A 144,179-nucleotide genomic window follows, 5' to 3' on the forward strand; every position below is an offset into this window, starting at 1 on the left:
TGTGGACGGGGACAGTGAATGTCACTAGACTGTGGACAGGGGACAGTGAATGTCGCTAGACTGTGGACGGGGAGTTGTGAATGTCACTAGACTGTGGGCAGGGAGTAGTGAATGTCACTAGACTGTGGACGGGGAGTAGTGAATGTCACTAGACTGTGGACGGGGAGTAGTGAATGTCACTAGACTGTGGACGGGGAGTAGCGAATGTCACTAGACTGTGGACGGGGAGTAGTGCATGTCACTAGACTGTAGACGGGGAGTAGTGAATGTCACTAGACTGTAGACGGGGAGTAGTGAATGTCACTAGACTGTGGACGGGGAGCAGTGAATGTCACTAGACTGTGGACGGGGACAGTGAATGTCACTAGACTGTGGACGGGGAGTAGTGAATGTCACTAGACTGTGGAAGGGGAGCTGTGAATGTCACTAGACTGTGGACGGGGACAGTGAATGTCACTAGACTGGGGACAGTGAATGTCACTAGACTGTGGACAGGGAGTTGTGAATGTCACTAGACTGTGGGCAGGGAGTAGTGAATGTCACTAGACTGTGGACGGGGAGTAGTGAATGTCACTAGACTGTGGACGGGGAGTAGTGAATGTCACTAGACTGTGGACGGGGAGTAGTGAATGTCACTAGACTGTGGACAGGGGACAGTGAATGTCACTAGACTGTGGACAGGGAGTTGTGAATGTCACTAGACTGTGGGCAGGGAGTAGTGAATGTCACTAGACTGTGGACGGGGAGTAGTGACTGTCACTAGACTGTGGACGGGGAGTAGTGAATGTCACTAGACTGTGGACAGGGGACAGTGAATGTCACTAGACTGTGGACAGGGAGTTGTGAATGTCACTAGACTGTGGGCAGGGAGTAGTGAATGTCACTAGACTGTGGACGGGGAGTAGGGAATGTCACTAGACTGTGGACGGGGAGTAGTGAATGTCACTAGACTGTGGACGGGGAGTAGTGAATGTCACTAGACTGTGGACGGGGAGTAGTGAATGTCACTAGACTGTGGACGGGGAGTAGTGAATGTCACTAGACTGTGGACGGGGAGTAGTGAATGTCATTAGACTGTAGACGGGGAGTAGTGAATGTCACTAGACTGTGGACGGGGAGTAGTGAATGTCACTAGACTGTGGACGGGGAGTAGTGAATGTCACTAGACTGTGGACGGGGAGTAGTGCATGTCACTAGACTGTAGACGGGGAGTAGTGAATGTCACTAGACTGTAGACGGGGAGTAGTGAATGTCACTAGACTTTGGACGGGGAGCAGTGAATGTCACTAGACTGTGGACGGGGACAGTGAATGTCACTAGACTGTGGACAGGGGACAGTGAATGTCACTAGACTGTGGACAGGGAGTTGTGAATGTCACTAGACTGTGGACGGGGAGTAGTGAATGTCACTAGACTGTGGACGGGGAGTAGTGAATGTCACTAGACTGTGGACGGGGAGTAGTGAATGTCACTAGACTGTGGACGGGGAGTAGTGAATGTCACTAGACTGTAGACGGGGAGTAGTGAATGTCACTAGACTGTGGACGGGGAGTAGTGAATGTCACTAGACAGTGGACGGGAGTAGCGAATGTCACTGGACTGTGGACGGGGAGTAGCGAATGTCACTAGACTGTGGACGGGACAGTGAATGTCACTAGACTGTGGACGGGGAGCAGTGAATGTCACTAGACTGTGGACGGGGACAGTGAATGTCACTAGACTGTGGACAGGGGACAGTGAATGTCACTAGACTGTGGACAGGGAGTTGTGAATGTCACTAGACTGTGGGCAGGGAGTAGTGAATGTCACTAGACTGTGGACGGGGAGTAGTGCATGTCACTAGACTGTAGACGGGGAGTAGTGAATGTCACTAGACTGTAGACGGGGAGTAGCGAATGTCACTAGACTGTGGACGGGGAGCAGTGAATGTCACTAGTCTGTGGACGGGAGTAGCGAATGTCACTAGACTGTGGACGGGGAGTAGCGAATGTCACTAGACTGTGGACGGGGACAGTGAATGTCACTAGACTGTGGACGGGGAGTAGTGAATGTCACTAGACTGTGGACGGGGAGCTGTGAATGTCACTAGACTGTGGACGGGGACAGTGAATGTCACTGGACTGTGGACGGGGAGTAGCGAATGTCACTGGACTGTGGACGGGGAGTAGTGAATGTCACTAGACTGTGGACGGGGAGTAGTGAATGTCACTAGACTGTGGACGGGGAGTAGTGAATGTCACTAGACTGTGGACCGGGAGTAGTGAATGTCACTAGACTGTGGACGGGGAGTAGTGAATGTCACTAGACTGTGGACAGGGAGTAGTGAATATCACTAGACTGTGGACAGGGAGTTGTGAATGTCACTAGACTGTGGACAGGGAGTTGTGAATGTCACTAGACTGTGGACAGGGAGTAGTGAATGTCACTAGACTGTGGACAGGGAGTTGTGAATGTCACTAGACTGTGGACAGGGGACAGTAAATGTCACTAGACTGTGGACAGGGGAAAGTGAATGTCACTAGACTGTGGACAGGGGACAGTGAATGATGTTTGCTTCCCTTGGACTTACTTCTTTCTGGGTTTTGTGCTGTGAGTTATCCATCTGCTCTTACAGTAGCTGTGATACATGTGGCAGGTGGGTGTGTACAGTGGGGCAAAAAAGTATTTAGTCAGCCACCAATTGCGCAGGTTCTCCCACTTAAAAAGATGAGAGGCCTGTAATTTTCATCATAGGTACACTTCAACTATGACAGACAAAATGAGAAATCACATTGTAGGATTTTTTATGAATTTATTTGCAAATTATGGTGGAAAATAAGTATTTGGTCACCTACAAACAAGCAAGATTTCTGGCTCTCACAGACCTGTAACTTCTTCTTTAAGAGGCTCCTCTGTCCTCCACTCGTTACCTGTATTAATGGCACCTGTTTGAACTTGTTATCAGTATAAAAGACACCTGTCCACAACCTCAAACAGTCACACTCCAAACTCCACTATGGCCAAGACCAAAGAGCTGTCAAAGGACACCAGAAACAAAATTGTAGACCTGCACCAGGCTGGGAAGACTGAATCTGCAATAGGTAAGCAGCTTGGTTTGAAGAAATCAACTGTGGGAGCAATTATTAGGAAATGGAAAAGACATACAAGACCACTGATCTCCCTCGATCTGGGGCTCCACGCAAGATCTGATCACAAGAACGGTGAGCAAAAATCCCAGAACCACACGGGGGGACCTAGTGAATGACCTGCAGAGAGCTGGGACCAAAGTAACAAAGTCTACCATCAGTAACACACTACGCCGCCAGGGACTCAAATCCTGCAGTGCCAGACGTGTCCCCCTGCTTAAGCCAGTACATGTCCAGGACCGTCTGAAGTTTGCTAGAGAGCATTTGGATGAGCCAGAAGAAGATTGGGAGAATGTCATATGGTCAGATGAAACCAAAATATAACTTTTTGGTAAAAACTCAACTCGTCGTGTTTGGAGGACAAAGAATGCCGAGTTGCATCCAAAGAACACCATACCTACTGTGAAGCATGGGGGTGGAAACATCATGCTTTGGGGCTGTTTTTCTGCAAAGGGACCAGGACGACTGATCCGTGTAAAGGAAAGAATGAATGGGGCCATGTATCGTGAGATTTTGAGTGAAAACCTCCTTCCATCAGCAAGGGCATTGAAGATGAAACGTGGCTGGGTCTTTCAGCATGACAATGATCCCAAACACACCGCCCAGGCAACGAAGGAGTGGCTTCGTAAGAAGCATTTCAAGGTCCTGGAGTGGCCTAGCCAGTCTCCAGATCTCAACCCCATAGAAAATCTTTGGAGGGAGTTGAAAGTCCGTGTTGCCCAGCAACAGCCCCAAAACATCACTGCTCTAGAGGAGATCTGCATGGAGGAATGGGCCAAAATACCAGCAACAGTGTGTGAAAACCTTGTGAAGACTTACAGAAAACGTTTGACCTCTGTCATTGCCAACAAAGGGTATATGAAAAAGTATTGAGAGAAACTTTTGTTATTGACCAAATACTTATTTTCCACCATAATTTGCAAATAAATTCATTAAAAATCCTACAATGTGATTTTCTGGATTTTTTTTTCTAATTTTGTCTGTCATAGTTGAAGTGTACCTATGATGGAAATTACAGGCTTCTCAACTTTTTAAGTGGGAGAACTTGCACAATTGGTGGCTGACTAAATACTTTTTTGCCCCACTGTATGTGTGTTCGTAATGTTGGTTTTAGTTTTAAATATACTTAAGTATCAAATTAAATGTAATTGCTATAATATACTTAAGTATCAAAATAATTTAAAATTCCTTGTATTAAGCAAATAGCACACTCAACACTCAGACATAATTTACAAACAAAGCATTTGTGTTTAGTGGGTCCGCCAGATCAGATGAAGTAGGGATGAACAGGGATTTTTTTTCTCCTGCGTGAATTTGACCAGTTTCCTGTCCTGCCTGCTAAGCATTAAAAAAGTGATAATGTATGGGGTAAAAAGTTAATTATTTTCTTTAGGAATGTAGTGAAGTAAAAGAAGTCAAAAATAGAAATAGTAAAGTGAAGTACAGATACCCCAAATAAACATTTTAAGTAAACATAATTTAAAGTACTACTTAAGTACTTTACACCACTGCTGGCACTGCCAGTTTGTCACTGTGTAATAGCAGTAGGATGTTGATTTGTGTATAGAGCAGATATATCCCTCTCTGATAATTCAGAACCTGGTGGGATAGAGAGAGAAAGGAGAAAAAGAGCGAAAGATTGGTAGATGAGGATCTGGACAGGAAGCCTGCAGTAGATTGGTGCTCTGATCTCAGGCGGTATGAGATTGTATCTGTCCGTGGTGCACGCACTACTGTCACCTGGTAGGCCAGTCTGTGATGCTGCTGGAGTGTGTGGATGTTACCTGGTAAAGTGCAGTGTGTGTGCCCTGCTCCCCTATAACCTTCCCAACACACACACTATACCAACGGATTGATTTCATTTATTTGATCATTTAAAAATACAAGTACAACTGCAGAGATCTATATTGAGTAGAATATAACTTCTAGAATATAAATCTAAATGCTAGTCTAAATAATATCCCTGTCTGTATCATGAAATAAAAACATAGGAATAACAACATAACATAACAGTATAAACCAGACAGGATGAGAGTATTTTCCTTAAATCACAGACCGTTGAAATTACTCTAGGGGCTCCCTGGTGTCGCAGCGGTCTAAGACACCGCATCTCAGTGCAAGAGGCGTCACTACAGACCCTGGAAGATTCCAGGCTGTATCACAGCCGGCCGTGATTGGGAGTCCCATAGGGCGGCGCACAATTGGTCCAGCATCGTCCAGGTTTAGCCGTCATTGTCAATAAGAATTGGTTCTTAACTGACGTGCCTTGCTTTATTTAACTAACTAGTCTCCATGTTCACATCCCTAGTTTCAATGTGAACAATCATTAATAGAATCAGGTCAGTACTCAGGATCTTATAAAACACTGTCCTCCCCCTCTCTCCTTTCCACCTCTTGCTCTCCACTCATCTACTGGAGCAGGGTTTCCCGAACTCGGTCCTAGGCCCCCCCTGGGAGCTCGTTTTGATGTTTGCATTAGCATAACACACCGTAAACACACACACAGGCTGCACATGGCATGTCAAATCTATAACTTGACAATAGAAATGGAGAGGGTAGTTAATGTTGGTAAATGTTAGACTGATGATGTAAATAATGAGTTTCTCTAATTGGAAAATCATGTCAATGTTTTGCTTTTGTCTGCAAACTCTCTCTTTAAATCAATAACCTGAGCCAATAGGAAGTCTATTGGTTCCACACCAACACATTCAGACAGTTTGTTCACTGTCTCACTGTTTTCTTTAGTATAACAACAGATCCCCTAACATTGTAGAGTAGACATTAACAGATCTCCTAACATTGTAGAGTAGACATTAACAGATCTCCTAACATTGTAGAGTAGACATTAACAGATCTCCTAACATTGTAGAGTAGACATTAACAGATCTCCTAACATTGTAGAGTAGACATTAACAGATCTCCTAACATTGTAGAGTAGACATTAACAGATCTCCTAACATTGTAGAGTAGACATTAACAGATCCCCTAACATTGTAGAGTAGACATTAACAGATCTCCTAACATTGTAGAGTAGACATTAACAGATCTCCTAACATTGTAGAGTAGACATTAACAGATCCCCTAACATTGTAGAGTAGACATTAACAGATCTCCTAACATTGTAGAGTAGACATTAACAGATCTCCTAACATTGTAGAGTAGACATTAACAGATCTCCTAACATTGTAGAGTAGACATTAACAGATGTAGTACAACGTTAAACAATAACCACCCAACATTCTATGTGGACTTCCACAGACATGATTCTTCTCTTTGTGTGTGTGTGTGTGTGTGTGTGTGTGTGTGTGTGTGTGTGTGTGTGTGTGTGTGTGTGTGTGTGTGTGTGTGTGTGTGTGTGAGAGAGAGAGAGAACAATGCGAAAGAGATGTGAGAGCAGGTGGGCACTGTCACAGATAAGCTGCGTGACTCTCCCTCTATCCACCTGTTACCTGAAGGACATGGTTAGATGGGGGCCAGAGAGATAGAGGGGTAGAAAGGGTCAGATTCTAGAATATTCTCCAATATGCTGGAGGACATCACAGAACAGATGTATTACAGTTTAAAATGCATTTGACAGAGGCTAATAGAGTGGATATAATGAATAATCAATCACCTCTAAGTTACATGGAATCCAGTTTTGGTAAAAATGTAGTAAAACTCCAGATGGCAGAGTGGTAATTCCCTTTCCCACATCTCAACTGCATTAAATTCCCCTCTTGGCTGAAGTGTGATCTCTATCACAAGTTTGATAATAAACTGTCATCTTTATACAGCCATATAAAAACTAATACTAAAGACTTTGTACCTCTACAATTATATAACACACAGAGGAATAACATTTTTGGGGATAGAATCCAGTCTCGGCCTACACACAAAATCAGATAAGATCAAATAAAATCCCTTGACCGCTATAAAGGCCGTGGCAGTATATCTATTGCATCATCACACCCGCTAAGAAAGAAAGTGAAAGAGGCAAAGTGAAGATAGGAAAGATTGCCTGGCACAACATCCAATAATAACACAACAACACCAGGAAATGTCCAACAACACCAGGAAATGTCCAACAGCATTATTGTAAATGTCCAACAGCATTATTGTAAATGTCCAACAGCATTATTGTAAATGTCCAACAGCATTATTGTAAATGTCCAACAGCATTATTGTAAATGTCCAACAGCACCCTCCCAACACACAAACTCAATACTAATTGATTCCTAGAATTTATTTGATCATTTAAAAATACACGTACAGCCTATTCAACTGCAGAGGTCTAGTCTACATTGAGTACAATATTTTTAGAATGTAAAACTAAATGCCAGTCAGTCTATAATATCTTGGTCTGTATAAGGAAATAAAAACAGGCAAGGAATAACATAAGACATGACAGTATAACACGGAGACACAGGATGAGAGTATTTCCCTCAGATCACAGAGTTGAAATGACTGTAGACTTCATGTTCACATCCCTAGTTTCATTGTGAACAATCATTAATAGAATCAGATCAGGACCCAGGATCTTAAAAAAACACTCTCCTTCTCTCAATAACCACTCATCTATTGGAGAAAACACTTATTATTCTTCTTCTTCACTTTCTCGACCTTTCCTCCACGGCTCACCTCCTTCACCATCGCCACCATCTGGTCAGACAGTAGAGCACATGTTACAGAGAGAGCATGTAGGAGATAAATCAAATGAAGGTATATTTGTCATATTATATGCACAGGATACACGTGGTGTATACTATACAGTACAATGAAATGCTTAAAGAAATAGTATGACTTGACTGGGATTGGATCCCATTTATCCATGCTCCCTAATTTAACACTTCTGAACTACTGTTCAGGTTCAGATACTGTGGCTTTACCTCAGACGATACATGAAGATACATTGTGAGTATGGTGTTACCTGGTGTTCAGAACAGGAGTAACACCCACCTCCTTGGTGTCTGGGAATCCTCCTGCCTCCAGTTTAGAGTAGGCCAATTTACCATTCACTGTTACCTCGAAACTGGCTGTGGGACAAACCATTATCAGTTAGAATATAACAATAATCTACTGAGGTATTGATCAAATCTAATGGATGTTTCTATCTCTGTCCATGGAACCTCTCACATGTGCAGTCGGCATTTTAGAAACATTAGAGTGTAGTTGACATCCGATGAGATCTGTAACGTCGTTCTGTGTGTAAAGCACAGCTGTGAGGTCACTATCTGACAGGGTAACTTCAAGCTGTGTGTGTGTGTGTGTGTGACTTACAGCGCCGCCCTGTGGTTCCCGTCACCGTCACATCAGGAACGTTCCGCTTGATGGCAGATGCTAGGTCCTGATAGCGAGACTCGTACCCTCATCCACTACTGCAGACCACAATCACACCGTTACACCCACACACACAGGCTGCACATGGCATGTCAAATCTATAACTTTACACTGGATCTATAACTTTACACCAATAGAAATGGAGAGGGTAGTTAAAATGTTGGTAAATGTTAGACTGATGATGTAAATAATGAGTTTCTCTAACTGGAAAATCCTGTTAATGTTTTGTTTTTGTCTGCAAATTAAATCAATAACCTGAACCAATACCAACACATTCAGACAGTTTGTTCACTGTCTCACTGTTGTTTTCTTTAGTATAACAACAGATCTCCTAACATTGTAGAGTAGACATTAACAGATCTCCTAACATTGTAGAGTAGACATTAACAGATCTCCTAACATTGTAGAGTAGACATTAACAGATGTAGTACAACGTTAAACAATAACTTACCAATATTCTATGTGGACTTCCACAGACATGATTCTTCTCTCTTGGTAGTTTCTCCTCTCTGGGATGTGTTTTTGTGTGTGAGAGCAATGGGAAAGAGACAAAGTGAGAGCAGGTGAGCACTGTTACGAACAATGTGAGTAAACGGCAGATTCACTGGCCCCCATATAACCACGCCCTTCAGGTAACAAGTAGACTGGTTTATCAAGCCTAGACAGGAAGTGGTTAAAATAATCTGCTATTCGACCAACAGACTTTCAATATACTGTACTCTGCTCTCTCTATTGGCCGAAGATCAAAAAGCATTTTGTCTATTTTCACAGAAATTTGCGAACTACAAATTCATAAGACATAAAAACAGAGCATGCTTTTGCGGCAGTCGATAGCGCGCCAGACCTCGGGCTAGAAGGTCGAGGGTTCAAGGCCTGCTCCCTGCGGTTTCATTACAATACTCTTATTTTACACAATGTTGCTTTCCACTGGACTTTGTATGTGACAACACCAAGAAGAGTTTCACCACTGTTGATCGATGTTCCCAAACTGCTAAAGATGTAGGTGGAGTTCCCATCCAGACCTAACTGTAGGGTAAAGGTGTCGGGTTACAGACGAGTAACTGATGAATAACTGTTGGCTACTGGGTTCTTTATCAGCTGGCTCATCAACAGGTGTGTGTGAGAGTGTTTCTCTCTGTGGGCCTGTCTGCCAGCAGCTGCAGTCTTACTGAAGAATGTGGGGACCTCATCCCCACCAGACAGTATCAGCATCATACTGTACAAGGAATGGGACATAACTGTCATTTTATTAGTTTAAAATGTTATACAGTAGAACATGTATAGAGTTATAGACCCTTACACGCCCCTGAATAAAACAGCATCTGCTTCTGCTCAGTAGCAGATATAAGTATCTATAAGATACACTAGATTGGTATTTGCGTGATGACAAAGAAATAACAATAATAGTACCAGCATTGTAACATTTAAAAACTATCAGAAATAATCAGTGGACACATTTCAGAAGAGTTCAACACAATTAGTACATATATGTACTGTAAAAGTTGCATTGCAATCTGCCCATATTTTACAAGATTTTCAAATTCATGTGTCTTCTCATTAAATATGAACCACTAATTCCATAATAATACATGTATTTTACATTTATAAAAAAAGTATCTGGTGACATTCTGTATAAAGTGTTGCAAATTGTATCTCAGCAGGTTGACCCTTACAGTCCTGCACTACAGACAGACAATGCACTTTAGTTTATACAAGGCAACTTTTCATAGTTCAGAATAAGTACTGGTCTCTTTATGCAATGATATTGTACCTGTTGATAGCCATTTATATTTATATAGATATATATATACACACACACACACACACACACACACACACACACACCATATAAACTTGTAGTAAAAAAACATTTAAAAAGTTTTGTTCCCCATTTACACATTTTTTGAATAATCATGTTGGTTGCTGATTGGCATTGGTTGGACAGATACAAAAGTAACACAGTTCTGCATGCATACATGGGTCTCCATGGAAACACAGGCGTGGCTCTTCCAGTTGATTGGATGAGATGGGTCATGGCTAGACCCACCTTATCCAGCTTTTGTCAAATTAATGTAAAAAGTATATATTTTTTTTGTCGCTAATCCTAAATCTTTTCCTAACATTAACATCATTCTCCTAACCTGCTGCATTAAGTCCTCCCAACCTGCTACCAAAGGTCAAATCTGATGCTAATTTGACAAAAGCTGGATCCCTTCTAGCCATGAGGTGTGCACACTAGTTTTTCCTTTGTCCTCTCTGGCATTGGCCAATAGAATAACAGCACCGGCCTCTTCTCTCTGGCTGTGTCCTATAGGATCAGAGCATGAGCCTCATTGAATGGCGGGTCCCGCTTCCGGGGTCGTGTGATTCGTCCTGAGGCAGCATCAGTTTGTCCGGCGTGTACTCGTTCCGCTTCAGATCTTAACAGACACAGGAAGAGGAGAGAGATGAGGCAGACAGCCAGGCATCCATCTACTACATAAAGCTGAAATAACAATGTCACTACTTCATTGTCCTAGAGCCTTATATTAGCAAAATATAAGCTCACCTCGTCTCCATAGTAATGTACACACTCGGATGCAAACGGTAAACAAACAGAGAGAGAATTCCCTACCGGGAAGTTTGAGTTTCCTGCAGCAAGAGTTGCAGTGGTGTTTGGCCCGGAAGTTTCTGATGGCGTCGTCTCCCAGGTTGGCAGGACCAAATATCATGTCATATGACCTACAGATTAGTCAAGAGAACATTATTAATTATGTGATCATTCTAAAGGTCCAAATATTGTGTTGTATGATCTATGGATTAAAATAGAATGTGAGTGTTGTAAAATCTTTTATAACAAAGTGAAACATGATTTTTGAATGTGAGAACAGAAAACAGGTTTACACACCCCTTCTCTCCACTCTTTATGACAGACGGATCAGTCAGAATCTCCCCCACTCCTAAAAACACAAATATAGCAGTTACTAATGGGAGGGATTTGTATTTACAGGATTTCTACCAGCCCAGCACAACTCTTCCCTGGTGTTCTCGTATGTCCAGTCACTGAAGGGTCAGGGGTTAAAAGTTAGGGGTTGGAGGTCAGAAGTTAGGGGTCAGTATTAACTTGCAGGTCCAGCACTAACAGCGCTCCCTGAGTATACTCATATGTCCAGTCACTGAAGTGTAGGGTTGCATATTTTGGGGAATTTCAGGTGGAAACTTTCCGTGGGAATTAATGGGAATATATGCAAATTAATACCATTTAAATGTAGATGTTTTTGCATTGGATATATTTACCATATCATATGGAGACACAAACATTTTACATTGACATAATTGCAAATGATTAAATGCTTCCAATAGAAAAAACCCCAAAACAATTTAGTTACGAATTGAACTTTAATGAAATTAGTTGACTCTTCACATGGGATGATTTCACTGAACAACAAAAAGGTTTTCAACATACATCTGTAAAATGATAGTCTAGAAACTAAAGCTTTGGTTGTCTTCCTCTCAGGCTTCCATGTCTTCTCCCTGGACCTCCTCAATGTCCACCTCTTGAACATCAGACTCTGAGGCCTCATCTTCACTGTCACTTTCCAACCTTGTTGAGGATGGCTCGTTGTCAGGCTCAAAAAGCCTCAAATTTGCCCCATATGGCCACTAATTTTTCAACCTTTGTATTGGTCAGCCTTGGTGCTTGCGTGCATTGGTATGCGTGTTCCCAAACAAGGACCAGTTGCGCTCTGAGGCGGCTGATGTTGGTGGGATTTGGAGGATAATGGAGGCAACGGGAAAGAGGCTCAGATCCACAAAGTCCCTTCCACCAGGTGGCTGATGAGATATGTTGGCACAACGGCCATATTGCATCTCCATCCCAAAGTCCCTTCCACCAGGTGGCTGATGAGATATGTTGGCACGATGGCCATATTGCATCTCCATCCCAAAGTCCTTGCATGTCAGTGTACTTCGCCAGACTGCCAAGAAACTTGCCCTCATCCAGGCCAAGGTGGTGAAACACAGTAGTGATGACACCATAGGCCTTGTTGATCTCTGCACCAGACAGGATGCTCTTGCCAGCATACTTGGGGTCCAACATGTATGGTGCGGCGTGTATGGGCTTCAGGCAGGAGTCTTCATGCTTTTTGATGTACTTCAGAACTGCATTTTTTTCTGCTTGGAGCAACAGTGAAATGGGCAGGGCAGTACGGATTTCTCCTCTTACATCTGCAAGCAGAGTCAGACAGGATGGCATTGTCTCCCTCAATCCGTGCAATGGCTACTGCTATAGGTTTCAGGAGTTTCAGGCTGCTTACCACTCTCTCCCAAAATACATCACCCAGGAAGATGCTCTTGATGGGGCTGTCTATATCGACAGACTGTGATATGGCCATTTCTTGGAGAGACTCATTCCCCTCCAGGAGACTGTCAAACATGACAACACCACCCCAACAGGTATTGCTGGGCAGCTTCAATGTGGTGCTCTTATTCTTCTCACTTTGCTTGGTGAAGTACATTGCTGCTATAACTTGATGACCCTTCACATACCTAACCATTTCCTTGGCTTTCTTGTCGAGTGTATCCATTGTTTTCAGTGCCATGATGTCCATGAGGAGCAGATTCAGCCAATGGGTGTGATGTGAGGGTAGGACTCCTCCACTTTAGACCAATGAGCCTTCATGCTAGCAGCATTGTCGGTCACCAGTGCAAATACCTTCTGTGGTCCAAGGTCATTGATGACTGCCTTTAGCTCATCTTCAATGTAGAGACAGGTGTGTATGTTGTCCCTTGTGTCTGTGCTCTTGTAGAATACTAGTTGAGGGGTGGAGATGTAGTTAATTATTCCTTGCCCACAAACATTCGACCACCCATCAGAGATGATTGCAATACAGTCTGCTTTCTCTATGATTTGCTTGACCTCTGTTGAACTCTGCATCCAGCAAATGAGTAGATAAAGCATGTCTGGCTGGAGGGGTGTATGCTGAGTAAAGAACATTCAGAAATATCTTCCAATACACATTGCCTGTGAGCATCAGAGGTGAACCAGTTGCCTACACAGCTCGAGCAAGTCATTCATCAGCATTTCTCTGACTACGTTCCTCCATTGAGTCAAAAAAACGTCTGATTCCAGGAGGACCATGAGCTGTTGCTATCGATAAGGTGTCTGATTCATCGTTTTCACCTTGAATAGAAGTAGAGGGACTTTTGTCAGAGGTTGCTTGTTGTGAGTGCTGAGGGAACTTTATGCACTTGGCCAGATGATTCTGCATCTTTGTTGCATTCTTCACATATGATTTGGCACAGTATTTGCAATGTACACAGATTTTCCTACTACATTAGCTGCAGTGTAATGTCTCCACACATCAGATAGATGTGGCATTTTCCTGTAAAGATTAGAAAAAATGAGTAAAAAAATAACAAATACAATTCCATGTACAGATAAATAGTTAAGCAGTTAGATTAAACAACTCCTTTGTAAGACAAATGTTTTAAAAGGAAACATGTATGGAAACAGGTGAATTAACACTCCTCAGTTAACAGGCACAAGCAAGCTAAAACCCACATGGTAGCAAAATTAACTAGCAGAAATTGTTAACAAGTTAGAAATGATTTAAACACACTTTGCTGTAGGCTACTATTTACTAGTTAACAAAAAATCACGTATGTCATAAAATATATTCACCCCACCCAGTATTGTAATCAAAACTTACCAGTAAGCATGTAGTCCTTGGCTCAGACAGTGTAGTAGTGTGGGCTCAATAGCATCTCATTAGTGTGCAAGATGAGAATCAGCTGTACATGTGATGGAAGAATGCACTGTGCATGCAGAGGGTTGCAATTCCATTTAATTGGGGATATGTTAAACTAAATATGTCACAAGACCTAGAATTGCCTTATGTGTATCCCACAAAAAGGTTCACTGTTATAAGCTAACTTTTTTTGATGAATTTAAGCAAAATACCCGGGCTTAACTTCCCATGGAAAATTTCCGAAATAATTCTGGAAATTTACTGGAAAGTTTCAGACCCTTTGCAACCCTACTGAAGGATCAGGGGTTAAAGGTTAAGGGTTGAATGTCAGTATTACCTTGTAGGTCCAGCACTAACAGCTCTCCCCGGGTGTACTCATATGTCCAGTGGCTGAAGGCCAGCATGGTCTCCTCCAGAAGGTTGGTTGGGACAATCTCGTCCCCGTTGTTATTGTTAAACTTCCTGAACTCTCCAGTAATACACTCCTCTATAGCGAACCATTGGCCTGCTGAGTGACAGTACAACAGAAACACCTCCAGAAACCTACAGAGAGAGAGGTAGGCACTGTGTCTTCTGAAATTCTTGTTTCAAATGTCAAAAGACATACATTTTTAAATGGATAGCAGCTGAAAACAAGCAGCTAAATGAGAAGTGTGGCTCTGGTGTGTTAGTTTACCTGGGAGAGTAAGGGATTGTCTTGGGCCTCATTTGGTTGAAGGCAAATGTCAGTTTCTGAGCAGCTCTCTGCTGTTGAATTTCCTGTCAAGAGAGATGATACCAGTGTATGAGGTATTTCCACATTGAATAACCTTGAATAAACCAGAGGAAGGAAGGATAGAGAAGGAAGGATGAATAGAATGGAGGAAGAGGGTGGTGGAAATTATCATATATTAAAGAGGAAAACTAAACATAGTTGTCCTGCTATGGTGTGTGATTATGAAGAGTGTGTGTACACAGAGGTGAAGCCAATGACGTACAGTTTATACAGTGCATTCAGAAAGGATTCAGACCCCTTGACTTCTTCCACATTGTTTCGTTACAGCCTTATTCTAAAATGGATTCAATTGTTCCCCTCCCCCCCTCATCAAATCTACACACAATATTCCATTATGACAAAGCAAAAAAAAAAAGTGTCTTTAGAAGTGTTTGCAAATGTATTAAAATTCTAAACTGAAATATAACATTTACATATATAACATTTACATAAGTATTCAGACACTTTGAAGCACCTTTGGCAGCAATTAGAGCCTCGGGTCTTCTTGGGTATGACACTACAATCTTGGCACACCTGTATTTGGGGAGTTTCTCCCATTCTTCTCGGCAGATCCTCTCAAGCTCTGTCAGGTTGGATAGGGAGCGTCACTGCACAGATATTTTCAGGTCTCTCCAGAGATGTTCGATCAGGTTCAAGTCCGGGCTCTGGCTGGGCCACTCAAGGACATTCAGAGACTTGTCCCAAAGTCACTCCTGCGTCGTCTTGGCTGTGTGCTTAGGGTCGTTGTCCTGTTGGAAGGTGAACCTTCGCCACAGACTTTGTTCCTGAGCGCTCTGGAGCAGGTTTTCATCAAGGATCTCTTTGCACTTTGTTCCATTCATCTTTCCCTCGATCCTGACTAGTCTCCCAGTCCCTGCCGCAGAAAAACATCCCCACAGCATGATGCTGCCACCACCATGCTTCACCGTAGGGATGGTGCCAGGTTTCCTCCAGACGTGACGCTTGGCATTCAGGCCAAAGAGATCAATCTTGGTTTCATCAGACCAGATCATTTTGTTTCTCATGGTCAGAGTCCTTAAGGTGCCTTTTGGCAAACTCCAAGCGGGCTGTCATGTGCCTCTTACTGAGGAGTGGCTTCCGTCTGGCCACTCTACCATAAAGACCTGATTGGTGGAGCGCTGCAGAGATGTTTGTCCTTATGGAAGGTTCTCCCATCTCCACAGAGGAACTCTAGAGCTCTGTCAGAGTGACCATCAGGTTCTTGGTCACCTCCCTGACCAAGGCCCTTCTCCCCCGATTGCTCAGTTTGGCCACTGTGTTCTTGGGGACCTTCAATGCTGCAGAAATGTTTTGGTACCCTTCCACAGATCTGTGCCTCGACACAATCCTGTCTCGGAGCTCTACTGACAATTCCTTCGACCTCATGACTTGGTTTTTGTTCTGACATGCACTGTCAACTGTGGGACCTTATATAGACAGGTGTGTGCCTTTCCAAATCATGTCCAATTAATTAACTTTATCACAGGTGGACGCCAATAAAGTTGTAGAAGCATCAAGGATGATCAATGGAAACAGGATGTACCTGAGCTCAATTTCGAGCCTCATAGCAAAGGGTCTGAATACTTATGTAAATAAGGTGTCTGTTTTACATTTTTAATACATTTCGCAAAAAATTCTAAAAAACTGTTTTCGATATGTCATTATGGGGTATTGTGTAGAGATTGATGAGGAAAAATAATAATTGAATCCATTTGAAAATAAAGTTGTAGAAAAAGTCAAGGGGTCTGAATACTTTCGAATGCACTGTAAACCCTGGAAAGTTGACAATATGTCTTGGCCAATAAGAGCCTTTGAAGCTACCAGGACGCCATATTCATACTCCTCCTTTCAGGGCTTTAAGTAATGGGAATGAATCAGGGAACAAACACACGGAGTGTACTAAACATGGCTATTTCCATGACATAGACTGACCAGGTGAAAGCTATGATCTGTTATTGATGTAACCTTTTAAATCCACTTCAATCAGTGTAGACGAAGGGGAGGAGACATGTTAAAACAGGATTTTTAAGCCTTGAGACATGGACTGTGTATGTGTGCCATTCAGAGGGTGAATGGGCAAGACAAAAGATTTAAGTGGGGGGAGACTCAATATTAGGAAGGTGTTCTTAATGTTTTGTACCCTGAGTGTAAAATATATATATATATATATATATGCATACACACTGTATATACACAGTCGTGGCCAAAAGTTGAGAATGACACAAATGTTAATTTTTAAAGTCTGCTGCCTCAGTTTGTATAATGGCAATTTGCATTTTCTCCAGAATGTTATGAAGAGCGATCAGATGAATTGCAAATAATTGCAAAGTCCCACTTTGTCATGCAAATGAACTGAATCCCCCAAAAACATTTCCACTGCATTTCAGCTCTGCCACAAAAGGACCAGTTGACATGTCAGTGATTCTCTCGTTAACACAGGTGTGAGTGTTGATGAAGACAAGGCTGGAGATCACTCTGTCATGCTGATTGAGTTCGAATAACAGACTGGAAGCTTCAAAAGGAGGGTGGTGCTTGGAATCATTGTTCTTCCTCTGTCAATCATGGTTACCTGCAAGGAAACACGTGCCGTCATCATTGCTTTGCACAAAAAGGGCTTCACAGGCAAGGCTATTGCTGCCAGTAAGATTGCACCTAAATCAACCATTTATCGGATCATCAACAAACAAACAAATATTCAGCTGCGGGATCAGGGCACCACCAGTACAGAGCTTGCTCAGGAATGGCAGCAGGCAGGTGTGAGTACATCTGCACACTCAGTGAGGTGAAGACTTTTGGAGGATGGCCTGGTGTCAAGAAGGGCAGCAAAGAAGCCATCCGGAAAAAAGCTTGTCCGAAGAAGACAAGGTGAGCGCTACCATCAGTCCTGTGTCATGCCAACAGTAAAGCATCCTGAGACCATTCATGTGTGGGGTTGCTTCTCAGCCAAGGGAGTGGGCTCACTCACAATTTTGCCGAAGAACACAGCCATGAATAAAGAATGGTACCAGCATATCCTCCGAGAGCAACTTCTCCCAACCATCCAGGAACAGTTTGGTGACGAACAATGCCTTTTCCAGCATGATGGGGCACCTTGCCATAAGGCAAAAGTGATAACTAAGTGTCTCGGAGAACAAAACACAGATATTTTGGGTCCATGGCCAGGAAACTCCCCAGACCTTAATCCCATTGAACTTGTGTTCCATCCTCAAGAGGTGGGTGGACAAACAAAAACCCACAAATTCTGACAAACTCCAAGCATTGATTATGAAAGAATGGGCAGCCATCAGTCAGGATGTGGCCCATAAGTTAATTGACAGGATGCCAGGGTGGATTGCAGAGGTCTTGAAAAAGAAGGGTCAACACTGCAAATATTGACTCTTTGCATCAACTTCATGTAATTGTCAATAAAAGCCTTTGACACTTCTGAAATGCTGGTAATTATACTTCAGTATTCAATAGTAACATCTGACAAAAATATCTGAAGACACTGAAGCAGCAAACTTTGTGAAAATTAATATTTGTGTCATTCTCAACTTTTGGCCACGGCTGTGTGTGTATATATATATATCATTGGGTGAAGCGCAGTGTGTGTGAGTGTGTGTTCTCCTCTACCCTGAGACAGAGCAGCAGTACAGTGTCCTCCTTGTAGATGCTCTGCCAGGTCTGGACCACCTCTGGTAGGAAGGACTTAACGATATACAGGTGACCTGGCTTCAGAATGTCATACTCCGACCACGTACACAGCACCTAGAGTACAATACAATAGTTATAGTTTATTGTCCTCCCGAGAAATACATTATTGTACAACAATGCAACAACAACAAAAGCAACAAACCAATACTTTTTAATGTTCAGTTCCATCTCTGTTACATGTAGTGAAGACACTAGACAGTAGTGACCACACACACACACCAACTGTACCTTGAGTGCACGTCGCAGCCCCCCTCCCATCTCCTCCTTACTGAGGAACTCTATCTTGGCACAGAGACCTTTGTGAGCCCAGGAGGACATGCTGTTGTTGATGGTGTTGGGAGAACTCTCCTCCAGACGATACACTGTTACTGGCTCACCTACAGGGAGCAGCACCCACAGACAGAGAGAGAGTGTGGGTGTGTATTAAATACATAATTGCAGCCACACAGGATAGATGGTTTATAGGTTCAACTGGTTTGGGTGTGTCAGGGGGAGTTGAGGTATGCAAAAACACATTTCCAATTCACACCTGGGACCCAGTCTGTGAAAGAAATTGAAACCCTGACTCGGTGTGGTGCCTGATGAAATGGACCCAGGAGGCACTGGGGTGAAGGGGACGTGTAAATACTGTATTTTACCTCTAGGGGGCACTGGGGTGAAGGGGATGCTCTGAGACAGCCTCATCAGGTTGTTACGCTCCACAGCTACAGGGAGGGAAACACACACAGAGTCAAATACACACAACATTGGCAGGAGGCTACAGTAGTCAAATGACATCCTACTCCATGTAGTGGGGAATAGGGTGTGACTTGAGACTGACTACAGTATGCTTTAAGGTCCAAACCTCACCCGAGTATTGGTAGCTTTCCATTGGCTTGAAAGGGGAACCAATTGCTAAGAAAAATAAAATGGTCAGTTATTCAAATCCAATTAAATATAAAGTGTATTTGTGATATGCATGGTTACAGGAAGTGTACACAACACAACAAAATGCTTACTTGCAAGCTCTCCTCTCATGACTATTGCTAATAAAAGTACAATAAAAAATAAGCATGTAGGGAAGAGAATAAGGATGAAAAAGTACAGAGGTGAAGAGGTGAATTCATTTTAGTGGTACAGGGTTAGATCACATCACAATGAGTTAGACGTAGTTTAAGGGTTAGATCACATCACAATGAGTTAGACGTAGTTAAAGGGATAGATCACATCACAATGAGTTAGACGTAGTTAAAGGGTTAGATCACATCACAATGAGTTAGACGTAGTTTAAGGGTTAGATCACATCACAATGAGTTAGACGTAGTTAAAGGGTTAGATCACATCACAATGAGTTAGACGTAGTTAAAGGGTTAGATCACATCACAATGGGTTAGACGTAGTTAAAGGGTTAGATCACATCACAATGAGTTAGACGTAGTTTAAGGGTTAGATCACATCACAATGAGTTAGACGTAGTTAAAGGGTTAGATCACATCACAATGGGTTAGACGTAGTTAAAGGGATAGTTCACATCACAATGAGTTAGATGGAGTTACAGGGATGGTTCACATCACAATGAGTTAGACGTAGTTAAAGGGATAGTTCACATCACAATGAGTTAGACGTAGTTAAAGGGTTAGATCACATCACAATGAGTTAGATGGAGTTACAGGGATAGTTCACATCACAATGAGTTAGACGTAGTTAAAGGGATAGTTCACATCACAATGAGTTAGACGTAGTTAAAGGGTTAGATCACATCACAATGAGTTAGATGGAGTTACAGGGATAGTTCACATCACAATGAGTTAGACGTAGTTAAAGGGATAGTTCACATCACAATGAGTTAGACGTAGTTAAAGGGATAGTTCACATCACAATGAGTTAGACGTAGTTAAAGGGATAGTTCACATCACAATGAGTTAGATGGAGTTACAGGGATGGTTCACATCTCAAGGAGTTAGAAGTAGTTAAAGGGAAAGTTACAGCCACTCACAATCCTTCCTGCTCCCCAGATGGGCGTGTCTGTAGAGACATGATGCAGCTGAGAGGAAGGAGAGAAAATATAATTTGTCAAAGAGGCGAATAGAGAGGTGAACCGCCTGTTCATCTCAGAGAAAGAAATCAGGAACTATCAAGTTACAGTAATAGTACAGAAAGCAAGTTCCAATGGACACATACCATTTATACCTGAGTCCTCCCCTGGTGCCCTGCTGAGAGAGAGAACACACAACGGACATTAACATCCACCTCAGAGATAGAGATCATTACATTTGTTGTCGTCTCTACCTTCTTGCCCTTTGTGCTGTTGTCTGAGCCCAATAATTGTTTGTACCATGTTGTGCTGCTGCCATGTTGTGTTGCTACCATGTTGTTGTAGTAATGTTGTGTTGCTACCATGCAGTGTTTCCATGTGTTGCTGTCATGCTATGTTGTTGTCTTAATTCTCTCTTTATGTAGTGCTGTCTCTCTTGACGTGATTTTTTAAATCCCAGCCCCCATCCCCGCAGGAGGCCTTTTGCCCTCTGGTAAGTCCTCATTGTAAATAAGAATTTGTTCTTAACTGACTTGCCTAGTTAAATAAAGGTTAAATAAATAAAAAACGTAGAAATAACCCATTTTGCATGTGCATCGTCAATGAGGATTTCCAGAATTTGAAAGTAGTGGGATCAGCCAATGAATTATACTTGTGAGCAAACATTCCATAACTACAGGTGGCAGTAGATCACCAACCTTGACTTTATACCTGTTCAGACAACACACTCCAAGTAGCAGTATGCACCATTTCAGTTTGTTTACCAACTCATAGAAGTAGTAGAATAAAAAGTACTACTTCAAAATGGAGATGGCCTCAATGGCGCTGCCTATACTCTCACAGACACTATACAGTAGAACAGTAGTAAAACACCGTTCACCTATTAATTAACACATACTAACACTACGGGCAACCACCCACTCCCCCTAATAGCTGTTTTGGGAATGTGATTGGAACATTGTTTCCGGTCACCATGGTAACGGTAAGCCAGGCTTGGCCCAGGGTTACGAACCAAACTGTGGGAACACTGAACTGATCAACAACCAAGAGATCTACTAGACCCACAGCTGTAAGTGAGTTCATCTACTCTACTCTTCCAGGGCTGTAAGTGTAAGTTGACCCCAGCTGAAAAACCAGGATGATGGTAGGAATGCATGCCAGGTACTTACAGACTACTGGCCTGAGCTGTCTTGACCTGAGCCCTCTCCTGAGGAGAGAGGAAAACATGCCAGTCACACAGTCAGTCACACAGTCAGTCGGTTGTACAGTTGGTCGTACAGTCAAGCCAGTCGGTCGTACAGTCAAGCCAGTCGGTCGGCTGTCGTCAGTCAATCACTCACCCGTCGTCAGTCAATCAGTCGGCTGTCGTCAGTCGGCTGTCGTCAGTCAGTCGTAGTCAGCCAGTCGTAGTCAGCCAGTGGTACAGTCAATCAGTCAGTGGTACAGTCAATCAGTCAGTGGTAAAGTCAGTCACTTGTAGTCAATCACTTGTCAGTCAGTCACTTGTAGTCAATCACTTGTCAGTCAGTGGTACAGTCAGTCGTACAGTCAGTCAGTCAGTGGTACAGTCAGTCAGTCAGTCAGTCAGTGGTACAGTGAGTCAGTGGTACAGTGAGTCAGTGGTACAGTGAGTCAGTACTGATTTCAGAACCTGAAGGGGTGTAAGACATCATACAGTTATGGGACAGTTCTCACCAGTAGTAGTGCAGCTCTGGGGTCTTCGTGGATGAGGATGTCTTCCGCTGACACGCCGCTCCTCTCTCGCTTACTGAGAGCTGCAGACCCACAACAACCAAAGACCCTTTCAGTTAGCACACATAGTATACATGTCATGACCTCTGGCAGGTCTTGTCAGGGTTCTGCAGTGTATTCATGTGTCTAGCAGCACAGGTCTATCTTCCTGGACTTACAGGAGTCTGGATGGAGGAAGGAGGGACTCCGGTCAAACTCAGTGAAGCCAGCATATGAGTTGACCGTCCTCATATTACCTTGGCCTTCAGGATGACCCTGTAGACAGAGAGAAAGACACAGAGAAAGACACACTGGCATCAGTGTCTAGGAGCAACTTCCTCCTACTGGGCTCAGCTGATGAGATCTGTTTTCCTGTTTTTCACATAGTGAGGCTAAGGTTAGGATATGTGGGGACAATGTGTTTGGACAGGAAGCCATTAAGGAATTCTTGTTTGTTCTGTGGAAGTGTCTCTGTGATGTTTCATGTAAATAAACTGCTCCGCCCTGGGAACTAGAACTAACAGGTTGTTTTTTTAAATGGTCATAACATTGACTGACATTCTACCAACCAACAACCACTTCCCAACCAGGAACTAAGAGCAAGTAAATAACTGCCTCAATACCTAGGAGGAGGAACACACACATAACCCCACATACTGTCTCACCTGTTCCCTGGGCTGCGTGGCTGGGCTGAGCTGTCTGGAGGAGATGTCTCTGGGGAAGGAGCGCTGCAGGTCCAGGTGAAGGTTGTCTTTATGACCTGGAGGACGGGGAACACTGTTAGACAGATACAGAGACAGCATCACACCAAGGGTGGCCAACACTTGTCCTGGAAGGCTGCAGGCTTTTTTGTTGGGGTCATTTCAATTTGATAACTTTCTGAATTAAAATGGAATTGACCCAAACCCTGATCCAGGTCAGGAGTTGGCCAAACCTGGTTCTGTGCCTTAGCGAGAACATCTTAGACCTCTGGGACAGTCACTGAAAGACAGATGGACAGAGGGTAGGTGCCTCAACCTTTCCATGTGACAAACCCTTTAACCAATACAGACAATTTCAGGAAAGGTTGCAAATTTCAACCAATCAATCAATCCATGGCGATACAGTCACAACTCTGTCACCATCAACCAGAGGCCAACACCCCAACACAACAATGACATTAGACAAGACAAAAGGTTGACATAATAATTGACAGGTAGAGCAAGAGAAAGAGAGAAATCTGAAATTGAGACAACAACGACGAGTTAATTACAAATCTGATCCTAGCACCCTACAGCCCAGGCACCTCTTCCTAGGCCGTATTACCATAAACGCTACATGGCCAATGCAGACGTAGGATTGACCATGCAACGCCTTTAAAGATCCCCCTTAGCCAAATCAGAGGGTCAATAGGGAAAGTGAAGGGAACAAATTACAATAGTTGGAGGGCGGAGTTAGTTCTGAGGTGATTTTGATTCCCAGTTTAAGGTAGATTTCTATAACCGTTTAGCTGTAATGTAAGTAGCTGTTGTATATGTAGCACACTAGCATGTGAACCTGTATAAGTAGCTAAGAAGAGTTGATGACTGAGTGACGAGACCAGAGCCCTATACTACAAAGAGGAGTTAGCGAGGTAAGTGTGGTCAACTCGGAGTAACATTTTGCAAGGGATCCTTCAGAACTAACCTGATCAGGGGCAGGCTAACTCAGGGCTAACTCCATTTATCTGAATGAAGCGTCTGAGCCGTGAGTTGAGGACCAATGAAATTAGATTCCCCCTCTCACCAAGACTACGTTGTCATCCCCTTCATTTTAGGACGACTGATGAACTATTTTATACAATTTTAACTGTATTTTTTTCTATAGTAATATTAAAAACACCACATTACACATTTAGTAATCACAGCATGCATTTGAAAGTTGACGCATAGTGAAACGTTTGTATGATTTTCTAAAATGATTTTATTGATAGGTAGGGAAATAGGGACTTGTGCATTGATAAGCATTCGAAAGCACAAAGACGGCACTAACTAAACGGCACTTCTAATAGCCTATGTCACAGCATAGCCTGCTGAATTTGCAAAATAACTTTTCTTTCATGTTGATTTCAGCCTAAAACATAAAAATGCGAACATTGTCTCAATTAAGAGTTCGGTGTTCGACTAGCCAGTTAACTGTACGTGCATGTTGCACATGAAGTGACGTGGGCGATGAAACTACGATAAGTCATTCATTTCCAATGGAAGAGAAGCTAAGTGGGCGTGGGACTGTTGGGCGATGCGAGCATGGGCGAGGGACGTGAACAGGATGGGACCAAAAATGAGGAAACCGGAACTTTATGCAAATACTTTGCGATGTACTTGACCAATTTAAAGCTCAGCATAGCTTCCAGTCCCTACTGGATTGGCTGTTGATACCGAGCACTACCTAGCTTGCTAGCACCCACACGAGGGCGAAGCTAGCATGGCGAGGCGGCATACAAGTGTAGTTAAAAAAACAAACATACTGACAGTGCATTTCCACATAACACGATGGGGGGCAATGAAACAACCTTGCTTGATATTTAACTTTCTAGCACCCACATAAGGGGAAGCTTGAGTGGCTATCCAAATTATTGTGTTATGTGGAAATCCCCTCTGAGCCTGCTTGCATTAGCTGCATGATCAAAATCCACCTTAGTATGGATGAAGCCTGGGCTTGAATGTGAAGCTAACTGAAGCTGGCTAGCTTTATAAAAGTCTTGAGTAGATCTAGTTTCAAATCGTAGTATACCTCTCAGATAGCGACTCTAGAAACGGGCAATTCTACAGTTTGCTTTGTGTCCCGTCTGAAGGTACGATGCAACACTAATATTAGCCACTAGCTAGCCAACACTAGATAACTAGCGTAGCAAGCCATCTCCATAAGAGGCAAATACATGTATATTGTATGTACGCTACCATAGTTTTATTCGAGCTCAGATAGCAACCCTAGACACCAGGAAATACTAGGGTTTTCTCTGAGTCTTGTGAAGAAACATCATCCTGCTAACTAGCAACACTAGCCCTCTGTTTCCCACTGCCGCACTGGCTAAGGACCACCATCGCCTGCATTGGATTGGTGAAGTGAAATGTAAAAAATTACTTGTTTCCAAAAATTCCCCAAAATTAAACTGGTGCATGCATATGTATTCACCCCCTTTGCTATGAAGCCCCTAAATAAGATCTGGTGCAACCAATTACCTTCAGAAGTCACATAATTTGTTAAATAAAGTCCATCTGTGTCACATGATCTCAGTATACATACACCTGTTCTGAAAGGCCCCAGAGTCTGCAACACCACTAAGCAAGGGGCACCATGAAGACCAGGGAGCTCTTTAAACAGGCTGTGGAGAAGTACAGATCAGGTTGGGTTCTAAAAAAAATATCAGAAACTTTGAACATCCCACGAAGCACCATCAAAACCATTATTAAAAAATGGAAATAATATAGCACCACAACAAACCTGCCAAGAGAGGGCCGCCCACCAAAACTCACAGACCAAGAAAAAAATAAGCAAACACGTTTGGTGTTCACCAAAAGGCATGTGGGAAACTCCCCAAACATATGAAAGATGGTACTCTGGTCAGATGAGACTAAAATTGAAAACACTATGTCTGGCGCAAACCCAACACCTTTCATCACCCCGAGAACAACATCCCCACAGTAGTGAAGCATGGTGGTGGCAGCATCATGCTGTGGGGATGTTTTTCATCGGCAGGGACTAGGAAACTGGTAAGAATTGAAGGAATGATGGATGGATGGAGATAAATACAGGGAAATTCTTGAGGGAAACCTGTTTCAGTCTTCCAGAGATTTGAGACTGGGACGGAGGTTCGCCATCCAGCAGGACAATGACCCTTAGCATACTGCTAAAGTAACACTCGAGTGGTTTAAGGGAAACATCTTAATGTTTTGGAATGGCCTAGTCAAAGCCCAGACCTCAATCCAATTGAGAATCTGTGGTATGACTTAAAGATTGCTGTACATCAGCGGAACCCATCCAACTTGAAGGAGCTGGAGCAGTTTTGCGTTGAATAATGGGCAAAAAAAATCGCAGTGGCTAGATGTGCCAAGCTTATAGAAACATACCCCAAGAGACTTGCAACTGTAATTGCTGCAAAAGATGGCTCTACAAAGTATTGACTTTGGGGGGGTGAATAGTTATGCACGCTCAAGTTCAATTTGTCTTATTTCTTGTTTGTTTCACAATAAAAAATATTTTGCATCTTCAAAGTGGTAGGCATGTTGTGTAAATCAAATGACACAAACCCCCCAAAAATCTATTTTAATTCCAGGTTGTAAGGCAACAAAATAGGAAAAATGCCAAGGGGGCTGAATACTTTCGCAAGCCACTAAGGGTACCAACCGTTTATTGACTGTTATCGAATGTGTATGTTTTACTGGCGAATGACAATGAGTTGTTGCTATGAGTTTATGAAGTCTATTGATTGAACATGATGGCATACTGATTGGTTTATTTTGAAGTCTTGATTGAGCATGGTGCCATACTGATTGGTTTATTTTGAAGTGTTGATTGAGCAGGTGCCATACTGATTGGTTTATTTTGAAGTCTTGATTGAGCATGGTGCCATACTGATTGGTTTATTTTGAAGTCTTGATTGAGCATGGTGCCATACTGATTGGTTTATTTTGAAGTGTTGATTGAGCAGGTGCCATACTGATTGGTTTATTTTGAAGTCTTGATTGAGCATGGTGCCATACTGATTGGTTTATTTTGAAGTCTTGATTGAGCATGGTGCCATACTGATTGGTTTATTTTGAAGTCTTGATTGAGCATGGTGCCATACTGATTGGTTTATTTTGAAGTCTTGATTGAGCATGGTGCCATACTGATTGGTTTATTTTGAAGTGTTGATTGAGCATGGTGCCATACTGATGGGTTTATTTTGAAGTGTTGATTGAGCATGGTGCCATACTGATTGGTTTATTTTGAAGTGTTGATTGAGCAGGTGCCATACTGATTGGTTTATTTTGAAGTGTTGATTGAGCATGGTGCCATACTGATTGGTTTATTTTGAAGTGTTGATTGAGCAGGTGCCATACTGATTGGTTTATTTTGAAGTGTTGATTGAGCATGGTGCCATACTGATTGGTTTATTTTGAAGTGTTGATTGAGCAGGTGCCATATCAGGTTATGCTCAGGGTTTTTGAATTTTGAGAACACACCTGTGGTTATTTCATTTTAGTTAGACCCCATACCACCCCGTTAGACCACTAACAACCATACTTCACCCTGGTTAGGAAAAGGTGTGTTACAGGTGAAAGGTAGAGTGTGATCTGAGATTTTCCCCACTGCCAACTTAAACTCTGACTCAAACTCCAACTCAAACCTCTGTCTCTGGTAGTTTCCCTGCTGTCACTTCTCAGGGGGGCTTCAGTCCTTTCCCCCTGCTGAGGGGACCCTGGCTGGGCCATGGGGCTTGAGGACCCCACCTCTCTGGTTCTACAGCCGCGGGGTCTCCTGGGCATCACTGCAGAGGCCAGGGCGCAGCCAGGGAGGGGGCTGTTCCTGTGAGCGTCAGCATGCGGCGAGGGTGCGGCCTGACGGGCGGTCTCAGGAGCCAACGGAAGCTCAGCATTTCTGCCCTGCCCACCCATCAGAACTCCTTCCGGTCTTCCCTCGTCATCGGAAAATGCCTCATTCACATATCCTTCTGCCCTCCCCTCCCTCTCACACCTTCCCTCCTTCTCACCAATTGCTTCCCGTTTCTCAATGGAAGCAGGCAAGCAAACGGGGCGAGCAATGTCAGAAGTCTTGGACACAACAACAACAACAGTGGGGTACACACAGCTAGTGTCCTCGTCTTTCTCCTCACAGTTATACTTACCAACAAACGCACCAAATTCTACAGCAAAGGCAGAGGTGGAAGCAGAGGTTCTGTCTTTGTCTGGCCCAGCCAGGCTGAGTTCTGGGTGGCTGGAGACCGAGGGCTGGGAGGGGGTAGAGCTGACGTAGAAAGCAGCCCTAGCAGAGGGCACGCTGGGCAGGCTGGAGGGGCAGTCGGAGATGCCCACCTGCACTGGACGGGTCAGCTGCCACTGGGTGAAGGAGTGGCCGCGTAGCCGCAGCTCTGGAGGACTGACAGTAGGGGGCGCCGGAGCTGGGCAGAGGGAGAAGGCACTGTGACTAGCACTGCCACCCGTGGAGGATCCAGCCTCTATAGCAGCAGTAGCTTGGTGCCCCAGCCCAGCCCAGTCTCCTCTCCGCTCTGGGGGACTGAGCGTCAGTGGCGGGTTTGGGTCCACCCCACTCCCAAACAGAGAATCAGCCATGTTGCCCCCCACCACCACCCCGGACACCTGGGGGAAGGAGGAACCGAAGTAGGCGCCCACGCTGCGTTTTACCCCCTTGGATTGGGGGGTAGGGTCCTGGGGGGTGGGGGCCAGACTGGGGGCAAAGTTTTTGGACAGACTGAGCTCCCTGGTGATCTGGTTGTGGACCTTGCTGGCTTCAGAGGCCCTCTGGGCGGTCAGGGTCTTCAGGGTGTCCACGGTCAGAGCTGACAGGTCCTGAAGGTGGCCGATCTGAGAGTCCAGCGTGTGGAGGGAACGCTTGATGAAGTTCACTCTATTACCGACCTCCTTCAGCTGGATACACATGGTCTCAACCCTGAGGAGAGAAAGGAGAAACACATCTATGTTGCCACAGAGTTCAATATTCAATTAACCTCCTAATCCTCTTATGTTATATATACACTATAACTGTTACTGTCAGCGCAAGGGTCAAATAAAAACGGGGGTGAATGGTAACTAATGTAACAGTTACCTGTCTGATGTGAGGCGGATGCGCTCATCGCTCCCTGAGTGGAACTGGTCGTTTTTCTCATGGAAGTACGTCTCCACACACTGCTCCTCAAAGTCATGGAGCTTCTTCTGATCCTCCTCCGTTAGAAACAACTCTGGAGGGAGGAAGGTAGGGAAGGAAGGAAAGATGGGGAGATGGGAAGGGAGAGGATGAAGAGCTTTCTAGTTTCAACAAGGCATTTCACCTCTTTTACAGATCAACATAACTACTAGTACACATTTTTCACAAATAAGTTATTGTAGCTGCATATATTTTTACTGATAAACTAGAGATCCCAGAGACACCTATACATTTTATAGTCTGTTCATACACTACTGGTGTCCCCCAGATCTCAGTACTAGGGCCTCTCTTGTTCTCTCTGATCACCAAGTGGTTCTGTCATATCCGCATTTTAGAGCGATAAATGGTAGTTCCCGTACTTGGTCCGTAAGAGTGACTGTCCTTCTTCCTCTTGTGACAGATGCAGGAGAAGAAAGAGACTAGGTGGGAGAGGAGGATGAGGGGAGGAGGGAGGACTGGCTTCTCATGGTAGGCCATGACGAAATGATACCTCTGGTACTTCCATACCAGATTACTGATTGACATCACTTGGAGGTACACATTACTGAGGAGAAGAGAGAGATGGCAAAAATAGATATACACAGTGATGTAGAAAATTGGGGAAAAACATACTGTTATTAATGAATAATGAGAATAGTATTGGTCACAGAACAGCGCTCTGTGGAACACCATTGTGTGTGTAGTCTTACTTGAAGAAGGCGATGAGAAGGTTAACTATCAATATGTATTGGACAAAGAGGTAGACTGCTTGTAGGAAAGGAGTGATCCACACTGAAGTGGAGCACAGGGATTTCACATTCGTATCAGTATTATTGGCACACACTGTGGAGAGAGGGGACTGGGTCAGAGAAACACACACAGTGTTTCACACATCCCAACACAAATAACACACACATCCCAAACAACACACAGTGACAAGTGTAGATCATTCACACACACACACACACACACCTCTAAACTCCAAGCACTGGTTTTGTACAGCCAAATTAAGCCTTCTATTGTCTTTGTCTCTCCAGATTTTTTGTTTTTGTCTAGGAGTAAACATAATTTGGGTCAGTAAAACCAGCGACTACCATCTAATTTGTAGAATAACATTTCATTATACTGCACAGTATCTACTGCTACTGTATTCATTCTGCTCTATATATCAATAGCTAGTCTCTTCCCACAGCCGCTGTATCTCCCACACAACTGTGGTGGAGCTCCCTGAGTCTGATGAGCGAGACAGGTAGCTGCGACTACTATACAGTGAGGGAAAAAAGTATTTGATCCCCTGCTGATTTTGTATGTTTGCCCACTGACAAAGAAATTATCAGTCTATATTTTTAATGTTAGCTTTTTTTTGAACAGTGAGACAGAATAACAACAACAAAAATCCAGAAAAACGAATTGAATTTTTACCCCCCTTTTCTCCCCAATTTCATGGTGTCCAATTGTTAGTAGCTACTATCTTGTCTCATCGCTACAACTCCCGTACGGGCTCGGGAAAGACGAAGGTCGAAAGTAATGCGTCCTCCGATACACAACCCAACCAAGCCGCACTGCTTCTTAACACAGCGAGCATCCAACCCAGAAGCCAGCCGCACCAATGTGTCGGAGGAAACACCGTGCACCTGGCGACCTTGGTTAGCGCGCACTGCGCCCGGCCCGCCACAGGAGTCGCTGGTGCGCAATGAGACAAGGATATCCATACCGGCCTAACCCGGACGACGCTAGGACAATTGTGCGTCACCACACTGACCTCCCGGTCGCGATCGGTTGCGACAGAGAGCCTGGGCGCGAACCCAAGAGGCACAGAGCCCTTAACCACTGCACCACCCGGGAGGCCTGATTTGCATTTTAATGAGGGAAATAAGTATTTGACCCCTCTGCAAAACATGACTTAGTACTTGGTGGAAAACCCCTTGTTGGCAATCACAGAGGTCAGATGTGTCTTGTAGTTGGCCACCAGGTTTGCACACATCTCCGGAGGGATTTTGGCCCACTCCTCTTTGCAGATCTTCTCCAAGTCATTAAGGTTTTGAGGCTGACGTTTGGCAACACAAACCTTCAGCTCCCTCCACAGATTTTCTATGGGATTAAGGTCTGGAGACTGGCTAGGCCACTCCAGGACCTTAATGTGCTTCTTCTTGAGCCACTCCTTTGTTGCCTTGGCTGTGTGTTTTGGGTCATTGTCATGCTGGAATATCAATCCACGACACATTTTCAATGCCCTGGTTGAGGGAAAGAGGTTTTCACCCAAGATTTGACGGCACATGGCCCTGTCCATCGTCCCTTTGATGCGGTGAAGTTGTCCTGTCCCCTTAGCAGAAAAACACCCCCAAAGCATAATGTTTCCACCTCCATGTTTGACGGTGGGGATGGTGTTCTTGGGGTCATAGACAGCATTCCTCCTCCTCCTCCAAACACGGCGAGTTGAGTTGATGCCAAAGAGCTCCATTTTGGTCTCATCTGACCACAACACTTTCACCCAGTTGTCCTCTGAATCATTCAGATGTTCATTGGCAAACTTCAGACGGGCATGTATATGTGCTTTCTTGAGCAGGGGGACCTTGCGGGCGCTGCAGGATTTCAGTCCTTCATGGCGTAGCGTGTTACCAATTGTTTTCTTGATGACTATGGTCCCAGCTGCCTTGAGATCATTCACAAGATCCTCCCGTGTAGTTCTGGGCTGATTCCTCCGTTCCTTCCTTCCGTTCTCATGATCAATGCTACTCCACGAGGTGAGATCTTGCATGGAGCCCCAGGCCGAGGGAGATTGACAGTTCTTATGTGTTTCTTCCATTTGCAAATAATTGCACCAACTGTTGTCACCTTCTCACCAAGCTGCTTGGCGATGGTCTTGTAGCCCATTCCAGCCTTGTGTCGGTCTACAATCTTGTCCCTGACATCCTTGGAGAGCTCTTTGGTCTTGGCCATGGTTGAGAGTTTGGAATCTGATTGATTGATTGATTGATTGCTTCTGTGGACAGGTGTCTTTTATTCAGGTAACAAACTGAGATTAGGAGCACTCCCTACCATTAAAATTATAGACTGATCATTTCTTTGTCAGTGGGCAAATGTACAAAATCAGCAGGGGATCAAATACATTTTTCCCCTCACTGTATATTACACAATGTATCTTCCGTAAATATCATTACTCAATATCATAAACACACTATCTCAAATGTGCTCTATGCAGCAAGTCTGAATGTCACTTAGTCTCGCAATTATGTCAATAGGAGACTAAGTGAAAAGTTCCCTTAACTGGAAGTTAAGAATTATCCCCATGTGTACAACAATGTTTACTAAATGTTACAGGATGAGGCATTTGACGTTGGTTCCTACTTCACAGTAGGGCCGATTCAAAATACGTTTTTCCCCCCCAGAAATGGCTTCTTGAACATGTGAACTTTCATATGCCTTAAATACAAACTTGTATGGGATTGGTAAATATGAATAAAAATGTCAAATGTGCCTAGTTTAGCCAAGGAGAAAGCACTGAGCTATACTGGGAGAAAGACAGGATATTTCCTGGCTAGTCATGATTGGCTGAGATAATGGTTGGGTATGCCGAGATATGATCCCTGTTTGGTTTGTCATGTCACAGGCTTCTGGATATAACAGAATGGGCTCTTCTCTGGTAAATTCACTTCTGGATATAACAGAATGGGCTCTTCTCTGGTAAATTCACTTCTGGATATAACAGAATGGGCTCTTCTCTGGTAAATTCACTTCTGGATATAACAGAATGGGCTCTTCTCTGGTAAATTCACTTCTGGATATAACAGAATGGGCTCTTCTCTGGTAAATTCACTTCTGGATATAACAGAATGGGCTCTTCTCTGGTAAATTCACTTCTGGATATAACAGAATGGGCTCTTCTCTGGTAAATTCACAGATCATCTTTAAATCACAGATTTTTTGGAAAGATAAAACTATGGAAAACTGCAAAAGTGTTCCTACAGCTCTCAAAAACATTGCTGCCCTGAATTTAGCAGGGTTTAAGTAGAGAGACTACTTTCTGGAGGACAGTGCCATGCTGACTCCCATGTTTACTCAAACTACAGTGTAGGATACGCCATTTTGAAGCTCTGAGCCTGTACTTTAAGTCAATCACTTACATTTGACATGCCTCAAGATAAATCTGGACCCAATAATCTAAACTAAAGCCCTGATTGGTTAAAAGCTGCTGTTCTCTACCATTGCTGGCTATACCTTCCCTAACAGGGGCCGACTGGCTGTGTCCTCAATCAACTCCTAGCCCCTACCTCCTAAGGACTTGATTACTTATGAAAGAACTGGATAGGCATAGTAAAACATATGCATATCCAATCAAGGGTCTAGGGTCTCATTCTGTACTCTAAATCAAAATCATTTAAACACAGCGACTGTGTGAGGTGACTGTGTGGTGCGGTGCAGGACGCGTTGACTAGACCAAACCTGGGTTTTTGATTGATTTCCAGTGCTAATCAGCTTCTCATGCCGTGGTGAGAATCCTTAAGAAAACTCTTACCATCGTAGTCGTTTATACCAGGCTCGTCTTCCTTACCGTCAATTTCATACGCATACACTTCCCCGTACATCATCCAGTACGGCTGGAAGACCACATCTTTGAGCAGCGTCCAACTGGGCTCCTCATTTGGGTACAGGATGGCTTTCCGCGGCACGCCATAACTCAACAACACCACCGCCATGATCACCACAATATAAAACATATTGGCCACCTAGAGGAATAATATGACACACATGATCATAATATATACACATTACAGGATGGCTTTCTGGGGCATGCCATAACGCAACACCAGCGCCACCTAGAGGAATATATACATTGTCCTATACATTATCACAACAATACAAAACAGCCATCTGTATGAATAGAGACATTACCACCACTATATTAAGGGCATGTGCATGCAGTTAACCAGGTCTAAGTTCTGAGAATAAACGTTCAAGTTCCTGGGAAATACTGATAGAATTTCCGGACTCACAGCTACGGCGCCTCAGAATGAACAGAACTGGTGCTGGATCCCTGTAGTCTATCAAAACATGTTGTTGATAGTAGACATTACTGCCACTATGTAAAACATGTTGTTGATAGTAGACATTACTGCCACTATGTAAAACATGTTGATATATAGAGGTAACTGCCACTATGTAAAACATGTTGTTGATAGTAGACATTACTGCCACTATGTAAAACATGTTGATATATAGAGGTAACTGCCACTATGTTAAACATGTTGTTGATAGTAGACATTACTGCCACTATGTAAAACATGTTGTTGATAGTAGACATTACTGCCACTATGTAAAACATGTTGATATATAGAGGTAACTGCCACTATGTAAAACATGTTGTTGATAGTAGACATTACTGCCACTATGTAAAACATGTTGATATATAGAGGTAACTGCCACTATGTAAAACATGTTGTTGATAGTAGACATTACTGCCACTATGTAAAACATGTTGATATATAGAGGTAACTGCCACTATGTTAAACATGTTGTTGATAGTAGACATTACTGCCACTATGTAAAACATGTTGTTGATAGTAGACATTATTGCCACTATGTAAAACATGTTGATATATAGAGGTAACTGCCACTATGTAAAACATGTTGTTGATAGTAGACATTACTGCCGCTATGTAAAACATGTTGATATATAGAGGTAACTGCCACTATGTAAAACATGTTGATATATAGGTAACTGCCACTATGTAAAACATGATGATATATAGGAGGTAACTGCCACTATGTAAAACATGTTGATATATAGGAGGTAACTGCCACTATGTAAAACATGTTGTTATATAGAGGTAACTGCCACTATGTAAAACATGATATATAGGAGGTAACTGCCACTATGTAAAACATGTTGATATATAGAGGTAACTGCCACTATGTAAAACATGATATATAGGAGGTAACTGCCACTATGTAAAACATGTTGATATATAGGAGGTAACTGCCACTATGTTAAACATGTTGATATATAGAGGTAACTGCCACTATGTAAAACATGTTGATATATAGAGGTAACTGCCACTATGTAAAACATGATATATAGGAGGTAACTGCCACTATGTAAAACATGTTGATATATAGGAGGTAACTGCCACTATGTTAAACATGTTGATATATAGAGGTAACTGCCACTATGTAAAACATGTTGATATATAGTTAACTGCCACTATGTAAAACATGTTGATATATAGGTAACTGCCACTATGTAAAACATGTTGATATATAGGAGGTAACTGCCACTATGTTAAACATGTTGATATATAGAGGTAACTGCCACTATGTAAAACATGTTGTTATATATAGGTAACTGCCACTATGTAAAACATGTTGATATATAGGAGGTAACTGCCACTATGTAAAACATGTTGATATATAGGAGGTAACTGCCACTATGTTAAACATGTTGATATATAGAGGTAACTGCCACTATGTAAAACATGTTGTTATATATAGGTAACTGCCACTATGTAAAACATGTTGATATATAGGAGGTAACTGCCACTATGTAAAACATGTTGATATATAGGAGGTAACTGCCACTATGTAAAACATGTTGATATATAGGAGGTAACTGCCACTATGTAAAACATGTTGATATATAGGAGGTAACTGCCACTATGTAAAACATGTTGTTATATAGGAGGTAACTGCCACTATGTAAAACATGTTGTTATATAGGAGGTAACTGCCACTATGTAAAACATGTTGTTGATAGTAAACATTACTGCCACTATGTAAAACATGTTGATATATAGAGGTAACTGCCACTATGTAAAACATGTTGATATATAGGAGGTAACTGCCACTATGTAAAACATGTTGTTATATATAGGTAACTGCCACTATGTAAAACATGTTGATATATAGGAGGTAACTGCCACTATGTAAAACATGTTGATATATAGGAGGTAACTGCCACTATGTAAAACATGTTGATATATAGGAGGTAACTGCCACTATGTAAAACATGTTGATATATAGGAGGTAACTGCCACTATGTAAAACATGTTGTTATATAGGAGGTAACTGCCACTATGTAAAACATGTTGTTATATAGGAGGTAACTGCCACTATGTAAAACATGTTGTTGATAGTAAACATTACTGCCACTATGTAAAACATGTTGATATATAGAGGTAACTGCCACTATGTAAAACATGTTGTTATATAGGAGGTAACTGCCACTATGTAAAACATGTTGTTGATAGTAAACATTACTGCCACTATGTAAAACATGTTGATATATAGAGGTAACTGCCACTATGTAAAACATGTTGATATAGAGGTAACTGCCACTATGTAAAACATGTTGATATATAGAGGTAACTGCCACTATGTAAAACATGTTGTTATATATAGGTAACTGCCACTATGTAAAACATGTTGATATATAGGAGGTAACTGCCACTATGTAAAACATGTTGTTATATATAGGTAACTGCCACTATGTAAAACATGTTGATATATAGGAGGTAACTGCCACTATGTAAAACATGTTGATATATAGGAGGTAACTGCCACTATGTAAAACATGTTGATATATAGGAGGTAACTGCCACTATGTAAAACATGTTGTTATATAGGAGGTAACTGCCACTATGTAAAACATGTTGTTATATAGGAGGTAACTGCCACTATGTAAAACATGTTGTTGATAGTAAACATTACTGCCACTATGTAAAACATGTTGATATATAGGAGGTAACTGCCACTATGTAAAACATGTTGATATATAGAGGTAACTGCCACTATGTAAAACATGTTGATATAGAGGTAACTGCCACTATGTAAAACATGTTGTTGATAGTAAACATTACTGCCACTATGTAAAACATGTTGATATATAGAGGTAACTGCCACTATGTAAAACATGTTGTTGATAGTAAACATTACTGCCACTATGTAAAACATGTTGATATATAGGAGGTAACTGCCACTATGTAAAACATGTTGTTGATAGTAAACATTACTGCCACTATGTAAAACATGTTGATATATAGGAGGTAACTGCCACTATGTAAAACATGTTGATATATAGGAGGTAACTGCCACTATGTAAAACATGTTGATATATAGGAGGTAACTGCCACTATGTAAAACATGTTGATATATAGGAGGTAACTGCCACTATGTAAAACATGTTGTTATATAGGAGGTAACTGCCACTATGTAAAACATGTTGATATATAGGTAACTGCCACTATGTAAAACATGTTGATATATAGAGGTAACTGCCACTATGTAAAACATGTTGATATATAGAGGTAACTGCCACTATGTAAAACATGTTGATATATAGGTAACTGCCACTATGTAAAACATGTTGATATATAGAGGTAACTGCCACTATGTAAAACATGTTGATATATAGAGGTAACTGCCACTATGTAAAACATGTTGATATATAGAGGTAACTGCCACTATGTAAAACATGTTGATATATAGAGGTAACTGCCACTATGTAAAACATGTTGATATATAGAGGTAACTGCCACTATGTAAAACATGTTGTTATATATAGGTAACTGCCACTATGTAAAACATGTTGATATATAGGAGGTAACTGCCACTATGTAAAACATGTTGATATATAGGAGGTAACTGCCACTATGTAAAACATGTTGATATATATAGGTAACTGCCACTATGTAAAACATGTTGTTATATAGGAGGTAACTGCCACTATGTAAAACATGTTGTTGATAGTAAACATTACTGCCACTATGTAAAACATGTTGATATATAGAGGTAACTGCCACTATGTAAAACATGTTGATATATATAGGTAACTGCCACTATGTAAAACATGTTGATATATAGAGGTAACTGCCACTATGTAAAACATGTTGATATATAGAGGTAACTGCCACTATGTAAAACATGTTGATATATAGAGGTAACTGCCACTATGTAAAACATGTTGATATATAGGAGGTAACTGCCACTATGTAAAACATGTTGTTGATAGTAAACATTACTGCCACTATGTAAAACATGTTGATATATAGAGGTAACTGCCACTATGTAAAACATGTTGTTGATAGTAAACATTACTGCCACTATGTAAAACATGTTGATATATAGAGGTAACTGCCACTATGTAAAACATGTTGTTGATAGTAAACATTACTGCCACTATGTAAAACATGTTGATATATAGGAGGTAACTGCCACTATGTAAAACATGTTGATATATAGAGGTAACTGCCACTATGTAAAACATGTTGTTATATAGGAGGTAACTGCCACTATGTAAAACATGTTGTTATATATAGGTAACTGCCACTATGTAAAACATGTTGTTATATAGGAGGTAACTGCCACTATGTAAAACATGTTGTTGATAGTAAACATTACTGCCACTATGTAAAACATGTTGATATATAGGAGGTAACTGCCACTATGTAAAACATGTTGATATATAGGAGGTAACTGCCACTATGTAAAACATGTTGATATATAGGAGGTAACTGCCACTATGTAAAACATGTTGTTATATATAGGTAACTGCCACTATGTAAAACATGTTGATATATAAGAGGTAACTGCCACTATGTAAAACATGTTGTTATATAGGAGGTAACTGCCACTATGTAAAACATGTTGTTGATAGTAAACATTACTGCCACTATGTAAAACATGTTGATATATAGGAGGTAACTGCCACTATGTAAAACATGTTGATATATAGGAGGTAACTGCCACTATGCAAAACATGTTGATATATAGGTAACTGCCACTATGTAAAACATGTTGATATATAGAGGTAACTGCCACTATGTAAAACATTTTGATATATAGAGGTAACTGCCACTATGTAAAACATGTTGTTATATATAGGTAACTGCCACTATGTAAAACATGTTGTTATATATAGGTAACTGCCACTATGTAAAACATGTTGATATATAGGAGGTAACTGCCACTATGTAAAACATGTTGTTATATAGAGGTAACTGCCACTATGTAAAACATGTTGTTATATAGGAGGTAACTGCCACTATGTAAAACATGTTGTTGATAGTAGACATTACTGCCACTATGTAAAACATGTTGTTATATAGAGGTAACTGCCACTACGTAAAACATGTTGATATATAGAGGTAACTGCCACTATGTAAAACATGTTGATATATAGAGGTAACTGCCACTATGTAAAACATGTTGATATATAGGAGGTAACTGCCACTATGTAAAACATGTTGATATATATAGGTAACTGCCACTATGTAAAACATGTTGTTATATATAGGAGGTAACTGCCACTATGTTAAACATGTTGTTGATAGTAGACATTACTGCCACTATGTAAAACATGTTGATATATAGGAGGTAACTGCCACTATGTAAAACATGTTGATATATAGGAGGTAACTGCCACTATGCAAAACATGTTGATATATAGGTAACTGCCACTATGTAAAACATGTTGATATAGAGGTAACTGCCACTATGTAAAACATGTTGATATATATAGGTAACTGCCACTATGTAAAACATTTTGATATAGAGGTAACTGCCACTATGTAAAACATGTTGATATATATAGGTAACTGCCACTATGTAAAACATGTTGATATATATATATATATATAGGTAACTGCCACTATGTAAAACATTTTGATATATAGAGGTAACTGCCACTATGTAAAACATGTTGATATATAGGTAACTGCCACTATGTAAAACATGTTGTTATATAGAGGTAACTGCCACTATGTAAAACATGTTGTTATATATAGGTAACTGCCACTATGTAAAACATGTTGATATATAGGAGGTAACTGCCACTATGTAAAACATGTTGATATATAGGAGGTAACTGCCACTATGTAAAACATGTTGTTATATAGAGGTAACTGCCACTATGTAAAACATGTTGATATATAGAGGTAACTGCCACTATGTAAAACATGTTGATATATAGAGGTAACTGCCACTATGTAAAACATGTTGTTATATATAGGAGGTAACTGCCACTATGTAAAACATGTTGTTATATAGAGGTAACTGCCACTATGTAAAACATGTTGATATATAGAGGTAACTGCCACTATGTAAAACATGTTGATATATAGAGGTAACTGCCACTATGTAAAACATGTTGATATATAGGAGGTAACTGACACTATGTAAAACATGTTGATATATAGGAGGTAACTGCCACTATGTAAAACATGTTGTTATATATAGGTAACTGCCACTATGTAAAACATGTTGATATATAGGAGGTAACTGCCACTATGTAAAACATGTTGTTGATAGTAAACATTACTGCCACTATGTAAAACATGTTGATATATAGGAGGTAACTGCCACTATGTAAAACATGTTGTTGATAGTAGACATTACTGCCACTATGTAAAGCATGTTGATACATAGGAGGTAACTGCCACTATGTTAAACATGTTGTTGATAGTAAACATTACTGCCACTATGTTAAACATGTTGTTGATAGTAGACATTACTGCCACTATGTAAAACATGTTGATATATAGAGGTAACTGCCACTATGTAAAACATGTTGTTATATATAGGTAACTGCCACTATGTAAAACATGTTGATATATAGAGGTAACTGCCACTATGTAAAACATGTTGATATATAGAGGTAACTGCCACTATGTAAAACATGTTGATATTTCGGAGGTAACTGACACTATGTAAAACATGTTGATATATAGGAGGTAACTGCCACTATGTAAAACATGTTGTTATATATAGGTAACTGCCACTATGTAAAACATGTTGATATATAGGAGGTAACTGCCACTATGTAAAACATGTTGTTATATAGGAGGTAACTGCCACTATGTAAAACATGTTGTTGATAGTAGACATTACTGCCACTATGTAAAACATGTTGATATATAGGAGGTAACTGCCACTATGTTAAACATGTTGTTGATAGTAGACATTACTGCCACTATGTAAAAACATGTTGATATATAGGAGGTAACTGCCACTATGTTAAACATGTTGTTGATAGTAAACATTACTGCCACTATGTAAAACATGTTGATATATAGAGGTAACTGCCACTATGTAAAACATGTTGTTATATAGAGGTAACTGCCACTATATAAAACATGTTGATATATAGAGGTAACTGCCACTATGTAAAACATGTTGATATATAGAGGTAACTGCCACTATGTAAAACATGTTGATATATAGAGGTAACTGCCACTATGTAAAACATGTTGTTGATAGTAAACATTACTGCCACTATGTAAAACATGTTGATATATAGGAGGTAACTGCCACTATGTAAAACATGTTGTTATATAGGAGGTAACTGCCACTATGTAAAACATGTTGTTGATAGTAAACATTACTGCCACTATGTAAAACATGTTGTTGATAGTAAACATTACTGCCACTATGTAAAACATGTTGTTGATAGTAAACATTACTGCCACTATGTAAAACATGTTGATATATAGAGGTAACTGCCACTATGTAAAACATGTTGATATATATATAGGTAACTGCCACTATGTAAAACATGTTGATATATAGAGGTAACTGCCACTATGTAAAACATGTTGATATATAGAGGTAACTGCCACTATGTAAAACATGTTGATATATAGAGGTAACTGCCACTATGTAAAACATGTTGATATATATAGGTAACTGCCACTATGTAAAACATGTTGTTGATAGTAAACATTACTGCCACTATGTAAAACATGTTGATATATATAGGTAACTGCCACTATGTAAAACATGTTGTTGATAGTAAACATTACTGCCACTATGTAAAACATGTTGATATATATAGGTAACTGCCACTATGTAAAACATGTTGATATATAGGAGGTAACTGCCACTATGTAAAACATGTTGATATATATAGGTAACTGCCACTATGTAAAAATATGTTGTTATAGATAGGTAACTGCCACTATGTAAAACATGTTGTTGATAGTAAACATTACTGCCACTATGTAAAACATGTTGATATATATAGGTAACTGCCACTATGTAAAACATGTTGTTATATAGGAGGTAACTGCCACTATGTAAAACATGTTGATATATAGAGGTAACTGCCACTATGTAAAACATGTTGTTGATAGTAAACATTACTGCCACTATGTAAAACATGTTGATATATAGGAGGTAACTGCCACTATGTAAAACATGTTGATATATAGAGGTAACTGCCAAATTAAAAGGAAACACTTGGGTAAATGAGGGATACAAAGTATATTGAAAGCAGGTGCTCCCACACAGGTGTGGTTCCTGAGTTAATTAAGCTATTAACATCCAAATAAAAATGCCCAGTTGCCAATTAGGGGTCTCAAAGGAGCATAGGGGGGGTTTAAAGGGTGTGTCTCAGTCACCAGATCTCAACCCAATTGAACATTAATGTGAGATTCTGGAACGGCACCTGAGTCAATGTTTTCCATCAACAAAACACCATTCTAGCTCCAACAGGACAGTAAAATCTAGAAATACAATACAGACACACCCCCCCCCCCCCCCCAAAAAAAAAAAAAAATCAGAAGGAGCAATATCAGAGTCCGGAAAATAAACAACTCCTCCCACTTCCCTCCTACCCTGGAGGGGAACCTGCCACCTATTGGTCACCACACACCTCATTCAATGTAATCAACCAGATCATGTCCACATGAGAGGCGGGGCTACCCCTTTAAAAACACCCCCACCTGCACTCATTAGCCTCTTTCAAACCAAACTAGCATGGAACCCTAGAGATGTGCTATTGACTGAAAACCATCTGATCAACCGTCACACATTACCTAAATAAAGTATTTAGTCAACCACCAATTGTGCAAGTTCTCCCACTTAAAAAGATGAGAGAGGCCTGTAATTTTCATCATAGGTACACTTCAACTATGACAGACAAAATTAGGAGAAAAAAATCCAGAAAATCTCACTGTAGGATTTTTAATGAATGTATTTGCAAATTATGGTGGAAAATAAGTATTTGGTCAATAACAAAAGTTTCTCTCAATACTTTGTTATATACCCTTTGTTGGCAATGACAGAGGTCAAACGTTTTCTGTAAGTCTTCGCAAGGTTTTCACACACTGTTGCTGGTATTTTGGCCCATTCCTCCATGCAGATCTCCTCTAGAGCAGTGATGTTTTGGGGCTGTTGCTGGGCAACACGGACTTTCAACTCCCTCCAAAGATTTTCTATGGGGTTGAGATCTGGAGACTGGCTAGGCCACTCCAGGACCTTGAAATGCTTCTTACGAAGCCACTCCTTCGTTGCCCGGGCGGTGTGTTTGGGATCATTGTCATGCTGAAAGACCCAGCCACGTTTAATATTCAATGCCCTTGCTGATGGAAGGAGGTTTTCACTCAAAATCTCACGATACATGGCCCCATTCATTCTTTCCTTTACACGGATCAGTCGTCCTGGTCCCTTTGCAGAAAAACAGCCCCAAAGCATGATGTTTCCACCCCCATGCTTCACAGTAGGTATGGTGGTCTTTGGATGCAACTCAGCATTCTTTGTCCTCCAAACACGACGAGTTGAGTTTTTACCAAAAAGTTATATTTTGGTTTCATCTGACCATATGACATTCTCCCAATCTTCTTCTGGATCATCCAAATGCTCTCTAGCAAACTTCAGAAGGGCCTGGACATGTACTGGCTTAAGCAGGGGGACACGTCTGGCACTACAGGATTTGAGTCCCTGGCGGCGTAGTGTGTTACTGATGGTAGGTTTTGTTACTTTGGTCCCAGCTCTCTGCAGGTCATTCACTAGGTCCCCCTGTGTGGTTCTGGGATTTTTGCTCACTGTTCTTGTGATAATTTTGACCCCACGGGGTGAGATCTTGCGTGGAGCCCCAGATCGAAGGAGATTATCAGTGGTCTTGTATGTCTTCCATTTCCTAATAATTGCTCCCACAGTTGATTTCTTCAAACCAAGCTGCTTACCTATTGCAGATTCAGTCTTCCCAGCCTGGTGCAGGTCTCCAATTTTGTTTCTGGTGTCCTTTGACAGCTCTTTGGTCTTGGCCATAGTGGAGTTTGGAGTGTGACAGTTTGAGGTTGTGGACAGGTGTCTTTTATACTGATAACAAGTTCAAACAGGTGCCATTAATACAGATAACGAGTGGAGGACAGAGTAGCCTCTTAAAGAAGTTACAGGTCTGTGAGAGCCAGAAATCTTGCTTGTTTGTAGGTGAACAAATACTTATTTTCTACCATAATTTGCAAATAAATTCATAAAAAATCGTAAAATGTGATTTTCTGGATTTTTTTCTTCTCATTTTGTCTGACATAGTTGAAGTGTGCCTATGATGAAAATTACAGGCCTCATCTTTTTAAGTGGGAGAACTTGCACAATTGGTGGCTGACTAAATACTTTTTTTGCCCCACTGTACATATAAAATGGGTAGAGCTCTCACTAAATTGATCACTAACCTTTTGAAGCTGAGCCATTTGCTCGTGCTCTGCTACGCAGCACAGTCATATCTGACTAAGATCATAACATGGTGTCAGAAGTGCTTCAACCTTGTCAAATATATACTACTTCAGAGAAAATACTGTTTCTTGAGGTTTGTCAGAGTTTAGAGTGATGAAAAGCAGCTAACTGTTCTCTTCATTGAGCAGAGCAGCCCAAGTGGAGCCGTTGCTATGGATACTTAGAGTACATGCAGAGTGAGATTTGCGCAGGGAGTGAGTGACAGAGACGAGCAGCTAATGGATTTACTAAACGGAAGAAGTTATTTCTGGTTTTGGGCAGGGCCGGCTCTTAATTTGGCAGAAGCAAATCGGGCTTGTAAGGCCTGAACGTCACGAGCATGGGTAGGGTTTGGACTTCAGATGAATGCCTGTGCAGGGCTCTAAAGGTGGATAAAAACAGTATGTAAACAGTGTTAAAGTGACTAGTGTTCAATGTCTCTATATGTTGGTGTTTTCTTTATTTTGGCAGTTACCTGTACATTGTCAGCTCTATACATAATATAAATGTAATCGTAATAGACAATTGAATTGACAACTCCATTGTAAAAATATTGACATTATCATCACTATATAAAATATGTTGATGTACATAATCCCTGATATATAAAACATTTAGATATAAATTGAAATGTTAGCATTGAAACGCCAGCCACCCTAGTCGACTGTTCTCTCTGCTACCGCACGGCAAGCGGTACCGGAGCGCCAGGTCGAGGTCCAAAAGGCTTCTTAACAGCTTCCCCCACCAAGCCATAAGACTCCTGAACAGCTAATCAAAGGGCTACCCAGACCCCTCTTTATGCTGCTGCTACTCTCAGTTTATAATCTATGCACAGGCACTTTAACTCTACCTACATGCACATAAAAAAAAGAAACGTCCCTTTTCAGGACCCTTCACAGATCTTCATTGTAAAGGTTTAAACACTGTTTCCCATGCTTGTTCAATGAACCATAAACAATTAATGAACAAGCGCCTGTGGAATGGTCGTTAAGACACTAACAACTTACAGACGGTAGGCAATTAAGGTCACAGTTATAAAAACTTAGGACACTAAAAGAGGCCTTTCTACTGACTGAAAAACACCAAAAGAAAGATGCCCCGGTCCCTGCTCATCGTGCCTTAGGCATGCTGCAAGGAGGCATGAGGACTACAGATGTGGCCAGGGCAATAAATTGCAATGTCGGTACTATGAGACGCCTAAGACAGAGCTACAGGGAGACAGGACCGACATCTGATCGGCCTCGCAGTGACAGACCACGTGTAACAACACCTGCACAGGATCGGTACATCCGAACATCACACCTGCGGGACAGGTACAGGATGGCAACAACAACTGTCCGAGTTACACCAGGAACACACAATCCTTCCATTAGTGCTCAGACTGTCCGCAATAGGCTGGACTGAGGGCTTGTAGGTCTGTTGTAAGGAAGGTCCTCACCAGACATCACCGGCAACAACGTCGCCTACGGGCACAAACCCACTGTCGCTGGACCAGATAGGCCTGGCAAAAAGTGATTGTCACTGACGAGTCACGGTTTTGTCTCACCAGGGGTGATGGTCGGATTTGCGTTTATCGTCGAAGGAATGCGTGTTACACCGAGGCCTGTACTCTGGAGCGGGATCGATTTGGAGGTGGAGGGTCCGTTATGGTCTGGGACGGTGTGTCACAGCATCATCGGACTGAGCTTGTTGTCATTGCAGGCAATCTCAACGCTGTGCGTTACAGGGAAGACATCCTCCTCATGTGGTACTCTTCCTGCAGGCTCATCCTGAAATGACCCTCCAAGCATGACAATGCCACCAACCACACTGCTCGTTCTGTGTGTGATTTCATGCAGGACAGAAATGTCAGTGTTCTGCCATGGCCAGCGAAGAGCCCGGATCTCAATCCCATTGAGCAAGTCTGGAACCTGTTGGATCGGAGGGTGAGGGCCATTCCCCCCAGAAATGTCTGGGAACTTGCAGGTGCCTTGGTGGAAGAGTGGGGTAACATCTCACAGCAAGAACTGGCAACTCTGGTGAGGAGGAGATGCACTGCAGTACTAAATGCAGCTGGTGGCCACACCAGATACTGACTGTTACTTTTCATTTTGACCACCCCTTTGTTCAGGGACACATTACTCAATTTCTGTTAGTCACATGTCTGTGGAACTTGTTCAGTTTATGTCTCAGTTGTTGAATCTTGTTATGTTCATACAAATATTTATACATGTTAAGTTTTCTGAAAATAAAAGCAGTTGACAGTGCGATGATGTTTCTTTTTTTGTTTATTACCTCAATTAACCGGTGCCCATTGACTCATTACCGGTACCCCCTGTATAAAGGCTCCACATTGACTCTGTACCGGTACCCCCTGTATAAAGGCTCCACATTGACTCTGTACCGGTACCCCCTGTATAAAGGCTCCACATTGACTCTGTACTGTTACCCCCTGTATAATGCCTCCACATTGACTCTGTACTGTTACCCCCTGTATAAAGCCTCCACATTGACTCTGTACCGGTACCCCCTGTATAAAGCCTCCACATTGACTCTGTATTGGTACTCCCTGTATAAAGCCTCCACATTGACTCTGTATTGGTACTCCCTGTATAAAGCCTCCACATTGACTCTGTATTGGTACTCCCTGTATAAAGCCTCCACATTGACTCTGTATTGGTACTCCCTGTATAAAGCCTCCACATTGACTCTGTATTGGTACTCCCTGTATAAAGCCTCCACATTGACTCTGTATTGGTACTCCCTGTATAAAGCCTCCACATTGACTCTGTATTGGTACTCCCTGTATATAGCATCCACATTGACTCTGTATTGGTACTCCCTGTATAAAGCCTCCACATTGACTCTGTATTGGTACTCCCTGTATAAAGCCTCCACATTGACTCTGTATTGGTACTCCCTGTATAAAGCCTCCACATTGACTCTGTATTGGTACTCCCTGTATAAAGCCTCCACATTGACTCTGTATTGGTACTCCCTGTTTAAAGCCTCCACATTGACTCTGTATTGGTACTCCCTGTATAAAGCCTCCACATTGACTCTGTATTGGTACTCCCTGTATAAAGCCTCGCTGTTGTTATTTCACTGCTGCCGTTTAATTATTTGTTACTTGAATTTCCTTTTTTTCTACTTATCCATTTTTCTTCTTAACTTCTTAAAGCATTGTTGATTAAGGGCTCGTAAGTAAGCATTTCACTGTAAGGTCTACACCTGTTGTATTCGGCGCATGTGACAAATACAATTTGATTTGACACAGTTGAAGAACGAATTTGGATTAGTAAAGCATTAGGGGAAAAAAGAACACTCACCATTTTACCGATCATCATCACATACGGTCCTGCTTGCTGGTTGACTGCCAGAATATCTAGGAGTCTCACGTACCAGAAGATGATATTCAAGCAATACACAGTCCGGCCTGGGACAAGCACATCCTCTCCTCCGATCCTCAATCCAAAGCCCACAAAGAAGGTGACAATAGCCAGGAAGTCTGAGAGGTTAAAATAGTCACTGAACCAGACTTTAACCTTCTGGCTAATCTTCCCAGCTTCAGACATAAACATCTACAAAGAAAGATACAGAACAGACAATAGGACATGAGTGCATCCAGTGACCTGAGAGCTCAAATCAAATCAACAATGGAAACATATTCTATCAACGTGAATGTGGACTCAGTACTTCTCTGTTTAAACTGTCACCTAGAAGAATGAGCTTGTTTAAAGCAAATTGAACTAAACTAAATGGTATTGAATCCTCTGAGAGACAAAGATAGCTGGGTAAGTGTCTTGTCCTTCTCATACAGTCATAGGGTCCAATCCAAATGGCAAAAGCAGTGCACTATATAGCAAATACGGTGCCAATTGGAACATAACCCTATTGATGTAGAGAGCAGGGAGCAGCATTAGCGTACCTCTCGTATCTTCTCAATGGCGGAGGTAAATATGTAGAGGATGACCACCCACTCTTGAGGAGACGGAAACTCGGGCATCCGGACCAGAACGACAAACGAGTAAAGCATCAGAAAACCCAGGTACGCCAGCTATCCAGGGGAAAACGCATACACACACACACACCTTTACACAAGCTATTATACAGACCCACAACACACACCTTTACATACCATACACAGGCTATTATATTGACCCACAACACACACCTTCACATACCATACACAGGCTATTATATTACCCACAATACACACCTTTACATACCATACACAGGCTATTATATTGACCCACAACACACACATTTACATACCATACACAGGCTATTATACAGACCCACAAACGTACATCAGCTAGCCAGGAGACACACACCACACACATACACCTTAAATTAGGGTTATCAAGATACCAGTACCGCGATACTAGGAAGTAAGGAAAAATGAAGCAGACTTAATTACTTGAGGAAAACAGTCCTAATGTTGGAAAATAACTGCCTTATGTTGTCACTGAGTCACATTTGTTTATTTAGCAATCAATAGCATACACGGTTGTACAACAGCACCACAGAGTGAAGTCTGCTTTGTGCTTGTTTTGGTATTGTAGTATTGTGATACTGGTATTGTAGTATTGTGATACCAGTATCGATACTGGTAACACACACACACACACACACACACACTAATACAGAAAGAACCAGGTAAGCGTAAAGCTGATTGAAAATGCTTCTTTATTGTTACTAAACCCTTGTCCAAGACAATGCCCAGGGCCCATATTTAAAAAGTGTCCCCCCCCCGTCCATATAATCTTATTTATTTAAAATCTATATCAACCCTTCTCAAACCTTTTCTCAGAGACCCCCAGATATTCCATGTATTTGAACTATTCCAGAACTAGCACACCCGAATCAACTAGTTAACTTATCATCAAGCCCTCGACCAGGTAAAACCGGTGTGCTAGTTTAGGGCCGTTAGAGGAGAGGTTTGAAAAAGTCTGATCTGTAGGGGTCATTATGACCTAAAAGGCTAAACTGATCCTATATCAGCAGTCCTACTTTGTTCCTGCTTTGTGACATACCCCCAGGTCTTTTTAGAGGTGAACACTGTGAGCCTGACTAGCGAAGCATGAAGTGAAGGAAACTACAGCATTCAACAACACCTCTCAGCCATTATACAGACCCCCCCCCCCCACCCTAGACATCAGTCATTCTAACTATGGCCCGGGGGTTAGGTAGGGTGTGTGTGGCTGTTGGAGGGCCGTGACTAAACTGAGACTGATCAGTGTGGGGATCAGTGCTGACGGGGGCAGGCAGGGTTATTATGTGGAGGCAGAGATCATGATGTGACAGACATGCAGTGAGAGATGGATCATTGTGTGGCAGGCAGCATAATTATGTTGATGTTGATTGTGGGGTAGATGAGCATTGATCTGGGTACAGCAGATATAGTTATGTTAAGGACTGTTCTACTGATGCTATCAGGACATGCAAATGAAGCCAGGGCACCTGGAACACCACCTGAGGGTACATGTGTGTGTGTGTGTGTGTGTGTGTGTGTGTGAAGTATGCAGGGTGTGGGAGGTAGAGCTCTGGAAAAGTACACACACGCCCCAGCCTCCCTCGGTCCTCTCAACATGAACACGTTTCATGTCAGCCCTCCCTGGTCTCAGAGTACACACACTGGGCAAGTGGTGCTCAGTTTTAGACAATTATATTCTTTCTAAAAAGGGAAATCTCCACCCACCCGGGACACAATGCGATTCAAAATGAACTCATCCACACACACACACTGGGCAGGATACAGGAAATATCCCAGGAGGAGAAAGGAAACATCCCTTCCATTTAAGCTGCTTAGCGGCTCCACAGGGAAAACCTTGGTAGTCAGAACTCTGCTGTACCATTAAACATAGTAGGGCCCAGAGTGTCTGCTAGTCAGCTCACATGGAGGGGGTAGAGCCAGGGGCTAGGGATTCATACCGTGTTGAACCAGAATTTGACGATGGGGGCGTGGTAGAAGGCGTAGAACTTCCTGGTTAGAGGAAGTCTTCGGGAGCGGACCTGTGTCTCCGCCTCATCCTTCACCTCCACGTTGTCATCCGCCTTCGCCTCCTGGAACACATCCTGGAGAAGAATCATGTTTAATAACGCCTCTTTAATAGACTGTATAGACAGGTATATGTCCATATATATACATGCAGACTGAAAACAGACCACAGCACCAGAAATTAAGAAACCATGAATGAAGAGAGCACTGCAGTCCAACCCTCTCTCTCATATAGCTACCCCTCATAGCTAAATCCCAGGACCCTCATAGCTTCCCCTCATAGCTAAATCCCAGGACCCTCATAGCTACCCCTGATAGCTAAATCCCAGGACCCTCATAGCTTCCCCTCATAGCTAAACCCCGGGATCAGCATAGCTTCCCCTCATAGCTAAACCCCGGGATCAGCATAGCTTCTCCTCATAGCTAAATCCCAGGACCCTCATAGCTACCCCTCATAGCTAAACCCCAGGACCATCATAGCTTCCCCTCATAGCTAAATCCCAGGACCCTCATAGCTTCCCCTCATAGCTAAACCCCGGGATCATCATAGCTTCTCCTCATAGCTAAATCCCAGGACCCTCATAGCTTCCCCTCATAGCTAAATCCCAGGACCCTCATAGCTTCCCCTCATAGCTAAATCCCAGGACCCTCATAGCTTCCCCTCATAGCTAAACCCCGGGATCATCATAGCTTCTCCTCATAGCTAAATCCCAGGACCCTCATAGCTTCCCCTCATAGCTAAATCCCAGGACCCTCATAGCTTCCCCTCATAGCTAAATCCCAGGACCCTCATAGCTTCCCCTCATAGCTAAATCCCAGGACCCTCATAGCTACCCCTGATAGCTAAATCCCAGGACCCTCATAGCTTCCCCTCATAGCTAAACCCCGGGATCAGCATAGCTTCCCCTCATAGCTAAACCCCGGGATCAGCATAGCTTCTCCTCATAGCTAAATCCCAGGACCCTCATAGCTACCCCTCATAGCTAAACCCCAGGACCATCATAGCTTCCCCTCATAGCTAAATCCCAGGACCCTCATAGCTTCCCCTCATAGCTAAACCCCGGGATCATCATAGCTTCTCCTCATAGCTAAATCCCAGGACCCTCATAGCTTCCCCTCATAGCTAAATCCCAGGACCCTCATAGCTTCCCCTCATAGCTAAATCCCAGGACCCTCATAGCTTCCCCTCATAACTAAACCCCAGGATCATCATAGCTTCTCCTCATAGCTAAACCCCAGGACCCTCATAGCTTCCCCTCATAGCTAAACCCCGGGACCAGCATAGCTTCCCCTCATAGCTAAACCCCGGGATCATCATAGCTTCCCCTCATAGCTAAACCCCAGGACCCTCATAGCTAAATCCCAGGATCATCAGAATACCAGTAGCACCAGTGTACTTGCCAGAACAGACACAGTAAGATAAGAAAAGAAAACAGATGAGATGAACTCTGTCATATTGATTCTGACCATCTGTATGTTGTCGGTGGTGTTATGGAAGTTGTGTTCGCTGTCCTCCATGGTCATCTGATGGGCGTCCTGACTCTGAGGGATGTGGGACATCTCTGCCTTTGTCTTGTACTCCAACAGGAGGATTGCAGGAGGCACCAGGATACTGAGGATCACCTAGAGATATATACATTATTATATTTAGTTTTTAAATGTATTTATGTTTACTCAGGAGGGACCAGGATACTGAGGATCACCTAGAGATATATACATTATTATATTTAGTTTTTAAATATATTTATTGTATATGTTTATTTATGTTTACTCAGGAGGGACCAGGATACTGAGGATCACCTAGAGATATATACATTATTATATTTAGTTTTTAAATATATTTATTGTATATGTTTATTTATGTTTACTCAGGAGGGACCAGGATACTGAGGATCACCTGGAAAAACGTAATACATCTATAATAACCATCCAAGCACAGAGCCATGTGGAACACTATTGAGTGTGTGTGTGTGTGTGTGTATATATATATATATATACACTGCATTGCTGGGCAGTGTCACCTTGTACCAGGAGTTCTTCCTCATGTTGAGTCGTCCCATCCACATGTCTGACAGCAGCAGTTGGGTACAGGTGTGAGCCACAAAGGGTCGTAACCGCGACGACACGGCCAGCTTCAGACAGGTGCTGTTACTCCAGTTCTTCAGTTCGTAGGTCAGCAGTTTCATCGCCATGGTTTCATCCTGTCTGAATGACTGCTCCAGGAGGTCCACTGCTAGGGTGCCAAATTCACTATGAAATAATAATCATCATCAACCTTACATTACTCCAGACATCATCCCTCTGAACATGACACACACATACCACGGTATCAAACTCACTGAAAACACCTTCATTAACATCCTCATCAGTCACCACAACACAGCTCCTCATGGTCACTTGACTCACAAAAATAGTCTGATACATCACATACTAATACTCAGTAATACTCATACTTCAAGTAGCCTTGAGTATTAGTGACTACTAGTAGTAATGCATCATACTTGGAGTACTTAAAGTATTAGTATGTAATCTGTCACATATTATAGTAGTCTTGAGTATTAGTGAGGATTGAAGTGTCCTAGTTATTTGGTGTGTAATGTGTCATACTTGGAGTAGTCCTTGAGTTCCTGGGAGGTGTCGTCGACCACGTCACTCTTCTTGGCCTCATAGCCCATGGAGCGACAGAGTTTACAGGCCACCAGGGCCTTGGCCATGCTTTCCTCCCCATGCTGCCAGAAGAACAGAGACATCTTCTGCCTATTCATCAGGACGGCCCACATCAGCAGCTCATTGAACGGGTACGGGAACCTGCGTGTCTCTGGGTCATCGATGTCAACAATCTCCTCCTTGGCTTTTTTCTTGGACTGGTCTGTCGCCGACTCCAACTAAGAGGGAGAGGGGTGGGCGTCAAGAGGGCGATTTGAATAATCTGATGGCTCGGTTCTGTGGGTGTGTGTGTGTGTGTACACACCTTGGGTTTGTAGTGATTTGATTGATTTATTTCATTCATGCTCGCAGTCAACAAGAGTAATGCAGAATGCACAGTTACATTCAGACAATACTTCAAAAACAAGATACTACATTAAATAAAAAAAGAAATGACAGTTTAAAGTGTCACATTTTGTTATTAAAAAGTCTGATGGCAGATGTCAATGGTAGAATTTTTCAGCCCATTTTTCCTTGCGTTGATGCTGGACAGTTGGTTCTGGTTGCGGAGGACTCTGCCAGTACTCTCCCCTTCTCTGTGGTAGGAGATCCTGTAGACGGTGGTCAGGTTGGTGCATGTCAGTGATCAATCTTACTGCTGCTTGCTCTCTCCATGGCTGTAGTGGTGGAAGGGTCAGTGGGATGTCTCTGTTTGTTATTATCTTGCTTGTCCTTTCCTGTACCTTATCCAGTGCAGCTTGCTGCATCTTTGTGCAGCCTACCAGCAACACACTGTCATACTCCAGGCATGGTCAGATTACATTGGTTTAGATTTCCACAAGGTCATCAGTGGACAGGCTGTTTCTTGCCATCACACAAGTCACAGTGTGTTCTCAAATATGACTCTCCATGTTGTGCGTGTGTGTGTGTGTGTGTACCTTGGGTTTGTATGGCTGTGCAGTCTTGATGAAGTGGTTGTGCCTGGTCTTCTCCTTCTTGTCGGCCTGGATACTGAACGACTCTTGGCTCTTCCTCAGGTGGGACCCAGGCCCTGCAGAGTGGCGACCTGACCTCTGGAGAGAGACAGAGAAAAAGATAGAGAACAGTTTACTTTCACCATTACTCTAAATGAATCAATCAGTCAAAGATCAAAATAACCTGTGTGAACAATGACTTTAACCCTTGACCCTGAAGCGAACTGACGTTTTAACCTTTTATCTTCAACCCTTAACACTAACCGTTAACCCTTACCCTGCTGTTGCCATGGAGATTGTTGTAGATGATCCTGAAGCGTTTCCTGGTGTAGTTGCACCTGTAAGTCCCGCCCATCAGGTACTCTATCACCAGGCCAATGTCAATTAAGGTCATCTTGTAGTTAGGGGGGAGATTACCCTGGAAACAATTAGAGTCATAGTGAGCCATACTAATCAACAACACCATCATCATCATCAATTACTATTGTTCAAATTAATTCAAACTTTGACAATCAATGGTTGACAAGAAGTCAAAGATGCACCTGTTTGACATCCCTTACGAGGTTGAAGAGCGTGGGATTGGTAGGGGACTGTTTCTGGAACAGAAGAGACACAGATAAAAACACTATGCCCAGCAGGACCATGGATAAACAGACCGTTTAGAAATGATTTTGACAGAATACGAATCAAACGTTAGAATTGAGAAGTTGCACGTGTGATGAGAACAGTAAATGGTACCAGCATAGAGCCCTGTGGAGCATCATTACATGTATGTGTGTGAAATTGGTGAGCTGTGTGTGTTACCGTGTTGTATAGCTCCTCCAGCCGTGTGATGGTAAGGAACCTGTGCATGCTAACTCCATTCTCAATCAGGAGCTTCACAAACTCCACACGGTCCATCACTAAGGCATCCAGCATGGCCTGCTCCAACGAACCCACCTGCGCACACACACACACACCTCAACATGGATCCAACATTGACTGCACTAACAATGAATAAATACACCAGACCAGTTCAGATTAGTCAAAATAAACAGTCTTCCTGTAGCCTGTCCCTTGGGTCATATAGGACCACTGACTCTGGAGTGGCTAGCTTAGGAGATATTTGGGGTTTAAATGACATTTATTCCATTTAGGCTGATACTGATGAACAGCACGTTCATAATAGATGCAGTCTTGACAGACAGACAGCCAGCCACACAGACAGACAGAGAGCCAGCCACACAGACAGACAGAGAGCCAGCCACACAGACAGACAGAGAGCCAGCCACACAGACAGCCAGAGAGCCAGCCAGCCACACAGACAGACAGCCAGAGAGCCAGCCAGCCACACAGACAGACAGAAAGCCAGCCACACAGACAGACAGAAAGGCAGCCACACAGACAGACAGAAAGGCAGCCACACAGACAGACAGAAAGCCAGCCACACAGACAGACAGAAAGCCAGCCACACAGACAGACAGAAAGCCAGCCACACAGACAGACAGAAAGCCAGCCACACAGACAGACAGAAAGCCAGCCACACAGACAGACCGCCACATAAACAGAGAGAGCCAGCCAGCCAGAGAAAGAGCCGAAGAGAGCCAGCCAGCCACAGATCGACGTACCAGTAGCTGCTGTCCATAGACAAACACATGGTTCTTGGCGATGTCCACCCGGTCCCAGGCCAGAGTCAGAACCAGCTGGTCAAATGCAGACTCATTGGTGCCTGGAGGAGCAGCACACAAATTACATGTTATTGGTCACATGCGTCAAATACAACAGGTGTAGACTTTACAGGAAAATGCTCACCTACGAGCCCGTTCCCAACAATGCAGAGATAAAAAGACAAATATTAGCTAAATAAAAAGGAAATAGTAACAAACACATTAACGAGGCTATATACGAGGAGTACCAGTACTGAGTCAATGTGCAGGGGTACCAGGTAGTTTGTAGTATGTACATGTGGATAGGGTTAGAAGTGACTAGGTATCAGGATATATAATAAACAGTAGCAGCAGCGTAAGCACACACACAAACTAATTGCTAGGCAAAGCCACATTAATTGTGTGTTTCCTGTTGACTTAGCAGCAGGATTTAGAGAACAGGGCTGGGGAAGGACAATACAGAAACAACCATACAGAATAATACAGATGAATTACCATACTAAAATCACCACTACTGTTTTACACAGAACCATTTCCTAACATGGGATCCAATGTACACTCTAATCTACAGGATTTCCTTTTGGTAAAGTTTAAAGTTCAAGTTGTAAATCCTGATGTGGGAGACGGGACATTTCCATATCTACAAACATGTCTCTGTAACCTTACGGTTCATCTGATATGTTTATGGACGACATCTTAAAGTAACTGTCCAGAGAAAATCTCACGTTTAACAGCTCATAATCTGTTAACTCTAACACAAATCATACTCTTCCTATACTCATGTGACCAAAGCATAAAATACAGGAAAAAAACAACCTCTTCAAAAACACCACCTCAAAGTTGTATTTCAAACAGACCATTTCCTCATAGAGGACACGTCTCATATTTCCTCATAGAGGAGACTTCTCATTATCACCGAGCTGGCTCATTAGCTGATGTGGCTAAGAGGAAGGCATTAACGCTATGGACTGGCCCGCCCGTTCCCCAGACCTGAATCCAATTGAGCACATCTGGGACATCATGCCTCGCTCCATCCACCAACGCCACGTTGCACCACAGACTGTCCAGGAGTTCGTGGATGCTTTAGTCCAGGTCTGGGAGGAGATCCCTCAGGAGACCAGCTGCCACCTCATCAGGAGCATGCCCAGGCGTTGTAGGGAGGTCATACAGGCACGTGGAGGCCACACACACTACTGAGACTCATTTTGACTTGTTTTAAGGACATTACATCAAAGTTGGATCAGCCTGTAGTGTGGTTTTCCACTTTCATTTGGAGTGTAACTCAAAATCCAGACCTTCATGGGTTGATAAATTTGATTTCCATTGATAATTTGTGTGTGATTTTGTTGTCAGCACATTCAACTATGTAAAGAAAAAAGTATTTAATAAGAACATTTCATTCATTCAGATCTAGGATGTGTTATTTTAGTGTTCCCTTTATTTTTTTGAGCAGTGTAGGTCATATTTCATAGAAATCTGGAAACACTGGACAGCTATTTTAAAGGTATTTCCATATGCTTGTGTATGTATCCTTTAGGGTCGAATGAGCTATTGAGGCCTTCTATTGAGGATGTGTTCCTGGTGTACCAAGACTAATGCTGGTTTGACAGGCTTATATTTTCCTGCTGGCTGGGGATCTATTATGCTCAGTCAGAATGTCCTGAACTCTTAACTGACTGGACTGGTTCCTCTACTACGGGATCTACATAGCTGGTAGACAAGCTGCGTGGGGCGGACTTTGAACACATTCCTGCATTTGTCTGAACTTCTTATTCAATGACAGAAGACCACTGATAGATAGACACACAACTACTGAATACACAGGGACAGACTAGTTCATGTGAATACCTATCCTTTCAGAGCTCTCCTGCCCTCTGTGTTAGAGCCAGATCGGATAGAATAGAACAAAGAAAAGTGAGAAGAGGACAGCTTTATGTGTTGTGAGAATGGGGTCTCGGAGTGTCTAGCAATAAGCCCCTCTGAGACCCACAGGGAAACCCCAAAAGAGAGCAAGTGAGAGAGCGAGAGAAAGAGCGCGAGATAGCGGCAGGACAAGAGATAGTGAGAGAAACAGAGGACGAGAGAGATAGCGAGAGAGTAGGACAAGAGAGAGCTCAGGACAAGAGAGAGATAGATAGTAGGAGAGCTCAGGAGTAGAGGGAGAGAGCAGGACGAAAGAGACAGACAGACGGAGGGAGGAGAGTGTTGACTTCTCAAAACATATCTATAGTATCAGTTTCAAAATGAAAACTTTGGTTACACAACCCACTGTCTCGCCCTTCTGTTTGTTTTATTATTGGGATCTTTTCATTTGCCCTCTCCCTTTCTCTAGGTCAGAGGGGAGTCATGGGCACAGATCTTCTGTCAGTCAAACAACAGGACACTGAGATGAAGTTACCCAACACACCTTTCAGTAATGCCCTCAGTATGGCCACATCGATATCCTGGTGGTCCTCAGAGCCGATATGAAACACAGTGATCTGTCGTTCAGAGGAAGGAGAGAGGGAGAAAAACCCACATGGTCATTAAAAAATCTAAAGTAATGCAATACGTTCTGGTATTTATGAAAAACGATAAGCGTCATCAGTATCATTATATTAATCAGACTATGAACAGACGACACAGTATGCATTGTAGGATTCAGCTTTTTCTTAAAATTCATTCAGTATTTGTTAAGGATCCCCATTAGCTGTTGCCAAGGCAGCAGCTACTCATCCTGGGGTCCAGGAAGGCAGTTATATACAATTTGAAATATTACATGACATTACATTTCAGAACACTTTACCCAATACATTTAGTCCACTATCACATATTTACAAAACAACATCCATGTGTGTCTTATGTGTCTGTGCCTGTGTGTGTGTCTGTGCCTGTATGTGTGTGTGTGTGTGTGTGTGTGTGTGTCTCTTCACAGTCCCCGCTGTTCCATAAGGTGTATTTTTATTTGTTTTTTAAAATCTGATTCTACTGCTTGTATCAGTTACCTGATGTGGAATAGATTTCCATGTATTCACTGTGAGTTAACCATGTGTTTACCAGTTCTTTGCTCTTCATACATTCCATAAGGGTCTGGAAGAGGTGTATAGCATCGCTGTGGCTGAAGTTGAACGTCTTTTTGATCGTAGCGATGATTTCTATCTCCACACCGTCAGGTAGACCCCTGAAGGGTTAAAGGAAGTTACATCCACGATCATTCCTCTAAGTAACGGTCCTAGCACAGAACCCTGTGGAACCCCATTATATGTGATGCAATCTGTTAGAAGAATGTGTGTCTCACCCCCCCTCCTCAGTCTGTTTGTGGACATAGGCCAGCATGTCAGCAGCACGCCCAGTCCCCTCACAGACCACCACAGGAACAGGTGGAGTCTCCTGAAGGTACTCCAACACTGTCAGAATTACGTTGGGACCCCCCTCAAATATCAACGCTACCACAGGAACACCCTGACCAATTCCTGGGGGGGAGGGAGAAAGAAAGGACAGAGAAAGAGAGAGAAAGCCAGAAGATCACTAAATATGCTGTTAAGAACATTGGAAACATCTCAAATATTAACACTGTATGTTCATCGAGATGCTGTATTCTATTGGTCTCTGTTTGTGATGACAACAGGAAAGCAGTAAAGGGTTAAGAGAGACATGTGACAGGTCTTAAAGCTCCATTTTAAGAGGGTGTTTCAGCAGGTCAGCAGACTGCCACACCATAATAACAGTGGGTGTGCATTCTGTATGGGTGTCTGCCTAGGCTATTTTAATAATAGGGGATCTAAGGTTATTGTGATAATAGCCGGTCTCTGGTAACTGCCTCTGTCACACACTGGCACTTAGAAGCACCACACAGAGACAGAAAAGGCGGAGATACAGCAACTACAGTAGACACTGACTGATAGACTTCTTTTGCTAATCTTTATCAAGGGTGCCAATAATTTTGGACCTGACCATTATTCTCAGACATTGCCTTCAGGTGTTAAAGTACTCTCAACACACAGCCGCAGAGAAGACGCCTGGGGTGGAAATAATAATTATAAAACGTTACGTTTGGATCCTGGATGCTAATTGGTTGATAGTCATTATTTATTTACGATAATCCTCAGGTAATGCTTGTTAACAGTTCAATTTGAATTATCACTGCGCATTCACTGTCCCACAGCCCAGCCAGGCTATTCAAAACCGTTCTCTCTACCGGAAACAGCATCTTGACATTATTTCCCCATGTTTCTAGCCTAACATTTGGTTTGCAACAGTGGGGGTTTGTCTAAACCCTGCAGTCTGTCTCTCCAATCTCTGCAACAATGTTGGAATGCAACCTTCAACGTGCAAAATGAGACTGAACGTGTCTGGACGAGACAGACAGCTTCTCTGAGCCAGGTGAATTCAGGCAGGCCCAGTCCTGGCCGTTCTGCCGCCCTAGGCGAGAAAAAATTACCGCCCTCCTCCTATCCCAGAAAAACTAGAATAGTGTAGCCTACAGTGACAGCCCACAATGCAATTTTATGAATGCCCATCCATGTACTACTGATTGTAAAACAGGTAGTAGCATTTTATTAGCCTAATCCGGATTCCTGACCAAGGCTGAAGACTAATCATTTTGTCTATTTAAGATCTGCATATGAGATACCCAAGATTATCAGGAGTTATGAGTCCATTTCAGTGAGAATCCGTGTGTTTTCTACAGCCAGAAATACACAAGTATTTTCTTCTTTGCTATGATCAGCTCGTAAAAAAATGGACAAATTGGCCTACAATTGATTCATGACCATTTAGCCCACGGAGTGAAACTCCCAGACAGCAGTCGTGAGAAGCCTCATTTAATTCCATATTGTCCATTTTATTTGGACACATCCTGGTTTTAGGATATTGAATTGCATTTTTATTTAATAGGGCTATTTGGTCAAAGAGACGTGCTTGATGTAAAAAAAAAGTGTCTGTCTCATAACATTGTCATAAATATGGTCTCCAGTCTGTAGGCAACAGAAAAACCACAGGTTACTACTCTTTCTACTATAGGCTACATGATTCATGTTATGTGACTTGAGTGTTGGTGGAGCACCGCCGCTCTGCTCATCTCCAACAGCACCCTGGAGAGGCATGCTGGGAATGGACAAGCTAAATATTTTGCGACCCTGACTTTGGCAAAGTGGGCACTCCTTATCATGGGGTGGTATCAGCACTCACCTAAATAGCCCGTATGCCGTAGGGCGAGATACGTTTTCATTGTTTTTGGGCAGAATTATGTGAGGCGTTATGTGTTGTTGGAGGGGATTCCTGGTCAGTTTAGCTCGTAAAATGCCGCCCTCGTCAATCTGCCACCCTAGGCAACCACCTAATCCTGCCTAATGGGCGGGCCGGCCCTGTTTATGCATCAGCATAATTATTATGGATATATCCAAAGAAATGGCAATAGAAACAAAGGTGAAACAAACAAAAATGTAGCTAGTTTGCTGTCATTCCAGCTGCTTGGTGTGATTGTGTTAGCTTTAGTTGCTTAGCTAGAAAAGGAAAAATTGCTAGCCTGCATAGTAACCTTTCTCAATTAGAACGGACGACCAGTCCACTTGGCTAGGTAATGTGCCAATAAAACAAACAAAAAAAATGTGCTTTTGGCAAGCAACCACATAAATAGAACACACAACTGGGGTTTGTCCAGACACTATAACTGGGTGGAAAGATGAATAAAATGAATTTACTCATTTTATATAAGCAATAAGGCACTCAAACCATGAATAACAGACTCAAACCTGTAGACGATCATGAATAACAGACTCAAACCTGTAGACGATCATGAATAACAGACTCAAACCTGTAGACGATCATGAATAACAGACTCAAACCTGTAGATGATCATGAATAACAGACTCAAACCTGTAGATGATCATGAATAACAGACTCAAACCTGTAGATGATCATGAATAACAGACTCAAACCTGTAGACGATCATGAATAACAGACTCAAACCTGTAGACGATCATGAATAACAGACTCAAACCTGTAGATGATCATGAATAACAGAGTCAAGGGTTGTTTCCCGGCACGCAGCTTCCCACTGTGCCTAACTACAGCCCAGAATTGTGTGTAATTCACTATAATCCACGATTCTCATGCCTTATTGCTAAAGTATCCTCTGCAGTTTGATGTGTTTATCGTGTGTGTGTGTGTGTGTGTGTGTGTGTGTGTGTGTGTGTCTGTGTCTCTTACGTGCGTGTATCCTCTGCAGTTTGATGTGTTTATCGTGTGTGTGTGTGTCTCTTACGTGTGTGTGTCCTCTGCAGTTTGATGTGTTTATCGTGTGTGTGTGTGTGTGTGTGTGTGTCTCTTACGTGCGTGTATCCTCTGCAGGTTGATGTGTTTATCATGTGTGTGTGTGTGTGTGTGTGTCTCTTACGTGCGTGTATCCTCTGCAGTTTAATGTGTTTATTGTGTGTGTGTGTGTCTCTTAAGTGTGTGTGTCCTCTGCAGGTTGATGTGTTTATCATGTGTGTGTGTGTGTGTGTCTCTTACGTGCGTGTATCCTCTGCAGTTTGATGTGTTTATTGTGTGTGTGTGCGTGTATCCTCTGCAGGTTGATGTGTTTATCATGTGTGTGTGTGTGTGTGTGTGTGTGTGTGTGTGTGTCTCTTACGTGCGTGTATCCTCTGCAGGTTGATGTGTTTATCATGTATGTGTGTGTGTGTGTGTGTGTCTCTTACGTGCGTGTATCCTCTGTAGTTGAATGTGTTTATCGTGTGTGTGTGTGTGTGTGTCTCTTACGTGCGTGTATCCTCTGCAGTTGGATGTGTTTATCGTGTGTGTGTGTGTGTGTGTGTGTGTGTCTCTTACGTGCGTGTATCCTCTGCAGGTTGATGTGTTTATCATGTATGTGTGTGTGTGTGTGTGTGTGTGTGTGTGTCTCTTACGTGCGTGTATCCTCTGTAGTTGAATGTGTTTATCGTGTGTGTGTGTGTGTGTGTGTGTGTGTCTCTTACGTGCGTGTATCCTCTGCAGTTGGATGTGTTTATCGTGTGTGTGTGTGTGTGTGTGTGTGTCTCTTACGTGCGTGTATCCTCTGCAGGTTGATGTGTTTATCATGTATGTGTGTGTGTGTGTGTGTGTGTGTGTGTGTGTGTGTGTGTCTTACGTGCGTGTATCCTCTGCAGTTTGATGTGTTTTTCCAGCTCGCGGCGTAGTTGGACCTCAGCTCCGTACTTCCCCACCGTCCCATCATCCACCAGCAGGAAGTGGGAGTGGAGGTTGTTCAACACGTTGAGCTTGGACAGGGGGTTCAGCAACGTCTGGTAGGGGGCTACAACCTGGAACATACACACACACTTTACTCAGACTGGACAGCAGATATTTTTGACCACTTAAAATAAATACTGGGTAAATAAGTATTGTGATGTGCTTGTTTGTGTTTTGGTTTCACTATCCAGAAGTCCTCACAAGGATAGTAACACAGGGTAAAAGGCTATTTTAGGTTTGAGAGTTAGGTTTAGAGGTTAAAGGTTAGGGGAAATAGGATTTTAATCAATTGTTTGGTCCCCACAAGGACAGTAAAAAACAAACTTTTGTGTGTGTGAGTGTGTGTTCCTCACGTCTCTCCCGATGAGGTCATTGCGGTTCTCAATGACGCCCCAGGGAGCGACTCCAATTGTACAGATCTTCCTTGACGATCTAGAACAGTGTTCCTTCAACGCATCACCCACATGTTTGGCAACACCTGGGGGTCAGGGGTTAAATTACAACCAATCAACACCAAGCAATGGATCAAAACAGACTAGTGTAGTTGTCTGGACAACCAGTCTGCTGTAGCTGAGTGTTACTATCAGGACCAGTCAGAATAAACACCAGTCTGGTTAATTAACCCACTAAGTAATCAGTTAAACACTGTCATTAAGTAAGGAGTCAACCATTATCATTAGGTCTCCATAATGAGTTAAACACAGTATATAGGTCCCAGTAGCGCTGGGATGGAGACACACAACTCTGCTAAGGCAGAACACCCGACTGTGTGTCTTTTACCTAATAAGAACAGGAAGTCACTGTGTGTGAGAGAGTTTGCTCGAATCTGTGCGTATGTGCGTTTTTCTATGCCCGTGTGTATGTGTATCACCTGTGTTAACCCCTCCTGTCAGGATCCATGCCCCGGTGGTGACAGCAGCTTTGATCAGGCCCTTCCCCACCACCTGTTTGATTCGGGGGTGCAGGTCAAAGTTCTGGATGCCTCCGTGGACAGAGATGAGGATCTTAGGAAGCTCCATCTGCCACTCATTCAGCATCAGCCTCAGGATGCTCTCTGGCCTGCTGTCATGGGACAGACGCACATACTGGGGACAGGAGAGGAGTGGAGAGGAGGAGAGGAAAGGAGAGATTGGAGGGTTTGAACGTCTCTTGTACAAACTAAATGTTGCAGTCCTTTCAAAATACACCCATCTTTAATTTTAAAGTTTGAACTCGAGCTTAAGATGATTATTAATGATGTTCCAATGTCAACACTGGGGTCTTTGAGGGTGGATTTCCCAGACCTACATGGACATGCTTGATACATCGTCACCATTAAATGTGTCAATCTGGGCCGTGGAAAGCGGTCCTGAACGTACCGTAAAGGATATTCTCAGTCTCACAGCCACACAACCCCTTCTCTTGTTCCAAGGCATAATAAACCTGGAGTTTTAAGAGGGGGATTTGCCCGTATTACAGTCACTGCTGTTTCTAAAATAGTAGACTAAATGGCGTTGTGTGATTATATTCACCTACTTCATGTAGAATAACCAATAATAAACACTTAGTTTAGCCCAAAAGGGATGGAGGTGACTCATCAAAAACATTGCGTATGTTTTGCAAGTAATACACAGGCCTAAGTAAGTAAGTTAGTCTGAGGTAAAAGTGTTTTCCTAGGTGTTGTATAGGTGTCAGCATCCCAAATGTCACCCTTTTACCTACATAGTGCACTAGTTTTGACCAGAGCACAATGGGCCATGGTCAAATGTAGTGCACTATATAGGGAATATGATGCCATTTGGGACTCACACACTGGCTATGGAGGCAGACTAGACAGGCTAGGCTGCTCAGCTCAGGGAAGAGTTTCCAGAATGCTAGGCCAGGTCAAAGGATGTCTTATAATGTATACCTTTGGAGCTGGTGGCGATGGCCAGAGACAATGTGACTGAGACACTGGTTTGATTTGTTGAGCTAAGCGCTTAGAGAGTGTCTATCTCTGTGAGGTCCACCATGGAGATGTGAGAGTGCGTGTGTGTGCGTGTGTGTGTGTGTAAGCTTCTCTCCACCCTACCTTGGCTCTGTAAGAGTGCGACCCTCCCTGGAAGTTAACGATGCCGTAAGCGTCTGTAGGGCTCTCCTGTGTGTGTTTGTCCACAGCCCACTCCTCCAACTCCGGCTGCACCCCACCCTCTGCCCCCCCACCCAAGTTCACGTCTGAGTACTTCATGGCCAGGCTGGCTGTAAACCCAGCATGCTGCCGTACCAGCCGACCACAGCAGCATCTAGAGGAAGGGGGGTGGGGGGGAGACACAGAGATAAATATTATTTTACACACAGACAAATCAGAGCCCCATATGAATCATCAACTTTACCCCTCTACATTTCTATCAAGTGACACACACACAGGGCAGTCTAGGTCCTGCTACACCCTCTCTCAGAGAGATGATGTGTTCCTCCTGACACACAAAGCCTGGAAGGTAATGGTTTCTTTTCAGGACCGGGGTGTAGTACTGTACTATATACAGTGGGGTACTATATAAAGTGGAGTACTATATACACACAATACTTTACAGTGGAGTATTATATACAGTGGAGTATTATATACAGTACTATACAGTGGAGTACTATATACACACAGTAATATACAGTGGAGTACTACATACACAGTAATATACAGTGGAGTACTATATACACACAGAACTTTACAGTGGAGTACTATATACAGTACTATACAGTGGAGTACTATATACAGTGGAGTATTATATACAGTACTATACAGTGGAGTACTATATACACAGTAATATACAGTGGAGTACTATATACAGTACAGTGGAGGCTCCTTAGAGGAGAAAGGGAAGGACCATCCTCAGTGAATAAAAAATAATAATAGTAATGTTATCCTTTTTAGATAAAAATATACTAAATATATTCACGTGTCACAAAATAATTGATTAAAACACACGGTTTTGCGATGAAGGTCTACAGTAGCCTCAGCAGAACTCTGTAGTGTAGCACCATGGTGTAGCCGGAGGACAGCTAGTTTCCATCCTCAGAGTACATTGACTTTAATACAAAACCTAGGATTATCAAGGTTCTCACTTCCTTCCATAGACTTACACAGTAATTATGACAACTTCCGGAGGACTTCCTCCAACCTATCAGAGCTCTTGCAGCTTGAACTGAAATATAGTCCACCCAATCAAAGGATCAGATAATGACTAGTACTGAAAGAATAAGCTACTGCTAGCTAGCACTGCTTAAAATGTGGTGAGTAGTTGACTCAAAGAGAGAGAAAGACAATAGTTGAACAGTTATGAACAATTAAATGTATTTTAAAATGAAGGAGAAGCCAGAGAGATCGAGAGAACAAACTATATTCATTTTATATTTTTTACTTTTGCTTACTTTAGCTAGCGAATGCAGCTAGCTAGTTTAGCCTACTCAAAACACCTGGCTCAAACAGAGAGGGATGCCATGTTAGCTAGCTGGGTATGGCTATTCAACACTGGAACTTTTCCAAGTCAGGGTAAGCTTTATAAATTTATTGCCACCGGGGCCCGCCGGTGTAACTGCTAAACTGCTTGCTAACTGTACTGCATGACTGTAGCGGGTTTACTAACACGTTAGATCTAGTAGCTATGTTGACTGATATTGGCTAATATGGTGACAACGACGTAGGCTATATGTAGAGGTTAGCGGTTATGATATAAAGGTTTGGCATGGAAAGGTTTTTTCGCCTGGTCACAGACAGCTGATGTGTTGTGCACTGAAGCCCACAAATGAAGGGGAAAGGTGAGATGAAGAAAGCACATAGATTTGAGAAGGAATTAACGAGCAAAGTGATCATGCTGTTTGTATGTGGCTGTTATGAAAGTGAACTGTATTTGCGTGTGATCAGGGGTGTATTCATTCCGCCGAAAAACTTTCTTAAACTGGAGCAAACGTAACGAAACGGGGATACACATACATTCATTTGTCCAATAGAAACTCTCGTTTGCAACTATTGGACTATCATGTAGTAACCTAAACGATGTTACATTGAGTTGGGTGATTATAAATGACAGTCATCAAATATGCTGTAACAGAAATAACGGCATGCTCATAAAAATATAGTAAAAAATCGTCCTTCCTCATCTTAAAATGGCACCGACTGCCACTGATACAGCACTACATACAGTGAAGAACCATAGGCGTGGAGTGCAATAGAGACTAGGTGACACTTCCACACAGAACTTTAATACCAGTTATTGTTTATGTCAGTACAGTATTTTAGAAGAGGTTGGTTGAATTGAGGAGGTCCCAGGGTCTTGAGTCAAGGACTGGGCTCACGTCTGGCTGAGAGATCAGAATAGGGCCAAAGACTCACCTCACCAACTGCTGGCAGATCTGACATCCTGGAAGGCATCTGAAACAACATCAACAAACACATCTTCACATTAGAGTATGAAGTAAAATATAAGTATTATACATACATTATATACCTACACTACCATTCAAAAGTTTTAGAACACCTACTCATTCAAAAGGTTTGTCTTTATTTTTACTATTTTCTATATTGTAGAATAATGGTGATGACCTCAAAAAACTATGAAATAACACATATGGAATCATGTTAAATCAACATTAAATTTTAGATTTGAGATTATTCAAAGTCGCCACCCTTTGCCTTGATGACAGCTTTGCACACTCTTGGCATTCTCTCAACCATCTTCATGAGGTAGTCACCCGGAATATATTTCAATTAACAGGTGTGCCTTTTTAAAAAGTTAATTTGTGTAATTTCTTTCCTTCTGATTGGCTCAAACGCATTAAGTTGTGTTGTGACAAGGTAGGGGTGGTATACAGAAGATAGCCCTGTTTGGTAAAAGACGAAGTCCATATTATGGAAAGAACAGCTCAAATAAACAAAAGAGAAACGACAGTCCACCATTCCTTTAAGACATGAAGGTCAGTCAATACTGAACATTTTAAGAAGTTAAAAACCATCAAGCGCTATGATGAAACTGGCTCTCATGAGGACCGACACAGGAATGGAAGACCCAGAGTTACCTCTGCTGCAGATGATAAATTAATTTGAGTTACCAGCCTCAGAAATTGCGGCTCAAATAAATGCTTCACAGAGTTCCAGTCACAGACACATCTCAACATCAACTGTGTGAATCAGGCCTCCATGGTCAAATTGCTGCAAAGAAACCATTACTAAAGGACACCAATAAGAAGAAGAGACTTGCTTGGGCCAAGAAACCTGATCAAATGGACATTAGACCAGTGGAAATCTGTCCTTTGGTCTGATGAGTCCAAATTGGAGACTTTTGGTTCCAACCGCTGCGTCTTTGTGAGATGCGGTGTGGGTGAACAGATGACCTCCGCATGTGTATTTCCCACCGTAAAGCATGGAGGTGTGATTTGCTGGTGACACCGTCTGTGATTTATTTAGAATTCAAGGCATACTTAACCAGCATGGCTATCACAGCGATACGCCATCCCATCTGGTTTGGGCTTAGTGGGACTTTCCGTTGTTTTTCAACAGGACAATGACAATTGTCAGGACAATTGTGTAAGGGCTATTTGACCAAGAAGGAGAGTGATGGAGTGCTGCATCAGATGACCTGGACTCCACAATCACCTGACCTCAACCCAATTGAGACGGTTTGGGATGAGTTGGACTGCAGAGTGAAGGAAAAGCAGCCAACAAGTGCTCAGCATATGTGGGAACTCCTTCAAGACGGTTGGAAAAGCATTCCAGGTGAAGTTGGATAAGCATTCCAGGTGAAGCTGGTTAAGAGAATGCCATGGTGAAGATGGTGATTAATCACTCCAGAGAACGCGTTTCCACTGCTCCAGAGTCCAATGGTAGCGAACTTCACACCACTCCTGCCGATGCTTGGCATTGTGCATGGTGATCTTAGGCTTGTGTGCTGCTGCTTGACCATGGAAATCCGACTTACAGTTCTTGTGCTGACGTTGCTTCCAGAGGCAGTTTGGATCTCGGTAGTGAGTGTTGCAACAGAGGACAGATTATTTTTACATGCTACACACTCGGTGGTCCCGATCTGTGAGCTTGTGTGGCCTACCACTTCACGGCTAAGCTGTTGTTACTCCTAGATGTTTCCACTTCACAATAACAGCACTTAGATGAATGGGGCAGCTCTAGCAGGGCAGAAATTCGACTAACTGACTTGTTGGAAAGGTGGCATCCTATGACGGTGCCATGTTGAAAGTCACTGAGCTCTTCAATAAGGCATTCTACTGATAATGATTGTCTATGGAAATTGCATGGCTGTATGCTAGATTTTATACACCCGTCAGCAACGGGTGTGGCTGAAATAGCCAAATCCACTAATTTGAAAGGGTGTCCACATACTTTTGCATATATAGTTTAGCTGTAACCTGGCCTTATAAAATAAGAGAGATGAACCCAGACAATAGTTTCTATCTAGTCTTGTTTGAAGACACGTTCATCATGTACCCATTGTTAGCCCATCTCGGGGTTGTACTTCACAGGAAGCAGTAGTGTTGTTAGTATGATCAATAAGTAAACCAGCTAGCATTGATTGAGTAACACTCACACCGATATATAAATCAAATCAAAGTTTATTTGTCACGTGTGCCGAATACAGACCTTATAGTGAAATGCTTACTTACAGGCTCTAACCAATAGTGCAAAAAGGTATTAGGTGAACCATAGGTAGGTAAAGAAATAAAACAACAGTAAAAAGACAGGCTATATATAGTAGCGAGGCTATAAAAGTAGCGAGGCTACATACAGACACCGGTTAGTCAGGCTGATTGAGGTAGTATGTACATGTAGATATGGTTAAAGTGACTGCATATATGATGAACAGAGAGTAGCAGTAGCGTAAAAGAGGGGTTGGCAATTTGGGGGTGGCGGGACACAATGCAGATAGTCCGGTTAGCCAATGTGCAGGAGCACTGGTTGGTCGGGCCAACAGACTCCTCTAGTTTATACAGAAAGCTGATATTGGATATGATCTCCACCGAGTTAGGAATTATCTCCAAAAGTGCCTAAAGTTGGTGGATTTGGTGGCTCTAGGGGAAATTCAGGAAGACATTAGATGGCCTTTTTACTGAAGAAAGTGTTTGTTTCATATGTTTGTGTTCTGCTTTTCGTGTAATTGATGTGTATATAGACACAGTGCCTTCGGAAATCAATCAGACCCCTTCACTTTTTCCACATGTTACGTTACAGCCCTTATTTTAAAATGGATGAAATAAAAATAAAAAATCTCAGCAATCTACACACAATACCCCGTAATGACAAAGTGGAAACAGATAACATTTTTGCAAATGTATAAAAAATAAAAACATATTCAGACAATTTGCTATGAGACTGGAAATTGAGCTCAGGTGCATCCTGTTTCCATTGATCATCCTTGTTTTTACAACTGGAGTCCACCTGGGGTAAATTCAACTGATTGGACATGATTTGGAAAGGCACACACCTGTCTATATAAGGTCCCACAGTTGACAGTGAATGTCAGAGCTAAAAACAAGCCATGAGGTCGAAGGAATTGTCCGTAGAGCGCCGAGACAGGATTGTGTCGAAGCACAGATCTGGGGGAAGGGTACCAAAAAATGTCTGCAGCATTGAAGGTCCTTAAGGAACTCTCAAGACACCAGGTTGGGAACCACTACTTTTAGAGTGTGGGGATGGAATGCGTGTCACTGAGGGTAAACTGGCAACGATTGATGTCATATTTGGAAAAATAGCCAGTGTGAAATCTTTTGTTAGTACCTCACAATAAAATACATGTTTTGAAAAGAGCCGACTTATTTGAGTGTCTAGCTGGCCAGTAGACGTGGTGAACTGAATGACTAACCTACCACACACTTACACCACACACACTAGCACCCCATCACACTGCCTCGAACCCAAACCGTACTGTGCTTGGATTTTTCTTTTCAGATTGTCTTTCCCAACACAGTTGCAGCATTGTAACCCGGCCAGCATGGTTCAGTAGTGTGAAAAGTGTACAAACGGGACCTCTGTAGAATTCCAGCACTGCAATGTCACATTCCAGCAAGTTCAAGTAGGAAATACTACAGTACTAAGCGGCAGGAGACCTTCAAGTTCATACAAGCCTTAAACACAACACACTCAACCTAGCCTACACGTCACACCATCATATTATATTGTCAGATTATAAACAGACAACACCTGATCCTCATTTTACAATTGGATCCACCAGCCTCAAAACGCTTTAGGTTGCGCTCGGTCCCCAGAGGTTGCAGTCCTGCAGTAACAGTTCAGCAGCATGCACTACCTCTGTCTTTGTGCTGTTTGCTGAGGAGACGTAGCTACAGGGCTCGAAATTAAAAAGGTGTCCCTCTCGCCCCGGGACTTTAAAAATTAGATGTCTGGGACGGTTCAAAACAGATCCAAAATTCATATAACCACTGTATATAAAACATAAATACAAAGCAATTAGGCTGATGCAACAATGCACACGCAGCAGTAGGCTCTGCATGAATGTTCCAGACTGCAAGTAGCTGGAAGACACTAAAAAGCATTTAGAAAGAGGGGAGATCTAAAGATGCAACAACTAGCATGGGTTGCTAATATGACTAGGATTGTGTCTTTGGCTGCTGGAACAATGAAAGAAAGCTGGTTTCAATGGCATAAGGAAGTATTTATCAAATAATTCCCTCAATTTCTATGGTCTGATTTTGTCTAGGCTACTTTCCAACTGCTGACTGCCTCCGCTCAGAGGTGCAAGGTGGATGATACGCGGTGCCTTTCTCTCCGCTCAGAGGTGCAAGGTGGATGATACGCGGTGCGAAACAGGCACTGGCCTTTCTCTCCGCTCTTGGGTTTGATTTGAACGAACCGTGCCTCCAGTAGGCTTTAGTTTCCGCTCTGCTAGCTTCGGTTAATAATGCCATGGGTGGGATGGGAGACATGGAGAGAAAGCATAAAGCATCTTAATAGGCCATTGGACCACCACGAGCTGCCAGAACAGCTTCAATGTGCATAGGCATGGATTCTACAAGTGTCTGGAACTCTATTGGAGGGATGCCAAACCATTCTTCCACAAGAAATTCCATAATTTGGTGCTTTGTTGATGGAAGACGCTGTCACTCCTGAATCAACATTAGTCTTGAGCCCTGGGAAGCTATATTCACGAGCGCTCCAATGTAGAAATGTTTTGAAAGTTTAAAAAGAGTAAAAATTCATGAACATTTTACAAAATGTAGTCCTAGGTTGTTGTCTATTTAGCAAACTATTGGTGATGAGATAATAGTATAAAAACAGTTTTATACCAAGTGATGCACTGCTAGGTTTGCTATTTTAGCTAGGCTAACGTTAGCAAGCTAGCACAGTATCTTGATCTTCCCTTTCATCTTTCCAGCTGCAGTTTCAGATGAGCAGCACTCAGTGAGTCAGTGGTCACCCTAGTGAAAAAGTAGCTTAATGGAGGTGCCAATACAAAAGACAAGAAAAGTGCCGGACATAAGATTGAAGGAGTGCAGTAGACTAAGTAAATGAATGGCTACATAGCCATCTACACTGTACAATTTACAATAGACTGGTACTATGCAGTCAGCTAGCTAGCTATACTTATTCCCAGACAGTAAATCAATAATTTAGCTAATAAAAGCAGAATGTAATTCGTCTTTATAGGGTAACCCCATCATTGTTAAGGCCAGACATTTTCGTCATATGATTATGGCAGGGTTCAAAGACAGGCAACATAGAGAGTGAGCATCCCCCATGCTGAGGCAGGGAGAGGACGAACAGGTCATCAGGTGAGAATGAGTTATAAGGCACTATAAGTTCAACTCCTCATCTTTGCAGACTATAGCCCAAGTGCTACAACAAGTTAGTTGGGTATAATAAATGAGTTATTCAAGACCATGTACTAGCCAAGCGTGGCGAAGGGTACACAAATAGAATAATGGGCTTTGACATTCAAATGTAGTTAAATAATGGGTGTGGTGGTGGCTTTTTGTTAACTGTTAAGAGTAGGAAGTAATATAGACAAATATTGGTTTTTGCAGTTGTGATTGGGGTATAGATGCATTTTCCCTTAGAAAGTCAACAGAAACAACCATTTCACAGCAAATAAAATAAAATCTCCCAAGCCCCCGGACCCCCTGTGTGTTGACACTGGAACCAATTGACCCTGACCCTTCCAATATCCAACACAAAGTTACACCCTTGGCTGGCTGGCTGTTGGAGGATAACCTAGTAGTTGGGCTACACCCTGCCCTAACACCAACTCTTACTTACTACAGTAGTGGTTAAGTTTCACCTTCTGGCCTTTACAGACACACTCAGTGTAATTACAGATTGCAGTGTACTAACCCCACCATGCAGGTAATAAACACTCAAGGGTGGAGGGACGGGAGAGAGAGATACATGCGAGAGAAAGAGACAGAAGAAAGACAGACAGACATACTCTGTCATATCTGGAGTATTTCTCCTGTCTTATCCGGTGTCCTGTGTGAATTTAAGTATGCGCCCTCTAACTCTCTCCTCTAGGAGGACCAGAGTCCTAGGACCATGCCTCAGGACAACATGGCCTGATGACTCCTTGCTGTCCCCAGTCCACCTGCTGCTGCTCCAGTTTCAACTGTTCTACTTGCGGCTATGGAACCCTGACCTGTTCACCGGATGTGATACCTTGTCCCGGACCTGCTGCATTCGACTCTCTCTCTATGATTGGCTATGAAAAGCCAACTGACATTTACTGCTGAGGTGCTGACCTGTTGCACATTCTACAACCACTGATTATTATTATTTGACCCTGCTGGTCATCTATGAACGTTTGAACATCTTGGCCATGTACTGTTATAATCCCCACCCGGCACAGCCAGAAGAGGAATGCCCACTCCGCAGAGCTTGGTTCCTCTCTAGGTTTCTTCCTCTTGCTTCTGCGTCTGCATTGCTTGCTGTTTGGGGTTTTAGGCTGGGTTTCTGTATAGCACTTTGTGACATCGGCTGATGTAAAAAGGGCTTTATAAATACATTTGATTGATTGATTGATACCTGTGGGGGTCTTTCGACACTGGAAGTATGTGGACACATTCCCTCTTGGTGAAAGTGCTTTCTATCCAGGATTTCTGGGACTGTGGAGAGAGGAGACAGAAATATAATGAATCACAACGTTACAAATTGGCTCCTTGTATCAGAGATCACTATAGTAGGGACACCATGGGCCAATGTACAGTTCAAACGGGGCTGTAGCTGGTCTACTTGGTTGCTTAATTGACTTACCCTGAACATTCAACATACATACAGTCTTGGCCAAAAGTTTTGAGAATAACAAATATGAATTTCCAAAGTCTGCTGCTTCAGTGTCTTTAGATATTTTTGTCAGATGTTACTATGGAATACTGAAGTATAATTACAAGCATTTCAGAAGTGTCAAAGGCTTTTATTGACAATTACATGAAGTTGATGCAAAGAGTCAATATTTGCAGTGTTGACCCTTCTTTTTCAAGACCTCTGCAATCTGCCCTGGCATGCTGTCAATTAACTTCTGGGCCACATCCTGACTGATGGCAGTCCATTCTTGCATAATCAATGCTTGGAGTTTGTCATAATTTGTGGGGTTTTGTTTGTCCACCCACCACTTGAGGATTGACCACAAGTTCTCAATGGGATTAAGGTCTGGGGAGTTTCCTGGCCATGGACCCAAAATATCTATGTTTTGTTCTCCGAGACACTTAGTTATCACTTTTGCCTTATGGCAAGTTGCTCCATCATGCTGGAAAATGCATTGTTCGTCACCAAACTGTTCCTGAACGGTTGGGAGCAGCCCTTTTTGTGCAAAGCAATGATGACGGCATGTGTTTCCTTGCAGGTAACCATGGTTGACAGAGGAAGAACAATGATTCCAAGCACCACCCTCCTTTTGAAGCTTACAGTCTGTTATTCGAACTCAATCAGCATGAGAGTGATCTCCATGCTTGTCCTCGTCAACACTCACACCTGTGTTAACGAGAGAATCACTGACATGATGTCAGCTGGTCCTTTTGTGGCAGGGCTGAAATGCAGTCGAAATGTGTTTTGGGATTCAGTTCATTTGCATGGCAAATAGGGACTTTGCAATTAATTGCAATTCATCTGATCATTCTTCATAACATTCTGGAGTATATGCAAATTGCCATCATACAAACTGAGGCAGCAGACTGTGAAAATTAATATTTGTGTCATTCTCAAAAACTTGTCCACGACTGTACATACATACAATTTGAACTTATGTCAACACAAAATATTACAAGACAATATTTTCACAGTTAAAGGCAGTCCAATCAATGTTTGCTGTGGTAACTAACCAGTAACCACAGAGCCGAGCTCCCCTCAGGGGCACCCCAAACTAGTCAGCCAGGAGCTCCTAGTGACCCCCTAATGAGGGAGGCTCAGTATTCTGATTGATAAACTAATAAATGTAATCAGACTAAATCCTGCTGTGTATTAGACCAGAGCTGCTAGTGCTGCCAAGTGGACAGCAGTGTGTGTGAACAGCAGCGATCCGTTTACAACCACAAACTCTCTCACTCTCCTGAGACAGGCGGCCGAGCGTCCAGCGAGAGTGAGGGCTTTATGTCAGAAGAATTTTCAATTATTTTTCAGGGTTCCGTCGTTCCGATAGCTTTTTGTTCCTGGTTCTAAACAACACAGGGCCTCACAGACGATTAGCACCAATAATCCTTCCCTTCACAAAGGAACAGGCTGAAATTCTTCACCTCCTCCTAACTCAGAGAAGTACTGGGTACAGTGGTTTACTGGCAGAGAGCTAAGATCAAAGGTCAAATGGAAGTTGTAACACAGCAGTGGCACATCAAAAGCTCTAGAACAACAGAAGTAGAACAGAATTCTAAAACAGGAGGTAGAAGACCAGAAGTTCTAGAACAACAGAAGTAGGACAGAATTCTAAAACAGGAGGTAGAAGACCAGAAGTTCTAGAACAACAGAAGTTCTAGAACACAGATAAAACAGGTCGTCTACCTGGAAGTTGTCCTCTTCTTCATCGCGGTGGTGTTCAAGGGCTGAGTACAGGAACATACCAAATAACCTTCACGCATCTCCTGGCCAACCAACCACACCAGCACTGCAGACCAGCAGCACAGCATCAACAGATCTCCACAGATACCATCTGTCACTCTATATCTTCCTCTCTCACGCTCTGTCCCTCACCACATAATCGCTCCAGTCTCAAAGTCTAATAGGTGATGGAAAATTGCAAATCCGTGTCTGTTAAAAGCTGAGTGATCAGTGAGCAGTAGAGAGAGACCTTGTGTTACTCTAACTGTGAATAGGAGTTAATCTAAGACAGAGACACTCAGAGGGCTGATGAATGTGTCGGAGACACACTGCTTATTACCAGAGAGAGAGAGAGAGAGAGAGAGAGAGAGAGGGGCAGGATGGTAGAGGCCTCAGTAATTTAGATCTTCTTCAGACCACCTGCTGAGACAGTCTCACTCGTCACGTGAGTATGTTTCACTCAACCAACCTCTTCCGCTATATACACAGGGACCACAGGTTAGGTACTTATAGGACGACTTGGTTAGGCTTACCATTACTAGGCAACTAATAGCCACTGGGAGCGACTCACTTCCCACTGAAACTAGGCCCAACTCTCTGGTCACTGGCATTACTGCTATTCAAATCTGTTCTAGCCTGGTCAAGCAGACTGTCCGCTGTGTTCACGTTGACGTGACGTGAACCAGAATGTGAGCGATCGCGAGATCAAGCTGGTTTCACAAGGCTATCTCTGGGGGATATATACAGTTACATATTGCAATATTATATAGATATTTGACTCAAAGTATCGATTTGTAAAAAATAAATATATGTATTGGCCTATATACAGTACCAGTCAACAGTTTGGACACACCTACTCATTCAATGGTTTCTTCTTATTTTTACTATTTTCTACATTATAGAATAATAGTGAAGACATCAAAACTATGAAATAACACATATGGAATCATGTAGTAACCAAAACAACAAAATAGATTTTTTTGCACACTCTTGGCACAGCTTCAAGAGGTAGTCAGTCACCTGGAATACATTTCAATTAACAGGTGTGCCTTGTTAAAAGTTCATTTGTGGAATTTCTTTCCTTCTTAATGCATTTGAGCCAATCAGTTGTGTTGTGACAAGGTAGGGGTGGTATACAGAAGATATATGGACTTGGTCTTTTACCAAATAGAGCTTTTACCAAATAACTGCTCAAATAAGCAAAGAGAAACAGTCCATCATAACTTTAAGACATGAAGGTCAGTCAACGCTGAAAATGTCAAGAGCTTTGAAAGTTTCTTCAAGTGCAGTCGCAAAAACCATCACGCACTATGATGAAACTGGCTCTCATAATGACCAGCACAGAACAGGAAGACCCAGAGTTATTTCTACTGCAGAGGATAAGTACATTAGAGATACCAGCCTCAGAAATTACAGCCCAAATAAATGCTTCACAGAGTTCAAGTAACAGACACATCTCAACATCAACTGTTCAGAGGAGACTGCATGAATCAGGCCTTCATGGTCAAATTGCTGCAAAGAAACCACTACTACAGGACACCAATAAGAAGAACAGACTAGCTTGGGCCAAGAAACACGAGCAAATGGACATTAGACCGGTGGAAATCTGTCCTTTGTTTAGAGTCCAAATTAGATTTTTGGTTCCAACCGTTGTGGTCTTTGTGAGACTCAGAGTACATGAACGGATTATCTCTGCATGTGTGGTTCCCACCGTAAAGCATGGAGGAGGTGTGATGTGGGGGGGCTTTGCTGGTGACACGGTCTTAGATTTATTTAGAATTCAAGGCACTTAACCAGCATAGCTACCACAGCATTCTGCAGCGATACGCCATCCAATCTGGTTTGCACTTAGTGGGACTATCATTTGTTTTCCAACAGGACAATGACCCAACACAACAGCAGGTTGTGTAAGGGCTATTTGACCAAGGAGAGTGATGGAGCGCTGCATCAGATGACCTGGCCATCACAATCACCCGACCTCAACCCAATTGAGATGGTTTGGGATGAGTTGGACCGCAGAGTGAAGGAAAAGCAGCCAACAAGTTCTCAGCATATGTGGGAACTCCAAGACTGTTGGAAAATAATTCCAGGTGAAGCTGGTTGAGAGAAAGCCAAGAGTAAGCAAAGCTGTCATCAAGGCAAAGGGTGGCTAATTTGAAGAATCTCAAATAAAAAATATATTTTGACTTGTTTAACACTTTTTTTTGATTACTACATGATTCCATATTTTTGAAGTCTTCACTATTATTCTGCAATGTAAAAAATAAATAAATAAAAATGTTTTAAAATGTTTTTAAACGAACAACCCTTCAATGAGTAGGTGTCCAAACGTTTGACATGTACTGTATAATATATTTATTTATGCTATAGTAGGTAGGCTTAGCTAGCGCTAGTCGGCTGTACCTGCACCAAAAGTCCTGTATTTTTCATCCTATAGCTTGTCTTCTTTTTAAATGGTGAGTCAACATGTTTTCAGCTCTTTTATTTCCCTGACTGATCAGATCTCGTTCTCATGCTCTCTTCTTGTCTCTCTGTAGCAGACACTCTATAGTGAGTCAACATGTTTTCAGCTCTTTTATTTCCCTGACTGATCAGATCTCGTTCTCATGCTCTCTTCTTGTCTCTCTGCAGCAGACACTCTATATACACTCAACATGTTTAGAACGTCAAAGCACAAAATCACAGTATCGAATCGCAATATATATAGAATAGTGACAATCGCAATACATATCTTATCGGCACCTAAGTATCGTGATAATATTGTATCGTGAGTCCCTGGCAATTCCTAGGACTATTCATTATGGTAAAACTATCTTCAATAGGATGGTGATATTATGATAACAGGAGAAGATTTGAATGCTTCAGATAATGAACACAGGACGTCTCATTCATTCAGGTGGTCTGATGGTTAATAAGTGTTAACAGAGGGTTGTTAGAGAGGCTTTGGTCCCCGCTGACCTGTATCCATGGTACCTGAGAATGTCAGGCAACAAAAGACTCAATTTAGATGCACTTTAAAGCCCCAGCCAGGAACACAAACACGTCTCTCTCCCTCTACCTCTCCCTCTCCTCATCCCTCACTCGCTCTACCTTGTTCCCCCTCTCTCTACCTCCCTCATTCCCCCTCTCTCTCTACCTCTATATCCCTCTCTACCTCCCTCGTCACTAGCTCTCCCCTTACCTCCCTCCCTCTTTCTCTGCCAAACAGAGGAAGGGCTCTTTCTGGACACTTAGTCTTCTTGTAGGAAATTAACCAGCCCCATTTACACACACACACACACACACCTCTGTTGACCCTTTACCTTCTGACGACATGAGTCGGTTTCACGAAGCACCCAACTCCCCACCCACTCTCCAACCCGTTTCCTAGGTCGGAGGGCTGTGGCAGTGACAGAGAAAGGTGGCTAAATGCACACCACAGCCCTGGCCTGCAGCCCTAGTTAACCTCTCCTCTGGCCAACATGCCTGACTGACTCATAGAATTCCAGATAACATCTGGCCAGCCAGCCTGTTCTCACACTCATAATGAGTCTATAAACTGGGGGAGAGAGAAGACATTAGCATGAAGTAGTGGTGCTGGGGTGTTAATAACAAGAGACAGTTTATACTGTTGTTTCCTGCCAGGCTGGCGGGCCCGGCAAGGCGCATGACAAAGCTGAGAAGCTCAGGGTCAAACAGGAGAATGTGTAAAAGGCAGGTAGCCTATCGGTTAAGAGCGTTGGACCAGTAACTGAAAGGTCGCTGGTTCAAATCCCAGAGCCAACTAGATGAAAAATCTGTCGTTGTGCCCTTGAGCAAGGTACTTAACCCTAATTGCTTGTGTAAGTTGCTCTGGATAACAGCGTCTGCTATATGACAACAAAAATTAAGTGTAAAAGAGGTGTGGAGTCATCTTCAGAAGGTCAGTGTTGATTGAAAAATGCTCTGCGTTTAAATTATTTTTACAATAAAGATAATTGAAAATGCTTCAAATCTAATTCCTTTGTCCTCTACGAGAGGCTGGGTGAATAGGCTTACCTCTCACATAAAGTGGTTTGCACACTGGCCTTGCCTCTGTAGCAGACACAGACAAACCGCTATCTTTCTCACCTCTAAATAGGCATTATTAATATTACTAAAACAAAGACAGAAGGATTAGGTGGACACACCACAAGGGAGAGATAAGGAGATAAGAGGGGAGGAACTACACTGAACAAAAATATAAAATGCAACATGTAAAGTGTTGGTCCCATGTTTCATGAGCTGAAATAAAAGATCCCAGAGGCTTATTGCTCTCATATTTTGCCCTGTTAGTGAGCATTTCTCCTTTACCAAGATAATCCATCTACATGACAGGTGACATGACAGGTGACAGGTATCAAGAAGCTGATGAAACAGCATGATCATTACACAGGTTCACCTTGTGCTGGGGACATAAAAAGGCCACTCTAAAATGTGCAGTTTTGTCACACAACACAATGCCACAAATGTCTCAAGGTTTGAGGGAGTGTGCAATTGGCATGCTGACTGCAATCGGCATTTTTGGACACCGATTATGGCCGATAACTCTAATGAACTAGAATTCAAGGCACACTTAACCAGCATAGCTACCACAGCATTCTGCAGCGATACAGAATCCCATCTGGTTTGCCTTTAGTGGGAATATAATTTGTTTTTCAACAATGACCCAACACACCTCCAGACTGTGTAAGGGCTATTGACCAAGAAGGAGAGTGATGGAGCGCTACATCAGATGATCTAGCTTCCACAATCACACGACCTCAACCCACTTGAGATACGCAACATGTTAACATGTAGGCCCATGTAACTAGCCTGTCACAAGAGACAAGTATCCCCCCGGTGAATATGTAGGATTAGCTTCCCCTCCTACAATCAAATCAAATGTTATTTGTCAAATGCTTTGTAAACAACGGGTGTAGAGTAACTAATGCTTACTTACGGGCCCATCCCAAACTTAGCCATTAGTGAGGGACAGAAAATGAAAAACTGACCCCAAACTAGCATCTAGGGGCAACTTCAACACACACCAGTATTTGTATTTACTAAGGATCCCTATTAGCTGCTGCCAAGTCAGCAGCTACCCTTTCTGGGGTCCAGCAACATGAAGGCAGTAATATACATTATAATACAATTTAAACATCAAAATACATTTCACAACACATTAAGTGTGCCCCCTCAGTCCACTACTCTACTACCACATACCCACAACACATTAAGTGTGCCCCCTCAGTCCACTACTCTACTACCACATACCCACAACACATTAAGTGTGCCCCCTCAGTCCACTACTCTACTACCACATACCCACAACACATTAAGTGTGCCCCCTCAGTCCACTACTCTACTACCACATACCCACAACACATTAAGTGTGCCCCCTCAGTCCACTACTCTACTACCACATACCCACAACACATTAAGTGTGCCCCCTCAGTCCACTACTCTACTACCACATACCCACAACACATTAAGTGTGCCCCCTCAGTCCACTACTCTACTACCACATACCCACAACACATTAAGTGTGCCCCCTCAGTCCACTACTCTACTACCACATACCCACAACACATTAAGTGTGCCCCCTCAGTCCACTACTCTACTACCACATACCCACAACACATTAAGTATGTCCCCTCAGTCCACTACTCTACTACCACATACCCACAACACATTAAGTGTGCCCCCTCAGTCCACTACTCTACTACCACATACCCACAACACATTAAGTGTGCCCCCTCAGTCCACTACTCTACTACCACATACCCACAACACATTAAGTGTGCCCCCTCAGTCCACTACTCTACTACCACATACCCACAACACATTAAGTGTGCCCCCTCAGTCCACTACTCTACTACCACATACCCACAACACATTAAGTGTGCCCCCTCAGTCCACTACTCTACTACCACATACCCACAACACATTAAGTGTGCCCCCTCAGTCCACTACTCTACTACCACATACCCACAACACATTAAGTGTGCCCCCTCAGTCCACTACTCTACTACCACATACCCACAACACATTAAGTGTGTCCCCTCAGGCCACTACTCTACTACCACATACCCACAACACATTAAGTGTGCCCCCTCAGTCCACTACTCTACTACCACATACCCACAACACATTAAGTGTGCCCCCTCAGTCCACTACTCTACTACCACATACCCACAACACATTAAGTGTGTCCCCTCAGTCCACTACTCTACTACCACATACCCACAACACATTAAGTGTGCCCCCTCAGTCCACTACTCTACTACCACATACCCACAACACATTAAGTGTGCCCCCTCAGTCCACTACTCTACTACCACATACCCACAACACATTAAGTGTGCCCCCTCAGTCCACTACTCTACTACCACATACCCACAACACATTAAGTGTGCCCCCTCAGTCCACTACTCTACTACCACATACCCACAACACATTAAGTGTGCCCCCTCAGTCCACTACTCTACTACCACATACCCACAACACATTAAGTGTGTCCCCTCAGTCCACTACTCTACTACCACATACCCACAACACATTAAGTGTGTCCCCTCAGGCCACTACTCTACTACCACATACCCACAACACATTAAGTGTGCCCCCTCAGTCCACTACTCTACTACCACATACCCACAACACATTAAGTGTGTCCCCTCAGTCCACTACTCTACTACCACATACCCACAACACATTAAGTGTGCCCCCTCAGTCCACTACTCTACTACCACATACCCACAACACATTAAGTGTGCCCCCTCAGTCCACTACTCTACTACCACATACCCACAACACATTAAGTGTGCCCCCTCAGTCCACTACTCTACTACCACATACCCACAACACATTAAGTGTGCCCCCTCAGTCCACTACTCTACTACCACATACCCACAACACATTAAGTGTGCCCCCTCAGTCCACTACTCTACTACCACATACCCACAACACATTAAGTGTGCCCCCTCAGTCCACTACTCTACTACCACATACCCACAACACATTAAGTATGCCCCCTCAGTCCACTACTCTACTACCACATACCCACAACACATTAAGTGTGCCCCCTCAGTCCACTACTCTACTACCACATACCCACAACACATTAAGTGTGCCCCCTCAGTCCACTACTCTACTACCACATACCCACAACACATTAAGTGTGCCCCCTCAGTCCACTACTCTACTACCACATACCCACAACACATTAAGTGTGCCCCCTCAGTCCACTACTCTACTACCACATACCCACAACACATTAAGTGTGCCCCCTCAGTCCACTACTCTACTACCACATACCCACAACACATTAAGTATGCCCCCTCAGTCCACTACTCTACTACCACATACCCACAACACATTAAGTGTGCCCCCTCAGTCCACTACTCTACTACCACATACCCACAACACATTAAGTGTGTCCCCTCAGTCCACTACTCTACTACCACATACCCACAACACATTAAGTGTGCCCCCTCAGTCCACTACTCTACTACCACATACCCACAACACATTAAGTGTGTCCCCTCAGTCCACTACTCTACTACCACATACCCACAACACATTAAGTATGCCCCCTCAGGCCACTACTCTACTACCACATACCCACAACACATTAAGTGTGCCCCCTCAGTCCACTACTCTACTACCACATACCCACAACACATTAAGTGTGCCCCCTCAGTCCACTACTCTACTACCACATACCCACAACACATTAAGTGTGCCCCCTCAGTCCACTACTCTACTACCACATACCCACAACACATTAAGTGTGCCCCCTCAGTCCACTACTCTACTACCACATACCCACAACACATTAAGTGTGCCCCCTCAGTCCACTACTCTACTACCACATACCCACAACACATTAAGTGTGCCCCCTCAGTCCACTACTCTACTACCACATACCCACAACACATTAAGTGTGCCCCCTCAGTCCACTACTCTACTACCACATACCCACAACACATTAAGTGTGCCCCCTCAGTCCACTACTCTACTACCACATACCCACAACACATTAAGTGTGCCCCCTCAGTCCACTACTCTACTACCACATACCCACAACACATTAAGTGTGCCCCCTCAGTCCACTACTCTACTACCACATACCCACAACACATTAAGTGTGTCCCCTCAGGCCACTACTCTACTACCACATACCCACAACACATTAAGTGTGTCCCCTCAGTCCACTACTCTACTACCACATACCCACAACACATTAAGTGTGCCCCCTCAGTCCACTACTCTACTACCACATACCCACAACACATTAAGTGTGCCCCCTCAGTCCACTACTCTACTACCACATACCCACAACACATTAAGTGTGCCCCCTCAGTCCACTACTCTACTACCACATACCCACAACACATTAAGTGTGCCCCCTCAGTCCACTACTCTACTACCACATACCCACAACACATTAAGTATGTCCCCTCAGTCCACTACTCTACTACCACATACCCACAACACATTAAGTGTGCCCCCTCAGTCCACTACTCTACTACCACATACCCACAACACATTAAGTGTGCCCCCTCAGTCCACTACTCTACTACCACATACCCACAACACATTAAGTGTGCCCCCTCAGTCCACTACTCTACTACCACATACCCACAACACATTAAGTATGTCCCCTCAGTCCACTACTCTACTACCACATACCCACAACACATTAAGTGTGTCCCCTCAGTCCACTACTCTACTACCACATACCCACAACACATTAAGTGTGCCCCCTCAGTCCACTACTCTACTACCACATACCCACAACACATTAAGTGTGCCCCCTCAGTCCACTACTCTACTACCACATACCCACAACACATTAAGTATGTCCCCTCAGTCCACTACTCTACTACCACATACCCACAACACATTAAGTGTGCCCCCTCAGTCCACTACTCTACTACCACATACCCACAACACATTAAGTGTGCCCCCTCAGTCCACTACTCTACTACCACATACCCACAACACATTAAGTGTGCCCCCTCAGTCCACTACTCTACTACCACATACCCACAACACATTAAGTGTGCCCCCTCAGTCCACTACTCTACTACCACATACCCACAACACATTAAGTATGTCCCCTCAGTCCACTACTCTACTACCACATACCCACAACACATTAAGTGTGCCCCCTCAGTCCACTACTCTACTACCACATACCCACAACACATTAAGTGTGCCCCCTCAGTCCACTACTCTACTACCACATACCCACAACACATTAAGTGTGCCCCCTCAGTCCACTACTCTACTACCACATACCCACAACACATTAAGTGTGCCCCCTCAGTCCACTACTCTACTACCACATACCCACAACACATTAAGTGTGCCCCCTCAGTCCACTACTCTACTACCACATACCCACAACACATTAAGTGTGCCCCCTCAGTCCACTACTCTACTACCACATACCCACAACACATTAAGTGTGCCCCCTCAGTCCACTACTCTACTACCACATACCCACAACACATTAAGTGTGTCCCCTCAGGCCACTACTCTACTACCACATACCCACAACACATTAAGTGTGCCCCCTCAGTCCACTACTCTACTACCACATACCCACAACACATTAAGTGTGCCCCCTCAGTCCACTACTCTACTACCACATACCCACAACACATTAAGTGTGTCCCCTCAGTCCACTACTCTACTACCACATACCCACAACACATTAAGTGTGCCCCCTCAGTCCACTACTCTACTACCACATACCCACAACACATTAAGTGTGCCCCCTCAGTCCACTACTCTACTACCACATACCCACAACACATTAAGTGTGCCCCCTCAGTCCACTACTCTACTACCACATACCCACAACACATTAAGTGTGCCCCCTCAGTCCACTACTCTACTACCACATACCCACAACACATTAAGTGTGCCCCCTCAGTCCACTACTCTACTACCACATACCCACAACACATTAAGTGTGCCCCCTCAGTCCACTACTCTACTACCACATACCCACAACACATTAAGTGTGCCCCCTCAGTCCACTACTCTACTACCACATACCCACAACACATTAAGTGTGCCCCCTCAGTCCACTACTCTACTACCACATACCCACAACACATTAAGTGTGCCCCCTCAGTCCACTACTCTACTACCACATACCCACAACACATTAAGTGTGCCCCCTCAGTCCACTACTCTACTACCACATACCCACAACACATTAAGTGTGCCCCCTCAGTCCACTACTCTACTACCACATACCCACAACACATTAAGTGTGCCCCCTCAGTCCACTACTCTACTACCACATACCCACAACACATTAAGTGTGCCCCCTCAGTCCACTACTCTACTACCACATACCCACAACACATTAAGTATGTCCCCTCAGTCCACTACTCTACTACCACATACCCACAACACATTAAGTGTGCCCCCTCAGTCCACTACTCTACTACCACATACCCACAACACATTAAGTGTGCCCCCTCAGTCCACTACTCTACTACCACATACCCACAACACATTAAGTGTGCCCCCTCAGTCCACTACTCTACTACCACATACCCACAACACATTAAGTGTGCCCCCTCAGTCCACTACTCTACTACCACATACCCACAACACATTAAGTGTGCCCCCTCAGTCCACTACTCTACTACCACATACCCACAACACATTAAGTGTGCCCCCTCAGTCCACTACTCTACTACCACATACCCACAACACATTAAGTGTGCCCCCTCAGTCCACTACTCTACTACCACATACCCACAACACATTAAGTGTGTCCCCTCAGGCCACTACTCTACTACCACATACCCACAACACATTAAGTGTGCCCCCTCAGTCCACTACTCTACTACCACATACCCACAACACATTAAGTGTGCCCCCTCAGTCCACTACTCTACTACCACATACCCACAACACATTAAGTGTGTCCCCTCAGTCCACTACTCTACTACCACATACCCACAACACATTAAGTGTGCCCCCTCAGTCCACTACTCTACTACCACATACCCACAACACATTAAGTGTGCCCCCTCAGTCCACTACTCTACTACCACATACCCACAACACATTAAGTGTGCCCCCTCAGTCCACTACTCTACTACCACATACCCACAACACATTAAGTGTGCCCCCTCAGTCCACTACTCTACTACCACATACCCACAACACATTAAGTGTGCCCCCTCAGTCCACTACTCTACTACCACATACCCACAACACATTAAGTGTGCCCCCTCAGTCCACTACTCTACTACCACATACCCACAACACATTAAGTGTGCCCCCTCAGTCCACTACTCTACTACCACATACCCACAACACATTAAGTGTGCCCCCTCAGTCCACTACTCTACTACCACATACCCACAACACATTAAGTGTGCCCCCTCAGTCCACTACTCTACTACCACATACCCACAACACATTAAGTGTGCCCCCTCAGTCCACTACTCTACTACCACATACCCACAACACATTAAGTGTGCCCCCTCAGTCCACTACTCTACTACCACATACCCACAACACATTAAGTGTGCCCCCTCAGTCCACTACTCTACTACCACATACCCACAACACATTAAGTGTGCCCCCTCAGTCCACTACTCTACTACCACATACCCACAACACATTAAGTGTGTCCCCTCAGGCCACTACTCTACTACCACATACCCACAACACATTAAGTGTGCCCCCTCAGTCCACTACTCTACTACCACATACCCACAACACATTAAGTGTGCCCCCTCAGTCCACTACTCTACTACCACATACCCACAACACATTAAGTGTGTCCCCTCAGTCCACTACTCTACTACCACATACCCACAACACATTAAGTGTGCCCCCTCAGTCCACTACTCTACTACCACATACCCACAACACATTAAGTGTGCCCCCTCAGTCCACTACTCTACTACCACATACCCACAACACATTAAGTGTGCCCCCTCAGTCCACTACTCTACTACCACATACCCACAACACATTAAGTGTGCCCCCTCAGTCCACTACTCTACTACCACATACCCACAACACATTAAGTGTGCCCCCTCAGTCCACTACTCTACTACCACATACCCACAACACATTAAGTGTGCCCCCTCAGTCCACTACTCTACTACCACATACCCACAACACATTAAGTGTGCCCCCTCAGTCCACTACTCTACTACCACATACCCACAACACATTAAGTGTGCCCCCTCAGTCCACTACTCTACTACCACATACCCACAACACATTAAGTGTGCCCCCTCAGTCCACTACTCTACTACCACATACCCACAACACATTAAGTGTGCCCCCTCAGTCCACTACTCTACTACCACATACCCACAACACATTAAGTGTGCCCCCTCAGTCCACTACTCTACTACCACATACCCACAACACATTAAGTGTGCCCCCTCAGTCCACTACTCTACTACCACATACCCACAACACATTAAGTGTGCCCCCTCAGTCCACTACTCTACTACCACATACCCACAACACATTAAGTGTGCCCCCTCAGTCCACTACTCTACTACCACATACCCACAACACATTAAGTGTGCCCCCTCAGTCCACTACTCTACTACCACATACCCACAACACATTAAGTGTGCCCCCTCAGTCCACTACTCTACTACCACATACCCACAACACATTAAGTGTGCCCCCTCAGTCCACTACTCTACTACCACATACCCACAACACATTAAGTGTGTCCCCTCAGGCCACTACTCTACTACCACATACCCACAACACATTAAGTGTGCCCCCTCAGTCCACTACTCTACTACCACATACCCACAACACATTAAGTGTGTCCCCTCAGTCCACTACTCTACTACCACATACCCACAACACATTAAGTGTGCCCCCTCAGTCCACTACTCTACTACCACATACCCACAACACATTAAGTGTGCCCCCTCAGTCCACTACTCTACTACCACATACCCACAACACATTAAGTGTGCCCCCTCAGTCCACTACTCTACTACCACATACCCACAACACATTAAGTGTGTCCCCTCAGTCCACTACTCTACTACCACATACCCACAACACATTAAGTGTGTCCCCTCAGGCCACTACTCTACTACCACATACCCACAACACATTAAGTGTGCCCCCTCAGTCCACTACTCTACTACCACATACCCACAACACATTAAGTGTGTCCCCTCAGTCCACTACTCTACTACCACATACCCACAACACATTAAGTGTGCCCCCTCAGTCCACTACTCTACTACCACATACCCACAACACATTAAGTGTGTCCCCTCAGTCCCCTACTCTACTACCACATACCCACAACACATTAAGTGTGCCCCCTCAGTCCACTACTCTACTACCACATACCCACAACACATTAAGTGTGTCCCCTCAGTCCACTACTCTACTACCACATACCCACAACACATTAAGTGTGTCCCCTCAGGCCACTACTCTACTACCACATACCCACAACACATTAAGTGTGCCCCCTCAGTCCACTACTCTACTACCACATACCCACAACACATTAAGTGTGTCCCCTCAGTCCACTACTCTACTACCACATACCCACAACACATTAAGTGTGCCCCCTCAGTCCACTACTCTACTACCACATACCCACAACACATTAAGTGTGCCCCCTCAGGCCACTACTCTACTACCACATACCCACAACACATTAAGTGTGCCCCCTCAGGCCACTACTCTACTACCACATACCCACAACACATTAAGTGTGCCCCCTCAGTCCACTACTCTACTACCACATACCCACAACACATTAAGTGTGCCCCCTCAGGCCACTACTCTACTACCACATACCCACAACACATTAAGTGTGCCCCCTCAGGCCACTACTCTACTACCACATACCCACAACACATTAAGTGTGCCCCCTCAGTCCACTACTCTACTACCACATACCCACAACACATTAAGTGTGCCCCCTCAGTCCACTACTCTACTACCACATACCCACAACACATTAAGTGTGCCCCCTCAGTCCACTACTCTACTACCACATACCCACAACACATTAAGTGTGCCCCCTCAGTCCACTACTCTACTACCACATACCCACAACACATTAAGTGTGCCCCCTCAGTCCACTACTCTACTACCACATACCCACAACACATTAAGTGTGCCCCCTCAGTCCACTACTCTACTACCACATACCCACAACACATTAAGTGTGCCCCCTCAGTCCACTACTCTACTACCACATACCCACAACACATTAAGTGTGCCCCCTCAGTCCACTACTCTACTACCACATACCCACAACACATTAAGTGTGTCCCCTCAGGCCACTACTCTACTACCACATACCCACAACACATTAAGTGTGCCCCCTCAGTCCACTACTCTACTACCACATACCCACAACACATTAAGTGTGTCCCCTCAGTCCACTACTCTACTACCACATACCCACAACACATTAAGTGTGTCCCCTCAGTCCACTACTCTACTACCACATACCCACAACACATTAAGTGTGCCCCCTCAGTCCACTACTCTACTACCACATACCCACAACACATTAAGTGTGCCCCCTCAGTCCACTACTCTACTACCACATACCCACAACACATTAAGTGTGCCCCCTCAGGCCACTACTCTACTACCACATACCCACAACACATTAAGTGTGTCCCCTCAGGCCACTACTCTACTACCACATACCCACAACACATTAAGTGTGCCCCCTCAGTCCACTACTCTACTACCACATACCCACAACACATTAAGTGTGTCCCCTCAGGCCACTACTCTACTACCACATACCCACAACACATTAAGTGTGCCCCCTCAGTCCACTACTCTACTACCACATACCCACAACACATTAAGTGTGCCCCCTCAGTCCACTACTCTACTACCACATACCCACAACACATTAAGTGTGCCCCCTCAGTCCACTACTCTACTACCACATACCCACAACACATTAAGTGTGCCCCCTCAGTCCACTACTCTACTACCACATACCCACAACACATTAAGTGTGTCCCCTCAGGCCACTACTCTACTACCACATACCCACAACACATTAAGTGTGCCCCCTCAGTCCACTACTCTACTACCACATACCCACAACACATTAAGTGTGTCCCCTCAGGCCACTACTCTACTACCACATACCCACAACACATTAAGTGTGCCCCCTCAGTCCACTACTCTACTACCACATACCCACAACACATTAAGTGTGCCCCCTCAGTCCACTACTCTACTACCACATACCCACAACACATTAAGTGTGCCCCCTCAGTCCACTACTCTACTACCACATACCCACAACACATTAAGTGTGCCCCCTCAGTCCACTACTCTACTACCACATACCCACAACACATTAAGTGTGTCCCCTCAGGCCACTACTCTACTACCACATACCCACAACACATTAAGTGTGCCCCCTCAGTCCACTACTCTACTACCACATACCCACAACACATTAAGTGTGCCCCCTCAGTCCACTACTCTACTACCACATACCCACAACACATTAAGTGTGCCCCCTCAGTCCACTACTCTACTACCACATACCCACAACACATTAAGTGTGTCCCCTCAGGCCACTACTCTACTACCACATACCCACAACACATTAAGTGTGCCCCCTCAGTCCACTACTCTACTACCACATACCCACAACACATTAAGTGTGTCCCCTCAGGCCACTACTCTACTACCACATACCCACAACACATTAAGTGTGCCCCCTCAGTCCACTACTCTACTACCACATACCCACAACACATTAAGTGTGCCCCCTCAGTCCACTACTCTACTACCACATACCCACAACACATTAAGTGTGCCCCCTCAGTCCACTACTCTACTACCACATACCCACAACACATTAAGTGTGCCCCCTCAGTCCACTACTCTACTACCACATACCCACAACACATTAAGTGTGTCCCCTCAGTCCACTACTCTACTACCACATACCCACAACACATTAAGTGTGCCCCCTCAGTCCACTACTCTACTACCACATACCCACAACACATTAAGTGTGCCCCCTCAGTCCACTACTCTACTACCACATACCCACAACACATTAAGTGTGCCCCCTCAGTCCACTACTCTACTACCACATACCCACAACACATTAAGTGTGCCCCCTCAGTCCACTACTCTACTACCACATACCCACAACACATTAAGTGTGCCCCCTCAGTCCACTACTCTACTACCACATACCCACAACACATTAAGTGTGCCCCCTCAGTCCACTACTCTACTACCACATACCCACAACACATTAAGTGTGCCCCCTCAGTCCACTACTCTACTACCACATACCCACAACACATTAAGTGTGCCCCCTCAGTCCACTACTCTACTACCACATACCCACAACACATTAAGTGTGCCCCCTCAGTCCACTACTCTACTACCACATACCCACAACACATTAAGTGTGCCCCCTCAGTCCACTACTCTACTACCACATACCCACAACACATTAAGTGTGTCCCCTCAGGCCACTACTCTACTACCACATACCCACAACACATTAAGTGTGCCCCCTCAGTCCACTACTCTACTACCACATACCCACAACACATTAAGTGTGCCCCCTCAGTCCACTACTCTACTACCACATACCCACAACACATTAAGTGTGCCCCCTCAGTCCACTACTCTACTACCACATACCCACAACACATTAAGTGTGCCCCCTCAGTCCACTACTCTACTACCACATACCCACAACACATTAAGTGTGTCCCCTCAGGCCACTACTCTACTACCACATACCCACAACACATTAAGTGTGCCCCCTCAGTCCACTACTCTACTACCACATACCCACAACACATTAAGTGTGCCCCCTCAGTCCACTACTCTACTACCACATACCCACAACACATTAAGTGTGCCCCCTCAGTCCACTACTCTACTACCACATACCCACAACACATTAAGTGTGTCCCCTCAGGCCACTACTCTACTACCACATACCCACAACACATTAAGTGTGCCCCCTCAGTCCACTACTCTACTACCACATACCCACAACACATTAAGTGTGTCCCCTCAGGCCACTACTCTACTACCACATACCCACAACACATTAAGTGTGCCCCCTCAGTCCACTACTCTACTACCACATACCCACAACACATTAAGTGTGCCCCCTCAGTCCACTACTCTACTACCACATACCCACAACACATTAAGTGTGCCCCCTCAGTCCACTACTCTACTACCACATACCCACAACACATTAAGTGTGCCCCCTCAGTCCACTACTCTACTACCACATACCCACAACACATTAAGTGTGTCCCCTCAGTCCACTACTCTACTACCACATACCCACAACACATTAAGTGTGCCCCCTCAGTCCACTACTCTACTACCACATACCCACAACACATTAAGTGTGCCCCCTCAGTCCACTACTCTACTACCACATACCCACAACACATTAAGTGTGCCCCCTCAGTCCACTACTCTACTACCACATACCCACAACACATTAAGTGTGCCCCCTCAGTCCACTACTCTACTACCACATACCCACAACACATTAAGTGTGCCCCCTCAGTCCACTACTCTACTACCACATACCCACAACACATTAAGTGTGCCCCCTCAGTCCACTACTCTACTACCACATACCCACAACACATTAAGTGTGCCCCCTCAGTCCACTACTCTACTACCACATACCCACAACACATTAAGTGTGCCCCCTCAGTCCACTACTCTACTACCACATACCCACAACACATTAAGTGTGCCCCCTCAGTCCACTACTCTACTACCACATACCCACAACACATTAAGTGTGCCCCCTCAGTCCACTACTCTACTACCACATACCCACAACACATTAAGTGTGCCCCCTCAGTCCACTACTCTACTACCACATACCCACAACACATTAAGTGTGCCCCCTCAGTCCACTACTCTACTACCACATACCCACAACACATTAAGTGTGCCCCCTCAGTCCACTACTCTACTACCACATACCCACAACACATTAAGTGTGCCCCCTCAGTCCACTACTCTACTACCACATACCCACAACACATTAAGTGTGCCCCCTCAGTCCACTACTCTACTACCACATACCCACAACACATTAAGTGTGCCCCCTCAGTCCACTACTCTACTACCACATACCCACAACACATTAAGTGTGCCCCCTCAGTCCACTACTCTACTACCACATACCCACAACACATTAAGTGTGCCCCCTCAGTCCACTACTCTACTACCACATACCCACAACACATTAAGTGTGCCCCCTCAGTCCACTACTCTACTACCACATACCCACAACACATTAAGTGTGCCCCCTCAGTCCACTACTCTACTACCACATACCCACAACACATTAAGTGTGCCCCCTCAGTCCACTACTCTACTACCACATACCCACAACACATTAAGTGTGCCCCCTCAGTCCACTACTCTACTACCACATACCCACAACACATTAAGTGTGCCCCCTCAGTCCACTACTCTACTACCACATACCCACAACACATTAAGTGTGCCCCCTCAGTCCACTACTCTACTACCACATACCCACAACACATTAAGTGTGCCCCCTCAGTCCACTACTCTACTACCACATACCCACAACACATTAAGTGTGCCCCCTCAGTCCACTACTCTACTACCACATACCCACAACACATTAAGTGTGCCCCCTCAGTCCACTACTCTACTACCACATACCCACAACACATTAAGTGTGCCCCCTCAGTCCACTACTCTACTACCACATACCCACAACACATTAAGTGTGCCCCCTCAGTCCACTACTCTACTACCACATACCCACAACACATTAAGTGTGCCCCCTCAGTCCACTACTCTACTACCACATACCCACAACACATTAAGTGTGCCCCCTCAGTCCACTACTCTACTACCACATACCCACAACACATTAAGTGTGCCCCCTCAGTCCACTACTCTACTACCACATACCCACAACACATTAAGTGTGCCCCCTCAGTCCACTACTCTACTACCACATACCCACAACACATTAAGTGTGTCCCCTCAGTCCACTACTCTACTACCACATACCCACAACACATTAAGTGTGCCCCCTCAGTCCACTACTCTACTACCACATACCCACAACACATTAAGTGTGCCCCCTCAGTCCACTACTCTACTACCACATACCCACAACACATTAAGTGTGCCCCCTCAGTCCACTACTCTACTACCACATACCCACAACACAAAATCCATGTGTACATGTGTGTATAGTGAGTATGATATTGTGTGTGTGTGTGTCGGTGTGTGTGTCTCTTCACAGTCCCCGCTGTTCCATAACGTGTATTATTATCTTTATTTTATTGAATTTTACTGCTTGCATCAGTTACTTGATGTGGAATAGAGTTCCATGTTGTCATGGCTCTTTGTAGTACTGCGCTCCTCCCATAATCTGTTCTGGACTTGGGGACTGAAGAGACCTCTGGTGGCATGTCTGGTGGGGTATGCATGGGTGTCTGATCTGTGTACTAGTAGTTTAGACAGACAGCTCTGTGCATTCAACATGTCAACACTTCTCACAAATACAAGTAGTGATGAAGTCAATCTTTCCTCTACTCAAATCAGTCCAGTCCAATTACCTGAGCCTGGAGAGATTGACACATTAGCTTTCCGTCTACATTTAAGCGCCAGCCGTACTGCCCTGTTCTGGGCCAGTTGTAATTTTCTTAAGTCCCTCTTTGTGGCATCTGACCACATAACTGGACAGTAGTCCAGGTACGACAACTAGGACCTGTAGGACCTACCTTGTCTGTCCTTAACAACGCTGTCAACCTCTCCCCAGTCCCTCTTCACCCTACACCACTAGGTAGTGGCGCGGCCCCACTTCCCCGGGTAGGTAGTGGCGCGGCCCCACTTCCCCGGGTAGGTAGTGGCGCGGCCCCACTTCCCCGGGTAGGTAGTGGCGCGGCCCCACTTCCCCGGGTAGGTAGTGGCGCGGCCCCACTTCCCCGGGTAGGTAGTGGCGCGGCCCCACTTCACCGGGTAGGTAGTGGTACGGTCCGTAACAGTTGCACAGTGGAGTCTACTCTAAGGGAACTATCACTCTCCTCCCTTCATAATAAATCAACATTTATTGTAGAGACTACCATAAACATGACCTTAAATGTCTGCACTGCTCTTCATAAAACACCATAAACTACTGCCCTCAATGACCCAGAGTTGTGATACAACTACAATCATTGCCTGACATTTTACAGCATTAATGAAGGTCAATAAACGTTGACATTGGAAAAGATAAGATTCAGGCTGTCACTATGATTGATCAAAAAGTACTACAATCATCAACATGGCATAATAATGTTGTTATAAGTCCTATTACCACACGACATGATAATGTTATTTATATTAACTGTAGCTACATGATGATAATGTTGTTAAAGTATCTATAGCTGGCTGTAGATGGCTGCCTCAGGCAGGTTAAACTCCCGACGTCATCGGGACTAAGGAGCTGATCGTGGACTACAGGAAACTGGGGTGGGAGCACACCCCTCATCCACAGTGGAGAGGGTCAAGTTCCTCTGTGTCCACATCACTGAGGACTTAACATGGTCCTCTCACACCAGCACGGTGGTGAAGAAGGCACGGCAGCACCTCCTCTCCCTTAGGAGGTTGAAACCATTTGGAATGGCCACTCAGATCCTTGGGAACTTTTACAGCTGCACTATGGAGAGCATCCTGACTGCTTGTATTACCATCTAGTATTGCAACTGCAGACGGAAGGCCCTACCGAGGGTTGTGCAGACAGCTCAGTGCATTACAGGGGGCGACCCAGGACCCAGGACTTACAGTGGAAAGAAAAAGTATGTGAACCCTTGGATTTAATAACTGCTTGACCCTCCTTTGGCAGCAATAACCTCAACCAAATGTTTTCTGTAGTTGCGGATCAGACCTGCACAATGGTCAGGAGGAATGTTGGACCATTCCTCTTTACAAAACTGTTTCAGTTCAGCAATATTGTTGGGATGTCTGGTGTGAACTGCTCTCTTGAGGTCATGCCACAGCATCACAATCGGGTCGAGGTCAGGATTGACTGGGCCACTCCAGAAAGCCTATTTTCCTTCTGTTCAAGCCATTCTGTTGCATCACCTAACGTCTGTTGAGCTTCAATTGGCGGACAGATAAGCCTTACATTCTCCTGCAAATCATCTTGATAAACTTGGGAATTCATTTTTCTGTTGATGATAGGAAGCTGTCCAGTCCCTGAGGCAGTAAAGCAGCCCCAAACCATGATGCTCCCTCAACGATAGTTTGGGATGCAGTTAGGATGATGTTTTGATGTTGGTGTGCTGTGCCTTTTTTCCTTTTGCCAGTAGCGCTGTGGAACATCAAGGTGCGCTTTTGCAAACTTCAGAGGTGCAGCAATGTTTTTTTTTAACAGCAGTGGTTTCCATGGTGTCCTGCCATGAACACCATTCTTCTTTAGTGTTTTACATATCGTAGACTCGTCAACAGAGAGGTTAGCATGTCTTTAGCTGACACTAGGATTCTTAACCTCATTGATTCTTCTGTGCTGTGCTCTTGCAGTCATCTTTGCAGGACGGCCACTCCTAGGGAGAGTAGCAACAGTGCTGAACTTTCTCCATTTATAGACATTTTGTCTTATCGTGGACTGATGAACATCAAGGCTCCTAGAGACACTTTTGTAACCCTTTCCAGCTTTATGCAAGTCAACAATTCTTAAACTTAGGTCTTCTGAGATCTCTTTTGTTCGAGGCATGGTTCATCAGGCAATGCTTCTTGTAAATAGAAAACTCACTCTTTTGTGAGTGTTTGTATAGGGCAAGGCAGCTCTAACCAACATCTCATTGATTGGACTCCAGGTTAGCTGACTCCTGACTCCAATTAGCTTTTGGAGAAGTCTTAGTCTAGGGGTTCATATACTTTTCCCAACCTACAATGTGAAAGTTTAAATGATGTATTCAATATAGACAAGAAAAATACAATCATGTGTGTGTTACTAGTATAAGGACACTGTTTGTTGTGACAATGTCAAATTTATGCAGAAATCCAGGTGATGTCTTCACTATTATTCTACAGTGTAGAAAATAGTAAAAATCAAGAAAAACCCTTGAATGAGTAGGTGTATCTGGCACTGTATATTTATCCTGCTACTGGTCACTATTACTCTTATTTACATGTATATTCACCTATCACACATACACTGACACTCTAGCACACACACATCATTATACGACAGCCATATTGTTTACTATTATTATTATTAATCCTGCTACCAGTCACTTCCTCCTGATCCCTGCCTACATGTACATATCAACCTTAACTACTCCACTATTCCTGCACATTGTAAATGTGGTACTGGCATTTACCCTGTACTGTATATAACTTACAGTCTTCTATTTATTTATTCCTATTAATGATACTATTTTGACATTGAATACTGCCCTGTTGGGTAGGGCTGGCAAGTTAAGCATTTCGCTGTACCTGTCCATGTGACTAATAAAACTTGAAACGAAGCCAAGTGTGGAGCCATGTGCAAAGTCACGGGACAGCAGTGTGATGAGCCTTCAGTTCACACTCCCAGGGAGCCCTTGTAGGCATAGTAGTGTAATATAAGAGACTCTTCTCTCAGAGTGAATAAGGTAGAACAGGAGGAGGATAGCTAGTGATGCTACTTCACAAGAACACTGCCGCCTTCACTACTATACTGTGTCACTGCGTGAAGTAGTGAAGGCAGTGATAACAGTCTATACACTACTTACTGTATATAGAACAGGCCAGACTCCTATACAGTAGTAGTCTCCTTTGGTCCATGTTTAGCCCTCTAGCAAACTGACAGTCAGGGGGTGCATTCCAGGGGGCTTGCCCTACGCAAGTTACTGTCCAGGTCCCAAACATTTTAAACACATTTATTTGGGATGCAAAATTATTTGTAGATCAGTGAGTTTTTAAAATTTAAATCAGGTTGGCCGATCTTCGAGACAGTCACACTTACTCTGCATGTCTCTGCAGCGCTGGCCTGACTGCAGCAGGGCTACGGTAAACCACCCTACTGCTACAACGTGCTAAGTGGCTGTAAGCTGAGGCATGTGACAGGCTGAAAGGGGACAGGGACTGAGGGAAACAAGGAGCAGTTCCACAACACCTGCCCTGGCCAGAACTTTTTGCAGAAGTTTGACAGAAAACCCATGGTTGGTGTCCACAATCTAGGGCTGTGTCCCAATGGCACCATATTCCCTATATAGTGTACTACTATGTAGTACACTTTATAAGGAAAATCGTTCCATTTAAGAGGCCCCTAGAGGTCTTGTAAAAAGTGATAGCAATGCATCATAATAGGTCATTGTAATGAATTATTCATGAACCTTCTGTGACCATTACACTAACAAGGAGTAGCATTACAACAACCTGCATATGATGCAGAGGGAGGAAGAACGTTGAGAGAACACAAATGATAAAATTCACTCACTCCATCAAGGAAATTACAGGTTCAGACCGGACTGGTTTTCCTACACCCAGTATTCAACCCACGGCCATCACCATCAAGTCCTTCTTACTGAAATTATACTGAAGAAAAATAAACGCAACATGCAACAAAGATTTTACTGAGTTACAGTTTATATAAAGATATCAGTCAATTGACATACATGTTTAAGGCCCTAATCTATGGATGTCACATGACTGGGAATACAGATATGCATCTGTAGGTCACAGATACCTTTAAAAAAAAGGTAGGGCTGGATCAGAAAACCAGTCACTATCTGGTGTGACCCCTATTTTCCTCATGCAGCGCGCGACACATCTCATTCGCATTGTGTTGATCAGGATGTTGATTGTGGCCTGTGGAATGTCGTCCCACTCCTATTCAATGGCTGCGCGAAGTTGCTGGATATTGGCGGGAACTGGAACACGCTGTCGTACACGTCGATCCAGAGCATCCCAAACATGCTCGACAGGTGAGGCCATGGATGAACTGGGACAATTTCAACTTACAAGAATTCTGTACAGATCCTTGCGACATGGGGCTGTGCATTATCATGCTGAAACAAGATGGCGGCAGATGAATGGCACACCAATGGGCCTCAGGATCTCATCACAGTATCTGTGCATTCAAATTGCCATCGATAAAATCCAATTGTGTCGTTGTCCGTAGCTTAAGCCTGCCCATACACTAGCCCCACCGCCACCATGGGGCACTCTGTTCACAATGTTGACATCAGCAAACCGCTCGCCCATACAACACCATACACGTGGTCTGCAGTTATGTGGCAGGTTGGACGGACTGCCAAATTCTCTAAAAGAATGTTGGAGGCAGTTTATGGTAGCGAAATTAACATTCAATTCTCTGGAAACAGCTCTGGTGGACATTCCTGCATGCCAGCATGCCAATTGCTTGCTCCCTCAATACTTAAAACATCTGTGGCATTGTATTATGTGACAAAACTGCACATTTTAGAGTGGCCTTTTATTGTCCCCAGCACAAGGTGCACCTGTGTAATGATCATGCTGTTTAATTGGCATCTTGATATGCCACACCTGTCAGGTAGATGGATTATCTTGGCAAAGGAGAAATGCTTACTAACACTTTACATGTTGCGTTTATATTTTTGTTCAGTATAGAATGGACAGAGCTGTATAAAGGCCTTTGACACTTGCAAAAAAAATTATGCGTGGTCTAATGATCCCCTGTAGTCTAAAACAGATGGAAGTAGGACTTATGTGGTTATATTGTTTAATTAAATTATCTTCTATTATATCGGGGACCATTTGCTGGTGTCCGTTCTATATCCTGTAGCCTGCATGCATTCATCTGGCCTGGTAAACCGCTGGACAGTGAACACATGCGGACTACAACAAAGCATCACACACAGCAGCATGACAACCAGACCACCGCGCACAATTAGTGACGCCACATGCAGTGTCTGTCTGGCCAAACCGCGAACCGGCGGCGACTTGACAGTGGCCCGATTTAGCCTGAAACTCTTCAAGAGAGATAGATGCCTTTAAAAAGTCTGGTGTGTTTTCAACTGACTTTTAGCGGTCTGATGACAAGCTGATCAGAAGCTTCAAACCATTATATATATAGCTTAACTATGCTAGTCTGTGGTGGTTAACTAGATGAGGAACAATCCAGAGACTGATTCCCCTCGGGGGTTCCACAAAGACAGAAATTCGTAAGCGAATGTAGCTGGCTAAGCTATTGTTTAATGATAACATGCCATAGCAAAGACAACAATACCACGAGTTAGCGACACAATCTCTGATCATTTACGCAAAATGAAAACTAATAGGCTAATTTGCTAGCTAGTCAAGACTGATAAAGGCAAGCCTTGAATTTGGGGTCCCAGTACTGTCTCGCCGGGACAATGTCATCTCCACCCCTTTTCTTGGAATCCAACTTTGTCAAGTCATCGCACGAGTGCACGCACGAGTTGGCATGGCTCTGCAGTCACATCGCTTTGTACTCAAGTCTGTTGGCGGACAGAGCTAACTGGAGCTGGCTCACTAGTTAGCATCTAACGCCATTGTGGATGGATGGTAATGCGAACGTTAGCTAGCTCAACTACCTAGCCGCGGCATCGCTACTCAGCCAGCCGCAGTTTGCATTTCACCGAGCGTTCGGCCGATGCCTTTTTACTACCAATGCAAAAGGTGCCCAGATGTTTTACCCAGATGTCAGTGACAAAGGCTAGCCACTGAACCATTACCAACGTTATTGTAGATAGATAGTTAAACACAAGTACGCAATACCAACTGATCATGATCTTCTTGACAATCACGTAGCATGTAAATAACTGCCAACTACTCATATCTCCTTCCTTGACTCACACGATCCTCCGACCTGACATTCTAGAAGCTCACATTCTACCTCAAACATTCTACTGGATAACAAAAAACCCGCAGAAGAACACTTTGGTTGGATCTCGTACCATTCTTTTCACCGTTGAGACTCAGGAAGAGCTTCTCCGATGTCGTTATCCATCTATCGGCGGTGTTCTTTTCTGTTAGCCTTGGAAGGAAAGTCCAGTTGTCGCTGGTGAAATCTGCCCTAGCTGCAGCTCCAGCGGAAGGTTGCCTTTTCATAATTGTGCGACTCTGAACTGACGCCGCTGCGTGACGAAGCCAGCTGAGTCAGCCCCAGAGCACTGAGCACGTCACATGACGGGGGGGGGGGGGGGGGGGGGGTCAAATACCTGAATATTGATCTATTATTTGATTGATTAATACCCGCATTGATATTAAAGTGTATTGCCATGGGATGAGTGTTTTGATAAGTATATTTTGCAACAGGCGTAAGCGTGCACTGTAAACAGGTTTCTAGGTCAATGTGGTAGATCTACATACTTCTCATTCTGACTGGTAAGTAGGCAATAAGTGGCAAGTCACCAGTAATAAGCTACAACAGGCTGAAACATGACGAACTCCACAGATGAACCCCAAAAAATAACATTTTGCAACAGTACAAAAAGCCACCTCCCTAACTCATTCTCCCTCTTTACTGTACTGTCCAAGTTTGATCTCTCCATCTCCCTCCCTTTCTCTTTCCCTGCTATTCTCGCCCTCCCCACTCTTCCCAGGCCTTCCTCCTCCTCCCTCCTCACTCTTCCCAGGCCTTCCTCCCTCTCCCTCCTCACTCTTCCCAGGCCTTCCTCCCTCTCCCTCCTCACTCTTCCCAGGCCTTCCTCCCCCTCCCTCCTCACTCTTCCCAGGCCTTCTTCCCTCTCCCTCCACACTCTTCCCAGGCCTTCCTCCTCACTCTTCCCAGGCCTTCCTCCCCCTCCCTCCTCACTCTTCCCAGGCCTTCCTCACCCACCCTCCTCAGGCCTTCCTCCCCCTCACTCTTCCCAGGTCTTCATCACCCACCCTCCTCACTCTTCCCAGGCCTTCCTCCCCCTCCCAATTCACTCTTCTCAGGCCTTCCTCCCCCTCCCAATTCACTCTTCCCAGGCCTTCCTCCCCCTCACAATTCACTCTTCCCAGGCCTTCCTCCCCCTCCCTCCTCACTCTTCCCAGGCCTTCCTCCCCCTCACTCTTCCCAGGCCTTCCTCCCCCTCACTCTTCCCAGGTCTTCATCACCCACCCTCCTCACTCTTCCCAGGCCTTCCTCCCCCTCCCAATTCACTCTTCTCAGGCCTTCCTCCCCCTCCCAATTCACTCTTCCCAGGCCTTCCTCCCCCTCACAATTCACTCTTCCCAGGCCTTCCTCCCCCACCCTCCTCACTCTTCCCAGGCCTTCCTCCCCCTCACTCTTCCCAGGCCTTCCTCAACCACCCTCCTCAGGCCTTCCTCCCCCTCACTCTTCATCACCCACCCTCCTCACTCTTCTCAGGCCTTCCTCCCCCTCCCAATTCACTCTTCCCAGGCCTTCCTCCCCCTCACAATTCACTCTTCCCAGGCCTTCCTCCCCCACCCTCCTCACTCTTCCCAGGCCTTCCTCCCCCTCACTCTTCCCAGGCCTTCCTCAACCACCCTCCTCAGGCCTTCCTCCCCCTCACTCTTCCCAGGTCTTCATCACCCACCCTCCTCACTCTTCCCAGGCCTTCCTCCCCCTCCCAATTCACTCTTCTCAGGCCTTCCTCCCCCTCCCAATTCACTCTTCCCAGGCCTTCCTCCCCCTCACAATTCACTCTTCCCAGGCCTTCCTCCCCCACCCTCCTCACTCTTCCCAGGCCTTCCTCCCCCTCACTCTTCCCAGGCCTTCCTCAACCACCCTCCTCAGGCCTTCCTCCCCCTCACTCTTCCCAGGTCTTCATCACCCACCCTCCTCACTCTTCCCAGGCCTTCCTCCCCCTCCCAATTCACTCTTCTCAGGCCTTCCTCCCCTCCCAATTCACTCTTCCCAGGCCTTCCTCACCCACCCTCCTCACCCTTCCCAGGCCTTCCTCCCCACCCTCCCTCTTTCTCACTCTCATTAATGGGTACCATGGGCTCAGCAGTCAGTCAGTGCCTTTCTAAACTCAGATCACTAACTCAATATTTGCTCTTTCTAAAGTACCGGTGGTAACAAGTACAGGTACAGAGCCATGTAATACTGACCAGCCCCATCCCCACAGTGACCTAGCTCACAGGTGGACAAAGATATCTGCAAAGGGCCAGTGTGGGTGCAGGCTTTTGCTCCAGCCAGGCAGTAACACAGCTGATTCAACTTATACAGTGAGTTTTTGTTAGAGTCTATAATTATTTCAATCAGTTATGTCATAGTTAACTGTGAGCTTTAAAAAGACATGAAGTGTTAGATAAAGTACAGGCCATAGAACACATAATAAGAACACACAGAGCTCAAATCAGATTGGACTCATTTAAGGCAACAAAAGCAATCAAAGATCGTGTTTTTCAATAAAACAAACAAGTTATACAGAAAACCCCAGAACAGCTGTTATCGACGAAAACAAAAAAAATCTATCTTCACCTACAGTCTAACTTTGAATTTAAAATCCCCCAATACCTGCCAACATGAGTATTAAAGTGCTTTCTCAATAAATCACTTGCATCGTTTACCAAGGCAACACAGTTTAGGCATCATTTAATATTATAGCCCCTAGTTAGCCACTGCATTCTTAGCCACTAGTAAGCCTCTCAAATTAAACTGTCTCACTGTCCAATCAACAGAGACCCACACTGTACAACCCATACCCCTAACCCCTTACCCCTCCCCAGTATACATCCTTATTGATTGATAGACTAGCTATAGTATTTCCCTTGCATTCCATGGATGATAAACTAGATGCTTGATTTGAAGAGTAGAAAAGAGCCCCTGCGATTGGTTTGTTAGTTGGCTCATAGATCAGCTGCAGTCAGCACTTTCCTCCTCCGCTGCCAGAGTCAGGTGTTCCATCTAGGAGAGGGAGTGGAGGAGAGAGAACAGAGAGGAGGAGGAGTTTATCAGTATAAAAACAGACATATGTCATACAACATAAAGCTTAGTCCAGTAGCCAACAGACAGTCTGCTTTGCACAGCTTATTCAGGAGGGTGAAACTGTACAGAACGTTCATGTAGAACAGACATTTATCTTTGTTATCATAGATAGTCTATTGTGTCTGTTCTATGCATTGCATTTGTAACTGCAACGTTCTGAAATGTTCACCCTTCTGAACAGAAGCAAACCACAGGTTTACAGAAAGCATGACGACACGCACATGACAAAACATAAACAACAAACAAAGCTCCCACGTGGCAACTCCCCCTCTGAATAAAACACAGCTGCACGGGGAAAATTCAAACTCATAAAAACGTTATGAGATGGTTGTACTCTGGTTAGGAGAGATGGACGGCTGTTGGGAAAAAAATTAAGGGATGCAGACATTGACAAACAGACTAAAGAAATAAAACAACAGAAACAGACTTTCTAACCAAAATGTGTGTGTGTGTGTGTGTGTGTGTCCAAGCTAGAGTGAAATCTGTGGCGCCACTGGCATTTCCAGGACTCTAGTGACATCTAGTGACCACATCGGGTACTGCTGGTCTGAGTATGTAACATGATATTACACACCTCAAGTTGACATTCCAGTGTTATGTTTTTGATTAGCTAAAGGTTTGAGGTAAAGGCTGAAAGGCTGTGTAAGAAGAAAACATAATGCTAGTCTAGAGACACAGGGTAGCTAGATGGCGGGGAGGATGCAGTAGAAGAGTGCGTGAGTAGCCCTTACTGGCCTCAGGGTTAGAGGTCAGGGGGTGAAAGCACACCTGGCAGTAAGGGTTCCCTGGTGGAGTCCAACACCTGATGGAGATTAAATCATCATTACATCACACACTACTGTATAACAACCCTCCATATTAGAAATACATAATGAGAACAAAAACATGTATAATCAAATTTAAATTCATTTCCTGAGTTGTGTGAATTCAAATTGAATTAGGCCCAAACCCTTTGAAGTGATCAAATATTTGAATAAATGTAATCAAATAAATAGAATCCCCACCAGCTAAGGAAAAGTGTCTTGTCCTCTCACCTCATATGTGGTCCCGTTCCAGAACTGCCTCATCTCCCCTCTCCTCCAGGCCAACAGTGCAGATCCTAGCAGGGTGAATGGAACCAGGTAGAGCAGGGCTGGCTGCCCCATCTTAGTCACCAACATCACCGCAAACGTCAAAACCATACCACACAGATAGGCTGGGGGAGGGGTGGAGAGGAGATGATCAACACGATGATGATAATGATCAGTAACATATTGATAATGTCCATGTCGTTACCTATGCAGCAGCAGAAAAGGTAGATCTTCTTGGGGCTGTTGACCCACACATCAAACCTGCTGCAATAGGCCACAAGAAGACCTGTTGGACAAATCAGCAAACATAATATATGAAGGTCTGAAGCTATCGTCCAATGAGGCAGAACAGAAGGGTGTGAAGATGGAGCTGATTCTGAAGCTTTAGATCGCACCAGGAAGAAAATTACCTTATAAACAGATCTAGGATCAGCTTACACATCAGCTTACACTCCACACATCCTAATTATAACCATTACAGAGGGAAGCATAATACTGACCTTAGATCATTGTCTAGAAACATGGAGACATAGGGGCTCTGGTTATTGTTGCAAAGCTACCGGTAATTTACCAAAGTTACCAGAATCTTCTGTCATTTTGGTAATTAATAGGTAATCTATGGTAATTTTTCTGTGTCCATATTGTCCATGAGTTTCCAGTGGATAGACCATATAGTTCAAGAAAAAAATTATAATAATAATGAGAAAAGCATTTCAACAACGGCATTTTTTTTCAATTAACTCTGCAACTCTTCCAACTATTGACTTTCTTCACAACTGTCACCAGTTTGGCGCCAAAACATTGACAACAAAGACATATTAGCATATTTAAATAAATAGAAGGATATTTCATGCTGAAACCCTCCTGATAAACACTAATGGTATTCACTAAGTTGATGGTTCATATTTAGGATAATGTTTTATAGTTGTCATTCTATTTTGTCATTGTATATGTTTTATTGTATATAGATAATCTGAAGTACCCAAAAAGCCCACTAGATGGTATTTGATAAAATAAAATTGTAAACTTTTCAAGTTTACAGTAATATACCCCCCCCCCCTTTGCAACCCTAGCTGTGGTCAAAAGTAGTGCACTATATAGGGCATAGGATGCCATTTGGGATGCAAGCATGTTTATCTCACCTGGTACGATGATGTCCCCATAGCCCAGGATGGAGAACTGCATGCCACACAGGTTCTGTGTCCACGCAGAGAACCGTGGAACACGCATCACTACCGGGAGCTACCAGGGAGACAACACAGGTAACAGTCAACTAACAGTCAACTAATGATTAAATAAAAACCATCTAACACTCTGTTAAATAACAATTGACTAACAGTTAACTAAAGCTCAACCAAAACTAAACTAAAACTCAAATCAATCACAGAGAGACATACTGAGGATTCACTATGATAGATTCTATATCAAAACCAATTACAGTACTTCCATTACAAAACAGAAAACAGACATACATGTAATGTCAATATGCCAACTGTCAAGCCGTAGGGTTTGTTAATGACATGAACATGAGACACACAGGAAAGCAATCAGTTCATCACCAAATCACACAACAAATATATCAATGTTTAATTAAATTCAGATCAAGCCCTCTCATTATTTAAACACTTAAGCTACAATGCAATGACTTGAGATTGTGTAATATTGTATAATAGTATCATAAAGTTTGTTAGAGCCAGGATTACTTGATAAAACCCTTGGCCCTACACATGACGAATCAGACAATAACACAGCTGTGACATAAGAGCCGGTCATGTGACAGTTGGTTGGTATGTACTGTATGTTCTGTCTCTCAATTCAATTCCATTTCAATTTTAGGGTATTTATTGGCATAGTAAACATATGTTTACATTTCCAAAGCAAGGAACAATCTCCAATATTGATATAAATGCCCATTTATTCTTGAAGAATACATATTATAAATAAATACCTTATGAACTTAGTAGAACTGTCTTACCCCAGCATAACATAAATGGCTGTTTTACTTCATTGTTTTTAAACAATGTCTTTGTAAAACTAAACAACATATAGCTCTAAACTATGAAGCTGAGTAGTAAAGAGATGATATGATAATTAACAGTACATATGAAGCTGAGTAGTAAAGAGATTATATGATAATTAACAGTACATATGAAGCTGAGTAGTAAAGAGATGATATGATAATTAACAGTACATATGAAGCTGAGTAGTAAAGAGATGAATTGATATGATAATTAACAGTACATATGAAGCTGTGTAGTAAAGAGATATGATAATTAACAGTACATATGAAGCTGTGTAGTAAAGAGATATGATAATTAACAGTACATATGAAGCTGTGTAGTAAAGAGATATGATAATTAACAGTACATATGAAGCTGAGTAGTAAAGAGATTATATGATAATTAACAGTACATATGAAGCTGAGTAGTAAAGAGATATGATAATTAACAGTACATATGAAGCTGAGTAGTAAAGAGATGAATTGATATGATAATTAACAGTACATATGAAGCTGAGTAGTAAAGAGATGATATGATAATTAACAGTACATATGAAGCTGAGTAGTAAAGAGATTATATGATAATTAACAGTACATATGAAGCTGAGTAGTAAAGAGATTATATGATAATTAACAGTACATATGAAGCTGAGTAGTAAAGAGATTATATGATAATTAACAGTACATATGAAGCTGAGTAGTAAAGAGATATGATAATTAACAGTACATATGAAGCTGAGTAGTAAAGAGATGAATTGATATGATAATTAACAGTACATATGAAGCTGAGTAGTAAAGAGATGAATTGATATGATAATTAACAGTACATATGAAGCTGAGTAGTAAAGAGATGAATTGATATGATAATTAACAGTACATATGAAGCTGTGTAGTAAAGAGATGATATGATAATTAACAGTACATATGAAGCTGAGTAGTAAAGAGATGAATTGATATGATAATTAACAGTACATATGAAGCTGAGTAGTAAAGAGATGAATTGATATGATAATTAACAGTACATATGAAGCTGAGTAGTAAAGAGATGAATTGATATGATAATTAACAGTACATATGAAGCTGAGTAGTAAAGAGATGAATTGATATGATAATTAACAGTACATATGAAGCTGTGTAGTAAAGAGATATGATAATTAACAGTACATATGAAGCTGTGTAGTAAAGAGATATGATAATTAACAGTACATATGAAGCTGTGTAGTAAAGAGATATGATAATTAACAGTACATATGAAGCTGTGTAGTAAAGAGATATGATAATTAACAGTACATATGAAGCTGAGTAGTAAAGAGATATGATAATTAACAGTACATATGAAGCTGTGTAGTAAAGAGATATGATAATTAACAGTACATATGAAGCTGAGTAGTAAAGAGATGAATTGATATGATAATTAACAGTACATATGAAGCTGAGTAGTAAAGAGATGAATTGATATGATAATTAACAGTACATATGAAGCTGAGTAGTAAAGAGATTATATGATAATTAACAGTACATATGAAGCTGAGTAGTAAAGAGATTATATGATAATTAACAGTACATATGAAGCTGAGTAGTAAAGAGATTATATGATAATTAACAGTACATATGAAGCTGAGTAGTAAAGAGATATGATAATTAACAGTACATATGAAGCTGAGTAGTAAAGAGATGAATTGATATGATAATTAACAGTACATATGAAGCTGAGTAGTAAAGAGATGAATTGATATGATAATTAACAGTACATATGAAGCTGAGTAGTAAAGAGATATGATAATTAACAGTACATATGAAGCTGAGTAGTAAAGAGATGAATTGATATGATAATTAACAGTACATATGAAGCTGAGTAGTAAAGAGATGAATTGATATGATAATTAACAGTACATATGAAGCTGAGTAGTAAAGCTGGGGTCTTACTTTCTCATATGGAGTCGAGGGTTCGGCTGGCACCTCCACCGTGTTACCCTGCGTCGAGACAGAACACCCCAACCAGACGCAGTCAGTTTGCATCCCAAATGGCAGTCTATTCCCTACATAGCGCACTACTTTTAATCAGGGCCCATAGCGCTCTGGTCAAAAGTAATGCACTAGGTAAGGAATAGGGTGCCATTTGGGATGCATCCTCAGACAGTCAGCCATTCAGACCCAGAGGGGAATCTAATCTACACCGCAATGCTGCAACGGTACACAGCAGAGGAGATCCCAGCTACGAAGCCTGATTCTAGTTAGGGGCAGGAGTGTTTACTGGGTCGGGGAACACTCAGTCAAGGAAAACTCCTGACCCTACTGATTGTTAATCAAGCCATCTTAACATTCAGAGATTGAAGATTCAAGTTTTGACAGACACAGAGAGAGAGACATACAGGCAGACAGGCAGGCACAGACAGACAGACAGACAGGCAGACAGATGAGTGGTTACCTTCTCTCCTGCTGCATCTGGACCCAGGGCCACTTGGACCATGATGCTCTCTCCATTCTGTAAATATAAAACATTTAAAACGTGGGACAATGTATTTAACCTTTCTAGTAAAAAAAAAATAGGACAATAACATTGCACTGTATTTAACGGGGAAAGTGACTCACCGGCATGAACAGAGGAGTGATGAAGACAAAGAACACATCATACAACAGCAGCAGACTCAACAGGATCACACAGATCTGAGAGGGGGAGAGAGAGGGGGTGGAGGAGGGATGGAATGGAAGTCAGTTGAGGGGGAGACAGGTGAGGGGGAGACAGGTGAGGGGAAGACAGGTGAGGGGAAGACAGGTGAGGGGGAGAGAGAGGGGGGGTGGAGGAGGGATGGAATGGAAGTCAGTTGAGGGGAAGACAGGTGAGGGGGAGAGGTGAGGGGGAGAGAGGGGGGAGAGAGAGGGGGAGAGAGAGGGGGAGAGAGAGGGGGGATGGAATGGAAGTCAGGTGAGGGGGAGACAGGTGAGGGGGAGAGAGAGGGGGGTGGAGGAGGGATGGAATGGAAGTCAGTTGAGGGGAAGACAGGTGAGGGGGAGACAGGTGAGGGGGAGAGAGAAGAAAGAGAGAGGGAAAGAGAGAACAGATGTTTAGAGACGTGTCCATAGACTTAGTTAGACGACATATTTTTACCTGACCCGTTATGGCGTCTGTGAGAGTATAGGCAGCGCCATTGAGGCCATCTCCATTTTGAAGTAGTACTTTTTCTTCTACTACTTCTATGAGTTGGTAAACAAACTGAAATGGTGCATACTGCTACTTGGAGTGTGGTGTTTGAACAGGTATAAAGTCAAGGTTGGTGATCTACTGCCACCTGCAGTTATGGAATGTTTGCTCACAAGTATAATTCATTGGCTGATCCCCCCCAGTTGACTACTTTAAAATGGTGGAAGTCCTCAATGTGTATGTCAATGTAAAAACAGTTTATTTCCAAGTTGTGATCTATTTCTATGGACGTGTCCAACCTCAGCCAGAGAGTGGCCCTCTTTGTGACTGAAGATGAGAAATCAGAGGGTCAGAGTGATGATTTCACCTTGAAGTTGGACAGTGAGATGGTCTTCAGGAAGTTGAGACAGAAGGCCACACCCAGGAGGTCCTGCAGGATCCAGATCCACCTGCCAATAAAGTAGAGTACAAGGTTTATTTTCTTCATTTTTTTCAACAACACCCTGTCAACTAACTATTAAATATAACCAAACTGATTAAATAAAGGGAATAAAGAAAAAGGTTATAAGTGAATGTCAAGCTTAGCATCCTCACAAACATGAGGACAACCATTGACAATGGTTCCTGTGCTTGACCCTGAAATGGCCCAGGAATTCATTGTTAGTTTAGTTTTAGTTAGAGTTTTATAAATGCAGAAATGAGAGCATTTTCCAAGTAATGATCCAGTGAATGAGTAAATGTATAATCTGAGTGAGTTATAATGTGTGGGGGTGGAAAGGGAAGTGAAACCACATTCTCTAGAACATTAGAATTATCCACCATGCTTTCGCTCATGGAAAAGTTTCATAGGAGATTAGCTGTGGACCGTGTGTTGCTGTTGTAGACTGGGGACATTTAATTATCCTGTCCACTAATACTTCTACTGTGCTAAGGTCTAAGGACAGTCATTGGCCTGTATGAATACACACACAAACATTACCCACCATGATGTTATTCTGTTATTGGAAATTAGAGAGACTAAGAGTTTCTGTCTGTCAGAATGTGAGTCTCAAATTGCACCCTACAAGTGCACTACTTTTGACCAGCATAAGTAGCACTATACCAACCATTTGAGACACATTCAGAGACAGTAGTCAGAGTCAATGAGGCAGTGAGTGATGCTGAACTAAACTAAAACTAACAGCAACAACACACCTCTACTCTGCTGATGATGTCCGAGTCCTCCAGACTCCCTCACCCCAAACACCACTTCCTGCTTCCTGTCCCACCCACAGAATTCCCAAGGGATGTGTCAGTGTGTGTGTGTGTGTGTCAGTGTGTGCGTGAGAGAGACGGACAGTACCTGTCCTCGTTCCTGTAGACTCCCCACACCACGGCTACAGTGACACACACAGCAGACAGCAGCACCGACCTCACAGATACACTCCCACCCAGGACCGTCACACTGGAAGAACACAACACACATGAGAGAAGAGAGAAAGACCACAAGCAACCACAGAAAGGTCTGCATGTGTGTGTGTGTGTGAGAGAGAGAGATGTTCAAGGAGACTGGTATGTGTCTGATTCACTTCTTTATTTTTTACTTCTCAGAACTTCCATATGAAACTATGACCTATGAGTTGTTTATGACAGACAGAGGAACAGACGGAAGGCAGATGTCTATGGAACAGACAGAGAAACAGACAGGGAGGACAGATGTCTATGGAACAGACAGAGAAACTGACAGGGAGGACAGATGTCTATGGAACAGACAGAGGAACAGACGGAAGGCAGATGTCTATGGAACAGACAGAGAAACTGACAGGGAGGACAGATGTCTATGGAACAGACAGAGAAACTGACAGGGAGGACAGATGTCTATGGAACAGACAGAGAAACTGACAGGGAGGACAGATGTCTATGGAACAGACAGAGAAACAGACAGGGAGGACAGATGTCTATGGAACAGACAGAGAAACTGACAGGGAGGACAGATGTCTATGGAACAGACAGAGAAACTGACAGGGAGGACAGATGTCTATGGAACAGACAGAGAAACTGACAGGGAGGACAGATGTATGTGGAACAGACAGAGAAACTGACAGGGAGGACAGATGTCTATGGAACAGACAGAAAAACTGACAGGGAGGACAGATGTATGTGGAACAGACAGAGAAACTGACAGGGAGGACAGATGTCTATGGAACAGACAGAGAAACTGACAGGGAGGACAGATGTCTATGGAACAGACAGAGAAACTGACAGGGAGGACAGATGTCTATGGAACAGACAGAGAAACTGACAGGGAGGACAGATGTCTATGGAACAGACAGAGAAACTGACAGGGAGGACAGATGTCTATGGAACAGACAGAGAAACTGACAGGGAGGACAGATGTATGTGGAACAGACAGAGAAACTGACAGGGAGGACAGATGTATGTGGAACAGGGAAATCATACTGTACGTTGTTACTATAGAAAACCTTGACTCTCTGTAAATACCATGATTGTAATGAGCTGTGACATTTGTCAGACAATACTTTGTTTTCATTGTTTGGGGGGGGAGACTATGTTGTTATGGGGATTTTTTTTTTGAATTGGGATGAAAATCCCAGGAAAATGGTGACTCTCTGTGTGTGGTGTGTGTGGTGTGTGTGTGTACCTCATGGGGCTACACTTGGCCAGGTCCAACAGGGCGTCCAGACAGCTGAAGAGGGCGGTGGCTGACGCTAAGCAGAATATGGCGATGATCACATACACTGGAAAACACACACACACACTAAGTGTCAAAATACTCCTGAACTAACTCATTATGAGACGATCACTGAGTGTCTAACAACTTCTGGGGTGGTATGTTTGCTTTGCATATAAAACTGTTAATAAACTGTTAATAAACGTAATACATTATGAAAATGTATTAATCAGTGTTTGTCCAGAGTGAAAGACTCACCCAGGTACTTGTAGAAGAAGTACATGAGTACCAGCATCAGACACATCAGACCTACAAAAATGACCACCTTTAGGGGAGAGTACAGAGCCAAGTCCCCACTGTCACTCTTCTCCTCTCCTCCTCTTCCTCCTCCTCCTCGAGACGCCCTCAGCCTCTCTCTGACACACAGACACACACACAACACACAGACTGTTACACAGAGTGTAGAGTGTCTGAAGAGTGGACAGCATGCATGGCTGTCCTTTTCCGAAGGAAATAAAGAAACGTGTGTGTGTGCAGTCTGACCTCTCACAGGCTCCGCTCCAGTAGCCTCCCAGAGCAACAGTCACCACTCCTATGAGAAGCATGACCACAATGCTGGCATCAAACACAGGCACCGCCGGGGCATACAGCCTAACCTGCATCTCCTCACCAAACACCTGGAGAAACACACAGAGATCAAACACTAACACGCCTGAGAGAGACACACACACACACACACACACACTAGTGTCTCGTGTCTATTCTTATTGATTGAAAGAAATACTGTAGATGACAAGTCAATTAGAAGGCATGAATAAGCACTATACCATATCTTATAGTGAGTTGTAGTGACCTCTATACCAGAGGACCTACAGTATCAGAGAACTCACATTCTGTGCGTCCAGGAAGTCCATGTATCTCATCAGAGCCAGCGGAATCTGGACCTTCTCATACTCTGTCACATTGGCTCCCGGGGGACTCTTTAGAAGCAATCAAATGAGAGATAAAACAAAACACGTCTTAAAAAGAACACACAAAGATGTAGGCCTATCATGTTATGCCATAGATGTAAATTAAGTGTTGCATCATAAACACATTGGAGGTAACACTATTGATATATTGTAAATACATTGTAGATCCATTATCAAAGTATTACCATAGGTTTAGTGCTGGCAACGATCAGAGCGGCAGCCCCCAGGTCTTGAGCTATCTCAGCCTTCTGGCTGAAGTTACACCCCCCTCTCATGACCACCACCGCCTTGCCTCTCACTATGGCTGGGCTCACCCCTGCAGAGCTACACAGTAGCCTGGACGACAAGTTCACCAGGGGATACGCAGTCTAACACAGGACAACAGGTACAGTTAGAAAATCCATTTATTAATAGCTATGATGTATTGTCACTGTAGCAAGGCTGAATCCCAGAGCCACCTAACAGCAGGCTGGATGTCAGGTGAGGTTCACAAAGTTCTGTGGGTTCACCAACAGATACTAAACTCTAACACAGTTGAAGCTGGAGCAAATGGGGGCATAGGGCAGCTGAATATCAGAATGGCGATGTTGTTGTACTGGACTTACAGCAGCGCTGAGTGAGAGTGACAGGTTGGTCCATAGGGAGTTGTAGACCAGGCAGTATTCTTTATCTGTGGCTCCATTTGAGATGTGCAAGATTGCCTCTTGACAGATCACCTGTGTGGAATAAAAACAGTAACTAAGTGAAATACATACAACCAACATGTATTTCAAAGTAAACAACGTATAAGAAACAACAACATATCGTTTGTTCAGAGACTGATCAGTGTTAGCTGTGTAACACTTTTTCATTACACTGTCAGTATCTGTTCCACTCTGAAGCTTGCCTGGAAAGTTGGGTACTTCCCCATAGACAAGCCATGAAAGAACTCAGCTGCCAAACTTAGCTGGTGGCGATTGGCTAGCTAGCTACATGAACATGGCAAACTTGCCTAACAGGATAGACACTCTAAATGACAATTGTAAAGGTGATATTATCCAGTTGTCGATATTATTTGTGAAATAAATATCACATAGTTGTCGACATAGTTGGACCTGGCTTGCTTGCTAGCTAGCTACATCTATCTCTGTACTGTTATGATAAATACAGTGAGCTAACTAGCTAGCTTTAGCTAGCATAACAGATAACTGCCTATTTTACCTGAGATGACCGGAGAATGACTGATAAAATAATAATCCACGGAGTTTTTGCCATGTCGGTAACATACGGAATTGAGTAAAAATCGTATTCACAAGAAAAAAAAACTATAATCGTTGGTTTGGCACACCATTAGTTTCAATATCGTCCCTTATTGTACTCGCATCATCGTTTTTTAGTTAGCCATTCCCTTCCGGTTTCTCATGCTGGTGGATCTCGTGATAGCTGACCAAATATTGGCAAATGCTGACATGCACTGCATTTGATCAATGCTTTCATTGTTTCCGTATCATTAGATGTCAATATCTCTTCTCAGTTTCAATATCATGGGAAATGTTTATGTAACTGTCTTCAAGTTTACCGAAGGTAATTAATTATAACTAACCCAAGATAGTTCACCTGTGATGTGTCTGGTTACACCTTCTGTTTGTGAGTGTAGAGGGAAACTAAGGCATCCATTACAACCAATGACTATGATTATTGTGCTTTCAAGACAACTGGGGAAAAAACGCTGTCAAATCATGACGTCAGTGATCTTCAGGTCAAAAGAAGGAGCTCTAGAAAGATGGCCTAGTTTCCGACATGGAATTCCAAGTTGGTTGACCATTCAGAAGTGAGAGATCCCTGAGATCCCAGTTGTTTTGAATGCAGCATTTCAACCCACAGCCTGTCTCTGGTTTGTGAGTCAAATGTCAAAGTCATGCCAGATGACAGTGGTAGAATCTAAATGCATACTCCTTGCGTCCTCTCCTCGACTCCTCAAAATCCATTGGACGAGAAAGCCCAGGGTCCCTACTCTCTGACCTTCTCCAATGGGTTTTGAGGAGGCGGGTCAAAACGACAAGATTTTCTCCTTGTCCACATATTGACCATGGAAGGGGGTAAGTGTTAATAACATCTACTTATCATAGTGCTGGGTCATTAAACTGATTATGTTTCCCCAATTGCACCATTTCCTTTATAATGCACTACTTTTGGCCAGGGTCCATATAGTGCACTATATAGGGAATATAGGGTGCCATTTGAGTGTTCCAGGAGAGGACGATCATATATAGCTAGTCAAACCTGACAAAGAAAGACTTCTCTAAGATGGCATAGAACATTTTTTTATTAAGATTCTAGCTAATGAATGAGAAAAATACTACATGTATAAAAACACATTGGCCGAAATCAATACAAAAGCTTAAAAGCTTCTGAACAAGTGTACAAGAAACAAAATGGTCCAGTGTGCCCTACCTACACATTTCAAGTTTATTGGAAAACAGCATTCTTTACTTACTCCTGAAGGCAACTCAAAGAACATGGGATGTTTAACAGAATAAAGCGGTTAACATGGTCTCTGTCCCCAATTTCAACCTATGCCCTATATAGTGCATTATTTTTGACCAGGGCCCATGTGTCTCTGGTCAAAAGTAGCACACTATATAAGGACTAGGGTTCCATTTGGGACACAAACAGATAGACATTTCAAGTCTGTAGTTTATGATTTGATAATGAAGCAGATACTACTAATCATGTGCCTCATATCTCCACAATGGCCCAGCCACCACATGAAAGGTAATTTTTCCACAAATCCGACTATAAATACAGGCAAGGCCTAAAAATACGACCACACACTCCTGAACAGTTGAGTAAAACATTTGTTCACACAGGCGCACACACACACACACACACACACACACACACACACACGATTGTGATCCGTTTTCTACTATTACAGTGCAACAGCATGGCAGACAGACAGATAGCAGTGATTTAATATAAATGAATTATATACACGTTCCTGGGTGGTTTCATTGTTTGGTCCTTTGTCTGGTTCAGGTAAGAGTGTCTTTACAACGCCTCCTCTTCAGATCTACAGCAGTAGTTAGCACAGGCTTCTTATCTGTCTGTGGACAAATAATACATACACACATCACATTCATGTAAAGCAGTGTTTATGCAGCTGGAAAATTTACGTTGAATGAAGCTTTCGTAGACACAAGGAGCATGTTAACACAGTACTGATAACACGCTGACATCACTGTAGCAACACGGTAGTGATAACACGTTGACATCACTGTAGCAACACGGTAGTGATAACACGTTGACATCACTGTAGCAACACTACTGATAACACGTTGTCATCACTGTAGCAACACTACTGATAACACATTGACATCACTGTAGCAACACTACTGATAACACATTGACATCACTGTAGCAACACGGTAGTGATAACACGTTGATATCACTGTAGCAACACGGTACAGATAACACGTTGATATCACTGTAGCAACACGGTAGTGATAACACGTTGACATCACTGTAGCAACACTACTGATAACACATTGACATCACTGTAGCAACACGGTACAGATAACACGTTGATATCACTGTAGCAACACGGTAGTGATAACACGTTGACATCACTGTAGCAACACGGTACAGATAACACGTTGATATCACTGTAGCAACACTACTGATAACACATTGACATCACTGTAGCAACACTACTGATAACACATTGACATCACTGTAGCAACACGGTAGTGATAACACGTTGATATCACTGTAGCAACACGGTACAGATAACACGTTGATATCACTGTAGCAACACGGTACAGATAACACGTTGACATCACTGTAGCAACACGGTACAGATAACACGTTGACATCACTGTAGCAACACTACTGATAACACATTGACATCACTGTAGCAACACGGTACTGATAACACGTTGACATCACTGTAGCAACACTACTGATAACACATTGACATCACTGTAGCAACACGGTACTGATAACACGTTGACATCACTGTAGCAACACTACTGATAACACGTTGACATCACTGTAGCAACACTACTGATAACACGTTGACATCACTGTAGCAACACTACTGATAACACATTGACATCACTGTAGCAACACTACTGATAACACATTGACATCACTGTAGCAACACAGTAGTGATAACACGTTGACATCACTGTAGCAACACGGTAGTGATAACACGTTGACATCACTGTAGCAACACTACTGATAACACGTTGACATCACTGTAGCAACACGGTACTGATAACACGTTGACATCACTGTAGCAACACGGTACTGATAACACATTGACATCACTGTAGCAACACGGTACTGATAACACGTTGACATCACTGTAGCAACACTACTGATAACACGTTGACATCACTGTAGCAACACGGTACAGATAACACGTTGACATCACTGTAGCAACACTACTGATAACACATTGACATCACTGTAGCAACACGGTACAGATAACACATTGACATCACTGTAGCAACACTACTGATAACACATTGACATCACTGTAGCAACACGGTACTGATAACACGTTGACATCACTGTAGCAACACTACTGATAACACGTAGACATCACTGTAGCAACACTACTGATAACACATTGACATCACTGTAGCAACACTACTGATAACACATTGACATCACTGTAGCAACACGGTACAGATAACACATTGACATCACTGTAGCAACACTACTGATAACACATTGACATCACTGTAGCAACACGGTACTGATAACACGTTGACATCACTGTAGCAACACTACTGATAACACGTTGACATCACTGTAGCAACACTACTGATAACACGTTGACATCACTGTAGCAACACTACTGATAACACGTTGACATCACTGTAGCAACACTACTGATAACACGCTGACATCACTGTAGCAACACTACTGATAACACATTGACATCACTGTAGCAACACTACTGATAACACGTTGACATCACTGTAGCAACACGGTACTGATAACACGTTGACATCACTGTAGCAACACTACTGATAACACGTAGACATCACTGTAGCAACACTACTGATAACACGTAGACATCACTGTAGCAACACTACTGATAACACGTAGATATCACTGTAGCAACACGGTACTGATAACACGTAGACATCACTGTAGCAACACTACTGATAACACGTAGACATCACTGTAGCAACACGGTACTGATAACACGTTGATATCACTGTAGCAACACTACTGATAACACGTTGACATCACTGTAGCAACACGGTACTGAAAACACGTTGATATCACAGTAGCAACAGTACTGATAATACGTTGCTCTCACAGTAGTCTTTTTATTTATTTCACCTTTATTTAACCAGGTAGGACAGTTGAGAACAAGTTCTTATTTACAACTGCGACCTGGCCAAGATAAAGCAAAGCAGTGCGACAAAAACACAGAGTTACACATGGGATAAACAAACGTACAGTCAATAACACAATAAAAAAATCTGTATACAGTGTGTGCAAATGAAGTAAGGAGGTAAGGTAATAAATAGGCCATAGTGGCGAAACAATTACAATTTACAATTCACCAGCAGCAAGAGCAACATCATTGATAAATACAGAGAAAAAAGTCGGCCTGAGAATTGAACCCTGTGGCACACCCATAGAGACTGCCAGAGGTCCGGACAACAGGCCCTCCAATTTGACACACTGAAATCTATCAGAGAAGTAGTTGGTAAACCAGGCGAGGCAATCATTTGAGAAACCAAGGCTGTTGAGTCTGCCAATAAGAATGTTTTATTTCACCTTTATTTAACCAGGAACAGTGAGGGAAAAAAGTATTTGATCCCCTGCTGATTTTGTACATTTGCCCACTGACAAAGTAATGATCTGTCTATAATTTTAATGGTAGGTTTATTTGAACAGTGAGAGACAGAATAACAACAAAAAAATCCAGAAAAACGCATGTCAAAAATGTTATAAATTGATTTGCATTTTAATGAGGGAAATAAGTATTTGACCCCCTCTCAATCAGAAAGATTTCTGGCTCCCAGGTGTCTTTTATACAGGTAACGAGCTGAGATTAGGAGCACACTCAAAGGGAGTGCTCCTAATCTCAGCTTGTTACCTGTATAAAAGACACCTGTCCACAGAAGCAATCAATCAATCAGATTCCAAACTCTCCACCATGGCCAAGACCAAAAAGCTCTCCAAGGATGTCAGGGACAAGAATGTAGACTGGAATGGGCTACAAGACCATCGCCAAGCAGCTTGGTGAGAAGGTGAAAACAGTTGGTGCAATTACTCGCAAATGGAAGAAACACATAAGAACTGTCAATCTCCCTCGGCCTGGGGATCCATGCAAGATCTCACCTCGTGGAGTTGCAATGATCATGAGAATCAGCCCAGAACTACACGGGAGGATCTTGTCAATGATCTCAGCTGGGACCATAGTCAACAAGAAAACATTTACATGCCCGTCTGAAGTTTGCCAATGAACATCTGAATGATTCAGAGGACAACTGGGTGAAAGTGTTGTGGTCAGATGAGACCAAAATGGAGCTCTTTGGCATCAACTCAACTCGCCGTGTTTCGAGGAGAAGGAATGCTGCCTATGACCCCAAGACACCATCCCCACCGTCAAACATGGAGGTGGAAACATTATGCTTTGGGGGTGTTTTTCTGCTAAGGGGACAGGACAACTTCACTGCATCAAAGGGATGATGGACGGGGCCATGTACCGTCAAATCTTGAGTGAGAACCTCTTTCCCTCAACCAGGGCATTGAAAATGGGTCGTGGATGGGTATTCCAGCATGACAATGACCCAAAACACACGGCCAAGGCAACAAAGGAGTGGCTCAAGAAGAAACACATGAAGGTCCTGGAGTGGCCTAGCCAGTCTCCAGACCTTAATCCCATAGAAAATCTGTGGAGGGAGCTGAAGGTTCGAGTTGCTAAATGTCAGCCTCGAAACCTTAATGACTTGGAGAAGATCTACAAAGAGGAGTGGGACAAAATCCCTCCTGAGATGTGTGCAAACCTGGTGGCCAACTACAAGAAACGTCTGACCTCAGATTGCCAACAAGGGTTTTGCCACCAAGTACTAAGTCATGTTTTGCAGAGGGGTCAAATACTTATTTCCCTCATTAAAAGCAAATCAATTTATAACATTTTTGGCATGTGTTTTTCAGGATTTTTTTGTTGTTATTCTGTCTCTCACTGTTCAAATAAACCTACCATTAAAATTATAGACGGATCATTTCTTTGTCAGTGGGCAAATGTACAAAATCAGCAGGGGATCAAATACTTATTTCCCTCACTGTTCCTGGTTAAATAAAGGTGAAATAAAACATTCTTATGAGGGAGGTTTAACAGACTAGTAATAGGGGTTGCGACAATGGCGGCGGATAATTTTAGAAAGAGAGGGTCCAGATTGTCTTACAGTAGTAACAATACTGATAACATGTCAATATCACAGTAGTAATACAGTACTGATAACACATTGAGATCATAGTATTAACACAATAGTAACACATTATAACAGCAAGTGTCTCACCTCATTATTCCTGATTGCTCTCAGACCCTCCTTGATAACCTCCTTTAGATTTCATCTGGGCCTGAACTGAGTTCACCTACACACACACACAGTCATAATGAACAGAAGATTGGATAATGGTTTGTAACTGCTTGGAATCTTTACCTAGTTGATATGACATAAGGCTCTGTTTTCTGTGTGAGGGTAGGTGGTCAGTACATACTGATGAGAGCCCAACGCCCATGTCTCCTGAGCCTACGTGTGTTGTGTGAACAAAGTTGGTTGGTTCTCCGATCATTGAACGGTCTATCCTCCGCCGCCTCTTCTGTAAAGCATTAATGAAATTGTAGTATTACTAAAGGCAACAACAGTCAACTGCTTTATGAACAGACACTCACACACAGGCTGATAAGAAGTACAGAAGATGAGAAGGCCTGGTTCTATTTCAGTATCTAGGACCTTGACCTTTAGTGTCCACACTTCATAGACTGAAAGATCAGGAGTAAACAAAACAGTGATTTCTTGTGTGTGTGTACTCACAGGCTGAGGCTGCTCTCCAATGCAGCAGCTGAAACACACCCAGAACTCAGTCATGCTGACAGCAGCTTCCTCTCTCTTCTCTTTCTTTCTTTTTCTCTCTCTTCAACCCTCTGTCTTCCTGTTCACTTCACAGCCGATGCCACAAACAGCCGGCGGAAGCAGATTACAGACAGACATACACTCACTGCTGGTGTTTCTGTAACACACACTGACACACACCACTCTCCCCAGGGCCTGAGCGACACACTCCTGTGGACACAAAGAATCAGAGAACAGTTGACACATTTTTTGCATTAGTTATGTTAAATATCAAGTGAAATTTGGTGATGGACAGAAGATTCTGTGACCTGGCTATGTAGTCCTAGTAGTAGCATGGTATTCTAACTAGACAGTGTTGCATTGGTAGTTGTGGTAAAGATAAAAAGGACAGAGGTGGGTCTGGAAAAGAGAAAAACTAACCAAGTCATAAGAGGAAGGAACTCGAGCAACATGCACCAAGCACCAGTAACACATTACTGTACCTGCCTACTAGAAAAACTGTATATTTCCCCTGAAATGTTATCTAGCAAAACTCCCCTTCAATATCACACTAGGAGACTGAGGGGGGACCGAGTGAAAGTACAGCGATGGACAGTACAATAGCATACACTATTTCAATTATATTAATTTAGCAGCAGTGCGTCCCCCCGCCCCATGCTACCCTTACCACCAACACTGGGGGGAAAAAAATCTGGCATAGATAGATTTCATTGCAAGTTTAACTGGTCCAGATGGTCAGTTTTCAACATTCAAAACTTCTATTCTTCTATATTTAATAACATGCCGTCTTCTCAGTTGTAAAACATAGTCTAATAAATACCACTCTATAATAGTGCTACCCATAGTGGAGGATAAACCATAACTCGATAGACACAGACCAGCCCTTCATCTTGTGGCCCAGGAAGACAAGACAGTAGACATCTAATTTGTTGTCTGTAGTTTCACATGACCACTTTATAAAAATACCCAGTGCAGTGTGAGCTCAGACGCCTCTGCCTCACCCTCCACAGATGGTGGTGATAGAGTTAGAATAAAATACTTTTGTTTACTCAGGGAACTAGGCTATTCATTTCACCCTGGAACAGTTGAGACTGAGACAATGTCATTACTCAATACCATCTTCTCTACTATAGTGTTTTTACAATCTCTACTACAAACTAGAGAAGTCTACAAATCCACTAACTATTTACATGTTTAATTAAAGTGTTGTTGAGTAGCTAAAAATACTTGTATGGTCGTCAATGATCTAAGGTGTTGTTAATGACATTGAAGCCCAAACAGGTTTAGAACCATTGATCTCAGATACTAACCAAATGACACTGAACTGTGGGTTGTATTGATTACAAACAATTCACTAACTAGGGAGGGACCATATTTGTAGTACTGCCACTAGTTCGATAAAGTCTTACAGTAGAAGATACTTACTCTCAATAGCTATTTCATTGCCAAATTGAAATAGGCCAAGAAGATTCAACTTATTTCAGGGTTTCTCTAGCGCAGAGCGGCCTGAAGACACAAGCAGGAAAGAGCGAGGTTGTGGTTTTCAAACTGACAGCTAAGTAAGTTAGCTAGCTAACCGCTACCGGTTGCTAAATCAGTAAACTGTACTCTGAAACTTGAAAGAGGACCGATTTTGGAAATACATCTACACGTAGCTGTGAACTTTGAAGGTTGGAACTAACTTCAAATGTACTTTAAATTAATTAGATAGATTTGTGGGTGTAAAAAAAGAAGGTAAAAGAGACATACCTTCTGGCTAAATTCCCGAAGTTGCAGACGAAAAAATATCTTCCTGCTTTGCCTTGGCGCAAGGCTTTCTGGGATATAGTGTTCAATGAAACAATATTACATAAAAGCAGACTTATTCAAGAAAAAGCAGACAATTCTTGCGAAACTCTCGTGCTTCTTTGTTGTTGTTTTTTACTAATATAAATGGGCAATTTTTCCAATGTTGAGCTAATTTATTGATACAGTTTTTGTTTTCTATCCTAATGGCGTCTTTTTGTAGGAGATAATCATCAGCCAACGTTATTTTTTGTGAATTTGGAAGCATTTGTGTCATTTGAAAAAGCACATAAATGCTTCATAATTAATAAAGGTAATGTTAACTGACTAATATTATCTCGTAGAACAAAACGTATAAGATATCCTAAGCCTGTATTAACCTCAGACCTTATTTTCGCGTTTACCCCAAAAGCCTACTCTTTCCTCATTCATTTTCGCCATATGAATGGTAACTAATTTCCGGGTTTTAGGTCTTCAAGCAGGTGAGCTCGGGTCTTTCTTTTCCCAGCGCAGTTAAGCCAAAACTACGCCCCGTTATTACGAGGGGGTTCTGCTACGCTCCCATTGGCTAGCTAGCGTTGTTTCACTCACAGGCGATCAGTGCAGAGACAGTTGCCTTCCAAGGTAAGGATGAAAAATGTAATTTAACAATTAGCTGCCTACCATAATGCAGTCCTATTATTATAATGTTTGGTAACATTTGCCCATGTATTCATTTTCAGAGTTTCAATGACTTGTAAACATGTCTCAGAACTCTGCTGAATTCCCTCAATTGAAGGTCAGCTAAGTTTACCTAGGCTACTTAATGTTACTAGCTCGACATTTGAAGTTGTTATATTATCATTTGTAGTCTATTATCAGGTAAAAGCATATGCTTATTATTCATAATTTCTAAAATATTTGAGCTAATCAATTCAGTCGAATACGCTATGCTACATCCATTGAATCTGATTTTAATGGCTAGCTCTGACCACTACATTATTTTATTATATTTTTTAATCTTGAAATACAAGGGCAAATGTTATTAATTAGTGACTGAAAATTTCGCATATTCACTTCCGGACTTGGAGAGCGCTCAAAGCCTTGTAGAACGCCTCTCTGATAACAGACGTAGTTTTGGCTTAATTGAGTTGGGGGGAAAGAAAGACAAGTTGAGGTCTATTAAAGATGAGTATATACGTTTTTGTGCTGACCATGAAATTTACATAGAAATGTGAGTTATAGATTTGTCATAATTGAAAGCAATTCTAACAAGCAGTAGATATGTTCTATGTATGCCATTTCTACGCTTCCCGTTCTTATGTTTCATTTTTGCATCTTTTACTTTTGGTTTTGTACACCAGCTTCAAACAGCTGAACATAGAACATTTTGGGTTATTGAAAATATATTTCACAACTGTTTAGATTGTACAATGATTCACAAACTGAAATTAGGAAAATTATTAGTTTTCACGACCCAGGAAATGGTGAAGCGATTTCTGCATATTGTACCTTTAAAGCGGGTGACAGCAAGGCAAGCCTCATCAAGTTCATGTCACTAGTGGTGTCTCAATATTGCCCAGCAGAGGGCAGATCTACTCACATAATTTTTAAAAAGTTTGTTGCCAAGCAGAACAAGGTGTATTGCAATCTCTCACTCACTACACAATGACTCCAACTGGGCATAACTTGACTCTGGAACAGTTACACCACGCATGGAGTGTTTAAGTGTATGCCATCATCACATATAGCTAGATACTGTACATTTAGATGTGTAAACTGATGCACAGAATGAGGATTATTTCATCACACCAGATGAGATGGTACATGGAAGAAATCCAATCCAGGGTTTTAACCATGCCCAGCACTGGTTACTTATGATATTTGTCACTGACTATTACCAATGTGCTATCGTGAGAAGGATTGTTGAAAGCTCTCCAACTAAAAACTAAATAGATTCACTGTTGCTATTGAACCCATTCTAAAGGGTAGGTTTAACAGAGGAAATTACATGTGACCATAATGTATCAATCATATATCATTAATGATACTATTTGTCACACCCTGACCATAGTTTGCTTTGTATGTTCTATGTTTTGTTTGGTCAGGGTGTGATCTGAGTGGGCATTCTATGTTGTGTGTCTAGTTTGTCTGTTTCTGTGTTTGGGCCTGATATGGTTCTCAATCAGAGGCAGGTGGTAGTCATTGTCTCTGATTGGGAACCATATTTAGGTAGCCTGTTTGGTGTTGGGGTTTGTGGGTGATTGTTCCTGTCTTTGTGTTTGTTACACCAGATAGGGCTGTTTTTGGTTTTTCACGTTTTCTTTTTTTTTTTTTGTATATTGTTCTATTTTCATCCTTATTAAAGATGTATCACAATAACCACGCTGCGTTTTGGTCCGCCTCTCCTTCAACAGAAGAAAGCCGTGACACTATTTAGGACTATGTAGCATTAGCAAAGGGTTTATTATTTCAAAACATTATATTTAGTGATATTGAATTGTGTTTGGTTGCCAACGCAACCAAAATCAACATTTGAAGATGTATCCTCTGCTTAGACTAAGTCAGTGGCACAGATGTGACTATCCATCTTCAATTCCAGTTTGTTTTCAAATGAATAATTGATATGATGGATTCATGTCTCCATCTCAACCAAAAACCGAAGTTAAAGAATGGGACTACATCAAATTAAAGGTTGATTTAGTCTTATTCTTTCACTTACATTTTTGGATGAGATGGAGACATGAATCCATGTGGCCGGCCACATCTATGTCTATGGGAACAAGCACTGTTCGTGACTCAAACTGTTCACACCCCTTGGAGAGAAAATGTTGCAGTTTTAAAGCTTATTTTCTTGCTATACATTTTGCTATGTCTAATGTTTATTCATGTGATATGAGTGACTCAAACATTACAACAAAATCTGTTGGCTGAGAAACCTAGCTGACATGGGCTGGTTGAGCTGGACATTTCTGAGAAGTTATAAATAGTTCTCTCAGGTATTTATTTAACCAGGCAAGTCAGTTAAGAACAAATTCTTATTTACAATGACGGCCTACCCCAGCCAAACCCTAACCCGGACGACGATGGGCCAATTGTGGGCCGCCATATGGGACTCCCAATCACGGCCGGTTGTGATGCAACCTGGAATCTAACCAGTGTCTGTAGTGACACCTCTAGCACTGAGATGCAGTGCCTTAGACCGCTGAGCCACTTGGGAGCCCAATGACTGACATGACAAGAGGGAGGATAACTGATGATGCACTTCAATTTCAAAATTGCACCTTGTGCATTCTACTATTACAACCTTCTAGAGTAAGTTGAAAGCTGGACTGAGTTCATTAAAAAAAGAACTGTGCCCTGCAGTTTGGAACCACTGCAGTAAATAGCATAAATGTAAGGCTATTTTACAATCTAACCTAACGTTTAACCTTAAAGTGAGTAGCACATCCATGGCCACATTTTGAGGTTACTGTAAATATACACTTCTTCTTATTCAATCAAATAAAGCATGCATGTTGAAGATAGCATGCAGAGGTATTCACAGGTCTGTGGAGATCTTCACAATTGCTGTAATAATCTGTGCAGAATCTCAAACAGCGTTGATCATTGCACCATGTATTTTGAATGTAATCTCAACTGTAATCCAGGTCATTTGGTTCTGCTATTAGATGAAGCACAGGGATAACACAATCTGTTGTATAAATAAACAAAATATTTGACATTGTATTCTCATTTGAACTTTGCTGTGCTTTTAAATGGTTAAAAGTGCAGTGATAGACATTTTGGTGATAACCAAACCAGAAATCTGACATTGTTTGGTTGTGCTTTTAGATGGTTCCAAGCATAGTGACAACACATTGGAAACTCAACTTATGGCTTTCTTTTTGAGTGGGTGAATATAAATTGCAATCTCATTGATCAATGTCTCAACCAAATATTACCCAATTATCCCCATTGGAATTACCCAGTGTGCTCAGTGGAAGGGTGTTTTCTTGCTCCCCATATCACCGTGAATCTTATAGTGTTTGAAAATCAATGTTTTTCAATTGTTTTCAATTTTGATGATGTCATCGAGTAGAACTTGTTTACTTTATTTTATTCTACAAAATGTAGAAATGTGCCATTTTAACATATGTAGACACTGGTATTGGAGATAGGTTGAAAAGTGGTGGAATTGCCCTTTTAAGAATGTAGAACGACAGAAATCTGATTATTCAGCAGAACAAGGCTTCATTTCATTGTAGACTTCTGGGACTGCAAGAGATGCGTTTTGTGTCAATGTGTTTTAAGAGAGCTGTGTGTGTGTGTGTGTTCTGGGGGCTCGGCTCAGAAGAGGAACACAAAGACCTGATAGGTCGGTCTAGGAGGGAGGGAGGCATTGGGGGGAACAGAGAGGGACAAGCTGTACTGTCATCACTCCCTCACTCGTCGGGCTCCACAACTATAAAAAAAAATCATGTTACAACTATCACACTGGTAACAATGAATATGGATGGCAGTCAGCTGAATCAGCTCCACATGTCTCTATATAGCAGCATGGCCATGGCATCTGTCCCGCTGCCAGATGTCTTCAGTATGTACCAAATGGCACCCTATTCCCTATAGTGCACTACTTTTGACCAGAGCATTATGGTCCCTGGTCAAAAGTAGTGCACTATATAGAGGGAATGTGGTACCATTTGGATCCCTGGCGTAAACATTGACCATGTGCTGCTGCTGGTGGTATTGCTGCTGCTTGACCACAGGGCTGTTGGCTGGCCCAGTTTTTGTAGAAAAACACACAGTGGGTCAGTGAACTAACTATATCACATGCTACGTTCATTCTTGTTGGCATCTGACGCACTTGTTTATCTGTGAACAAAGAATTGGGAATGTAATATGGATACCAGTAAATCATTATCTAAGAGAGAGAGTCTTTATAACACTGTGGAAACAATCCCATATTTTGTGGAAATATGGAACACAAAGCAGAGAGGCATTTAGTTTCAGACTCTTTCCTCCCATTCAGTCAGGCGTTGTGCATTGTGTATTGAAACGGGAGCTGGGCTGTCTAGGGATGCTTCTGAAATGGCACCCTATTCCCTACACCCTATTCCCTACACCCTGGGCCCTAGTAAAAAAAAACTGCACTGTGTAGGCAATAGGGTGCCATTCGGAACACAGGATAGAGCTGCTGGACATTCCCATGTTGAACACACACACACACTACAGTCTCCTCTATCTCTCCAGACCTGAGTAACATTCTGTGTGTGCATATTATTTAACAGTAAAATCAACTGTAACTGTAGCTGACGGTCATGTGTATACAGTGAATAAGCCATACACTACATACTCCACACTTACTGCATTTGCTCCTGGAAACTCTCACTCTCATTGGTCGTTCCATGTCATTTCAGCAAGCCATTCAGCACCCACCATGTTAGATTTCTCTTAAATCGTTGTTGTAGTTAGAAGATAAGCATTCCTGCAACATTATTTTGTTGAAATATAATTTGATCTCTGAGAAATTAAGAAAATTGGCCATTTTAATTTATAGGATTCATATAATATTCAATAAATATAGTACCTAACATCCGATTTGGACCAAACCTTTTTTCTAACAATGAGTAAGACATGAGGAATCCGAAGAAGTTGTCAAAAGCCATACACAGACCCCCCCCCTCCCCCCCCCCCTCCCACGTCCCACGCTAATGACACCCCAAATGTGTGTACATAGTATCAATTCTCTATGTTTGACTAGTAGTACGGAGCTGAGGCTCAGTGTTGTTTATTCATACTATGTTATGTATTCTCAGTGAATTTGGTGATGTTTTAATCATTGAAGTTGTTGGGTTTATGTCCCATCCGACATCCTGATATTACCAGGTTCTGACCACTACATGGTGCTGTTCTCCCCCACATTGTTCAAATCAAATTGTATTTGTCACATACACATGGTTAGCAGATGTTAATGCGAGTGTAGCAAAATGCTTGTGCTTCTAGTTCCGACAATGCTGTAATAACCAACGAGTAATCTAACCTAACAATGTTAAAGGAATAGTTCACACAAATTACATATGCATTTTCTTACCCTGTAAGCAGTCAAATGACCAGGTATAACAGCAACCCATGCTTTGATTTTGTTTACTTGGCCACTGTTTCAAATACTAACTTTTTAACATTTGTTTCACAAATCCAATGCAAGTCAATGATACCTATATTAGCCTTTCCGCGCTCAGTTAGCAGTTGAAACAGTGGCCAGGTAAACAAAACCAAAGCATTGGTTGCTGTTATACCTGGTCCATACATTGCTTACAGGTTAAGAAAACCAACATGTATATAACTTTGTAATTTGGGTGACCTATCCCTTTAACAGTTTCACTGAGAATACATTGCATTGGATGAATAAATAATATTCCGAGCTGCAGCTCCATACTACTAGTCAAACATAGAGAACTGATACTACAGTACTATATACTCATTTTGGGGGTGAGATTAGAGTGGGGGGTCCGTGGATGGCTTTTGATCACTTCTTTGGATTCGCCATGTCTTACTCATAGTTGGAAAAAAGTTTGGTCCAAATCGGATGTTAAGTAATATAATTATTTAATATTATATACATCTTATAAATTAACAATGGCCAATTTGGGTGCAATCAATTATCTTAATTTCTCAAAGATCAAATTATATTTCAACAAAATAATGTTGCAGGAATGCTAATCTTACCTGTTTCTAACAACAAACTATTTTGGGAAACAATCTGAGATGGTGGGTGTCGGAATCCTATGTTTTGAGAGGAATGCATTCAGTTTCACAAATAAAACATGAAAGTGTTGGGAAAGGAAAGGCTAAATGTTTAAGGAGCTAACCCTAAAGACCAAGGCACTCTAACCAGAATTGTTAATTGGTATATTCTGTTTTGTCACAGAATAGAAATGGGTAAAAGTGGCTATAAATGTTTACACATCCTATCTTGGTATTTTAGTTGTTAATAGCTTGCTTTTAATGGTCAATGTCAACTTTAACAAGGGAAAAAAAAGTATGTCTCTCAATTGATATATAAGACAATTAAGTCCCTGTAGCCATGAATGGCCACAGCCGCCTCACAACACAAGTCAGAACCGGATTGTATTCATTTTACATCCCAAATGGTACCCTCTCTCTTATATAGTGCACTTCTTTTGACCAGAGCTCTTTGGGCCCTGATCAAAAGTAGTTCACTATGTAGGGAATAGGGTGCCATTTGGGAAGCAAACATACTGTTGGCAGCCAGCTACTCATAGCTGAGGTTCTGAGGGGGCAGAAAACCATCTGTAGGAGATATTTTGGTTTCAAACCTCAAACTGTGTCACATTGCGGAAAGGGTGGATACTAGTAAACAAAGCGACGAGGTCAGCAGGAGAAAGTGAAGAGAGCAAAAACATGATGCAATTAAAAAATAATTACCTTTATCTTATTATCTTGGGTGTTCTAAGACCATAAGTACAGGACCAGTCAAAAGTTTGCATAGGTAATCACTTACTTATTCAAGGGTTTTTCTGTATTCTTACTATTTTCTACATTGTAGAATAATAGTGAAGACATACAAACTATGAAATAACACATATGGAATCAGGTAGTAACCCAAAAAATGTCAAATATATCAAAATATATTTGAGATTTGAGATTCTTCAAAGTAGCCACCCTTTGCCTTGAGGACATCCTTTGCACACTCTTGGCATTCTCTCAACCAGCTTCATGAGGTAGTCACCTGGAATGCATTTCAATTAACAGGTGTGCCTTGTTAACTTAAATTTGAATTGATTTCCTTAATGCATTTGAGCCAATCAGTTGTGTTGTGACAAGATAGGGGTGATATACAGAAGATAGCCCTATTTGGTAAAAGACTGAGTCCATATTATGGCAAAAACAACCTAAGCAAAGAGAAATGACAGTCCATATTTGCTTTAAGACATGAAGGTCAGTCAATAGGGAACATTTCAAGAACTTGCAGTCCCAAAAAACCATCAAGCGCTATGATGAAACTGGCTCTTGTGAGGACCGCCACAGGAAAGGAAGACCCATTACCTCAGCATCAGAGGATATGTTCATTAGAGTTACCAGTCTCAGAAATTGCAGCCCATATAAATGTTTCACAGAGTTCAAGTAACAGACACATCTCAACATCAACTGTTCAGAGGAGACTGTGTGAATCAGGCCTTCATGGTCGAATTGCTGCAAAGAAGAAAAATAAAAACATGAGCAATGGACAAAGAACTAACAAGTGTTTTATTTTCTTCCTTTTTCAGACAACAAAATCTCAATTTTTTGCAATAAAGTTTTATTTTAATTGGCTCTAGAAAAACAGGTGGGCGGGGAAAGCGGGGGTGAAGATTTCATCGCTTCCTGATTGGCTGTGGGTTTTACGTTTCTGCTGGGACTGAAGTGTTTATATAGCCAATCACCGTTGAACTGGCAGTAAGCGTAGTAGTGAGCCTAGCAGTTAATTTCTCTCTTGGTGGAAGCACACAGCGAAGTGACATCGTCCAACCTTTCACCATATTCTGAAATATGGAAGAATCAAGTAGTTAACATTTACTGAACCTTCTCTTTTGAAGCTTTCTTCCGTCTGATCACTGAGTTCCTAGAGGGCTGACCGGTCCTGGTTTTTTTGACGTTTTTTGCAAGTTTCCTGAACTTTCACTGTCTGACAAGATGAAGTGCATTATCGGCATCGGAGGGTGAGTGTCTTGAAATACCGGTAATATAGCCTACTAGGCCGCAGCACGTGGGGCTGGGCGCGTTCCATAGGAATACCGCTTGTCCGTTGTCTTTCTGTCATCGTGGCGACTTTACAGCCCTTCCCTTTTCAGCACTATATTTCCATTGTCTAATAAATACCCCAAATATGATTCTGACATAGCCTCATCGCCCCGGGAGCGAATACTAATATATTTATAACCCCTTCTGTCTGTGGCGAAGAGGTTCGTTTCCGGTTGTGACAATGTATAACCACCCTGTGCAGCCGTCATTAAACGTTGGTGTACATTGTAACGAACAACAATAATGTTGCCAGCGTCGGGCGATTTAACATTACAATGTTACCTGCGGCGCTAAAAGAATACAAACGTGTGTAAATCGTTATCTGTCCCTCTGCCCACTAGTTGCCATTCATATGTAATGCCAGCGACGTTGTACAATACAGCGCCCTCCCTCGTGGTGTTTTTACCATATGTGATTGTGTATGTCTTTACAGCGTAACCAACGGGGGAAAGACCACCCTCACCAACAAACTGATCAAGAACCTTCCCAACTGTTGTGTGGTTCATCAGGATGACTTTTTCAAGGTGAGTCTCTTATGAGTGTATTACTGTTGTTATTATGTTGGTCGTTATGCTAGTGATAGAGTAAACGCACATTGCACATGGGCTAGATTCGTCAGAGCTTTGAATCTATATGGATGTCATTGCTTGGATAGAAGAGCAGGTATTTCCTTCAGTGTGTGTTGGGAGAGAGGCGTGAGGGAGGGTTGGCAGACCCTGAGGTGTTCATATGGCAGAATGTTAGACTGTACCTGGGTACATCTCATTCATGTATGTTTCAGCCACAAGATCAGATTGAAGTTGGTGAAGATGGCTTTAAGCAGTATGATGGTAAGATGGGTTCTTTCTGGAAGGGTTGGGGGGGTGAGTCTGTCTGTGTGTGGGTGTGTAACACACTACTACTTAATACAATCATCATGCTCCTTAACCTAGAAGGTGGATTTTAGCTGTATATCTGTCCATTTCTCACTGTCTCTCTCCCTTTATATGCCTTTTTCTTTCCTTCATCCCTCCAGTCATCACTGCCCTCGACATGGACGCCATGATGAGTACCATCTACGCCTGGCTTGACGACCCGGTGAAGTTTGAAAGGTCGCACGGCGTCAACAACACCTTGGATACGGAGATTCTCCCGGAGTCTGACCACAGGGATGAGGGAACTCACATCCTCATCGTGGAAGGATTCCTGCTTTACACCTACGGGTGAGGACTCTTGTCTCTCTCCCCTCCTTCCTCTCCTCCTGCTCCTCAACTCTGGGTGAGGAGGACAGAATGTGTTTCTGTGTCTCAGTAGAACATCAGTAGTTGTAGATCTGGTTCCTTTAGCAGTTTTGTAGTTCTATGTAAAGTATGATACCACAGTAATATAGTAGTAGTAACACCAGTACACTTCGTCAATACTTTGACTCTTTCTTCCTGTTTAACTAAGTAACAAGCATGTCAAATGAAATGCTTTCACACCTATGAGTGAAAAGCCTGTCTGGAGTGTCTGTTCTCTCCCTAAAACTCTGGGTGAGGGGCCGGTCCATTCCACACAGGAGTGTCTGTTCTCTCCCTAAAACTCTGGGTGAGGGGCCGGTCCATTCCACACAGGAGTGTCTGTTCTCTCCCTAAAACTCTGGGTGAGGGGCGGGTCCATTCCACACAGGAGTGTCTGTTCTCTCCCTAAAACTCTGGGTGAGGGGCCGGTCCATTCCACACAGGAGTGTCTGTTCTCTCCCTAAAACTCTGGGTGAGGGGCCGGTCCATTCCACACAGGAGTGTCTGTTCTCTCCCTAAAACTCTGGGTGAGGGGCCGGTCCATTCCACACAGGAGTGTCTGTTCTCTCCCTAAAACTCTGGGTGAGGGGCCGGTCCATTCCACACAGGAGTGTCTGTTCTCTCCCTAAAACTCTGGGTGAGGGGCCGGTCCATTCCACACAGGAGTGTCTGTTCTCTCCCTAAAACTCTGGGTGAGGGGCCGGTCCATTCCACACAGGAGTGTCTGTTCTCTCCCTAAAACTCTGGGTGAGGGGCCGGTCCATTCCACACAGGAGTGTCTGTTCTCTCCCTAAAACTCTGGGTGAGGGGCCAGTCCATTCCACACAGGAGTGTCTGTTCTCTCCCTAAAACTCTGGGTGAGGGGCCAGTCCATTCCACACAGGAGTGTCTGTTCTCTCCCTAAAACTCTGGGTGAGGGGCCGGTCCATTCCACACAGGAGTGAGATGTACTTTCATCTCATTCGGTCAACTTGTAAAATGTATAAAACTAAAAATATAATATTTGTGTTCCTGCAGACCTTTGATCGACGTGCTGAACCAACGCTATTTTATTTCCATTCCATACGAAGTATGCAAAAAGAGGAGGTGGTAAGTTAAACACTGAAACACGGACATATCTACCTGAACATCCAGCTTCTGCTGCTTTACTGTTGTGGAGTAACCTTTCAGCTAATCCCAGGTGTGTGTCCGTGTCCTGTGTGTATGTCCTGTGTGTGTCCGTGTCCTGTGTGTCCTGTGTGTGTGTGTCCTGTGTGCAGCTCAAGAAACTACAAGGTACCAGATCCCCCGGGTCTGTTTGATGGTCACGTCTGGCCCATGTACACCAAACACAAGATCATCATGGAAACATCAGGAGTTGATGTTGGTAAGTGTTTGGTTTGTGTATGTGCACAGTATATCCGTGCTCCCGTTAAATCACGTGTTTGTGATAAATGTGTAATGCTTCTGTGTGTGTGTGTGTTCTCCTACTTGTGTAATATCTGTTTTCATGTTACTGATTATTTGTGTGGTGTTTACAGTGCAGCTAGATGGAACTAAGTCAAAGGAACATCTGTACAACGCTGTCTATGAAGACGTCCTGAACAACATCCAGAAGTGTCTGTAAGCAACAAAGGTACGTTTCCTTCCTGTCCCACACTCATTATTGTCCCCCTCATCTCAACCTTAAAAACATCACTACCTGTCAATACTAACAAATAGTTGTATGTAAATAAACGTATCATTGTGTGTTTTGTGTGAGAGAATTTTCTTGTGTAAAACAACTAATACTTGTGCGTAAAAGTATACTTGGTGTATATGTTGTATAAGTCACAACTAATAGATTTGTGTTCTGTGTTCTTCCAGGTCAGTCTATCGGCTAAGAGAAGGCTATATCTGTGCAGGAGGAGAGGCCTTGCCTTAAACATTTCTACGTCTTTCTGGCCTGCAGCTAGCAACACACTTTCTACCAGCGGCTGTTGCCACCGTGTCATTACTCTTTTCTAGTGTAAATTATTCCCTGGCGTTATATGCAGGCATGGTTTTATATCCTCCATATTTATTTCTTTGTTACGAGCCACCAGGCAGTCGGTCACAGAGATGACAGTAGAACAGAGGGTTGCAGCTCAAAGCATAACACCAATAAACAATCCTCCTGCTAAAACACTCTACTCTCTGTTGTCTTCTATAACTGTTGGTTTCTACTGTATTATTCAACCTGTTGGCATGAAGTGCATCCCTATACTGTTGAAATGGACCAGGGTATGAAGGCTTCCTCTAGTTCTACTGGACATAATGGAGTTTAATCCCATGACTCTCGCTCCAACTAGACACCTGTTTACTGTGGTATGACTTCTAGTTCCGCTTCCACCTCCCATTGGCAGTGTGTTTACATCTGACTCAGACACATCCCCAGCCAGCCAGGGCAGAGCTAACTGCTCGTTGTGGTTTTCCCTTTTCAACACTTTCTTTTCTTAAACGCTGTAACCTGAGGCGGGACACCACTAGACACAGGTCCTCGCGGCATCGCTCGCTATCTATCCCCCCAGCAACAGTTGGCGCGGGTGATAGCAGGGTGTGATCACGAGACTACCCTGTGACCTAGACAACCAGTAAGATCTGCTTCACTGGAAAATCCACCCTCAAAGTTCATGACATGTTGCTGCTTTTTTCTCTGAATTTAGCCACGCTGTACAGTGTGCTTATTTGTACAGAGTTTTGACTTCATAGATAGTAGATTGTAGAACTTCCATGTAACAAACTGGACTCCAGGTAAAGACTGCTACACCACCAGCTCATGCTCTGTTGCTATTGGCTAGTCACGCTGGGTTTGTTTGTTGACATTGCTGTCTCATTGGCAACAAGTAGCTCATTACATTTAGTACATTCTAGACTAAAACACTGCTGTCCCAGGATAGCCTATATGTCAAGGTTGTTTTGTTACTGTAGGAACTTCAGCAACTCTTGGATGACAGTGTAACAATGAACCAAAACTGTGGAAGAACGTTGTTTTGTTCAACAGATAATGACATAGTAAAATATTTGATTTTGGCTAGATTTCCATGTGCAACTGTTCAGAGAAGACTACATAGTGTGTTTTTGGATCTAGCCCCAGACCATTAGTCCACTGGCATGTTGTGTACAGCAGAGTTAGGCCACACAGCCTGACACCATGATACTCTCGGTCACTCTGCTTACTGAATTGAATCTGGTGGAGGGGAAGCCTGGGATTCAATGCTACATGTACAACGACATGCAGTATAAATGCCACACCTTCAGTTTAGGGAGAATCGTTAGGTTGGAATCCACACTGAATTACTCTGCTTCACTAATGAAACGTGGCAGCTCAGTTTGTATTCCACCAGGCTATGGAAAGAGCAAACTGACCTACGACTGGGAGAGATCAAATAATGTTGTCTCTTCCATAGAGACCATGTTTGCATCCCAAATGGCAGACTACTCCCTATATAGTGCACTACTTTTGACCAGAGCCAAACAGCCCTTTCAAAACACATTTCAAGTAAACGGTGAATAAGACAAATAGGCCTATAAACTGAAACCTTTTAATCTGTTAAATTAAATATTTTAGACAGTCTGCTATTTGATAAATGAAAAGGTTGAACTTGAAATGGATGAGAACTAGAGTTAGTAATGCCATAAAGATTTCCCCATAGGACTCCTCCTATGATAGGGGTATAGTAGAGGTGCCACCTTTAATTATTCAACTGATGCAGTAGAAGTTGCTTACTGTACACATACTTTATATAAGGGGCATTTTGCAGATCACGTCCAGATACACATCACTTTCCTAGCTCTCTGCTAAATAGGACTATGTCCACATATGTCTTAAATATGTCCTTCATATGCACTCAATGTAAAGCATGTCTTCCCTGTAATGGGAATAAGATGTCAGAAGTATAAGTAATGTTGCAGTGGAAGGAAAAGGCCCTCACCACCAACCCACATCAGAACCCTGAACCAGACAGAACGTCTTGGGCCATGGGGGTGTGAGTCAGCATGCAGGGCGGATCGCTAGGCGAGTTGAGGTGGGGAATTTTCCAGGGAAGTTTTTTTCTCTCTGGTTGTAGAGGCGTGTTATGTAACACGTGCTGAGAAAATAGGACACAGCCAAATATGAGGACAAGCATTGGCCTCTTGCCCACTTTTCAAATTAACAGAGTTCAGCTGTTTGTCTCTCCCATTGAATGTGTCCATACATTATGAGCATGCTTTGTCTATATGTACTTTGAGGATGTAAGGAAATGACATGTATACCGTACACACACATACAAACACATAGTCCTGCACACACACGCAGAGACAAGATCCACACACACATGGCCTCCATTGACACATTTGAACTTGCTATTTGTGTGAGTGTATGTTGGATGTGTCACCAGAGTCACCCTGAGCTCCTCCAACAACACACACCACAATAACATAGCTCTCCTCATACACTCCCCCACGACACCACAATACAATAACCCAGGTGGGCACAAACACACACATACCTACACACACAATCATAACTCTGTCTCTGTTCCAGGTGCATTCTGCCACATTCACACTATTGTATCAATTATGCCATTACATTCACCTCAAACTGAATTTAATTCAATTTGCAACCTCTGAAAACAAAGCTTGGTCATATCAGGAGAAAGTGGTTGTTATATAATAATTAAACATGCTTTAGTTTCTTTGAAATTAATCTCTAACCAATCATCATCAATTGTTTTGAATTATTTGAAATACCAGAAAGCACATAATTTCTCAGTAAATACCAGGAAGTTACCAGCTGAAACAGTGAACTAAGGTAAGGGCAGTGTAACCTAACAGTCACTGTGTCTCCTGGCGACCAGACAGAGCGTGTATGAACAGGCAATGCCTGTCTGATGACATTCAGACAAACAGCTTCAGTGTGTGTTTGTGTGTAATGTAATGGATGGAGAGAGAGCGTGCTCAGTCCCACTAGGACAGAGAGAGAAACATAGTGTCCTGCAGCAGCTGCTGTGAGGAGCCACTAGCACATGGAAACATCCTCACTTTGTCAGTCTTGGTTTTATCTCATTGCAATGTAAAGCTGTGGAAGTAGCCTACATGTGCATGGTACTGTATGTGTTTGTGTGCGTACGCGCATATGTGCGTGTGTGTGTGAGCAGTGTAGCAGTAAGCAGTCTATCTTGTTGCAATCCTAACCACTCCAGGAATTTCCTAGTGGCTATTTTAGCAGCTCACCAGAGCCACATGATTACACTTCACAAACAGACCCTGCAGGGGAGAGAATGAACATGGCTACCAGCAAACTGACCCTGCAGGGGAGAGAATTAACATGGCTACCAGCAAACCGTACCTGCAGGGGAGAGAATTAACATGGTTACCAGCAAACCGACCCTGCAGGGGAGAGAATTAACATGGCTACCAGCAAACCGACCCTGCAGGGGAGAGAATTAACATGGCTACCAGCAAAATGACCCTGCAGGAGAGAGAATTAACATGGCTACCAGAAAACCGACCCTGCAGGGGAGAGAATTAACATGGCTACCAGCAAACCGACCCTGCAGGGGAGAGAATTAACATGGTTACCAGCAAACCGACCCTGCAGGGGAGAGAATTAACATGCTACCAGCAAACCGACCCTGCATGGGAGAGAATTAACATGGCTACCAGCAAACCGACCCTGCAGGGGAGAGAATTAACATGGCTACCAGCAAACCGACCCTGCAGGGGAGAGAATTAACATGCTACCAGCAAACTGACCCTGCAGGGGAGAGAATTAACATAATACCAGCAAACCGACCCTGCAGGGGAGAGAATTAACATGGCTACCAGCAAACCGACCCTGCAGGGGAGAGAATTAACATGGCTACCAGCAAACCGACCCTGCAGGGGAGAGAATTAACATGGCTACCAGCAAACCGACCCTGCAGGGGAGAGAATTAACATGCTACCAGCAAACTGACCCTGCAGGGGAGAGAATTAACATGGCTACCAGCAAACCGACCCTGCAGGTGAGAGAATTAACATGGCTACCAGCAAACTGACCCTGCAGGAGAGAGAATTAACATAATACCAGCAAACAGACCCTGCAGGGGAGAGAATTAACATGGCTACCAGCAAACCGACCCTGCAGGGGAGAGAATTAACATGGCTACCAGCAAACCGACCCTGCAGGGGAGAGAATGAACATGGCTACCAGCAAACCGACCCTGCAGGGGAGAGAATGAACATGGCTACCAGCAAACTGACCCTGCAGGGGAGAGAATGAACATGCTACCAGCAAACTGACCCTGCAGGGGAGAGAATGAACATGCTACCAGCAAACTGACCCTGCAGGGGAGAGAATGAACATGCTACCAGCAAACTGACCCTGCAGGGGAGAGAATGAACATGCTACCAGCAAGCTGGATCAAGTGGATCCTGTGTCATAATAAAATCTCACAAGATCAAATGAGGAACGTGTGAATCTGTGATTTAATGACTGAGATAAATGATTAAAGCAATGTTTATCATTTATGATGCAATATCCAGTATGTGTATTAAATGGTGTTACAGTAAAGTTCTTGAAGAAGACGTTACAGAATGTCATAATAACTGAATAGGCCATATCAACTGTTGGCACAGTTGTAATTTAGCAGCACATCTACCCGTATCCTGCCCCTGAAATAAATGTATCTGTCAACGCCAAACCTTTCCACCGTAATCTACACTGCTGGGCTCAGTAAAACACACTTCAGATAACACTGTACTTTATATCCCTAACACATACATTCACACACACAACCCAACACACGTACCCACACACTCACACAACCCACCATACGTACCCACACACTCACACAACCCACCACACGTACCCACCCACTCACACAACCCACCACACGTGGCATGGTCGAATAATAATAAGGCAGAACAGTTGAAAGAAACTGGAGCAGCAGCACGGCCAGGTGGACTGGTGACAGCAAGGAGTCATCGTGTCAGGTAGTCCTGGGGCATGGTCCTAGGGCTCAGGTCCTCCGAGAGAGAGAAAGAGAGAATTAGAGAACGCACACTTAGATTCACACAGGACACCGAATAGGACAGGAGAAGTACTCCAGATATAACAAACTGACCCTAGCCCCCCGACACATAAACTACTGCAGCATAAATACTGGAGGCTGAGACAGGAGGGGTCAGGAGACACTGTGGCCCCATCCGAGGACACCCCAAACAGGAAGGATATAACCCCACCCACTTTGCCAAAGCACAGCCCCCACACCACTAGAGGGATATCTTCAACCACCAACTTACCATCCTGAGACAAGCCCACAAAGACCTCCGCCACGGCACAACCCAAGGGGGGGGGGGGGGGGAGCCAACCCAGACAGGATGACCACATCAGTGACTCAACCCACTCAGGTGACGCACCCCCTCCAGGGACGGCATGAGAGAGCCCCAGTAAGCCAGTGACTCAGCCCCTGTAATAGGGTTAGAGGCAGAGAATCCCAGTGGAAAGAGGGGAACCGGCCAGGCAGAGACAGCAAGGGCGGTTCGTTGCTCCAGAGCCTTTCCGTTCACCCTCCCACTCCTGGGCCAGACTACACTCAATCATATGACCCACTGAAGAGATGAGTCTTCAGTAGAGACTTAAAGGTTGAGACCGAGTTTGCGTCTCTGACATGGGTAGGCAGACAGTTCCATAAAAATGGAGCTCTATAGGAGAAAGCCCTGCCTCCAGCTGTTTGTTTAGAAATTCTAGGGACAATTAGGAGGCCTGCGTCTTGTGACCGTAGCGTACGTGTAGGTATGTACGGCAGGACCAAATCAGAGAGATAGGTAGGAGCAAGCCCATGTAATGCTTTGTAGGTTAGCAGTAAAACCTTGAAATCAGCCCTTGCTTTGACAGGAAGCCAGTGTAGAGAGGCTAGCACTGGAGTAATATGATACAATTTTTTGGTTCTAGTCAGGATTCTAGCAGCCGTATTTAGCACTAACTGAAGTTTATTTTGTGCTTTATCCGGGTAGCCGGAAAGTAGAGCATTGCAGTAGTCTAACCTAGAAGTGACAAAAGCATGGATTAATTTTTCTGCATCATTTTTGGACAGAAAGTTTCTGATTTTTGCAATGTTACGTAGATGGAAAAAAGCTGTCCTTGAAATGGTCTTGATATGTTCTTCAAAAGAGAGATCAGGGTCCAGAGTAACGCCGAGGTCCTTCACAGTTTTATTTGAGACGACTGTACAACCATTAAGATTAATTGTCAGATTCAACAGAAGATCTCTTTGTTTCTTGGGACCTAGAACAAGCATCTCTGTTTTGTCCGAGTTTAAAAGTAGAAAGTTTGCAGCCATCCACTTCCTTATGTCTGAAACACATTCTTCTAGCAAGGGCAATTTTGGGGCTTCACCATGTTTCATTGAAATGTACAGCTGTGTGTCATCCGCATAGCAGTGAAAGTTAACATTATGTTTTCGAATAACATCCCCAAGAGGTAAAATATATAGTGAAAACAATAGTGGTCCTAAAACGGAACCTTGAGGAACACCGAAATTTACAGTTGATTTGTCAGAGGACAAACCATTCACAGAGACAAACTGATATCTTTCCGACAGATAAGATCTAAACCAGGCCAGAACTTGTCCATGTAGACCAATTTGGGTTTCCAATCTCTCCAAAAGAATGTGGTGATCGATGGTATCAAAAGCAGCACTAAGGTCTAGGAGCACGAGGACAGATGCAGAGCCTCGGTCCGATGCCATTAAAATGTAATTTACCACCTTCACAAGTGCCGTCTCAGTGCTATGATGGGGTCTAAAACCAGACTGAAGCATTTCGTAAACATTGTTTGTCTTCAGGAAGGCAGTGAGTTGTTGCGCAACAGCCTTTTCTAAAATTTTTGAGAGGAATGGAAGATTCGATATAGGCCGATAGTTTTTTATATTTTCTGGGTCAAGGTTTGGCTTTTTCAAGAGAGGCTTTATTACTGCCACTTTTAGTGAGTTTGGTACACATCCGGTGGATAGAGAGCCGTTTATTATGTTCAACATAGGAGGGCCAAGCACAGGAAGCAGCTCTTTCAGTAGTTTAGTTGGAATAGGGTCCAGTATGCAGCTTGAAGGTTTAGAGGCCATGATTATTTTAATCATTGTGTCAAGAGATATAGTACTAAAACACTTGAGCGTCTCTCTTGATCCTAGGTCCTGGCAGAGTTGTGCAGACTCAGGACAACTGAGCTTTGAAGGAATACGCAGATTTAAGGAGGAGTCCGAAATTTGCTTTCTAATAATCATAATCTTTTCCTCAAAGAAGTTCATGAATTTATCACTGCTAAAGTGAAAGTCATCCTCTCTTGGGGAATGCTGCTTTTTAGTTAGCTTTGCGACAGTATCAAA

General features: G+C 43.2%; 3 protein-coding genes and 1 long non-coding RNA gene across 12 annotated transcripts; 1 reads left to right on the top strand and 3 right to left on the bottom strand.

Moving 5' to 3' along the window:
• Positions 1–4,972: 4,972 nt before the first annotated feature.
• Positions 4,973–9,274, bottom strand: LOC110516672. Its single transcript, XR_005039825.1, has 4 exons — positions 8,893–9,274; positions 8,382–8,479; positions 8,061–8,137; positions 4,973–7,763 (listed from the first exon to the last, which is right to left on the bottom strand). It is a non-coding gene; the product is annotated as an uncharacterized LOC110516672 (long non-coding RNA).
• Positions 9,275–9,669: 395 nt separating this feature from the next.
• On the bottom strand, positions 9,670–102,268 carry LOC110513022 (transient receptor potential cation channel subfamily M member 7). 4 transcript variants are annotated; one of them, XM_036964068.1, is made up of 41 exons: positions 102,093–102,268; positions 74,155–74,234; positions 67,510–67,548; positions 65,215–65,425; positions 64,036–64,249; positions 63,518–63,642; positions 63,064–63,235; positions 59,233–59,407; positions 58,992–59,115; positions 58,363–58,435; positions 55,917–56,017; positions 55,114–55,248; positions 54,852–54,905; positions 54,587–54,727; positions 54,274–54,408; positions 53,297–53,574; positions 52,711–52,939; positions 52,157–52,312; positions 50,623–50,766; positions 48,617–48,745; positions 48,018–48,269; positions 33,779–33,953; positions 29,937–30,069; positions 29,607–29,791; positions 29,149–29,281; positions 28,211–28,992; positions 23,028–23,122; positions 22,542–22,638; positions 22,327–22,406; positions 21,801–21,838; positions 20,778–20,809; positions 20,593–20,640; positions 19,467–19,511; positions 19,256–19,321; positions 18,846–18,994; positions 18,537–18,671; positions 14,847–14,929; positions 14,508–14,713; positions 11,329–11,380; positions 11,056–11,162; positions 9,670–10,861 (listed from the first exon to the last, which is right to left on the bottom strand). In XM_036964068.1, exons 1-41 carry the CDS (start codon positions 102,093–102,095, stop codon positions 10,758–10,760), a joined length of 5,715 nt encoding a protein of 1,904 aa, XP_036819963.1. In that variant the 5' UTR covers positions 102,096–102,268; the 3' UTR covers positions 9,670–10,757. The 4 variants fall into 4 exon arrangements, with proteins under 4 accessions (XP_036819963.1, XP_036819962.1, XP_036819961.1 ...); XM_036964067.1 differs by lacking the exon at positions 102,093–102,268 and adding an exon at positions 76,120–76,270 and having other exon boundaries at positions 20,778–20,806; XM_036964066.1 differs by lacking the exon at positions 102,093–102,268 and adding an exon at positions 76,120–76,270.
• A 2,179-nt stretch (positions 102,269–104,447) lies between these two features.
• LOC110526651 (signal peptide peptidase-like 2A) lies at positions 104,448–116,353 on the bottom strand. Of its 5 annotated transcripts, none has more exons than XM_036963267.1 (17): positions 116,133–116,353; positions 115,538–115,648; positions 115,118–115,300; positions 114,852–114,941; positions 114,505–114,638; positions 114,220–114,377; positions 113,932–114,028; positions 112,633–112,734; positions 111,658–111,739; positions 110,741–110,815; positions 110,577–110,633; positions 110,075–110,122; positions 107,292–107,391; positions 106,355–106,435; positions 106,084–106,274; positions 105,848–105,881; positions 104,448–104,998 (listed from the first exon to the last, which is right to left on the bottom strand). In XM_036963267.1, the coding sequence occupies exons 1-15, from the start codon at positions 116,184–116,186 to the stop codon at positions 106,087–106,089; spliced, it is 1,560 nt and encodes a 519-aa protein (XP_036819162.1). In that variant the 5' UTR covers positions 116,187–116,353; the 3' UTR covers positions 104,448–104,998; positions 105,848–105,881; positions 106,084–106,086. The 5 variants fall into 5 exon arrangements, with proteins under 5 accessions (XP_036819162.1, XP_036819160.1, XP_036819161.1 ...); XM_036963265.1 differs by having other exon boundaries at positions 106,114–106,274; positions 116,133–116,352; XM_036963266.1 differs by lacking the exon at positions 105,848–105,881 and having other exon boundaries at positions 106,114–106,274.
• A 16,848-nt stretch (positions 116,354–133,201) lies between these two features.
• Positions 133,202–136,977, top strand: LOC110514353 (nicotinamide riboside kinase 2). 2 transcript variants are annotated; one of them, XM_036963636.1, is made up of 8 exons: positions 133,202–133,491; positions 134,007–134,097; positions 134,355–134,403; positions 134,589–134,775; positions 135,850–135,921; positions 136,092–136,198; positions 136,353–136,447; positions 136,678–136,977. In XM_036963636.1, exons 1-7 carry the CDS (start codon positions 133,466–133,468, stop codon positions 136,436–136,438), a joined length of 618 nt encoding a protein of 205 aa, XP_036819531.1. In that variant the 5' UTR covers positions 133,202–133,465; the 3' UTR covers positions 136,439–136,447; positions 136,678–136,977. The 2 variants fall into 2 exon arrangements, with proteins under 2 accessions (XP_036819531.1, XP_036819532.1); XM_036963637.1 differs by lacking the exons at positions 133,202–133,491; positions 134,355–134,403.
• Positions 136,978–144,179: the final 7,202 nt, after the last annotated feature.

This window comes from Oncorhynchus mykiss, chromosome 26 (assembly GCF_013265735.2).
Source record: "Oncorhynchus mykiss isolate Arlee chromosome 26, USDA_OmykA_1.1, whole genome shotgun sequence".
Classification (NCBI taxonomy): Eukaryota; Metazoa; Chordata; class Actinopteri; order Salmoniformes; family Salmonidae; genus Oncorhynchus; species Oncorhynchus mykiss.

Coding starts and splice junctions, on each gene's coding strand:
- LOC110513022 (XM_036964066.1), bottom strand. CDS start 76,176: ATGTTCCTGTACTCAGCCCTTGAACACCACCGCGATGAAGAAGAGGAC. Junction 21,839..22,326: donor CCAGAGCTGCACTACTACTG/GTGAGAACTGTC, acceptor CTCTCTCCTCAG/GAGAGGGCTCAGGTCAAGAC. Junction 14,714..14,846: donor ACAATCCCTTACTCTCCCAG/GTAAACTAACAC, acceptor CTCTCTCTGTAG/GTTTCTGGAGGTGTTTCTGT.
- LOC110526651 (XM_036963265.1), bottom strand. CDS start 116,186: ATGGCAAAAACTCCGTGGATTATTATTTTATCAGTCATTCTCCGGTCA. Junction 114,029..114,219: donor CTTCTTCTACAAGTACCTGG/GTGAGTCTTTCA, acceptor TGTGTTTTCCAG/TGTATGTGATCATCGCCATA. Junction 107,392..110,074: donor CCTCGACTCCATATGAGAAA/GTAAGACCCCAG, acceptor TCTCCCTGGTAG/CTCCCGGTAGTGATGCGTGT.
- LOC110514353 (XM_036963636.1), top strand. CDS start 133,466: ATGAAGTGCATTATCGGCATCGGAGG. Junction 133,492..134,006: donor TGCATTATCGGCATCGGAGG/GTGAGTGTCTTG, acceptor ATGTCTTTACAG/CGTAACCAACGGGGGAAAGA. Junction 136,199..136,352: donor AACATCAGGAGTTGATGTTG/GTAAGTGTTTGG, acceptor TGGTGTTTACAG/TGCAGCTAGATGGAACTAAG.